Genomic DNA, 111,122 nt, shown 5'->3' with positions numbered 1-111,122 from the left:
GGATGGTTGAGACCCGAACCCCAGCTGGCTGGCAGGAAGGTGGGGCATCCCAACACAAGCAGCTCTGCAGAAAAAGCAACCAGGAGGCGAGAGTGAGCCCACTCTGATGTAGGGTCGCATTGCGACTCTGCATCATAAAGGGCTCCAGGAGGAGGTGGGGGCCCTGTCTCCCCCATTGTGAAGCACGCTAAATTTCACTGTGCTGTGCAAGGGGCAGGTCATGGAGGCAGCAGCAGCAAATACACTGCAACGAAAAAGGAATGCTGTTTCGTGCATTTTTTTTAGCCTTGCAAACGACGTTGAGAAACGCGACAGAGAAACACAATGGAGCTGGGCTGGGGCGATGGTGCATGTGCCCACAGAGAGGGCTTTGTGTGCCACGTCTGGTACACATGCCATAGGTTTGCCATCACAGACTTAGATAGATCATTGGGAGTGAAATAGAAAGATAATTAAAATTGACAAGAGAAATCTCAACAGTCTCAAATATGCTGATCTTATTATTCTAATGTCTGGAACACAGAAAAGAAGTTATTTGTTGAAGGGAAAAGAAGAGAAAAGCTAGTATTAAAAACAGAAAACAAAAAAAAAACCTTACTTTATGGCAACAGACAATGAAAGCCAAAGAAGGAGGAGGAGGAGAAGCTGAAAGTTTTATTTTCCTAGGCTTAAAAACTCCCAGGGATGGTGACTGAAGTTATGAAAAAGGGAAATGTCTGCTACTTGAGAGAAAGACTTTGACAGATATAGACAAAATAATAAAGTGCATGTGTATATTGTCAGGGCCATGGTTTTTTCCCCCTAGCAGTAACATATGGCTGTAATTGATGGACCAACAGGAAGTCTGAACAAAGAAAAACAATGCCTTTGAATTGTGGAGCTGGAAAAGGGTGTTGAAAAGATCTTGGACCTCAAGAAAAACAAATAATTTAATACTAGATGAAGTAAAAATAGCTTCCTTGTTGCAAGCACTAATAATGAAACTAGAGTTTGGGTATTTTGGACACAATGTGAAAGCAAGAGTAACTGAAGAAAACCTAATTGCTTGGAAAAATGGAAGACAGTCAAAACAGAGACCAACAGGAGAGAAGGTAGCTAGATACCATCACTGATGACATAAGCATGAGTTTCCAAGGACTCAAGGAGATCATTGACAGATAATACTGGTAAAATGATATGTAATGAGTGACAAAAACATAGTTAGGATTGAGCAATAACTAACTGCTAGTAGAGGCATTGCTCTTTTGGTTTGCCATGTTTTGTAATATTATCTTTGGGTGAAGAAGCCAAGTGTCAATCACTTCCTTAGACTTAATAATTATGTTTTTTTTAATGACAAAGTGAAAACAAATTAAGCAGACGTTTTTATGGGTTCTCAACCCACAAATAATTGGATTACTGGCAAGAGAGCACATAGACGTAAAACACTGAGCCATGGATCACCAGAAGGAACTGGTGCACCCCTTGATGGTCTGCAATATATCTTGAGAACATAGCTCCTAAAAATCCACGACCTATTGAATATTTAGTATTCTTGAGAAAAAAGAATCCTATCACTCCCACATGAAGAGATGCCTGCAGAGATAGCTAATATCATCAAAATGGCAGATGTGACTGGATGATGGACACCTCACCACTTTTTAAATATATGTATCATGTCCACAGATATACCATTCAATAAATACATCCTGCCAAACAATTATTCTGATAGAAGAAAAGAGATTTTTGTCAACATTGCAAAAGCAGAACATAAGCATGAAACTCAGGGACTAATGTTGATCAACAACATACATTATTTTAGAGTTATACTGAACTTTGGGAAGGAACTTGTTTTACCTAATTAATTAAATATTTGTTCATGTCTACTTTTCTCATTTTCCCCTTTTGAAGAGAGAACAATTGATATTTGTTCAGATTTGGGCAGGAAAGGCATGTTGTACTTCCTGATTTAGCCAATAGATCCAATGTTCAGGAACCGCACAACATACTTTGAACCATAAATTAATCCATGCTGCACTGCACAATATCCTAGGCTGAGCTATGGTTAAGTTGTTTCTACTTTCAAGATGTCCCCCCCACACACACACATCCATTACCCCAAATAGTGGGACACCTCTATGACCTTTGAATGAATTTAAGCAAGACATGCCCTGATATGGTTTGGGCTATTTTTCTTATGGCAGGTACAGCTACTTTTGCAGACAGAGCAGCTGACTTTATTTATACAAGAAAGAATGAGTGTTAGTCAAGTTATTTGATGAAGTTCAGATTCCATTTGGGGATGAATACTGAATTTAGCTGTTAAATATTATCCTCTTCAAGGTACACCCTCTGCTTCAAAGATATGCAAATACTTGACCCCTGTGGAAGAATAGAAGAGATGCTGTAATGCTCACTAGTTGTGATGACACACTCTCTATGAAAAGGAGAAGTTTCCCTTACAGTCCATAGCATTTTACACATTAGCCTTCTTGGAAAAGTTATAAAATAATTACTTTTTGTTATTGTATTGTTCATATGTGACTTGGAACAGCCATAATGTAATGGTCTCTTTTTTCTTGTAATACTTGGACTTAAAAATATATGTCTTTAATATCCTTACAAATTTACTAATCTTAGCTGCTGCAAGATGAAGATTATAGTCATTCCGATTTCTGGATCAGATAAATACCATGTTATTTACCATGCCTGGTGTGTGGTCCTAAAGGAAGGGATGTTTGAACTTGCAGTGATTAGATTTTCAAAATCCAGATGGTATGTTAAATTTCAAAAATGCTACTATCAGGGTACATTGGTATTAAATACTTGTGATTTAGTGAATAGCCAGTTCATGAGATAGATCTTATACATGACAAGATACGATAAAGAACCGAAGGGGGGGGGGATTTTAATCACAGAACAGGTTGAGGAAATCTGGTGTCCTCCACCGGCTCTCTTGAGCCCCAACCATCCCAACTAATGTTAAGCCATTGTGCGAATTGTGTCACTGTGTATTGTGTCTCAATAAACAGGGCAGAAAGAAATCATGAACAGAGGTTAATGTAAGCCTAAAAAAGATGTTACAGGGCACATACATGGGAGTCCCATATTATTCTCTTCTCTATGGATTTGTTTACTGGGGAGGGAAGAGCAATACTCCTTCCTCAATCTCTCTGAGGTCAACTGTTTGTTGCTACTATCTCTTACTTATAATGTGATTCAGGGTAAATTTGCAAACAGAGATGAAACCTATAGCAGCACAATAGAAGGTACTCAATAGTAGATTGCTTTTTAGCATATAAACCATACCTTGGCAAGCCTTGACATCAGTCATATGGAAGATAAATATTTATTTTGGACAGTGACCAGATAAAAACATATATAACTAAGTAAGGCAAAGAGAGGACAAAAAACAAGCCAACCATCCACATAACAAACAAAAAAAATCTGAATAGGTATGAGGCTGTCATCCATATATAATGCCAGTTGTTTGGATGCATTCACATGAGCTGTACAGAAGATTGCCACATGTGGGTGATAACATTTTTCTTGTCTGATAAGAGGAAATTGACATTAAGTTCTTTAGGATGATTTGATGCCTGTATCAAGAGAGTGTTGGAAGAAATGTCCATCTGGATTCAGTTCCAAGTGGGGAAAAAGACACTGGAAACATGGAGGTTGTTTTGAAAGATGGTTTTAATGGTGGACAGGACCACATGGTTTGAGATCCTGGGCAAAAAGAGGATCACATGCTTCGAAGATGTTGCGTGAAGAAAAAGAAGGGGAGGGGCTTGCTGAGAGTTCCTGAGTTTTTTATACTCTCTGTTCTGCCCCACCTCTCTGTTTCCTGTTCCTGTGTAAGAAATGTATTCTGATTGGTTGTGAGTCTCCCAGGGGGAGGGGGATCTTAGCTAACTTTGTAGGTTGTGTGTCTTTTGAGTCCCAAGCTTGGTTGAGTTCCCAGATGCCATGTGGTGAGTTTCTGTTGCAGATGTGTCTTCCTGAAGGAGGAATATCTTTGTTATGTAGACTAGATGGGCTCAGGCCTTTTAATGGTCCATTGACAAAGGTGAAGGGAGCTATTAAGAGTGAGTCTGTTTCCTGCCTAAAAACCTGCTTCTCTGGCTCCACATTGACAAAGGTGGGAGAGAATGAGTTTCTGCCTCCCTTTAGGGGTAAATATTCTGCCCTTTTAATATTTCCAAAAATATTTCCTAAAATATTTCATTTTCTAGGAGAGGGGTGGGTGCTAACTTCCTATAAGAGGAGAGAGGAGATATAATTGTGGAAGGAGCAGCACAGTAGCATGTGGAGAATAGATTCAACTGAACCATCAGCACAGGAGCAGGTCCACTAATCGTGGTAGTTTTATTAAAACTCCCCTATAAAGGTGCTGAGAGTAGACTGTTATACTTGTTACAATTTTATTGGGCTGAAAGTTGAGAGAGTTTTATGTGGTTGTCTGGTTTCCACCTAACAGTGAAACTGAGTTTGGATAGAGTTGGATGTAATTCCTCTTTCTGGACTTCAATGCCATACATGAGTTAACTATCACTTTTTTCCTCATAATAAATTTTAAAAGGGCATAGCTAATATACTAATATTAGGTAACAATATCCTTCTATACTAATATCTCTCAAGGCTAACCAAGCATTAGATGAAAAGACAAATATTTTAAGAAAGATCAAACTACATGACACATTGGCCATCTATAAAGTAGGGAAGACATCAGTGGTGAAATTCAATTTTTTTTACTACTGGTTCTGTGGGCGTGGCTTGGTGGGCATGGCAGGGGAAAGATACTGCAAAATCTCCTTTCTGACCCCACTCCAGGGGAAGAATATTGTAAAATCTCCACTCCCTCCCTACTCCTGGGGGAAGGATATTGTAAAATCTCCATTCCCACCCCGCTCTGGGGCCAACCAGAAGTTATATTTGCCGATTCTCCAAACTACTCAAAATTTCCGCTACCGGTTCTCCAGAACCTGTCAGAACCTGCTGAATTTCACTCCTGGGGGACATAACCTCCCAATTTTCTGGTTTAATTTTAAAAAATAAAGAATTATTTAGCCCTTCTAGAATTCAAGATGTGTGGCAAAATATATGGCTACTATCCTATCAAGTTTAAGAATCCAGTTCCTTGTTTTCAAACTCTTTAACCTATGAATAATACTGCATGGGGAAGATTTTTTTTTGAAAAACAAACCTATAATGACAAGAATCCATTAACTATATATATATACAGCTGGCTGGATGTAAATGATAGGAACCTTGTACCTCTTAATTATTGTATTCTTTTATTGATGTGTTTTTTCTTACCATTGTTGTTAGTTGCCCAGAATTGTGTTTCACAAGATGTATAAAATAAATTTTAAAAACTCAGACTTTTGCTTACTTAAGCAGTATACGTCTGGTGTCCGCCCCCCCCACCCCAAAAAAAGAAGGTAGGAACAAAGACAGGAGTGAGCAATATTTCTTAGAGCTTTTAAGAGTTATATTTCCTGAGTTTCTGAATGTATATTTTTAATCCTGTCTGTGCAAGCAAATAGTGCACCATAGTTAAAAGCTTGTTTCAAAACAAATTACATCAGCAGAGAGACTCTTGGTTATGGCTAATATTTTTTATCTAGGTGTGTCTGCACAAGGAGTGATTTATACCAAGTTGATGAATTATCTGAATTGTTACTCAGCTTCCTGGTGAATGTGTAGTATGAGGGGAAGAGGACCAAATTTTGTTGCAGGACAATGAAATTAGTTAAGGACAGGAATAGAAAAAAAAGGATCCAGTTTCTGTAATGTGCAGTGTTGAGAAAAATAGGAATTCAGTTTTTGCTTATCTCCTTGATGGGACTGCTCTTTTTTTTGGATTGACAGCCTGATTGCAATGTCAGGATGGCACGTTCTGATCATTGCAATGTCAGGCTGCCCAGAAATCAACATCTCCCCATGAATTGTACTCAATAGAGCTTGCATATTTTGACTTTGAAAAAAGAAAATGGCATGGCGAAATATCTGTTGTCAGGCATATGCAAATAAGTTGGTTTATGGTTGCTGCTCTTCTACAGACGTACTGCAAATGCCTATTCCACCTTTCATCGCTTCCCCTGTAGCTAGCAAAACAGGTTTCAAAAGTCACTGCTACTTTTAATCTGCTGCCTGTAATAAAACTAAAAGTCTCTGCCTCCTAACCAGGATTGTGACATAATATCAGACCTCTTTGCAACTTGAGTGTTTGCTATATGGAATAACAAAGTCTCTGCAACTAAAATCTGCAGGGGGGGGGGGGGGATAAAGGAATGGAAATATGCTGGAGTACCATCCTGGCTTGAGGAATTAACTCTGTGAGGAATGGAAATGAAGACACTACACTACAAACAACAACAACAGAAGTATGGTTATGGCAGTCTTAGGTAATGTTTGTGCAAAATATTTTCTGATGCATCATTCCCACACCCTTTAATCTTGATAAATCTAAGCAAATGCATAATGTAGTTGTATGGAAATGTGCTACCCACTAGTTAGAAAAAAAGGGCCCCACAGAAAACATTATCATGTGTTAAATATGACTTGGAGGCCATGTCATGTTAGTTTTCTGCAAATATGAAGTTAGTGAAATGCCTTATTTACTATTCTTGAAAGAATACTCTAAAACAGTATTCCTTGTGATACCATTATGCTGTATGTTTCCCATTCCACCTCACATCAAGTGGAAGATGTTGGATGGTGCGTATTGATTCCAAACAATATCCATTATTTATATCAGAATAGCCTTTCCCAGAGAGGGGCCTTCAAATATATTGAATTTTGATCTGGGCTTCAAAACTACAGGCAATTATAAGTGACAGCAAAGCGTATTCTATATCCTTTCCTATCTTATAGTAGTCAGAACAGTTTTCTGTATCTCCTTAGTGTTGGAGTCTAACAGTTCTCCAGATCTGCATATAGCCTGGAACTTCACTTACATATTCCTTAACCAATGCCTAACTGCTACATAAAGATTATGGAAGTTATAGTTCCATGATTTTTTGAAAATAGCTAATTAAGGAAGGCTCTCTTGCACACTGAAAGGAAAAGAATATCAACCCAATAGAGGAAATTCTACACCTTTTCTAAAGCTTATTTTAACCCCTTTGAGAATGTAAACAAAGAAAAAATTAGAACGTCCTATTGTGTTGTGAGATAGGGTTTGTTTTTAATATTAATCAATGTGAAATACTTCCACAAAATCCATTGACTGAAATGTAATTCCAGATTCAGTCCTTGGCATTTTCAATGTTAAGGACCAGAGAGCCAAAGATAAGAAATCCAATTCTAACTGGGGCCCTGAAGAATTCAAAACATGGGGACAAAGTTTAGTCACTGACTTGGCCAATACATAGCCTAACTCCAGGTTAGACAACTTTCCATATGCTTAACAAGAAATTACAAAGAAAGCAGCCTACTTTTTTCCTCTCTCTGCATATGGCAAACTACACCTCTCTGTGAAAAGTTATGCATTCCCATCCATAATGAAGGAAGGAAGGAAGGAAGGAAGGAAAGGAGGGAAGGAAAGGAAGGAAGGAAAGAAGAAAAAAAGAAAGAAAGATTTTGTTTTATTTATTTAAAGATTTTTATAGCCTTCCATCTTAAGCAATTCTGAGCAGCATAACAAGTAATAGTAGTAGTTGTTTTTCCTCCTACAGGTTTTGAAACTTTGGCATCCAGGAGAACAAATGGCAGCGCCAAACATCTCTCATCACAGGAGCCCACCCAATAAGTTATCTTGATGCTGCACAAAACGCCTCAGAAGAATATATTACTGAGAGAGAGTGTCATTTGAGAACCACAGCAAAATCTTGTCAACACACCAGCCCTCCCTTTGCACCTGAAACAACTGAGCTCCTGGATAGAATTCCATGTGGGTTCTTCCTTCATTAGCCTACACCCAAACACCCGTTTGCCTGAAGTCATGTTTAAGAAGGTATTTATGAAATTGCATTGACAGGCATGCACGAAACAATTGCTACATCCAGAGCTGCAACATTCCCAACTAAGAGTACAGATATTTCAGATGGTAATCCTGTCTGTCTGGGAGAGTCTTGGTTTTTGCTTGCTCTTCTCAGTTGACTGAAATAAACTGCTGAGGTAGGAGAGCTTGAGCATTTAAGACCAAGATGACAAGTGGTGAATTGGTGCCCATTTTAGAAGGTCTTGCGGAGGAATGGCATTTTAGGAGGCCTGCTGTCTCGTTCCATTTGGGAAGTGTCTGAGCTGGGTTGTAAAGGAATGCAAAGTATTTTATTAGCATTGTGTCAAGTACCATACTCATAGAACCTGTTTCTGCAGAATTTGGTCAGAGGGAATGTGTTATAAGAACACCAAACGGATAAATAATCCCCCAGGATTAAAATTTTATCCCACAGCAAATCTAATCATAACGTTAAAGGGCCACCAGATCCGGGTGAAAAGGTCATTCCAATGTTAGCAGCCTCATTTCTCTGAGGATTCCTGAATCTAGGCCTCTGCCCTATTTGTCTAGCCTTCATTCAAGAAAAGGAGCTCAAAAGATAAGATGGCTGAAAAAACAAGTCTATCCATTACAGAATTCCCTGCCAAGATTGGCATCCCAGAATGTACTTGCCAAGCCATTCCTACTGCCGCTGGACTAGTCAATGGGGAAGAGAGTTGTGAAGTTAAGAAGCCTGGTCAGTCCTTTTCTTGTGCAAAGGCTCATAAATTGTTAGTAACATTCTATAGAGAGTGGCTGGGCCCACTTCGATTCTCAACATTTTGGTTTTTCATCCAGTTTGTGGGATTGTGTACTGTCATAATCAGCACAGCAATCTAGGGCTGGAAGGGATCTTGGAGGCCATCTAGTCCAACCCCCTGCTCCAGCAGGAAACTTTATATCGTCTGGATTATTTTGGTCCCTCTAGCAGAGAGGAAAATTTCCATAAAGGAGAAGGAGTTTACTAGGATAAGGCTGCCATGCGGAGGAAGACAGAGATAGTCCTTGATTTATGACCACAATTGAGCCCAAACTTTTGGTTGCTAAACAATGGCGTTAAGTGAGTTTCATAATCCTCAGTAAAGATAATTGAATAGGTAGCAGTTGACTGGATAAAGCATTTGTGTGAGCATACTCACCCTTAGAAATTTTTTTGCTTTGATTAGGGCTATTGGTTTTACAGAGGACAGCAGGAAAGCTAGAGTTACTATATCTTTTTGCTACCATTTAATTATTGTCAAGAACTTTGCAGTCTAAGCTGAGAACTTGTAGCTTTTATAGGTCATGCTGAAGAAACAAGTTATTGTTGGGGGGGTTTAAGCAATTATTAACATCTTTGAAAATGAAAAATGGACCAAGGAAGAACTTTGAAGAAACTTTTATTAACAATAGGATATTTGGTAGAAAAAGTATAGCCCTTGGGAAACTTTTAAATTAAATTCTGCTCAACACCTAGGCAATAAACTATTATATTTGAGTTTGGTCTAAACCAGTAACACTCATAGTAATGAACTACAACTCCCAGCATACCTAGGAAGCATAGCAAGTGACAAGTACTTTAACAGTCTATAGCAGGGGTGTCCAAACTTGACAACTTCAAGACTTATGGACTTCAACTCCCAGAATTCCCCAGCCAGCCATGCTGGGGAATTCTGGAAGCTGAAGTCCACTAGTCTTCAAATTGCCAAGGTTGGATACCTTGGTCTATAGAATTTATCCTGGCCAAGTGTACTGTAATATATAAACCCAAAGCTGGTAGTTTAACCAACAAACCATAGTGGTAAAAATTGTGGTTGGGTGCAATAGGGTACCTTGTACAAGGATTTAGGTTGCATGAATAAAACTCCCATTCAAAACTTCCCTTCCAGTTTGCCTGGCTGCCCTCCACAAACCTCATAATCAGTTTTCCTAACCACATGTCTTTTCCTGAGTCTTCTGAAGTTTCTTTGCTTATTTTACTTCTTTTCTGGCTCAGCTTCATTACCAGCTGGCCTACCAGGATCAGCTACTTTTCTTAACCCTAAATTTTTCTAAATTATCACCTTTGGATTTTGCTGGAGAAATGATTCCCAAGATCTTTCTATCCTAGCTGTTTGCCAGTCTTCTTCCTCAAGGAGTTACCCATCTCTTTCACACATGCAACACACATATAAAATTAGGCAGACCTTTGGCTTTACTTTTACATCTGCCATCCGTTTTTGGGGGGACATCCCTGAATACTAATTGTCTAAATCAGCTGTGTCAAACTCAAGTTGTCATGTCACATGATGTATTGGGACTTTTTTCTTCATTAAACCAGGAGTTTGACAGACTGGGTCTAAATCAGCAGTCACCAACTCGTGGTCTGTAGACCACTGGTGGTCCATGAGAAAATTTTGATGGTCCACAGAAAAATTATTTGCATTTTTTATATTGGACTAAATCAGGGGTCCTCTAACTACGGCCCCTGGGTCAGAAACATACAATGAACATTTGTGTTGTTGCAGAGAGTATCCCCCTTTGGGGTCTTTTTGTGTGGGTCGGAGGGGGGAAGAAATTCCAACGTGGGGTCTGCTTCAGCCTCCTGTGCTGGACTTTGGGCGAAGGCTGGAGGGAAGTGCCACTGGTGGCTAAGAGCTAGAGGCCCTCGTTCCAGTGGGACTGCATCATGGTCTGGAACTGGCTGACCATCTCAGCCCGCTGAATCTGGAGGCTCCGGTACCTTGCCTTGCACTCCTGCAGGTCTTCCCTCTGCTTGGAAAGCCTATGCTCATAGTCCTCAGTGAGGGGCTTCTGCTGAACCTCCTTCTCGATCAGATCCAATTTGAACTGAGCTGTTTTGCCAACTCTTTCTTGTGGTGGCTGCTTAGCTCCAATAACTGCTTCCTGTTGGGGTCCTAAGGAGCCCGGCGGGGAGGCGAGGAGGGGCTGGCAGGGAAGGGGTGAGTAGAGGCCAGCAAAGTGCCCCTCGACATGAGTGACATTGAGTTGTCCATGCCCACCGAGTCACATGATCACCTAGCCATGCCCACCCAACCGGTCATTAAGCAGATCACATTAGTGGTCCACAGGATTTAAAATTATGAATTTAGTGGTCCCTGAGGTCCGAAAGGTTGGTGACCCCTGATCAAAATAATGCCTGGACATGGAAAGAATTGCTGTTTTCCAGTTGCTTTTAATGATAAGTGATTTATTTATACCTCTGCTTCTTTAAATCTCTTCATTATACAGCAATAGCCTTTAGGCTTATATACCATCCCATCAGGGACGTGCGGTCAGGGGAGGCAGGGGAGGCAGGGGAGGCAGAGCCTCACCTCTCATCATGAAATAATATATAATATATAATAATAAATTATAATATATATTTCCTCCCATCCCTTTTACACGATTCCCGCTAAGCTCCGGTAAGGAGAAGAGCTTTTGGGGAGTGAAGAGGAAGAGGAGGGAGGAGGAGGAGGTGCGTGCATGGGGCGGTGCCAGCTGGGCAACCGGCGGAGGCAGGAGGGTTCTCGAAAGCGCCAATAACCTTCCTGCCTCCGCTGTACTTTGCGCGCTCCTCGCGACTGCAATAGACGTCCAGAAGTGGCAGGGGCTGTTGGGCTGGAAATCCAAACCCCATTAGCCACAAAAGCCGCTTCTGGACATATATTGCAGTCGCGAGGAGCGCGCGAAGTCCACCAGAGGCAGGAAGGTTCTTGTCGTTCCCCAGTCACTTTCGTGGCTTCGTCATCAAGACGAAGTCTGGGAGCGCCGACAACATTTCTGCCTCCACTAGACTTCATCTTGATGATGTTGCCGCACGCAGCTCCCGGGACGGACGGAGGTAGCCAGAGTGGTGCCGAGGCACTCCGGCGGGCGGGCGAGCAAACGAGGATCAGGCTGCCTGATCCTCCATCGCTCGCTCGCTCGCTCTTTCGTCCGCCCGGACCGCCTTGGCCCCGCTTTGGAGATCCGGCCGCGCCCAGCCGCTGCGGCGACGTCATCAAGATGAAGTGGCTTGGAGGCGAAGTGCTTTTCAGTGCTTTTCTGTGCGTCTGGCGTTTAGGTAGATAGCCGGATGTCCTAAACGCCAGACGCTCAGAAAAGCAATGAAAAGCAGCTGCTGTTGGGGACCCCAGAGCACGAGCCGGCGGAGCGCGCTCAGGAAGGCAGGGAATGGGATCACGTGTGCTGGAGGCTGAGGCAGCCTTAGCCTCCAGCACACGTGGGCCCATTCCCCGTCTTCCTGATGACGTCACCAGCCTCACCAGCCATAAACCTCACCACACGTCACTGCATCCCATAGTGCTTTAGAGCACTCCATGGTGTTTTACAATATACTTTATTTGCATATTGCACCTAATAATCCTGGGTCCTTATTTTTACTGAGGACTTTTTGGTCTGACAATTTGTTAAAGATAAGGAACAGAAGCTGCCCCACCACCACCAAATGGTGAAATAGGCAGTGTTCACTGCTTCAGCAATCTATCAGACCTTTCAAAAATCTGTCTAGCTCTTTTGCACATCTGCCCTTTTTATAGGCCCTCTGAAGGTGTCAATGTGCCGAGTCATAAAGAGAGACTTATGAAAACTTCACAAAGTTGTAGCTCTGGAAAACTAGTCTGAATTCTCATCTGGGAGGCAGTAAAAATAATCCAAAAATCATGTTTGTTACTGATCTCATAACAGAGTTTAGATACGCAAATAGTCACACTGAAATTTCAATGTGACACATTTGTATTTCCCTTTTATTCTTATTTATGAAATATACCTAGACCTGTCCTGGCATGGAATGGCTGTGAATAAATTTTCCAGTTTTGTTGACCTTCCTATGAATGCAACAGAGGAATAATTTAATTTAATACAGCTGATTTCTCTGGTCGAGGATTGCTGTTGGCTTATAGATTGGAAGTTCAATGGAAGAGCCTCATTTAACCATTAGTTGTATGCCATTTTCACAGGCTAAATCATCTTTATAGGCACAATAAGGTAGTCCTCATTTATCAGCCAAAATTATGACCAGCAAATCAGTCACTAAGTGAATGTGCATGACATGGTAAAATCACATGCCATGACTTCAATTTTACTTCCTCTTTCCTTTGTTTTACAATAGGGGTGTCAAACTGGCGACCCACGGGCCAAATGCATCACGCGCAGGCCAAGCCCACTCCTGCTCCACAAAGGCAAAAAAAATCATGACGTGATCGACTTTCACACCCCTGTTTTACAGAATCATAAGGATACAATTTCAAACTGTCAGGTGAGGGATGGTTTCTAGAACTCATGAAAATCCAAGTAAAAGGATAAACCATACAGCCCCCTTTTCCCCATTCCCCCACCTCTTGGAATGCTTACCCTGGCGGAGGGATAATTAACAAGAAAGGAAATAATGTTTGTATTTACATTCATTGGAGAGAAAGGGATTACAAGAAAGTAAGGAGGCACACAATAGGGAATACACATAGAATGTGCTAATGCCTGCTGTTTTCTTAGCAAGTTGGTGGCTGTGAGCCTGAAGTCCTTCAGGTCTTTGTTTCTCAACCTTGCTGCCAGACTTAAACATGTCTTAAAGTTGCCAAGGTTGAGAAACGCTGCTTTAGGAGGCAAACAAAAGCTTTTTGTTTGAAACTGGTTAGTGTCTTATCAGTTTCAGGCAGCAGCTTGTAGCTGGGATTGGATTGGATTTGGATTTATTGAATTTATATGCCACCCTTCTCCCAAAGGACTCAGGGCGGCGTACAACATTAAAAAACACATATCACAAAAATTAAAAGGAAATTAGATAAGTATCCAAAAAAACCAAACCCAATTAATATAACAATAACATTTTAAAAATTAACAGGCCAGGCCGGCTTGCTAGAAAAGCCAACATTTTAGGGCGCGTCGGAAGGACCGGAGGTCGGGAATTATACGAAGCTCCGGGGGCAGCTCATTCCAGAGGGAAGGCGCTCCCACAAAGAAGGCTCTCCCCCTGAGGGTCGCCAGCCGACACTGTCTGGCCGACGGCACCCTGAAGAGGCCAACCCTGTGGGATCGCACTGGACGGTGGGAGGCTACTGGTGGCAGTAGATGGTCTTGCAGGTACCCTGGGCCTAAGCCATGGAGCGCTTTAAAGGTCATAATTAGTACCTTGAATCGCACCCGGAAAACAACCGGCAACCAGTGCAGGCCGCCTAAAAGGGGTATAACATGGGATCACCTAGGTACCCTCATGATAACCCGCTCGGCCGCATTCTGGACCAGCTGAAGCCTCCAGGTGCTCTTCAAGGGCAGCCTCATGTAGAGAGCATTGCAGTAGTCCAGGCGAGAAAGGACGAGGGCATGAGTGACTGTGCATAGAGCATTCCGATCCAGGAAGGGGCGCAACTGACGTACCAGGCGAACCTGGGAGAGTTCTAATCAACTAAGATCACAGAGTTGAGCCTACTAGCCTGTGGTTAGCATTTTTAAAGAGGAAAAGGGGCTCAGAAAGAGAGAACTTGTTTAAGAGGAGGGAGAGGGTCAGGCACAGGACAACACCTACTGATTGTAATAACAAGCACATGACTAAGAGAGATCCTGCAAAGGTCTTAAATACAAGCATCGGGCTCAAAGATTCATTTTCATCACTGTCTGTGAATGGTGACTGAAGAAGACAGTTGCTGAATGTGGGCTACCTGCATTGGTAATTGTTTTTCTTCTCTGACTTTACTCAGTTTGTCTCTTAATTCCTTCCAGGCATTTCTCCAATACTTGGGAGGGAGGGAGGATGCTTCCAGGGGTTTTTAAAAGATTTCCTGAATATGGCCTGCAGATTGTGCCTTATGCATCTCTGATCTAATAAGATATCTACAGATGAGGAAGAAATGTGGCATAAACCACACGGGAGAATTAGGTAAAGCACCATTTTCTCAGTGCCATCTCCAGTGGTGGGATTCAAATAACTTAACAACCAGAACAAATTGGGTTCCCTGCCCTAATGGTTTCTTCCAACAACCAGTTCACCAAACTGCTTAGAAAGGTAACAACCAGTTCTCCAAACTGATGCAAACTGGCTGAATCCCACTACTGGCCACCTCTAAGGAGGTTTTCTGCATTTACATTGAGCATCTTTGCTTTGTTTTCAGGCCTAATGTTTACAAATGATTAGACAATAGAAATGTCTCAAAACTGATACAATCATCTGATGGACCATAAAGACGTTTAGTTCACTAAATAAATAAAATTGGATTTCCATCTCTATATATACACATATGTACTTCTTTTCAGTGATTGAAAGAACTGCCTCTCAAGCCAAGGCATCTGCATTCCAACATGAACTCCAGCGCCATGCTTTTTGGCTGAGTTGCCTTATTGGGATGAAATTGACAGGTGTCTCGCTTTTTCCAGCATGGCTAATAAAAGATGTGGTGAAACAGAAACAGTTGCTGCAGGGGGTGACTTAATTTGTGCATTTGCCCTGCCTTATTTGTGGAATTTTACCTGGAGGGAGAGAAGATACCCTTACGCCTTTGTTCTTGCAACAAAAAAATCTGTTAGGGAAGAAAAGTTGAAGTAGAGGGACAACATGTTTTGACTGACCAGACAACATGCTTTTCATTTGCAATTATTTCAGGATATTGATTTACAATATGCATCTGCATTAATGCACACACATAGCAGAGGACAAATTTAAACAACCACAAAAGCACACATTTGTTAAGGTGACCAGACGTCCCGCTTTTTAACAATTTGTCCCGCGGCATTTTAAAAAGTCCCGATTTTTGGAAAGAATGCACAACAAGCTAGGGAACGGTGTGAGCCACGTCCCCCCGGGAGCTGAGGCCGAGCTGGGCATTGAGGTCTTCACATGGCGGCGGCGGCTTTTGCCCCTTCCAAGGAACCGGCTCCGGGGGAAGTGGCGGCGGCGCGCTTCTCCCAAGCGGAGCTGTGGTGCGGCCGAGACGAGGCGGGGGTGGCGGCATGTGGAGCCCGTGGGGAAGCAGCACTGGCGGCTCCTGTTCATTGGTCCCCCCACCCTGGCAGGCCGGGGAGCAGGGCTTCCCCGGGGCCCCCGATCCCGCTGGGCGCTCAAGCAGCGCTTCCCCCGTGGCTCCGACCAGGATCGGCGCGCGCGCAGAGACAGGCAGGAAGAGCCTCGGCTGGCTGGGCCGGACTAGCTCACCTTACCTGGTGTGCCGCAGAACGGGCAAGCCGGCGATGCGCGCCCCACTTCCCTGCCCTGGCTGCGGGCTGTCCACGACGCTGCTCTGCTTGCTCGGTGGCCCGGAGAGGCAGGAGCCCGGCGCTGGCCTGCCTTTTGTCCCCTGCCGCTTCCGCCCGCTGGCTGTGAGCGTCCTGTCAGGAGGCTCCTCCCGCTCCGCGCCTCCTTTCTGTTTGTTTTGTCTCTGAGTCTGCGGAGGGAGGGAGGGAGAGCGGAGCAGAGCGGCAGTCGAGGCGGCCGCCTCTCCGCTCGCCAAGCACCGTGGGGAGAGAAAGCACCAGTCAGGCAGCAGCCGTGGTGGAGCCGAGTCTCGCTCTTGGCTGTGCCCCCTCCGAGCATCCTCCCTCCCTCCCGGTCAATGGTGTCCCGCTTTACCAATGTTAAAATCTGGTCACCTTAACATATGTCAATCTGGCCAGTCTAATGAAAGCAGCCTTACAAGGTCACATGGCAACTCCCACCAATGTGTATATGTTCACAAGGCCACAATGCTATTTTCATCATTTTGACCAAATTGCAACAGCTTGCAGGCAGTTTGTCATCTCTGCGTCTCTGTGTATTTCTACTTCCCCTCATATTGTATACAGTATGTATGTTTCTGTGTGTATGTGTACATTGGAAAGTACAGAGTGAACTGCATATTGTACGCCCTTGGTCATGTGATCAGGAAGCCTAATATGGAGCAATTGGCAGCCCTGCCCCATTGCCTCTCCTTAAGAATATATTTGGAGAATTTGTCTTTCTCTCTTTCACCATAACTCATGACCAGATTCAGCCTTTTTTTTTTACACTCAGACTTTGTTTCCCTAACTTCCCCTTCCATATCAGAGTTGGTCTCCTCCTGTTCTGTTTTCAGATAGTGGACAGAATTTTGAGCTCATATCCATAATTTATTTCCACCATATCATTGGAAAGCATAAATAAGCATTCTAATTCCAATAAATTTGCTGCATATATCTCTTCTCTGCAGTTTGCATGAAAGGACTGTCGGAATCTGCATGTTTTCAGGGAAGAAATCTTAGGCGCTGTACGATTCAGTGGAATTTATTCCTAAGCATGTTTGCCTAGAAGCAGTTGAAACGAATGTCGGAAATTCATGCACACTCCGTTTTGATTTTGCCCGTTTTCATAGGGATTTCTTTAAGCTGAACTTTGCAAAAGATGCCATATTCCACAGTTGTCATAGAAAAAGAAAAAGAAGGCAGGGGGAACTTGGAGATACTGTGAAATAAATTAGCAGTGTAGGATTTCTCTGGGGGAAGACTTGACCTGCCTACCTGGCCCAACCAGGCTTGAGACTCACTTCTCGTGTATGCACAACATACTCCATTCACCTTCTGGCTACCTTCATGGAGTAACTAAAGTTGACCCCTCACTGCTGTTAAACTTACCCCTTTGAACTGCTGCAGAGTTACTGGCCTGGTTTCATAGCTGATGATATAAGGCCACCAACAGGCATTAATTGACACTCCAGTCTCCTATTTTCCTTTTCTTGCACAGGGGAAGTTATTCAGACCCCGCTGATTGAGAACTTCTGAAGGCATTTCAGATCACTGGTTTCTGGGTCCCCATCTTGCTCTTTTCCAAGGGAGCAGAAAGAATTCCGTAATTCCCAAGGAAGTGCCAACTACTCTGGCAAAATGAGATGTTGAATGATACATCCAGGACAAAAGAACAGCAGCAATAGCAAACCTTTACAGCAGGGATTACATTTTCACGGCTGTATTCTTAAATCTTTCAGATATCACTGAATAAATGAAGGGGGGCATCCATAAAGCCCCCTGCTATATTTAAAAGTTCCACTGAAAATAATATTGAATAACTGGCTATTGCACATGTATCGTATGTGAAGCCATTTACAGAGACTCTAGGAAAAACTTTGTCTATGGAGATTCTCAGCCATTCATAAAATGGAAGGGAGATTGCTACTTGTATGTACAAATATTTGGTAGAAACACATGGCCTCTTCCACCCTCCCATCTGCATTCACCCCCATACCCTGCTTAGGATAATGAGCGTGTACTATAATTCTGTTATGTGCTGAAACATCACCCAAAGCAGGTCCACAGTGCACAGTGAAGGCCAATTTGTTTTCCATTTTGGAAGATCTCCTGCCCTCGTACTAGCAGGGTGGGCTGGGGCTGGATGATAATCACCTTGCTTTTCAGAATTGCTCCGTTTAGCAAACTGTGCCATCCACTCACATCTGGAATAGAAACTAACCGTTTTGCGGCAACCCCCAAGGAAGTCAGTTAAATGTTGAATAATATTCTTTTAATGGGGAATAATCATGCTGACCTGGCAACACTCGTTCTGAGTCATTCAGCATCTACATATGGCGAGCACATGATCTGCCTGCTGTGCCCTGCATCAGATTACTCTGTTGGCTTTGGGAGGGGGGGAGGGTTCAGCCTGGGCGGTTCAGCCCCCAGCATAAGATTGGTGATACTTTCCTTGGAAAGAAGAGAGATCACAGGCGATTGAAATAGAGAGGCATGAATGGAAACAAGTCGACAGCAGAACAATATTGTATCCTGTGCTATCAATTTACCTGAGCTGAGCACCTAAACGCAATCACTATGTAGACACCACCGAGAAGGTTCTCCTCACCCCAAATTATGCTCGCTTGATAAGTGATGTTGCCACAGACTTCATTATCTATCCAGTTTTCTTGTCCATGTTCCTGGTAGATCTTGGACAGAATGAAAATTGACAACATCTGTGGAGAAAGTTGTGGGAGCTGAATTGGCAAGCTCTCCCAGTAATTAAAAAGAGGTGGGTGTGTTCAGCCTGGTGGAGAATGATAGGCAGGATCTCTGAAGAACTGTCTTATAGATGATGGAGCAGATTTGTTGTTCAGATGGGAAGGACTTGAAATAATGGCTTTGATTTTGGTTTTGATTAAATTTCAGGAAAAACTGATTGCACTGGTAGGCTCTGCAGCAATGGAACAGATTCCTGACTTCTTCATTAAGAAGCTTCTAGTGGGAGTTTTTTTAATGGTTATCTTTCATTAATTCTGGAATTCATCAGAAAGAAGTTGAGTTTATGAGCATCTGCTGAGGGCAAGAGACAAAAGGAATGTTGTACTGCAAGCACTATTATATGTAAGCTTTGTTCCTTTTGACAAAGTTAGCAAAATCAATGGGGGAAGCCAGTTTCCCTTAATAACTAGGTTACTAGCTTGCCAACTGTTTCTGTTTCTGTTTATTTGGATTTATATGCCGCCCTTCTCCAAAAGGACTCAGGGCGGCGTACAATATTAAAAAAACACACATCCCAAAAGTTAAAAAAATTATATACGTATCCCAAAAAACAACCGAATTTAAAAGACAATACATTTAAAATAAGTTAAAATTAACAGGCCAGGCCGGCTTGCTGGAAAAGCCAACTTTTCAGGGCGCGTCAGAAGGACCTGAGGTCGGGGATTATGCGAAGCTCCGGAGGCAGCTCATTCCAGAGGGAAGGTGCTCCCACAGAGAAGGCTCTCCCCCTGGGGGTCACCAGCCGACACTGTCTGGCCGACGGCACCCTGAAGAGGCCAACTCTGTGGGGTCGTACTGGATGGTGGGAGGCTACTGGTGGCAGTAGGTGGTCTTGCAGGTACCCTGGGCCTAAGCCATGGAGCGCTTTAAAGGTCATAATTAATACCCTGAATCGCACCCGGAAACCAACCGGCAACCAGTGCAGGCCGCCTAAAAGGAGTGTAACATGGGAGCACCTAGGTACCCCCATGACAACCCGCGTGGCGGCATTCTGGACCAGCTGAAGCCTCCGGGTGTTCTTCAAGGGCAGCCCCATGTAGAGCATTGCAGTAGTCCAGGCGAGAAAGGACGAGGGCATGAGTGACTGTGCACAGAGCATCACAGCCAACTGCAGTGATTCACTTAACAACTGTGGCAAGAAAGGTCGCAAAATGGGTCAAAACTGACTTTAAAAATGTCTCACTTAACAACAGAAAGTTTGGACTCAATTGTAGTCATCAGTCAAGGACTATCTGTACTGTCATTTCAACTTTCAGGACCTTTTGAATACAATACTGCTCATTCATATGTGTAGTTCCCATTATATGTAAAACAAGCTGCCAAATAACCTATCCTTGGCATGCCATTGTATTTTTTTTAAATCTCTTTGCATAAAGAGAACATTCCATCAACTGAGCCTTCACACATGGTCTGAAATGTTGCAATCCAGACATAAGTTCATCACCTCCTCCCATACAGTTTATAAGAACTAGGCCATAGTAGGCAGAGAAAGTGGGGGGAGAACAAGATTGCTTAAAGAAATATGGTGCCACAGTGCCCTCGTGTGGGACTTTTCAAGCAATTCTTGGCAGCTCTGTTAAAAATGTTATATAATCAATTTAGGATGGGGTGGAACACAAACGTTGGATGATCCCTTTTACTGAACTCATGTCTCTTGGTCATTAAACCACATACACACATTTTCCATTCTGGCAGAATAAAAAATAAAATTTTACTCTATCAATAAGCAAATGTTTTATACTGTACTTCTGAAGATTGTCTCAGCTAGGAATTGGCAAATTTCTCCATTCCGATTTCTGTCTAGTTCTTATTGTTTTGACTAGAAGTTGATTTTGGCCAAACTTTCAAGGACAAAAGCTGTTTTTCAATTTGTGAACCACAAAGGCCCAAATAAATTATTTCTCTTTTGCCAAGTAAGGGGAGAGGATTCTTTTGCTACTGCGGGGGCAGTGATTTGTTTGTTATTCTCTGTTCTCCATGACTTTGAGATCATTGAATCTTCAGGTTGCAAGGGACAATTTAAACTAATTGTTCAATGCAAGTGTACCCCAAATTAAGGAGTCCCTACAGGCATCTTACAAGATGGCTCTGTGGCTAAAGTGCTGAGCTTGTCAATCAGAAAGGTCAGCATTTTGGTGGTTTGAATCCCTAGTGCCACATAACGGAGTGAGCCCCCGTTACTTGTCCCAGCTTCTGCCAACCCTAACAGTTCAAAAGCATGTAAAATGCAAGTAGAAAAATAGGAACCACTTTTGGTGGGAAGGTAACAATGTTCCATGCGCCTACGGCATTTAGTTATGCCGGGCACATGACCAGAGAGAAGTCTTTGGACAGCACTGGCTCTTTGGCTTTGAAACGGAGATGAGCACTGCCCCCTAGAGTCAGGAATGACTAGCACATATGTGCAAGGGGCGTCTTTACCTTACAGGCATCTTTCTAGCTCCATGTTTCTCAGCTTCAGCTTTGATCAAATGGACTGAAGGAAAACACATTAAATCCCCCATTGCACTTATCTTTGTGCTTTTTACTTCTAGCTCAGGAGCCCATTTTCGCTGGCAGAGCATTCTGGCCACAGGCACCCCTGACACAAATGATGTCAAAGGGGCCATGCCCACCCCTGCCCCCTGAGGTCAAACACAACCCTGATGCGGCCCTCAATGAAATCATGTTTGACGCTCCTGTTCTAGATCAAAAGAATCTAAAGCTCATGTGGTGTTCAACATCTCTGAGTTATGGGTAGCATAAAATGAAATTAGGAGAATGGGTGAGTTTTATATGAGTTAACAATATTTTTAAAAATATTTTGGGGCATACAGGGTTGCATTATAAAGTCAAATACATTGGCATGCTATGAAAGCGTGAGTTAGTGATCCAAATGTTGAACCAAAACAAGAGGGAATTTCATTTCAAATCCTTATTTGCTTAGCCATGGAAATCACTGAAAAAAGTATTAGGTAGTAACGTGGAGGTGGGATGGAGATAAGGTAGGTACTAGATGTGGTTATAGGCTGGAAAGCCAAGAGTGACATCCTTAGTTGAGTCATTAATTAACTAATGGAGCTGGGATATCTTCCAAAACAGAAGTGGCATCTTTTCCTGGTTTAACTGAACTTTGAGGAGCATCCCAGTAGCTACACTATAAAAATTAAACTGTGGAGTCCGATCAAAAAGTAAGGTTGATTGGGTTTACATTTAATTGGATTATACTTCAGTATTTCATAAATTCTCCCTCTTTCACAATTTTTAAATATCACAATGTGGTAATAATTTTTGGAAATCTTGGAGATGCCCATGGAAGGTCTACAGAAATGAAGAATATATTATGACTATGGTTGTGATGATTTTGCAATAGAAGCCAGTCTTTGGATCTATGAAATCCAGGAACAGTACATCTCTGAGAATAGAAAAAGAGGCTTGCAAGACTACATCTTTCAGGCATCTTGGCAAAAGAGAACAATGGCAACTATTTAATTCAACATATCTAGAGGGCAACTGGTTAAAGAAGATTAAAATACAATAATCGTGGCATTATTTTCATAAGATGATAAAACTTTCTGGTTGTACATACCTTTTCACTAACAAGGTCAAGTGATATGAAGATTTTAAGCGAAAGTTAGAAAAGATCAAACTACATTTTATTTCATTATTTTGTTATTTGGTATCATGTTTGGAAAGGAACCTGGGCCAAATGTATCCAATTTTCATGTGAAACGGCAGACTGCCCCCCCTTGTTAGTCTTGCTTTTATTTTTAAGACGGATATTTCCAAAAATACATGCATTCTTCCACCATCAAGGACCAAACTCTTGTGAGGTTTTTGCAAGTAATGCAAAGACAGCACAATAAGGTAGCCACAGGAAACAGTGATATGTACATTTGTCTGTATTATGTATGAATGTACAGTATATACAGTGAAAAGAAGAGGCCCATCCATACTGTTATTGTTGTTGCCATTGTCATCATCATCATCCCCCTGTATATTTTTTTTGTATGAGTTTGCTGCTATGATTGCTGTAAAAACTCAGGCTCATTTAGGGCAGAAATCTTCAAGCCACGTCCTTCAGAAAAGCCTACTAATATGCTGAGATGAGTCCCTTGCAATAGTGGATTGACACCTGAGACTTTGAGTTATAGAACCTATACAAATTGTTATATGTGTCCTTGTCTCTTTGCTTAAATACTTGCATGTCTATTAGTATATGACAGATACAGTGTAAATATTCTGAATGGACTGATGTCCCTGTTAAGCCCAACTAGAAAGCTTCATAAGTGAAAATTATTCATGTTTAAAAACTCTAAAATGTAATTCATGGTTATATATTGAGCTCAATCAACATTTTTCTAAGATAGAAAATAAATTACCATATATTTCGGAATATAAGATGCACCTTTTTCCCCCCAAAAAGAGAGTGAAAATCTGGCTGCGTCTTATACATTGAATACAGCATTTTTGCCCTACCAAAACCCCACCCACTTTGCAAAAATGGACGTGTAGAGGGTTTGAGAGGTTTGCAAAGTACTCCAGGAGGCTAAAGAGGGCAAAAATGAGTGAAAAACGGGCTGTTTTGCCCCCCCCCAGCTCCCAAGAGCACTCTACAAGCCTCTCAAAGCTCTGCATGCCTTTTCTTTTTGCAAAAAAGGCCCATTTTTGTGAAAACTGGATGTTTTTTGCTCATTTTTGCCTCCCCCCAACCACCAAGAGCACTATACAAGCCTCCCAAAGCTCTGCATGCCCCCCCCTTTTTTTGCAAAAAATGCGGCGTGCAGAGGGTTTGAGGCAGCAAAAACTTTATTTTTAATTTACCTCTTCAAAATCATGGTGCATCTTATACTCCAGTGCGTCGTATAGTCTGAAAAATATGGTACTAGCACAGATGAGCTTTAATACAAGATAAAGTCCTTATGCTGTTTTTCATAAGTATATAATAATCATGTGTAGAAAATATCAAGAGTACTGACTAAGCTCTCTGCATTTTTCCCATGTTCTTGGCTCAGCAAATAAACTGGTAATTCACATTATCCACAATACTTAAAAGTTTTGGACTAGATGTGGGGAGACTCAGCTTGAAGTCTTCTCCAGCCATGAATGTTCACTGAGTCAGGCAGGGTCTTTCAATCAACATAAACAGGTATGTGAGTAAGCAGGCAAGCAGGCAGGCAGGTAAGTAGATACAGAAAAGCAGGCAAACAGACAGGTGTGCATGGTGTTTTTTCTTTTACCAAGAAACTCATTCAGAAAGTCAGCTATTACTGACTGTTTTGGTAAAATCCTAGGATGGTGCTATGTACCTGGTGTGAGCAAGATCACTTGTTCATGGAGTAACAAGACAGAAGGGTGAAACGGCACATTCTCTCATTTAAAAACTTGAATATTCTAAATAATAAAGGTAACTTGAATCATTTCGCTGAAGTTTGGGTCAAAGAAAATAACAATGATCATTAATGGAGGAAAATCAACCACCTGAGTTACATAGAGAACTGCATATTTGCAAGGTTATCTGGACAACTAAGAATGTGGCATTGTTCTATTCCCTGGCACGTGAATGAATTTCCAAGAGACTTAACTCTTTCATTAAGCTGAGGAGCATTGCTTAGACTATTTATCACATTTTAGAATATTATATGTGTATGCATTTCTGCATTTTTAGCTGCGGCTGTTTTGTTCTCTAATGTCTGTTTTTAGTGACTCTGCTTCTTTGCTACACAGCCTTCTTTTCTTATTTTCATCTCCATTCAGATCCACGCTAATCATGGTTGACAGATGTTTGATCATATTTTCCTGGTTTATGGTTGTCTATTACTCCAGTTTGAAATGCAGGCACCGAGCCTGACAAGAGGAAAAATGACATTAGCCAAGTTATAATTGAATTGTTTTATTGATGGTCCCCAAGAAAGTTTTATTTGAAGAAATAACTTCGACTGCATAGGATCATCTGATTTCAGAAGTGAATGTTTATTCTCGTCACTTTCATCCTCTGCACATAGAAGCATTGTAGTTAATATTCATATTTTCAATGAAAAAGAAACCCATTTTTAAAATTTCAGCATGATTTTTAAAGAGAAAAAAATATTTTTAACAGAAGTATTTTTCTCTAGAGAAATGCTTCTAAAAACTTAAGTCATAGAAAGATGGCAAAGTAAAGTATCATAAAAACATTCTTTTTCAGTCAAATGGATATCGGCAAATACTTGTCAAAGAAACGTATTTGTACTGATACCATATCTCTAAATGACTTGAAAAATCCTCTTGACATGTGTAATTGTGAACATGTGAGATTAAATGTATACAATCTTGGCAAATTTAAGAATTCTGGGAGTTGAAGTCCATAACTATTAAAGTTGCCAAGGTTGGACACTCCTGGTGTATATAGAAAAAATTGCCACAGATCACTAAAGATACCTGTATGCTTGTGTGCACATACCTACACAAAGTGAAACAATCTTAACTGCTTTATAGATCAATATTTTTAGCCCAGCAGAGATGGTGACAATGACAATCAAATCAAGTTCTGGTGTTCCCTATATAACACTTATAAACATGTTTCTTGGGTCTCAGAGTCCCCTGTTCTTCTATCTTCACCTGCAGCTTTTCTTTTCAAGTGAAATTATTTTCAAAATAATAATATTTTTAAATATACATTTTTAAAATTATTGTTATAGCACTGTGGCAACCATTTCATGAATGGACAGTCCTGGCTCTCTCAAGGTAGCCCTAGTAACCCATGAGATGCTTACAAAATCCCAAATATAACCATTTACCAAAAAACCCCAAACACCTCAGGCTCCCTCGTTTAGTGAATCCTGTTCAATTAAAGAGTAATTTCCATTCCTTCCATAACTATCTCCCCAGATACTATGTAATTAATTTTTTAATGGTTCTATTTGAACCTAAAATTAATAAAATATTTGGATGTGATGTGACTATTCATACAAGCTGGACAACTAAAAGCTGTAGTGTTGTAGGTGGTTTGGGCTATCTGAATACATACATACATACATACATACATACATACATACATACATACATACATACATACATACATACATTATTAGGCCTGTATAAATGATGGAGCCCGTGACACCCACTCAGATCAGGATATGGATTCAGAAAGGATTCTTCTGGAAGAAGTTAAGTCTACATAGCATTTGGAGAATGATGATGTCAGAGAAGAGACAAGAAGTTGAAAATGATATCCAAAGCAAGAAATATATCTATGTGAACTGGATGAGGCAGTAGAAAAGTATCGGCTGGTTTGAGAAAAGTGCTAAGAACTCACTCTGTACACAATCCTTGCTGAAAGTTGCAAAGGAATATGGGACATCTATTTTTTTTAAGTAATCACATAGATTAAATATTTTACTCAACTATTCCACCTATTTTCTTCTGGAACTCAAACTTGGCCTAATCAGTTTAAAATCTGAAATATATATGAAAGAATGTACATGTGGATGGAATGTTTAATTCAAAAATTGAACAATAATAACCACAAGTCTTCATCTGTTTCTATGTTTTTTGAATCTCTTGATAAAAATCAGCAGATAACGCTGGATATGTCATTGCCCATTTCCTATTCTGTGACAGCACAGGGCCACAGGATTGGTTTGAATACCTGTCAATCAATGGCTTCCTTGTAGCTTCTTGATTTGTTAAGTACTGGGTATTTGCTGTTAAACAGACTAAGGCACAACGGTTTATTGTCTATTGACGATGGAATTCTTTAGCATCACAGTATTAGCTACAGTTTAATTAAAATCAAAGACACTACTAGTAACTATCTCTTTTTTCCATTGCTGAAAAGTAAGCAGAGTTTTATTTACCCTGAAACTCACAGATGAGAACTAATATTGTTCGCTAATGTAGTCTCAATCAGCATTGACATTCCCACCTGTTTTCATGATCTGATTTTATCATGAATGTACAAATCTTGTAAATATCTTGCCAAGAAAGGATTTAGTTGCCTGAACCAGAGGTGGTTTCCTATTGGTTCTGACTGGTTCAGGTATTTAGGTAGGTAGTAACTCGGCCTGCCATGCCCCCAAACTGGTTCTATCAGTGGCACCATAGGCGGTGCCATCTTGTTTTTTTTGCTTCTGCGCAAGCGCAAAAGCATTTTTAAAGTATTGCGCATGAGCGCAGCGCATCCCTGAATGAACCGGCAGTAACAGCAGCTGGAACCTACCCTTGGCCTGAACATATCTTTTATCGAGGAACCCAATACAGAGTACTGATTTTGTGGCCCCAAATAAGTATTGACCATTTACTGAAAGATACTGCTTTCCTTGATGTTTGCTTAGAGGAGGAGAAAGAGAAGAATGGAGGGGCCAGCTACATCTTTAAAGTAGCTACTTTGACCTTCATTGTATCTAAGTAAACATTCCCTTACATCTTCACTTGTCAAGTGGCAATATTGACCAATTAATGAAAAAAATGTGATAAGTGATTTATGTGTGTGTTGGCAATGTAAAAAAGAAATGAGAGAGACCTTCAACATTCCCAGTTCCTTAACAAGTTTTCCAATCCAGTCAACCTAGTGAATTATAACCACATATTATCTGGTGAATATTTTTTTTAATCAAAGTCTATTTTTGGGTTGGTTCATTCTGAACTCAAGCAGCTGTCTTCAGCTGTCGCTTGGTTGAATTACAGAAATTTCAACCAAGATACAGCTGAAGACAACTGTATGTGTTCAAGACTGAACCAACTCAAAAATAGACATTGATAAAAAGAAATACCTAATGCTAATTCTTAACAGGTATGGATATTATCAGTACATAGCTATTGTAATTATCACTCTGTGAACTGGTTGTTTGGATTTAAGAAGAAAAATAAGGAAGATACAGAAGCAAAAAAGAAAACAAGTGGCTTAGAATCAGCATTTATTAAGCTATAGAAAATGCAGGTGGATAAAAAATAGAAAAAGAGAGAGAAAATCAGAATTACATCTAAAAGCACATCTTCATTTCTTCTAAAGTGATTCCCATCTATCATTTAAAAAGAAAATTATTATCCTTTAGGTTAAATCACTTTATTACACACAAACAAAATCAAATAATTGACTAAAATTATATGATAGTCAGCTTTGATTTGCAGATTGAATACATACTAAACATATCATATCTCCATTTGCTCTTGTTCATACCTAACACACTGAACTTTTTCCTAAAATAATTATATACCATTATTTCCCACTAAAGCTATTGTGAAAATAAAATCAACAGTATAAATCATGGTTGGAAATCACAGTGCTTAAAAATATGCATCAGCAAATAATGGAAGCAATAAAATGGGTAAACAAAGCAGAAATGAACACATGATTTTAAAAAAATAGATACTGAAGGGCTGTTTTCATGCATGTTTCAAAATCTTGCAAATAATCAAGTTGACTGCTGCTATAATTCATACTAGATCCTCAAGGAGGCTCACTGAGGTGGATAAGATGTTATCTTTTGATATGCTCCGTCGTAAGACATATCACAGTTTCTTGTACTTTGTTGCTCTGGAGCAACCAAAAAGGAATACACTGTACAAATCGTGCCTTTATCAAAAGAAGGAGAAGGAGAGAGAGAAAGAGAAAAAAAAAAGATTACGGTTATTAATTACGGTAATACATATGATCTCACACTTTTATAATTTAGAACAACAGGACATTTGGTGCCCTGTAGCAAGACTAAGCTAAAGGCATTTTGGGGCCAGAGGCAGAGCTTCAAATCTCCCATCACAGGCATTGTCACGCATGGCACCCAAATGCAGCCATGTTACTGTAGTATATTTAATACCTTTCCATGGCAGTGAAAATACCTTTAACAATACATTGGAAAGTTTGTATTGTTGCTGCACATTTATGCTTCACCTCTCAGCAAGCTTCTAACAGTTGTCTTTCTTGTATATTCTAAGTATAATAGACACTCAAGTAACATTGTGCCATCCAGTGTTTTTGATTCCCTTTGCCATAACATCCAAGTAGCATATCAACAATTATGTTGGTTGGAGTTTAAGGTCATTGAAGTTTATCATGTATGGAAGGTACCAAGAAACATTTTTGTCTACCACCGAAAGATCCAAGATCTTTCTTTAATTAAAAATGCCAGGAATTGTCTGGTTACAAAGAACCTGGGATTTTCTACATGCAAAGCATGTGATGTAAGCTAGAGATCCTTCATCATTATAGTGTTATAAACATTCAGATGCAAATCCATAATCAATATGGATTCAATGAAGCACCAAAAAGATCTAAAGTTTTCTTCAGTAGGGCATAATACAAAATCTATTATCTAAAGTATTCTCAATGTACAACCCCAGGTCTTTGCACCATACATGGCTCCCAGCTATTTTAAAGCCAATTTAATTTTCAGATTAAAAGAAAAACAGATCTAAGAGGCAAGAGTTAATTTTAAGTCTGTGATAGGATTCTTCACAAATCTCAAAAATATCAATGTGGTATTTGCATGACCATATAAAATCGTATAATATATGGGCAGGCAACTGGTCTTCTTCCTTAGAAGACTAGTTTTGCTGTGTGGATTACTGACACTAAAATTAAGGTTAGAGCATTAATGTCTCATATACTGCTAGCTAAAACTCAGAAGAACCTTTTGCAGCATTTTCATGATTTAGAACCTGCTTCAACAAATGTGATCATAATCAACTTAGGCCTTTTAATAAAATGTATTAGTTGAAAAAAAATGCTACCAGACTTCTAATTATTGGCTACAATGAGCTGTGGACTTCAACTTCAAGAATTCCCCAGCCAGTCTTGAAGTCCACACAGCTTCAAGTTGACATGGTTGAGAAACATTGTGCTAGAGGAAAGCACTCAAACGCAAATTCATAACTCGGATTACCAAGATTTCATGGGCTAAACACCCAAATGTTTCATCACCAAATGTAACATATCTCAGTGACTCTCGTGCAAATTCTTCTGCTGTTTTGGTGATCAGATTGGGTTGCTTATGCATGATCATCGGAGTAGAAACAGCAAAGGGAGTCACTGCCTGAAATAAAGAGAAAAATAACAGTCACTATTTCACATTCCAGAAAATGCTGTAAATTGTAACATGTTCATACTTCATTTGAATATATATATACACACACACACACATACATACATACATACATACACACACATATACGTGTGTGTGTGTGTGTATTTGTGTGTGTATTTGTGTTACAACCCCTGGTATGCGCAAATATAGGAGGGAGCTCACTACTCCCTCTTTCTGTCCTTCGGCTCATTACAGAAGACCATCCAGGCAGAAAACCATATTTTTATTTTTAATGTTGCCTTTGTTATGTTTGTGTTGTATTTGTGCTGATAAATAAATAAAGGGAGACTAGTATAGATCTATTTCAAGCTATTTAGCTCTCATCAGCTAGCCATACCCTTCCTGGGATTTGAACCTGGGCTGTATTACATATTACATACCTATTTCCCTGGCTCAGCTGATAAGGAGGAGAGCCTGTGGCTTAGCCTGCCTATGTAATACAGCCCAGGTTCAAATCCCAATAAGGGTATGGCTAGCTGATGAGAGCTAAATAGCTTGAAATAGATCTATACTAGTCTCCCTATATTTATTTATCAGCACAAATACAACACACACATAGATAGATAGATTGAGAGAGAGAGAGAGAGAGAGAGAGAGAGAGAGAGAGAGAGAGAGAGAGAGAGAGAGAGAGAGAGAGAGATAAAGAAGGAAAAGGAGTTTTTATAAGGAGAAAAGAAAACATGATAAAAATTTCCAAAGCCCCCAACATGCAATCTATTCAGTTGATTTGATGCTTACTGCAAAAAGAAAGGAAAAAATGTAATTACCTGTATCACAATTCCTTTTGATTGATATTCCACTTGAAGTGCTTTGGAAAATGTATATACAAAAGCCTAGGTAGAATTACAGAGAAATCAAGGGACAGTTTAAAGACTATGACATTGATCGTACATATTTGTCAAATTATTTGGTGGATCTAAAATCCTATTACATTCAAAGCCCTTTTTCAAAATCTTTCCATTTTTTCCTTCCTGTCACTACCTAGTGTCATTGCTGACTAGTTCTTTTCTACTGAGAATATAGAAAGTTGCGCCTACATTCAGTTCAGTTAATTCAGGTATAAAAGACCCCTTGAGACATTCGCAAAATATATATTAATTTGGAAAGGATTATCCAGGAATCCCAACCACAAGAGAGCTGCATATATTCTCTCTCTATAGTGCACTGAGGGTTATTTTTTATAAGTAACATGTTCAGGTATTCCAAATAAATATTTAAAAAAGAATAATAATTTAAGAACTGGGACAGATAAACAAGCTTGCTATCATAATAATGGGGAAGAAAGATGAAATGGCTCAAAATAAAACTGAGTTTACCCAATTCTCCCCCTCCTGTTTTGGGCAAATCATATTCATTTTCTGGTAACTTTTTTAAAAGTAATTTGGGATTAAAACAAAAATACACAAAGTTTCTACCCTTTTTTTTGTCTTGTTTAATTTGTGCTAGCAGACTAATAAATGTGTACATCATGGGCTGATGGGATGTTGTCCTATGTTCCTTTTTCATCAGTTCATGGGAGAAAAAAACATTTTCTCTTTGGTTTTCCAGTTTCTTTAACATCAGGACTCTGAATAACCTTTGCAGGGTTCATCACAGTCTTATAATGGGGGTATGTCCGATTTTAGCTTTTAATAAAGAACAGCAGGAACAGCCCAGTTGTTCAGATCTCCCTTTAGGGAAGCCTAACTCCACTATGACAAGGTATTTTTGTAGTCTCATAAAACCAATAACAATTGATAACACACACACACAAAATATTCAAGTCATACCTTAGATGCAGAATAGATTGTATATAAAGGGCAAGGAAAGGTGCCAAGGGCTGATGAAAGGTTAAGAATTAGACCTTTGTTTCTGAAATGTAAAATGAAAATAACTTTCAGGTATCTTGGGCGCACTAAACCAGTGGTGAAATTCAATTTTTTTTACTACCGGTTCTGTGAGGGTGGCTTGATGGACAAGGCAGGGGAAGGATACCGCAAAATCCCCATTCCCTCCACACTCCTGGGTGAAGGATATTGCAAAATTTCCATTCCCACCCCTCTCTGGGGCCAGCCAGAGGTGGTATTTGCCGGTTCTCCAAACTACTCAAAATTTCCACTACCGGTTCTCCAGAACTGTCAGAACCTGTTGAATTTCACCCTTGCACTAAACTAATATGCTTACTCAGGTTTCATAGATGCCAGTACTTACCCAAGCTCAATTTTCTTAGATCACTAAAGATTTGTGGCATTTCATTGAGTTAACAAGTATTTGCACTCATATAAGATAAGGGCTGCAAGATCCCTTTCTTTCCTTTGATGTCTAGAGAAAAAATCTGCCATAATGTATATCTTTCAAGGCCAATCTCCAAACTGCTAGAATTTAACTAATGGATTCAAATGCCTGGTGAATTAGCAGCTTCAGTTGCTTAATTTATGGACAGAAGAGAATTGTTAGGGAACATCCTTTCCATGATATTGGATGAGCTGCATATGTTGATTCTGTGATATGGCCTAATAGCTGGTTTGCGACTATGCAGTACTCTGGAAAATGGTGTAATTTATGCCAACTCAAATCAGCCCAAAGTGCATTAAAATCAAAAAGCTTCCCCGAAGAAAATAATAAATAAATAAATAAGTTATTAGGTGGGAAATTGCTTTACCTTGCCACCATTTGTTTCAAAATGATTCGTGTCATCTAAAAAAAAAAGAATAATTAAAACTACATCTCATAGTTTGTTTGAGGCATTTCAGCAAACATTGGCAATATAGACACTGCGATGTCCTAAACATACGGATTCCCAAATATTTGTGTGTGTGTGTGTGTGTGTGTGTGACAGAGAAAGGGGAGGGAGGGGAATACTTTTTTTCTTTTATTTAAAGTACTTCACCGCCTGAAAACATTCATAGAATTGTTGAGTCAGAGGGTTCCATGAAGGACGTAAATGCAAGCTGATTGCCAATTGCCCCAAATACAACCGTATCAGTGTTGAAATTCATTTTTTTTAACTACTGGTTCTGTGGGCGTGGCTTGGTGGGCATGGCAGGGGAAGGATACTGCAAAATCTCCATTCCCTCCACACACTGGGGCCAGCCAGAGGTGGCATTTGCTGGTTCTCCAAACTACTCAAAATTTCTGCTACTGGTTCTCCAAGACTTGTCAGAACCTGCTGGATTTCACCACTGAACTGCATGATGGGACTGTGCACAGCAGTCATAACTGTTTAAGGGAAGGTCACAAGTAACATTTTCAAAATTCATTGTAACTTTGACCAGTCATTAAACAGCTGATTGTAAGTTGAAGACTACCTGTACTCTCATCATTTCAAATGTGTCCTCCATCCAGTGGTGGGTTGAAGGTGGTACACCCCGGTACAGGCGTACTGGAGCCTGACTGGAGCACCGGGTACCATTCTGGTACAGTGCTCTGGAGGGCCCACCCACCTGCCTGAGCTCCTTACCTGTCCTTTAAAGCCTCCGGTGCTTCCACATACATGCATGACGCCTACAGTGCCTGCGCAATGCTCCGCCAAGCAGCTGGAGCGTCGCGGAGGCTTGTGGAGATGTCGCTGGAAGGTACAATGCATGCGCGCACAGCACACATTCATGTGGAGGACACCGGGCCCCGTTGCAACCGGTACGGGATCCGGAACCCACCACTGCCTCCATCCTAAAAAATATGGATTCAAGTAGCAAGAAAAACATCTTGCACCTTGTTAAAGTAAACTAATGAGAAATTATAGTCGGTTTTCCATGAATGCTTCCAGGTAAGGCTTTTGTTATGCAGCTATTGTCTGCTTATAACATTCAGATTTTCTTCCATATTTTTCCTGCTAAAAAGAACTATCAGTTAAGAGGAAAAAACAGACTCGCCAATGGGGGAAGGTGCAGTTCCTTATCTCTGCTGAGGCTACACTGAATGGTATTTTTGACAAATTGTCAAATCTAAAATCAAAGGGCCTATTTAGAAATGCATACAGTGACCAAAATATTTTGCATCTTTTGTTGGTTTGTTTTTGTTGGTTTGAACCAACAAAAGTGTTTGAACAAATATCAAAGCAACAGCTGTCAGATTCTGTTTAGGGGAAAAAAAACATTTGACATCACCTAAAGATGTTTGAGATAAACACAAGCAGCTTTTCCTGATAGCGCAGAAGGAAATGTGATAGCGAAGGCTTTAGTATCATATTATTAGCTAAAACTGCAATGAACTTGCATCGGTTCAAATTATGCTGTTGTCCCAAATCGTTAAGAAAGAAATCCTAGTTTGCCAGGACAAGCGTCAAGAATTAAATGCTGCATCATAATACTTTTAGAGGAAAGGAAAACTCAGCCAGTGATCATTCTGCTGAAGTAAAGGCATTATACACAAAGAAAGGAATTATGACAGATACACAAGAACAGTCTTATCAGTGCCCCCCATCCCCGGTTAAGAAAACTGAAAATTGACCTTCATGTTTACATAAACCTCAGCTGATTAAAGATAGCGATAACAATTATTAAAGATAAAGGTAACAATTTTTCTATTGAAGGAGGCATGCTCAAAAACAATCCAGCCATTTTCTATGGTGTTTGGAGGCGAGGTACAGGTTTTAAGCCTGTTGGTGTCCTAAACTAGCACTCGTTTTGTTTTAAAAAGAACATTGTGAGAAATTGTGTCAATGTACTTTCCTACATTGCCTATAGCTAAATGATAAGCAAAGATACTAATATACCTGTTTTCACATATTTACCACTAAAATTCTTTTGATTGTATGATGTGATGGGAAAGTAAAACTGGTATGTCCAGCTTTAGAAATTTTGTTTTGCTATCACACACTAGCCATATTCAGTTTTAGCTAGCCTAGGTGGTTACCCATTCTGATGTCATGTCTCAACATCCAAAGAGGAACCAGCATAAAAGCAAAGTGGAGGAACAGAAAACTATTGTGTGCAAATGATTCAACAGAAGGAGAAGAGTTGTGTAAGTACCATCCTTAGTCTGTGGGATGACAAAGAGTTGCCACGCAGCAGCTTGTGGAAGGCCAGACATTGTCAATGTCTGTGTTCTTTGCATTCAGTTCAAATGTCATGCCTTGCTTTTAGGTAAACAAACATAAAGAGTTTTTCTGGTCTGTAATACATACCTTAGTGACAGACATGATGTTGCAATTAATGAGGTCCTGTTGAAAATAATAAATGGATTACATGGCAGTTGTGCTGTTTTAAAGAAAATAACATGCTCAGAAAATTCAGTTTGACCTCAGTTTCTAGAATGAGATGTTTAAAAATCTGTTCCCATCAGGGCTGCATGAGCCTTCTTATTTCATGAGGGTTAATTTTCTTATGCAGGATAAGTCAGACATTATTTAGCAAGATGGCTTGTATCCCGGGTGGGGTCCTACGGTTTAACAACCAGTTCGCTGAGCGCGCATGCGCAGTTTACAGAATACTTATCTTTCGGATTACTGCTTGGGAAGGAAAACAGCTGAGGCGCAGCAATCCACTGCTCAGCTGAGAAGATAAAGGTAGGTAAAGTGCAGGGGTAGGCGTGCGAGCCCACTTGCTCATGAGAGCGAACCGGTTCGCTACCAGCTGATCTTCGGAGCCCGAAATGGTCCGAACCAGTAGAATCCCACAAAAGTCAATCTTCCACAATCTGACATTTTTCTTTTCAATAAAATTGGTATTTTGCTGCAGAAATAAACATCTTGACTGCCTACAATCCAAAACAATCATTTTGTAATGTTCCATTAGACTTCCTCCAACATCCAATTGTGTCCAGAAATGCATGCTTGATTCTAGTCAAAATGTCAGGCAAGAACAACCAGATCCACACATGCAGAGTTCACTTTATTATGCTCTGCCTATAATACATGAATCTCCCCAGACTAGGAGACTTCTCTTGGGAACAATAGATCAGGCTCCAAGGAAATTAGTGGGAGTCAATCCTAGCCCTTTGTCATTTGTATAGTGAATCCAGGCTTACACTGTGCTTGAATTCTCCTCCCTACCAGGTTGAGTGCTTCGTGACACAAAACTTCATTAAAAAATAATTCAAACGTGAAATAAGGGTCTATCAAATTTAGAAAACTTGATTATTGGCTACCTATTTACTTCAACAAAACTTAGTCCCATATTCTCTAGAATATGATTAGGATTTTAGATAATATGGGAGATGATCACAACAGAAATATACAAGAGCTTAAGAAAAGAGGTTTAAATTTTTTGTTAAAATTAGAGCATTATGTTAAAAATGTAGTGTTCATGGATAAAGTTAGACAAAGGATAACAATGTATGTATGTATGTATGTATGTATGTATGTATGTATGTATGTATGTATGTATATATGTGTGTGTGTGTGTGTGTGTGTGTATTGGTTTGATAGGAAACTTGGTAAAAAATTTAAATGGTGAAAAAAGGGGAAAAATAAGTTAAACTTAGTCAAACTATCGTTAAATAGATGACTGATAATGATAATGTAATAGTTTGTATTGACAGGATAAAAGGGAAATTGGATATAAATTGTAAACAATGATTAAGAAAAGAGGTTTAATTTTTTTTTGTTATTAAACATAATTAATTTTTTATTTTGAATGTGTTATAAAGGTATAATGTGGTTAGATGATATTGAAAATAGATAAGGGAATGCCACTATGTGGTTTTGTTTTAAATTTTGGAATGTTTGTTATAAAGGGACGTTAAAACAACTATAGTCATATGAAGGATGAGGTATGATGATAACAATATATATAAATATATGTGATGTAAAATAGATAATTTGACGTGAATCAGAGGCGATGACTGTGGAAGAGACGCACAAAAACTTTTTGTAACCAATTGCCACACTTTCTACAATTTGTAATAGAGGATGGTTTTGTTCCTTTTTTTATTCAAAAAATAAAAAAAATTGGGGAAAAAAAGAAATATACGAGAGCTATTACCTGAAACATTCTTTAAGCCCTGATAAACAAGATAGTATTTGGGAAGAGGCTCAACCTTGAATGCTGGAGTATAAGAAGGAGGAGTAATAAAGCACAGTTGAGCTTACAATACTCTGTTATAGTTCAACTCAATAAAGTATTATTTTATAGTCCCTGTGGAGTTGTTCCTCTGGTCTGGCTGATACATTGGTGGGTTGCAGGCAGTATGCCCTGGAACGGGTGTACCAGTGCCTGCTCGGAACACAGGGTACCATTCTGGTACGGTGCTCCAGAGGGCCACCTGCCTGCCCGAGCTCCTTACCTGTATTTGAGCTCTTCAGCGCTTCTGTGCACATGCATGGAGTGCATGGCGCCGAGCCGCTGGAGCATCGTGGATGCGCTGCAAGAGGTAAGGATGCATGCGCATGCTGCATGCGTTCATGTGATGGACGCTGGGCCCCATTGTAACCATACTGGAACCCACCACTGGGTTGCAACCATACTGGAACCCACCACTGGGCTGATAGTACATTTTGTGTGAAAAAAACAAATACATGATCTTATTACTATTAAAGAAGAATCCTTACCTCATCTTTGTCTGGAATATTAAGAAAATGGCATGGAAAGCGATTAGGTAGCATCCCAACATTGTTAACTAATAAAAAAGGGGGGAAAGCAAATTAGAATCATGAAATACAGTGAAACCATTAGAGCCTCTGGATCACATGCAGCCCAAAGTCCCCTCTTTTGGTTTCCACAGCACCTCCTAAGTTGTATTGGCATTTTTAAAAGGCAAAACACAATTTTTCTCTTTTGAAAAATAAAAAAAAGGGACCAAAGCATTTACACCTTTGCCTTTTTGATGAAATAACCAGCTCCCTATGATAGGCTCCCAACCCTGACCGAAGATGCTTTGTTCTGAAGATAGAGAATACACAGAATCCATTCAGATAAACATGATGGTGCAGTGTTATTTTCTAATAACACTAATGTCAGATCAACCGTGTCTGCCTGATGAAGACAATTGAATGGTATGTAAATTTAAAGGCTACAAGAAGAGAAACTATCATACACAATATTTTGCTGAATAATTTATTGGGATGCTCTTCAGCCATGATTCAGGCTGAGTTATAGTACCAAGCAACATTGGTACCCTGTTGCCCCGAAAATAAGCCCTCCCGGAAAATATTGCAACACAATAGCAGCCATGAGGTGACCACGCTCACCGCCTCCTGCACCAAAAATAATAAGACCTCCCTGAAAATAAGGCCAAGCGCTTATTTCGGGGATCAAAAGAAAATAAGACCCTGCCTTATTTTCAGGGGGGACACGGTAGCATATGTGAACAATTTTTGGAGGGCTCTGGATGTGGGTGATATGGTTCTTCTGGTTCTTCTGGATCTCTCAGTGGCTTTTGATACTATTGACCTTATTGAACTGACTTCAGGAACTGGGAGTGGAGAACACTATTTTGCAGTGATTCTCCTCCTTTCTCTGTGGTCATTAGCAGTCAATGCTAGTGGGAGAGGAGGGGTCCAATCCTGAGCCCCTATCGTGTGGGGTATTTAATGACACAAGTCTCTCTCTCTCTCTTTCTCTTTCTCTCTCTCTCTCTCTCTCTCTCTCTCTCTCTCTCTCTCTCTCTCTCTTCCTATCTAATTTATAAGAAACCACTGGGTTAGGGTTAGGGTTAGAGTCATTCATCCACATGGGATTTGGTATCAATAAGCTGATGTGTAGATGATACCCAATTATATATTTCTACCCCATGCTACGCAAGTGATGATCATCAGATGCTGACCTAATGCCCGGAGGTTGCAAGGCCTTGGATAGAAAGAAGCTGGTTATGACACAATCTTAGCAAGGTGCAGTGTTTGTGGGATTTTGGTCCATCAGAAGAACAGAGATTTCTGATTCTAGACAGATAACACTCTTCTGTATAGGAAAAAGGTAAAAAGGGCAACTGACAAACATTGTTTTTATCAGTTGTTGTTAGTTGTGAAGTTGTATCTGACCCATCATGACCCCATGGACAATGTTCCTTTAGGCCTTTCTGTCCTCTACCATCATCTGGAGTCCATTTAAGCTCACGCCTACTGCTTCGGTGACTCCATCCAGCCACCTCATTCTCTGTCGTCCCATTCTTATTTTGTCCTTAATCTTTCCCAGCATTAGGCTCTTCTCCAGTGAGTTCTTCCTTCTCATTAGGTAGCCAAAATATTTGAGTTTCATCTTTTTAAAATCTTTTTTATCAGTATCCCCAACCAAAGTAGTGGTTAAAAATCAAATTCTTTTCCATTCTGGTTGCTTTTATTGATGGATGACTTTTAAAAAACCTTACCAATGTTTTAATGTTCAAAAAAAATGGTTACATTTAACCAATTCATAAAAAGGAACACCTCTTTCAACCAGTTTAATTTTTGGTGACTTCGTTTTTCTATTCTAGGTTAACTTACCCAAAATTCCAATTTCTAATCCTTGAAGATTTTCTTCAATATTTTCATATATGTCATTTTCTGTGAAGTCAGCTTGTATGATTTTCACAGTTCTCTTAGTCGTTTGTTCTGCATGGAGGAGAAGGAGGGAGTTTCACATTAATTTGTCCCTTTTGGGAGAGGGGGCGGTCTAGAAGTGCTAATTAAATTAAATTAAAAAATTAAAATTTATTTTCCCCCTATAATTGAATTAAGTTTAAATAGATTAAATCTATGAGCACACCAAAGCAGGTACCTTACCTGGAATATTACATCCATTTAAACATATTTGGAGCCAATTTGCTGTTTATAAAAGTGGCAGAACCACTGGGAAACAGTTACTATACGACTTAATATCAGATATTCAATTAATTCCTACCCGGTGCTGGAAGTCACACAATGAACAAGAAGGAGCTCCCAAAATTTATTGTAACTTTTACTAACATTTTATTTTAGCAAAAATGACACATTTTGTTTACCTTAGAGATTAACAGATGATTTAGCGTATAAGCGTTAGTATTAATAAATTTTGGTCAAATCCTTAGTAAGCAAGAAACAAAGTGATCAATGTTCCCTCTAATTTTTTTTCACTGTGAGCAGAAAAGTATAGTGTTTGAGCGGCACATTTTTATGCCTGAGCAGCACCTGAATTTTTTTCACAGGTGTCACCTAAGACAACGACAAAATCAGTATTATTTGAAACTCAAAGTTATGTTTATTCAAGGTACCCGTTTAATTAAAAGTGTTATATAGTATCACTTAACAATGCTCCTGCTTAGCAACCAAAATGTTGGGTCAGAAACTCTGGCATTTGAAGCACACAAGTCTTAGAGCTGTCAAGTTACAAGATCCTTGCATTTTCCTAACCCTTTAGGAAAAAAAACCCCAAGGGGTCTTCAAACTTGACAGCTTTAAGACTTGTGGACTTCAACTCCCAGAATTCCTCCTCCAGTCATGTTAGCTCAGGAACTCTGGCATTGAAGCATGCAAGTCTTAAAGCTGTCAGGTTGCAAGACCCTTGCACCCCTAACCCTTTAGAAAAAAAACCTAGGGTCTTCAAACCTGACAGCTTGAAGACTTGTGGATTTCAACTCCCAGAATTCCTCCTCCAGTCATGTTGCGGCGACGTCATCTGTATGGATCCATCTTTGGTTTTTTTCACAGGGGGCAGGGCTGCCGCTGAAGATGCCAACGACGAGCCCCTGCCGCCACCAGAATAACAGCTGCCTCCTTCTCCTCTTCCTCAAACGGCACCACCACATTTGGAGTGAAGCTGCCAAAGCTCCCGCTGGCACCCCCCTCCACTCGGAGCACCTGAGCTGGGCACCGCATTACCCCTGCTGCCTTCTCCGCTGCCGCCGTGCTTTTGAGAAGCCATGAGGCTTTTTTCCCCTGCTCCCGTCCCCCCTCCGCCGCCTTCCTACTGGCTCCCGCGGCCTCATGGCTCCTCAAAAGCACAGCAGAGGAGGGGTAACGCGGGGCTCAGCTCAGGTGCTCTGAACAGAGGGGGAGGTGCCGCTACCACGGGTGGGGGCACCGGCGGGAGCTTTGAAAAGGCTTTGGGGGTTTACTTTAGCTGCAGCGCCAGGCGCAAGCAGCTAGGATTGGCTGCCCACAAAGGACCTCCCCGGGCTTGCTTTCCTGAACTCAGTCGCCCACGCTGTTCTAGCCGCCTGCAAAGGACCTCCCCAGCCTCCGGCGCCTGTGACAGTACAAAACACTGCGCGGCAGTTGGAAACTGCTGCGCGGTGTTTTCTTGCCACCTGCACGGGCGCACGGGCGCGCAGCCGCGCACCTTAGAGGGAACAGTGAAAGTGATCATGTGTTATGCCATGAATAAATCAACTTTTGTCTTCCAGCAGTTTATGGTGTTTTGCTATTAGATTCAGTAGAATTTTCTTGAGGAAGGTAGTCATGGGACAAGATTACCTCTACTGCTGTTGCAAGGTTTCTTTAATTGATGACATGTTAGTTCAATAAAAATAGCTTTAGAACAATATAATGCATCATTTTGATCTATTGATCACGATGACATTTGAAACATAATACATGTAGTTCTCACTTTCGGACCTTTTGTTCAGTGACTGAAATTACAATGGTGCTGAAAAAGATGACTTGTGACCTGGGCTCAGAGTTGCAGCTGTCACAACGTCCCTGCACTCACCGGATCACAATTCAGACAATTGGCACACATTTACGAGGGTCACATTACCCACAGTCATGTGGTCCACCATTTGTGGCCTTCACAGTCAGCTGCCACCAAGCAAAGTCAAGAGGGAAGTTGCAGGAAGTTGCAAATTGTGGTCAAGTGATGTTGCATTTAACCCACTGTGATTCACTTAATGAACTGCTTAGTCCTAACTTCAAATTGAATGTGAGCATAATTTGTACAGGAAGCCATGATGGTTCATTTAAAAAATAAAATAAAATTCCACAACTGCACTTTATTTGAATTTAACTGAATTAAGCTTGGCATCCCTACCCAGGCATTATTCTAGAATTTAAAGCTTCCTGCGTGCAGTATTAAACCAGTGTTCTTTCTCTTTATTCCCTTCCTCTAAATCAGTGTTTCTCAACCTTGGCGACTTTAAGTCCTGGAGACTTCTGGGAGTTGAAGTCCCCCAGGACTTAAAGTTGCCAAGGTTGAGAAACACTGCTCTAAATGTAACATTCAGTCTGATTAGACTTGAAAGCTTGCTCCTTGTTTTGTATCATTTTTGCTTTATTCTAATGAAGATTTTTTTTTTCTGCTGTGAGGCTACAATGTGAACATGAGACATTGGGCAAAGTTCCTTCTTTTTGGAAACTTACCAATTTCCAAGGCTACCTTCTCCAAGTTTTTGAGTGTCCTACTTATGAGAACCACATTTAACCCATGCTTGGCAAGCTGAAAAACAAAGTTTAGCAATATTTAAAATTGTTCCACTGCCATAGGTGGAATGATATATAACCATAAATACCATTACGGCTACCCACTTGTAACTCTAACATTGGCATTCCAGCAATGAAGTAAAAAAAAAACCTGACACCTCTTTGGCAAGGCAAAAAAATATTTCAAGAAATTGGAAGATTAATTTTGGCACAGTATTAATGATAAACTATTTACAAACATATAAGAATGTATTCTAAACTATCTAATCTCAAAATATTTGGTTATAAAATACACGTTTACTACCTCCAAGGAGTAGGCTCTTCCAATTCCATCTCCTGCTCCAGTGACCACTAAAAAGAAAAGAAGAATATAATCTTTAAATATCTTTTTCCCTTTATACATCTTAATATGTGCATATATTTCCCTCTCACTTTCATCTTCAGAGGTAAGATAGGTAAGGGCCTAGCAAATACATTTGACCTAAGTTATATTGGAACAAAGTTTTTACTACATTAGTTTTGAAACAGCATGGAAAGCAGCAAATGGGGAATTTGGTGATTTGGTTTTATAATACACATCAATCAAATTGCTTGTCTAGAATCTCTTTAAATTGCAGCCAAGGCTATACTTGCTGGGAAGTGGAAAAATGAAGTTAGATTGCACAAAACATTGCACTTTAAGAGAGTTTGAAATTAGAGGCAGACATTGTCTTAAGTGTAGTAAAAGTCAGAATACCAAAAGTCAGAAGAAAGTAAATTATTACTTAATTTCTTGGATCCTGCTTTAGGAAGATATGGACTCAGTAAAATTCATTGAACATTCTTCACCTGGATATAATAACAGATCTAAGCAAGAAGCTATACAATATTATTATGCATAATTGAGAAAATATTGTTTATAGAAAAAAAGGGAATGAGATATCCAATCACGATATATCTAAACGTAAAAATCTGTCCTTTCACTGAAAAAAATAAATATTGGTGAATTCGAGGGGATTTTCTATAGGAAATAACATCTTTACAAATGCTCTATTTTTTCTTAATTCCTGACCATCAGAACATCATGCTTTCAATAAGACTTGATCCTAAGAGAGGGCACTTAGGACTGCAAATTAATTTCACAGTGCTCATGTTGCTTACATCTGTTTCCTTCCAAGAATTTGCTTTGCAATGATGTTGGAGCAAAGTTTTATACAAAAATACCCCTGTAGAAAATTGTAGGAGATTAGGGAAAAGAAAACCTGGGGCAATTCAGCAATCATAAGCCTAGTATGGTTGTGATACAATTCTACCAACTTCCAATAAGATAAGCTGTTTGTTCGTTTCTTTTTCTCTGAAGATACATGCAGATTTGAATGAGAATTTTTTAAAAAAGCACCCAGTGGTTCTCAATCTTTTATGTCTTCTCATCCAATCCTTCTCCTTTTACCAAAGAATATAAATCCCACCAAGAATCTCTTCCCAGGAATGGCAATTACGTGTTTACAGGTGATCTAAGATACTTATCATTTATGGTTAAAATTCCAGTCTTATTCTGTGATGCATCCCACCATTAATGAACTACATTCCAAAAGACAAGAGAAAATGTATTTGCACGTCCAAAATGAGAACAGATACAGAATCATACTGGAATAAAAATAAAAACACTCATACGCACAAAATAGCAATTGCATTCTTGAAAAGCAGAACATTTAATATTACAAACATTATGAAATTGAATAACTGAAACAAATAGCCAGTTGGATTCCAAGCCATTACTTGCCCATTTTTCCAAATAAAGGGAAATCATTTTCTATGCTCTGCAGTAAAAAAAGAAAATGAAAGGAATCCTGTAGCAATGCATTAGAACAATGACACAAGTTCCTATCTCTCTCTAGACTTTCAGAAATAAAACATATGGAAAACTGACTTTCTAGCACTGAACTAATATTTTCCCCTTCACATTGGCATATAAAAATAGCAAAGGTGCCTTTACCTGCCCATTCTCCCATTGAACGAAAATAAGATGGAGGCAAAATATTCCATATGTAAGGAAGAAAATACTTCAAAAACCAAATGCACTTTAGCAGGAAAATGGAACAACAGATGCCTCCAAGGAGAGCAAGCAGCGACTGAATTTCATCCATGAGAAGCCGATAAAAGAAGAGCTTGGACAAGTGCTGAAACAGTCCTTGCCTTTGTTTAACCTACAACTACTTTGAAAGCTGGGCTGGCAGAAGAGAAATAAATATACCCAATCATAACTTCTGACATCATTTGAATCTTGCTCCGTGGATTACACTCAGAATAATAACAAAATGATGTCTTCGCCCTGATATGTAACAGTATAGTAGAAAAACAAATCAGAACATGAATTCCAGAGCCAAGTTGATACTTTTTCTGTTCTTTTTATAAAAATAACACAATGTTTGGGCTTCTTGAGATGAGCTCACGACTAATACATGGAAGCTGTCATGATGTCACCATCATCTGATGGTGCTGATCTGGTCTCTCAATTTGTTACTGAGAGTTACTGTTATCTCCTTGTTTATAAATTCACTAACCCTATAGAATGGAATAGAATGGAATAGAATTCTTTATTGGTCAAGTGTGATTGGACACACAAGGAATTTGTCTTAAGATTTTTATATATCATCATTGAATTTGCTGTTGTTTCGGGCAACATTATTTAGTGGATTCTTTAGCAATCTTCTATTCAATAATAACTCCCATTAAATACATTAGATAGGAAATATAGGATTGCAATCTATATGTCACCTTTCCTTCAAATGGAAAGATTAGCATTACTATTACTACTAATATTGCTACAACTATGGCTGTGCATGACGAGCCAAAAGGACATAGTTGAGAAGGAGCAGAATAAAGAATATGAATTTGTTTATGACTATTCCTGAACAGAGAAGCGCATGAGTATTTGAACATGTGCTGGGACCAGAGGTTGGTTCCTACCGGTTCAGACAGGTTTGGCCAAACCGATAATAAAAATTGGGACTGGCTCTCTGAACAGGTAGGACCAGCAGACCGGCTACATTCCTGAACTGGTCCGGTCCTCTGGCCTGTCCCCGCTCGCTCGCCTCGCTGCTTGCTCCTTGCTCGCTCTCTCGCCCTGCCTGTCCACACCATGCTTGCCCTGCCTGCCCACTGCTCACTGACTCACTGGCTTGCCAATCTGACAGCCCTATATATACCGCAGTCACCACACGGCCCACTACTGTTATTGGCCTCACCCTCGCATCATCACTTGGTGACTTCCTGAGTCCTGCCTGCTGTGCCCCAATGGAACTGCTTCCTCCTCCTGTGGCTGCCTAAAGGTAAGTAAACCTATGCAGGCCTTGGCTGCAACTTCGGGGGGCACAGATGGCGGGGGGGGGGAACTATTGAGAGCACCAGCGGGATTCGCGATCTATACAAGGCCGGGGAGTAGCTGAGGCATTCCTTGCTGCCAACAGAATATTTCTGGTTTTAAATCCATATCTTGCTTTACCATTGCTTCTAACCATGACACCACTAACTCTTGAATAATTATTTGTACTGACCTAAGTACTGGACCTAATTCATATATTCCTGTTTTTTGAACTATGGAATAAATTTCAGAAAAAGAAAGCTGTATTGAATCGACCTATGACATTCATTCTTCTTGATCTAACTTCTTAGATGAAAAACTATATATTTCCTGTTTGTTGGGGGACATCCTTCCTGAAAAGACTGTACATTGTTGGATGAAATCCAAGATTCCTTCTGTTACCTGTAGTCCTCAGCTTACAACCACAACCAAGTCCAAAGCACAATATTGTTTTATTTCTTTTGCAGTTAGTATTAGGATCTTGACAAACTTGAACATTGGGCACTATCTAGTAAAATGAAATTCAATGGTGAAAAGAGTAAGGTTCTACATTTAGGCAACAAAAATGGAATGCACAGGTACAGTATAGGTGGTACCTTGCTCAGTAGTAGTAACTGTGAAAGGGATCTTGGAGTCCTAGTGGACAACCATTTAAATATGATCCAGCAGTGTGCAGCAGCTGCCAAAAAAGCCAACACAGTCCTAGGCTGCATCAACAGAGGGATAGAATCAAGATCACGTGAAGTGTTAATACCACTTTATAATGCCTTGGTAAGGCCACACTTGGAATACTGCATTCAGTTCTGGTCGCCACGATGTAAAAAAGATGTGGAGACTCTAGAAAGAGTGCAGAGAAGAGCAACAAAGATGATTAGGGGACTGGAGACTAAAACATATGAAGAACAGTTGCAGGAACTAGGTATGTCTAGTTTAATGAAAAGAAGGACTAGGGAAGACATGATAGCAGTGTTCCAATATCTCAGGGGTTGCCACAAAGAAGAGGGAGTCAAACTATTCTCCAAAGCACCTGAAGGTAGAACAAGAAGCAATGGGTGGAAACTAATCAAGGAGAGAAGCAACTTAGAACTGAGGAGAAATTTCCTGACAGTGAGAACAATTAATCAGTGGAACAGCTTGCCTCCAGAAGTTGTGAATGCCCCAACACTGGAAGTCTTTAAGAAGATGTTGGATAGCTATTTGTCTGAAACGGTATCGGGTTTCCTGCCTAGGCAGGGGGTTGGACTAGAAGATCTCCAAGGTCCCTTCCAACTCTACTATTGTATTATTGTATTGTATTATTTAACAGGATGAAGAAGAGACAACAGAGTATGACCACTTTCTTCACCAAGAAACCAAGACAGAAACAATCAGCTGATCCAATCACCAGCACCACAAGCACCACCACTTCCCCCACCTGAAGTTGGAGAAAGCAGCAAGTCCATCTCTTCAACTGAAAGTCTTCCTGATCTTCCTAACTGCTGGAGTTTGCAGCAATACAGAAACTTCCAGGAGAAGTATGATGGGCTAGCAGTTTCTGACAAAAAGTTAGGTTGTGAGTACTGTGCGAAACACGGGTTCTCATTAGAGAAAGGCATTCATGTTTCCAGAGAATGAAAAATTTCCAGATCAAGGCAGCAGGGACAAGTAAGGAGGTGCAGCAAGCATCTCTCAGGAAAAAAAAGGGACCACTTTAAATCAAAATCACACACCATTTGCAGAGAGAACATTAAAGAACATCCTGGGAGCAGGATTCTATAACAAAATCAGTAGATAAGTCAACTGAATAACATGTATCTATTACTTGCACAATATTTCTTACAGTTTACAATCTGGCACAAAGATGTAAACCATTCTCAGACATTGAAGGACAGATAGATTTGCTAACTGCAATTGGAGTAGATTTGGGTGTAGGCTTGCATTCACGGAGATCCGCAGTGAAAATAGTTGATTTCATTGCAAAAGAAATTAAAACCAACATGTTTACCAGCATTATTGCAAAGGATCTGAAAGTGTGTTTGATCATTGACGAAGCATCAACACTATCAATGAAACCAGTTGTGATAGTTTTTCTAAAAGTTGAGGATTCAGAATGCCCAACAACCATTTTCAGTGAGCTCGTGGAATTGGACAAACAAGATGCGGAGACCATATGTTCTTCAATGATGGGAAGCTTACATAAAGTTGGGTTTACCACAGAATATCTGTGAAAGCATTTAATAGCATTCTGCTCCAATGGTGCCAGCGTTATGCTTGGGAGAAAATCTGAAGTGAGCACCAGAATAGCTAAAGACTTCCCAAATGTTGTAATCTGGCACTGCTTGAACCATTGGCTCCAACTTGTGCTGGATGACTCCATAAAGGACATCAAGCAACCAAACCTCTTCAAAATATTCCTTGACAAGATACATACCACTTTCCATAAATCCTGCAAGAGTCAGTTGAAACTTTTTCAAATCTCTGAACAACTGGGCATTGAAATTGTAAAGATTGGCAAAGTTTTGGGACCAAGATGGGCTGCCTGTAGTTTAAGGTCAACCAGAGCTGTGTAGTGTGCTTAGCCAGTGCTAAATCAGTTTTTTCTGGACAACGAAAAATACTCAGGCATGGCTGCCCGTCTTGAAAATTTTTTGTCTGATTTGGCCCTCATAATTGACATTCTAAATGAGATTTCTCTTCTGTCAAATGCCCCGCAAGAGAGAAACACAGACATCATCAAGGCCGAAAAATTACCTTTGTGAACAATTAAAGCATTTGGAATGCTTAGACAGGGAAAGGGCCAATATGAAAAAAAGGTTGATGGAATGATAACTTCCGAAGCCTTCCAAAATATAATATTTGTTCAAGATCAATTATTTGTTGCACTCCCTTGTGAAAAACCTTTGGAAAGCATCATCACCAATTTGAAGAAAAGGCTGATGGATTGCAAACATCTAAAAACAGGTAGCCAATTGTTAAATGCAAACAAATTCAGTAACATCGACTTGGCCATTCCCATCCAGTCACATGACTGCCAAGCCACTCCCACCCAGTCACATAACCGCCAAACCATGCCCACAAATTAAGCCACAGCCACAGAATAAGCCACGGCCACAAAAGCGGTAGTAAAAAAAATTGAAACCCACCCCTGGTTGGGACTAGTCAATGAGTTTGGGATCAGTCACACCTTCCTAATCAAATCTTGAATCTTAGACCCAATCAAGATCTTGTAAGGACCATACAGATTTTACACAGCCATAGTGACTTCGAAAAATTAGCTCCACTCTCAAACAGCATAGACTCAGAATTCCAAACCTTTTTCCTCACCAGCATGGAATTATTATAAGGAGTGCCCAGAATGGAAAGTGGGCATCAATTTTGATCAGAAAAATAATGTTCTGTTACCTTGCCAGAGCCTGACTTACTGGTAATTTGTTTTCAATTTATTAAAAGCCACAATCCCATGCACAATGTGGAAAATCTGATCATGGATTTTTCCATATAATGCTTATCAGGTCTTTCTCCAAAATTGGACAAATTCTAAATATGTGGATTTCATACCCAACATTTCTCAGCAGTTGCCAGGCTGACTGGAATGGAAGAGAACACATCTAGAAGTTGCCAAAATTGGAGAACATTGTGCTAGGCTGGTGCTTCTTACACTTTTCTATCTCAGGACTCCTTCCCACTTTTAAAAATAATGGAGAACCTCAAGGAAGCTTTTGTACGTATGGGTTATGTTTATCTATATTTATCAGTATTAAAAATTCAAATTGGTGCATTGGCTGCCACTACCACTTTTCACAATTATTTGATGGGATTTTAATATTTGATTATTTTTCAACCAAGGCTGGCAAATAGTTTTGGATCCCTGGGAGGAGGCTGGGGGACCTCCAGAGGTCATAGGACCCCACTCCAAATGATGGAATTTAGCAATAACAGGTGAGGAGGCAGAATTTTTGGATCTGCAGGATGCTTAGAAATACATTCCTCCCAAAAAGCACCCTTTCAACAAAACCCCACTCTGCTGTAGTTGTAGCATTTCAATATTTTTACAAATGTCTTATGGTTAATGGTGGTGTCCAAGTTGCACTTTTGTAAATAAATATAATTTGTTTTTATAAATACAATGTAAATACAGTAAGTTTGGTTACAAATTATATTGTTTTTGCTGCTACTTTCTGGTTCCTTTCAAGTAAGACTTTTATGCTATATTGCTTTGCTTCCTTCATGGAATTTAGAATATATAAGTATTTCCTGTATATAATTGTAGATGTATTTAAGATACAAAGCAAAATCTAAATAGATCTTCAATAAATATGTTTGTAGAAGAATATTTCTCAGGAGCTTATTCTAGCAAATAGACCTTTGAATAAAATTAAGTTAGCATATTTCTTCTAAAATATGACCTTCCTACATAGATTACATTGCAATAAAGTATGTAAAATAGTATTGACAAAGATTACCATTCATGAATTCACTGCATTCTCTATTTAAACAATGTAAATCTTCAAGGTTCAGTGAGCATTTGTTATATTTGCAAATTTCCCACCACTTTGGTTTGGAATCTGTGCAAAGGTTGCCCTACCCTGGTACTCATCTGCTCCATCAGGGGAAATACCAGTGACATGCAGTCAGGTGAGGCAAGTGAGGCACAGCCTCACCACTCTCATCATGAAAAGAAAAAAAATGTAAAAGGAAAAAGCTGAGCTAGTTGCTGCCTCACCGTGGATGACTCTCCTTAACTGTTAAAAAAAAGCCTCTAAAAAGCACCCTCTACTATGGGGCAGGAGAACTGCCTGCCTCCTCTAGTCTGACTTTAGGTGTTTTATGATCACTCCAGAATTAAGCAAGGGTTAAAAGCCTAAAAAATTCCTGATGTAGGTGAGGCACACAGTTCTCCTGTCTCATAGTAGAGGGCGCTTTTTAGAGGCTTTTTTAAACAGTTAAGCAGAGTCATTCATGGAAGCCAGGCAAAGAGCCATGCTGTAGCACACACACTTTCCCCCAGCCTCTTTCTTTTGGAAGGCTCGGATCGGCTCCCCTCCGGCTTCTCTGCCTCTCCTCTCACCCCAGCCAGCCAGCAGGAGGTGAGTGGGTGGGCCTTATTGCAGGTAACCGGGTTACTAAGTTATATTGGAGCGATTCACTTAACAGCGGTGGCAAGGAAGGTCTAAATTTAAATATCAAAACTCACTTAACAAATTTCTCACTTAACAACAGAAAGTTTTGATTCAATAGTGGTTGTAAGTTGAGGACTATGGTACCTATTGTCACTGCGTTAATTGGTTTGTCAACTTGTGCTTATATTCTGAGTTATACAGTAGACTGGATTGTTTCTTATCTGACTATGATTAATGCTCATGTCTCATAATACATCACACATTCTTTCCTTTCCTTCTGATCTTCCGTTTGCCTGCCGAAGAAGGTGGGCAACATAGCTCTTGCCAAAATGTAAGATTTAGATAGTAAGATTTGTATCTTATTTTATTTTATATTAAAGTGTTTTTATTAGAACAATGCCTCGGATTTATTTTCGCTTATTTTCAAAAGTATGCTGCAAGGAATGCCAAGATCCAGCACCTCATTAATTTAGGGGGGGAACTCCCCCTCCCTTCACACCTATATTAACCCCAAGGGTGAAATCCAGCAGGTTCTGACCAGTTCTGGAGAAGCGGTAGCAGAAAGTTTGAGTAGTTCGGAGAACCAGCAAATACCACTTCTGGCTGGTCTGAGAGTGGAGAGGGAAGGAAGATTTTGCAATATCCTTCCCCCAGAAGTGGGGAGGGAATGGGGATTTTGCGGTATTTTTTCCCTGCCTTGCCCACCAACCCACGCCCACAGAACCGGTAGTAAAAAAAAATTGAATTTCACCACTGATTTACCCTTTATATAGCCTATTCACAGTACATATTATATATTGTTTCTATGAAGCCCCATTTCCCTCTACTTGCTTGTTTACATTTCTTTTCAATCTAGTTACCCATTAGCACACACATGCACACACAAACAATACTCAGTTTCTTTCATTTATCACTTTGGCCCTGATAAATATTTACAAGCCATAAACAAACCTTACTTCCATGAATTAAGCAAGTCACATCCCTCTTCTAATTGAAGCAAATAGCAATGCTTCTGTATTCAATTACATTTCTTTCTCTGGTTCATGCATGCTAAATTTATGTATTTATTAAGTACAAAGTGATAGTGATTTCCTTGATTGCCTTAAGTCACTAATGAAAACATTTCAATATGTTTAAGTTATTTAGACTGCAATACATCTACAGTCTGTAATCCTGAAGTGTAGAATAAGGGCAGTGAAATTAAATATTAAAAGAAGTATTTTCCAAAATTTCCCCAGAAGAAACTGTCATGCAACTTCACCATGTCTGAATACTTTGTAACAGAGATAAGCTCTAGAACAATAAAGCTATTAAACCGAAATGTTCTATTTCCACAAGGAATGATGAGAATGTAGTAACTAATTCCAGCTTAGAAAAAAATATTTTTCAGAGATTCACTTCACTATTTGCGTGAATGGCAATTTTTGGTATCTCCAGAAATGGATATTAAAAGAAGTATAATGCCAAATAGTCCATCAGGAAATAAAAACTAACAGAAACCAAATATAAACTAGAGAGAGTTGTGAGTGATTTCAGCCGTTGGTTGCAATCCCAAGTGTTTGTCTAAAGCAGGGCTGCCAAACACACATCATCATATAACATATCAGGATTCCCCCCACCCCCTCGCTAAAACAGGCATGGATGTGGCCAGCGCGTGTAGCTGTTCTAACCTTTTGTCCTTCTATTTCAAATTAGAATATGGGTAAATGTTCACTAAGGGGAAAACCCTCGTATTGTTTTTTTTTCTTGGAGTTAGTTACGTGTTTTGGTGATTACAAGCTGCAGATTCCCAAGAAACTCCCAACGAAATTTATACCTGTAGAAAATACAATTACCCCAACTCTTTCTTGCTCCACAAGTGACAGCCATCAATTGGACACAAAGACAGGAAATCTGAAAGGCACTATCGCCACTATTCTATCCTAGGTCAAACACATTAATGTAAGAAGTGTATTAAATAAGTCAGCCCTAGTGTTCCCAACTGTGCCAAAATCTGGTCTATAATTCACACTGCATTCTTCTTGTTCAACTACTAGCTATTTATGCAAACACAGAAAATGGCCATATCGGTAGCCTTCAACCTGAGCACAATTGAACCCCAAATTTCCATTGCTAAGCCAGGCAAATTAGTTTTGCCCCATTTCATGACATTTTTTGCCACAGTTGTCCAGCGAATAACTGCGGTTATTAAGTTAATCATGCAGTCGTTAAGTGAACCTGGCTTTCCCTATTGACTTTGCCTGTCAAAAACCAGCTGGAAAGCTTAGAAATGATAATCATGTGGCCCTGGGACAATACAACTGTCCTAAATACATGCCAATTGTCAAGCGCTTGAATTTTGATCATGGGGATATCGCAACAGCCATAAGTGTGAAAATGAGTCATAAGCCACTTTTTTTCAGTGCCACTGTAACTTCAAATGGTAAGTTGTAAGTCAAGAACTTCCTATGATACAAATCAATCTCCCTCCCTCCTTCCCTCTCTCTCCACAGCACAGGTATGCATATACACATAGAGGGTGTACCAAAAGTCAACCACACAATTTATTATATAAATTATATTAAGTGTTCAAATTGGTTTTTTCTCTAACCACCCATTACACAAAGGTGGTATTCAGCAAGTTCTGACCAGTTCTGGAGAACCGGCAGCAGAAATTTTGAGTAGTTCGGAGACCCAGTAAATACCGCCTCTGACTGGCCCTGCCCCCATCTATCCTTTGCCTCCCGAGCCCCAGCTGATCGGGAGAGAATGGGGATTTTTCAGTAACGTTCCCCTGGAGTGGGGTGGGAATGGAGATTTTATAGTATCCTTCCCCTGCCATGCCCACCAAACTACGCCCACCAAGCCACACCACGCCCACCAAGCCACGCCCACAGAACCGTTAGTAAAAATATTTGAATCCCACCACTGCCCTTACACATTTGGCACATTGAATTCAAACATTCCTAACATTTCCTCTGAAAATCAAAATAAAATTGATAAATCATTGTGGCTGGCCTCTAGGGCTGACTTTTAATACACCCTGTATATGCACAAATCTTTATGCCAGATCAAAAATGCACGTGATAGCATTTTACTTTAAGATGCTGAAAAAGATGTGTGCTCAAGCAGGCTTTTTCCAAAATCAACAGCTAATACTCTATTTCAGTATTTTATATCCACGATAACTGCTGACCTACTCTGAGCAAGTATCCACTGGACATTTCCTGTTTTGTCTCCTTGCCTAGAACAAAAGTGGTCACCAATACCTGCATCCTTATGGTTATACTTATAATATAATTACTATAAAGTTTAAAAAAACCACATTCTTGGTCATTTATGTTTCTCCAAAATAATTCTTTTAAGTACATCAGTAATTTAATTACAAAAACAGGGGCTCATTTAAAACAAAGGTTGAGTCAAATCTATTTATTTATCTGATACGTAGATCAAAATGATAAAAAACATCAATAGGCCAGTGAGCATAATTTATTACAAAATATTTGAGGTTCATATCAATTCTTCATATTAAGTAGCTCTATAATCGTAATATTCCTTCTCAAGGCTGGAGAGGCAAAAACAGAAAGATCAAACATCAGGTTTTTTTTTCTGAACAGCCTGCTTTTTGACAAGAATTCATTATGCTTCCCAGGGTCCCGTGTGCTCAGCTGAGAGAACTGGATGGCAAGGCGTCTCCTGGCTGTCTCTGAACAGTTCAGAAAAACTTAGCAATGAAAAATATAGCACTGAGGGAACAGCACAAGCAGCTTGATGTCATGGCATTTGCTCATAACAACCAACCTAAGCAGATCAAAGTGCATGTAGTTACTTCTTAACTCCTTTGAGCAGCAGTTTTGTACATGGAAAAATATATTGTACTTTTCCATATGCAGGGAAAGGGGTAGGGTACAGGGGTGATGTCCCTAGTACAGGGGTGGGGAACTATGGCCCTTTTATCACTTGTGGACTTCAACTCCCAGAATTCCTGAGCCAGCATGGCTGGCTCAGGAATTCTGGGAGTTGAAGTCCACAAGTCATAAAGGGGCCATAGCTGCACACCTTTGTTCTGGTATAAGAAACATCTGTTTTATGGTACATTTTTTAATTTTTTTGTTCCTAATCTCCTTTTTAAAATCCCTATGTTATACAGCAATGTTTCTCAACCTTGGCAACTTTAAGATGGGTGGATCCTAGAGTTAAAATGGGTGGCAATCTTAAGCTTGGCAGGCTGGGGAATTCTGGGAGCTGAAGTCCACCCATGTCAAAACTGCCAAGGTTGAGAGACCATTGTTAAAGGGCAGGGGTGTCAAACTTGATTTCATTGAGGGCCGCATAATGGTTGTGTTTGACCTTGGAGGGCCATGGGGGGGGGGGCTAGGATGAGTGCGGTCATAGTGGGTGTGGTCATGGTGGGCGTAACACGGGACCGCAGTTCCACACACATGGTTTTTATACACTTATAAAAATAGAGAGGCATACATTTCTGTGATTTTGTTTTTTTAATACATATTTGATCTACTTGATCACCCTATGAGAGACCAGATCAAGAAACTGACTCCATAGGAAGCATTCCAACAGCCAAAGGGGCATGGGGGGGATGTGCGGCTCCCCCATGCCCCATTCTGAGCCTGGACAGCCTCCTGCAGCACTCTGGCAGCCAAAACGGCCCCACCTCCCCCATTTTCAGTAGGAAAGGCACCGCAGGATGGTTCTTTGCTATTTCTAGGCTGGCCCTGTGGGCCAGATCTAAGCAACCCACAGGCTGCATCCGGCCCATGGGCCTTGAGTTTGACACCCCTGTTATAGAGGGAAGAGAATCCAGAAGCTTCCAGAAGCTTCAAAATAGAATTTTCACTAACTCTAACTATAGATTAGAGGCTATTAGATCTAGAGGATCGCAAGTTACTTCTCCTGTTGGTCATTCATGGCTTTTTGTACTTAATTCAACAGCTGAAATTTGGATGACCCATCCATGATTATAAAACAAAAGATACACTGAAGCAGCTTTTGATTTCACAATGATATTCATGGAAATAAAGAAATAGAGATTAAGTTGGGAGCCTGTATTTGCTACTTTAGGTACCGATTTTATACGCTCAATCTGTAGATTACCCAATGGGCAATGCATCAGAAGTCTGCGATTGCCACAAGAGGCTTAGACATTGACAAACTGGTGTGAATGTTTATGAGGTCATCGTTGGCTTTTAAATAGAATGGGTAATTTTCTGGGAAGTCTCACTTGATTTAGGAAGACTATTTCTGTCTCTCCAAATAACACATTTATATTTCCTGTAGATTATCAAGCTTGGTGCAATCTCATACAATGCCTTGCTTTGAGACATGCACAAATCTCAGCTTTCCAAGAATCGGAGGCATATTCAAGAGATTAGTGAGTCACCAATATTTTGCAACCTACATTCCAGAGCTAGTCAAAATAAAGAGAATGGCTGGGATCCATAAACATAGGCAGTGTTATATTTATATCAACATCTATGGTATCAACAGGAGGATTACTGAAGGCTCGTTTAAATTGGCCAATCCTACAGATTCTCAAAGAAGATTCCTTGACCCCTGCCATTTATTACAAAACTTGCTAATTAGTTTAAATTACAAATTACATCAGCAGTCTGCTGTTTCTCTGTTTGATTTTAGCAGCTAGCTTTTCTACCGCATTTCAAAAAGGGAGGCCAACAAATATTTGTTCTTTTCTACTTCCTAGCAAATTTTTGGTACAGGTTAATTAATGCCAGTTTTGTACCAGGCAGAATGCTCTTGAATGTCTGCAAAAAAAACATTTCACATTCCATTTGAAGCAAGCTTTTCTACTTCTTAGCAAATTTTTGGTACAGGTTAATTAATGCTACTTTTGTACCAGACAGAATGCTCTTGAATGTCTGCAAAAAAAACATTTCACACTCCATTTGAAGCGTGGTGCAGACATAGCCTAAACAAAAGTCACATTTTATATACCCTTAATATTCTTTTTGGGATTTTTAATCATGAACAATTCTTGGAAACTCAAAAGCTTGCAAACTATTTTGTGTACGTTGAAGATTGTTTTAATATAGGATGTGTATTTTCAGGTGCATTTTTATATGTTTCTATTATCATCTTCTGTCCAAGGAAATATATTTGCCTAAGTTGGCATCTTTAGAATTTTTCATGTTGTCTGCTTCAGTCAGCTCTTGGAACCTGGAGCTGCTTTTTCTTCATCTATGGAGGGACAATCAGGATTGTTCTGTCCTCGTATTGCCAAGAATGAATATCTCAGCCCTCCTGCCATGCTAGATGGAAGGAAAAAAAATAGATACAATAATAAAATAATGAACTTACTTGAGACTATGACATGCTTTTCAAAACTCCCTTACCTGATATTGAGTCCAATGAAGTTCAACATATTAAACATGTAATCTCCACCAAACAGCATGCCAATATAAGCAATAGACACATTCTATAAAGAAAAAGCAGTGTGTGTAATTGCTACAAATGCCCACTATGATAAATTATAAAGCATGGTTAGCATGAATGCACCTATTGACTCCTCTTTTTTGAAGGGCTTAACTACTTAATAACAAGTCTTCGTTTCTTTATTGTTCAGGTCTGAACCTAGAATACTTGCTACTTTCATCTGCCTTTAAACACAGCTATGGCTTGTTTACACCATCTTTCCAGTGCTTTGCTGTAGTAGGCGAAAACAGACTATCCCGCATCTGAGTAACACACTTGTAAACAAGCAACAGACACAGTAGGTGAATTGGCAGGGAAAGGGACAGTAGGTACATTGCTACCAGTGGTGGGATTCAGCCAGTTCGCACCTATTCAGGAGAACCAGTTGTTAACTTTCTAAGCAGTTCGGAGAACCAGAAATCTCATTTTGTTTTCTTTCCCACTTTACAGGGCTAATCCTGTAAGGAAGGCAGGAAGGAAACATTCTGGTGTTGTTTCTAGCCTAATCTTTATTGCCCTGCTTACAGAAACTGCCTCTCTGGTTAACCCTTATTACATTGTAACAGCTAAGGTGAAGCGCCCATTGACCTGAGTGACATTGAGTTGGCCACGCCCACACGGTCACATGACCACCAAGCCACTCCTACCCAGCTGGTCATTAGGGCAGAGAACTGGTTGTTAAATTATTTGAATCCCAACACTGATTGCTACCAACCAAGCCATACCAGTTCATGCAAATCTTATTTCAGTATTCTAATGCTTTTAGATAAAATATATGGTAAGAACTATGAAAAAACAATCCTGATCTTTCATGACTTCATGGGTAGTGGAAGATGGAAAATCTACTATACTGTTCTGTCCTGAGCCCTCTTCAGTCACTTATCTGAATAGCTGAGAACTTGAAACTAAATAAGAAACTAGGTCGAGGACAGGCAGGCAATCTAACCTCTGGGTATTGAGCCAAGAGGCTCATATTTCTTTGAATGCAAATATATCTCACTGGTTGATCTGCTGCAGTAACCATACTGTCCTCTATCTTGTTTCAGACCCTTATGTCTTGAAGTAGGCCTGTCCTCCACTTGATAATCACTTGATAAAAATGACTCTGCAAGTAACTTTGAGCTGAATATAATTGGATAAATTATTCCTAGCCTACAAAAACTTCCACCAGGACATTAATACACACAGTCATAGGTCAAAACTGTAGTCAAGACACAGGACTTTTGCAGGTAATTTTAGTGGTGGCTGGGTTCAACATTACATGTGTACTTAACTATGGTTCATAGTTAGTTTATAGTTATAGGTTAATATTCTCAGCAACCTAGTTCAGATCTAGTGCCAAATTATAGACCATGCTATACAACCGATAACTGGATTCATACATTATGCTAAAGCCAAAACAAACAATCCAGATTAACAGTGTAGTAGTGTTATCAGAGGTGGGTTGCTGCTGGTTCGGCCAAACAGATAATGGCATTCAGGCTTGGGTCGCAGAACTGGCAGCGACCCAGGTCTGCCATGTTCCCGAACCAGCTTCCTTCCTCTGCCATTTTGAACAATTTACACTGAACATGTATGCGAGCAAAGTGAGCATGGGCACGTGTTGCGTGCGCGTTGCAAACCGGTAGTAAAACCGGCAGCAACCCACCCCTGAGTGTAATGTAGTGTATTCAGCTACTACTGTTATCTAATATCAACCCCTTTTGGTTACTTACTTTTATAGCACCAACTACTGCAGTTGTTAGAGCAGAATTATAATGGCTGCAGAGAACTGTAGAATACATCAGAAGAAACCTAGCATTAAAAGCAAAAAAGGACTGCATAACTTGGTTCCCTGCTTTTTTGTCAAATAAACAAATGATACGTGCCATAATTCTACATTGATACTCACTACCCTATTTTATGTTGAGTTTCAGTATTTAAAATAGCCTAAGCATAATCTAAAACCTGCTTCATTTGAAGATTTAATATAAAAGTAGACAAATTAAAACTGAACTTCTACTAACTCCATTATTTTTATACGGCACCAAGTATCCTCTGGAAACTTTATCACCTGATTTGCAGGATTTAAAATGTGCAACATTATCAAGGGACTCCTGTTCTAATTTCATTGACGTGGCCAATGAAAATGTCCCTAAGCAAGCTATACTGAAAAAAAATCAGATAACAAGGGGAAATTATTTTTGCTCTTCAATAAAAGAAATAATTCTTAAAATCTTGTGCAGCCTGATACAAAAGTTATACTATGAGAACACTGCAGGAATCAATTGGATCTCTCTCTTTTTATCTTATCTTACTTTGCTAATTATGCAGAAGAAGTATTTCCAAGATGCAAATTCATGCCAGTCATTACTTGATTATTTGTCCAAGATCCCTTACCCCAGCACACAAGAAAGAAGAAACTGAAAGATAAATAAAACATTTGTCCATTGCTGGAAATTCATGACCTGTACAAATAAGAAAGATAAGATTTTAGATATATTTAGAGATAAAAATATCAATTTTTAATTGAAAAATCCAATTCACAAAAATAATTGAATAATTGAATAATAATTGGGGGGGGGGGAGAGAACTGCTTGATTTTTAGAAACCACACCGTATTGTTCTGATGGCTTCCAACAGGATGGCACTGCTTCACATTACAGATTTCCTTTCCTTTGTAAATCATTAATTACTGATTTTGAGGGTTTTTCTCACTCTCTCCAAGACACATGCATGCAGATTCCCACAGACTTCACAAGTAACCATTAAGAGCACATGACATCCCTATGCAACTCCACACCCCAATTCCCAAATAGTTGGTAGCCATTTAATGGTAGCCATGTAACGTTTAAATGAGCCAGTTTGGTATAGTGTTAAGGTATCAAGCTAGAAACTAGGAGATTGTGAGTTCTAGTTCCACCTTGGACCAGTCACTTTCTATCAGCCTTAGGAAGGAGCAATGGCATACCACACCTGAAAAACCTTACCAGGGACACTGCAAGGATAATATGTCCAGGTAATCACTGAGTATCAGACACAAATGAACAGAAGAATAAAAAATGTTTGAATGAAGGTTCTCAGAGAAAAATAGTTCTTCTCAGTCAATACCAAATAACAGCCAAGATAACCTGAAAGGATGGATGCAGTGGTGGGATATGACTGGTACACTCCGATACGGGCGTACCGGTGCCTGCTGGGAGCACCAGGTACTGTTCTAGTATGGTGCTCTAGAGGGCCCACCTGCCCACCCGCGCTCCTTACTGGTATTTGAGCTGATCGGAGCTCTCGTGCAAGCGCACGGAGCGTACGGAGCCTGCGCAACGCTCCACCGAGCGGCTGGAGCATCACGGAACCGTCGCAGAGAGTCCTAGGCAGTAAGTATGCATGCACGCACTGTACACGTGCTGTGCATGTGGTGGATGTGCGGTCCAGTTGCACTGTACCAGTTGCAACGGGATCCGGGACCCACCACTGGATGGATGGATAAAGTTTATAGAAGACTAATATTGCTCCTTAATCTTAAAAAGAGATCTGTGGTGGCGCAGTGGTTAAAATGCAGTACTACAGGTTACTTCTGCTGTCTGCCGGCTGCATGCAATTTGGCAGTTCAAATCTCACCAGCTCAAGGTTGACTCATCCTTTCATCCTTCTGAGGTTGGTAAAATGAGGACCCAGATTGTTTGGGGCCATATGCTGACTCTGTAAACCACTTAGAGAGGGCTGTAAATCACTCTGAAGCAGTATATACTGTAAGTCTAGGTGCTATTGCTAATCTCCTGTTCTGTTCCTAACTTGCCAAAATGAGGTTTCATATCTTATACTAAACCATTACTTGTAATGTTATAAAATCAGTCACCTCACAGAGCACAAAATCCTACATTTTTACTTCATGAGCAAAAGGGTCCCTGTTGTGTATTGAAACATTCCTCACTTTCACTAGCTTGTTAACTGCGGACTGAAGCGTTCCTAACTTTCTCTAGCTTGCTACTTGCTTGCGAAACCTCCTGCCATAGACTTGCCTTGGCCTCTCCTGATTGGCCAAGACGCACCAGCCAGCCGGCGGGAGAATCCAGCCTCCCGATTGGACTGCTCCTTGACAGCTCGGGTATAAAAGAGCTGTCATCTGTCATTTGTGCTGCTGCTTGCCTTCCTGAGTTTGCCGTGATTCTGAGCTGTTGTCTTTGTGTAAATAAAGGTTGTGTTAGCTTCAACCTGCCTTGCCTCGGTTTCTGGTCTGCCCCGTTCTCCCTACAGAACAGTCCCAATGATCATTCCAAAATTATACATTTAGGACCCAAGCCAATTAAAGCATTATTGTATCTGATTGGTTCCTAAACTCTACTTACCTGCTGGAAATCTCCAGTGAAAAAACTGATGAGAACTGTAGGAATTACCATAAAGCAGGCATTATAAAAAATTACTCCATATCTTCCGAGTTCCTGTATAAACAAATATATATATATATATATATATATATATATATATATATATATATATATATATATATATATATATATATATATATATATATATATATATATATATATAAAATAAATCTGATAAGATGATTACTTAAGAGTTCCTGGAAGATTCAGTATTGAGATATTTATGGTAGCATATATAGAAGTCAGCAAATGAAATGAATCTTGAAGATTCTGCTTGAAAGGCATGCAATCCTGGGTAATATAAACTGTTTATCAAATAAGATTCTATGTTGAAAATTGTTAGTGAGAATAACTATGGTAATGAATTACCATCCTGAATTAATTATCCTTCACTAAAACAGAACAAAGAGCCTATAGCAAGAATGTTTTCATGTAAATGTGTAGTCAGATGGAAGCAATATGTATGGATAGAAATATGAGGCCACTATCAGAGTCTGGAATAGCAATTGGCTTAAACCAGGGTTGAAAAACCTTTTTCAAACTGATTATGACATTTGATTGGTGATCACATTCTGGAAGTTGGCTCAGGCAGGACAAAAAGTAGTTAAATTTACATTCAAATTCAGTTCAAATTACACTAATTAAATATAATTTCAAGAATCAAATACTTGAGTGTATATACAATTTTCCCCTTTAAAATGTCAATTTGTCAACTTTTTAAACCATGAGATCATTGCTTATGTATCCCTTGCTTACACGAAGCACAGCCGTCAGCTACATAACTTAATACATAATAGTTGACAAAACAGCATTATTTAAGATATAAAAGTGAATGAAAACTTCACAAAGACATTACAGTAAAATATTTATAACTTTGGGAAAAAGCACTTATAAAAAGTGGGCTACAAATATTTTTTAAAAAAGATATTCCAATACATCAGGCTTTTTATGAGTATTAAAAAAAACTGCACAACATCTAAACTTTACGTTGACTTAATGGAGGCTCTTTATGAAAACTATAGATAAAATTATAAAGCCCATGTTTAAAAAAGGCAAAGAACACCTAAAATCTCTGCACAATTACCTGAGGGTCAATTTTTTGTTTGGTATAAACACCATTTGCTGCTGTGAAGACATCATTCAGCAAAACAGAAATGTAGCCTTCCACGCTGAAAGCTAAATCTGATCTGGAAAATAAAATATGGAAATGTAGACTAATTGAAAAAACAACATAAACTTAAATAACGGTTTTATTTGCAGTGACGTATCTGGAAAAAATCATTCTAGTCTTGTTTGTTTAATAAAGTAAACATATTGAGAAGATTCAAAGCTTAGAGAAACATCACTTGGTCATTTTGTAAAATATATTATGTACAAGCTGGTTTGCTATTTAAAGTAGATTTCGAATGTGAGAGTTTAAGCAGACAACAATTACACCAACAATAAAATATTTGATGGAGATGTTGAAATTGCAGTGGGATAAGACATTGGGTAGATTGAGAAGGAATTTCCATAGAATCTTACTAACTGAGCAGAAACCACATACATGAACATCAAGAAATAATAATATTATAGCCTTTATAATACATAACAATAGCAATAGCATTTAGGCTTGTATATCATCCCACAGTCTTTTATAGCATTCTCTGGATGGTTTACAATGTAAGCATTATTTGCATATTGACCCCAACAATCTAGATCCCTATTTTACCAACCTTGAAGACTGAATCAACCTTGAATCCCATCGAACTCCAGACTGTGGACAGTTTGCCTACAATAGAGCACTTTAACCGCTGTGCCACCAGGGCTGTATTTCATATTCAATTGGTTTGAAAATATATTTGTTTGGTTTGGCAGGAAAAGTACTAGAAACTGCAGTTCTCCCAGGCCTCTGTTATTACTACTCCCCAATCTACCAGGACACTTTTATCATACAGTATAAAGCATGATTTATTGTAAGATCGTCAGTATAATTAACAATGGACTCGGGCCATTGTGATTCTAACAATTAGTTACTCCATCATACTTCCTCTGTAAGTGACAGACTAGAATAATTTCCCCAGTTCATTCCAAATTCTGAACTCCTGTGCAAGAGTCACATCAATTCATTTTGGATCATCTTTGTTTAAGAAAAGTCAATGGCATGTTAGTTCTTGTGTTTTGCAGCGCACTCAAGTTCATCTGAAAGTAATTTCCAAAATACTGTCATTGTTGATCAAAAGCACTTTTACCCATTTCATAGTTCTCTGAAAGTGCTATGATTACATCTCCCAGAACTCCTAGCCAATTGGCCAAACTAGATGGGAATTCAGGGAGTTGAAATGCCACCTATATTTAGGATACTAGGTTGGGGAAGGCTGCTACAGAAAACTGCACTGTACTAATATTTTACTGTATTGATCATTCTTCCAAACAATGACCTACAAAGGAATATTATTTCTCACCAATATTAAGAAACAAGTAAGGCGTTCTAAAGAAAACTTTAAAATCTTACCCTGCTGCTATTAAGGCCCCCACAATGATTGCAAACACACTGATTATAATGCCCAACGGAAAGCGTTTCCTGCAAAAATAAATGATATATCTCTAAATGCATATTCAGGAATTAAGACATTGAGATTCCAGAAGGAGTGAGACATCTTTGTTTTTACTTGATCCATAGGAGAACAAAATCACATTTTCATCCCAAAGGATTTGAAGCCTCTACATGTAGATGGTACAAATACAACACTTGGTATATACAAAAAGAGTTTGGAATAATTCTTTGTTCCAAAAAAGGAATTCTTAATAAAGGACTAGATAGTACAGAACTAGATGGCCTAATCTGATATATAACAACCCCCCCCAAAATCAGCCTCATTCAATGATTAATTAGTCAATCAAAGTCAGTGTTCGCTTTTACAACTTTCTAGAGATTAAGCAGTACAGGTAGTCCTCAACTTACGACCACAGTTGAGTCCAGAATTTATGTTGCTAAGTGAGAAATTTGTTGAGTGAGTTTTGCCCCATTTTATGACTTTTCTTGCTACACTTGTTAAGTGAATCATTGCAGTTGTTAAATTAGTAACATGGCTGTTAAGTGTATTTGGCTTCCCCATTGGCGTTGCATGTCAGAAGGTCGCAAAAGGTGCTCACGTGACCCCAGGACACTGCCACCGTCATAAATATGAACCAGTTATCAGGCATCAAAATGTAAATCATGTGACCATGGGGCTGCTACAAGGGTTGTATGAAAAATCGTCATAAGTCACTTTTTTCCAATGCCACTGTAACTTTGAACTTTCACTAAACAAACTGTTGTTAAATGGAGGACTGTCTAAGAAGTGGAACAACGTACCCCACAAATACTGTCAAATTCTAAGAAGGGAAAAATGCTGAGTTCAATAGAACTGATTCCCGGGAACTGAATCAAAAACTCAGTTACTCAGAGACAGCAAGCAATAAATAGATAACGCAACATACTAATATCTGTACTTTCTTGGGAGGGGAAACTGTTTTTAATATTTTTGAGGCTTTTTTATAGGTCAACAGAATATCCATATAGTTACAGGGAAAGTACTGGGGTTTCTAAAATGCAGGACAAAGAAAAAGATAGAAGAGGAAGACAAGGAAGGCCTTGTGTGTAAAAGAAGGAAGAGGAGCAGCTGCAGGATGACTAGATATTCACTTCAGAAATATCACAGAAAACATAACAGAAAACTCTTTGCCGCCCTCTAGGGGCCACTTGAATTTTGGCAAGCCAGAACTGGTAGGATGAGGATAGAAGAAGGCAGCCAAACAGAAATCAGGAAAACAGTGGCTTAGAAGAAAAGGCAAAAGGAAGAGCCAAGAAAAAGATTTGGGCTTGACCAAAATATCACACTACAGTGGAAGAAAGTCACAAAGGAGAAGAGCTGCCTTGAACTGAAGCTACAACTGAAAACTGGAAATTACTGGCTCAAATAATTTTAAGCAGTTTAAACATCTCAAATTCTTATTAATCAACAAAATGCATTGGTTCATTATGTGACTCGATAAACCATTGTGGTATTTCAGAAATGAGAGGCAAATACTCACCCAAGAATAATAATTTCCAGCAGTAATGTAAGAGGAATGGTAAACTTCCTCAGGACTGTAAACATTGGCAAACTGTATTTAAAGAGAGAGTGTGTGTGAGTGTAACCAGTTTGTGTCAGTAGCAAACTCCCTCATGACTGATTATCTATCTTTACTACTTTCATCCTCAGCTTCATCTGACATTAAGAATGCACTAAATAAATGCTCAGTTGCAAAGCCAAATGTCAGTCTGACACCAAAGAAAGTTTAGACAGTAAAATAGCTGGAAGTAAGAAATAAAAAAAAATAGACTTGGCATCAGTATCATACAATTTGTTTCCAGTAATTTCCTTTTTACTGAGTTAAAATTAGTTCTCAAGTAGTCAGTGATATGGTATTTTCCACGAATAGCTATCTAAATGCTGACAGTCGAGGCAACTATGGAAAAGATTTTGGTGAGCCAGAAGTCAGAAACAAATAGTCTTCTTTAACCTGGACTGGAAGCCCCCGCGCTGGGAGGGACTCTTTGACATAAATTGTTTCAACTTCTACCGTCAAAACAACGGGCACTGCACACCAGAACAACTAGAAACAAGGACAATTTTCCTCAAAGGCCATCACTCTGCTTAACAGCTAATTCCCACAACACTTTCAATAATTTACTAAGACTATATTACTATTATTCTCTTCCTTCCTAGTATCTATCTCTCCCCACTTATGACTATAACTATGTTGCTTGTATCTTTCAATTTATATTGTTTTTATTTGATTCCTAGTACGATTTGATAGCTTATTAGTAACCTTGACTATCACTAAGTGTTGGATCTTTTTATTCTTGATGAATGTATTTTATTCTCCTTATGTACACTGAAAGCATATGCACCAAAGACAAATTCCTTGTGTGTCCAATTACACTTGGCCAATAAAGAATTCTATTCTATTAATACAGAAGAATGTCCTGATATTACTGTATTAGATTAATGGATAATTAGAAATCCACAGGGTGTCTAAGTCAAAATGCAAATTCCAAATATTTATTCCTAGTTACCAAAAACCCAAAATAATCACACATACTTATGAGTACGTTAGTGTGTACACTAGTGTGCTTCTTTCAGCGAAGTGGGAAATGACCAGTGCATGCCCAAGAGAAAATTTAGCAACCTTTCCAGATATTTCCACATAGCTGCATGCCATGATGCAGACAGCAAACAAATAACTGGCAAAAGCTTGTGAGATCAGCAAATATGAGGATAGTGTATGCATTAGAATCTAAATATGATGTTACTTGAACTACACTCAAGAACTTTAGGTATGCTTCCTTGATGTACTGATATAGCTATTCAAACCTGTACATTGGGATTCACCTACAAATCTGTTAAGCAATGGGGTGAGACTGGACTCAAATAAAACTGTTACATGACATGGAATTTTCTATTTAGGCAGCAGACTCCTCAAGCAATATATTCTAACTATCCCACTCAATTTTTCACATGATGAATGGCCCATTGTCTAATCAACGTCCACTTTCAATGTCCACTTTCAGCAGTCAAAGATGAAGAACACATCAGTCACCAAAAAGAGAGGAAGAAAATGTCAAAACACAAGGATAGAAAGTAGAATGACTAGTTGTAAAGTCTCTTTACAGGTATTAGTTCCTAAGACCAACACTTACTTTATAAACTGATTTTAGACACTGGAATGTCCAAAGCAATGCTTTGGCAAAAGGATGCTTTTGTGCAAAAATATAATCTATTTTTAACAGCCTTGGGGGGGGGGAGCGGGGATTTGAAATTTACAAAGGATTAAATAAGAAGAAACTATCGGTTTAGGTTTACCACCTGGACTTTACCTTAGCTTGCCTATGCTTGATAATCCACTTATGTGATTTCCAATATAAATCAGAGGAAGTGGAAACAACTGTAATAAAATAAATGCACCATTCAGATTATGCCATTTCACTCCACTCTGGAAGAAATCTGTTCAAATTAATTCATAGACCATAGGCTGTTTAACACCAATAGAAACAGACAAATTAGCAGGCTTTATAAATGAACATCACTTGTTTGTATTCGATTCTTTGCATGACCTTGCTCCTGTTTATATCAATAAAATTATTTAAATACATCTATAAAATAAAATAAAAATTTAACCTACCAAACAAAACTATTGGACCCATCATGATGACAATAAATTAACATACATGATGTTTTTCTCTAGGCATTTGTTGCCATGTGTGCAGGTGAAGATTATCATTTGCATTCACTTGGAATTCATAAATATAAAACCCGTTCAGATTCATGGTGACTAAGGCTACATCCATGATGTTTACTTAGCAACAGTAGTGTTGGAAGAAATGTTCTTCTGGGTTCAGTTCCAAGTGGAAAGTCACTGGAAACATGGAGGCTATTTGGAAAGAGGGTTTTAATGGTGCACAGGACCACATGGTTTGAGGTTCTGGAGAAAAAGAGGATCACATGCCTTGATGATCTTGAAGGGAAAGAGATGCTGAGAGTGCCCTGGTTTTATGCCCTCTCTAGGCCCCACCTTTCTTGTTCCTGTACAAGAAATGTATCCCATTGGCTATCAGACTCCAAGAGGGCGGGGGTCTTAGTTAACTTTATATCCCAGGTGCCATATGGTGAGATCTGTTGCTAGGTGGGTAGAGTGCTAATCCTATCAAGTCCTGAGGGCCATGTTTTAATCCCATCACCCTCAAGCTGAAGGGGATAGATCTTTGTTATGTAGAATAGACTGACTCAGGCCTTAATGGCCCATTGGCAAAGGGTGTGTGTGTGCGTGAGTTTCTGCCTTGCTTTTAGGGGAAATATTCTGCCCTTTTAACATTTCCTAAAATATCTCGTTTTCCTAGGAAAGAGGTGGGTGCTAACTTCCTACAGTAAAGAAATAGTTTTCTACTTCCTTCATCTAAATTATTTTTCCCAATTCCCAGCCTTGTCAATAGTGATCTCCTGATTCTTCATCTCAGCACTAACAAGTCTGGTTATTTTATGAGGTAAACCAAGTTTAGCTAAGTGCTGCCACCTACTGAGAACAGTGGGATTTTCTAACAATTGCATGATCACAAACATCTTGGTTGTGTAGAACTGATCTAGAACCAAAACCCCAAGAGCCTGAATATTAGATTAGCAGATGGTTTCCCCCCCCACACTAATATATCTGGAGACTCCATTTTATCCCAAACCCCAGAATCTGCAATATTTTGTGGGTCTGATCTTTATTCAGAAACAATTATCATTGTGCAATTCAAATACATGCATAAGCTATAGCAACTGACTTGTACGTTGCTGAGTTTATTTTTTTAAAAGACACGATGGAAAACAATAATAAATCATGCATGGAAAGAACCTAGCAATTCTACCATGCAAATTCCCCATAAGGGTAAAATGAGCCGCAGAGACTCCTTAACGTAGAGAATGTGCAAGAGTCTGAAAGCAAATATTGGATCCACCAAGGAGAAGGAAGATTGAGAGATTCACACTTGCCCTTTTAAGCTTTCAAGGACAAAACTTTACAACGAATGCTGTCTCCTTTGAAGCTTCAGTCGGTCAAATAATTACATGAAATTTCAACAAATGGATAAGTATCTTTCAATAGGAATGCATGACCTGTGGTCTCTCCCACCCTGACAGGCAAGTCTGGGACTGCAGCCTAGGCTGAGAAATTGTGGGCAATCCTTTCCCTTGGCAAGAGCTAGCTTCCTTGCTGTCCAGCTGGCATCCCTTTTGTAGGGAAGAGCCTTGTTCTTGAGCCAAGGAAGGGAGCTGTTTCAAGGCCAGGCCTCTTTGAAGGGTCAGGGGAGTTTGGCAGGCATGAACAAAGAAGGCCCACAGCTGTTTCTTCCACCCTTTGTTTTGCCTCAGCTTGTGTTCATCTCTCCATCTTCCTTTTCCTCTCACTCCAACAGGGACCCCATCCCACTCTCACACTTTAAATTCGTACACTCTGCTTGCAAATACTTAGTCCTTGGCGAGGAGGGTTACTTCCAAGTATGCTAAGAGTTTTCCCTTCACCATGCCGTGTAATGGAGTGAGCTCTCGTTACTTGTCCCAGCTTCTGCCAACCTAGCAGTTCGGTGTTTAGTCATGCTGGCCACATGACCACGGAGACATCTTCAGACAGCGCTGGCTCTTTAGCTTTGAAAACGGAGATTAGCACCACCCTCTAGAGTCGGGGATGACTAGCACATAGGTGCGAGGGGAACCTTTACCTTTAATTTTTATGAGGAGTGTTTAAAAGGGGTGGGGCTTTAACCCATTGATTGGGCCTGTCCTTTGATTTAACCCCCCCCAATTGGGAGCATTTTAAGGGGCACAAATGGTGGCACAAACTTCTCCAAGTTTGTTGCTTAAACCTCCTTACACAGGCTTGGAAACTCCAGCTCTCCCATCCCAATGACATTACGACTTACCCTTATGGCATCATCATGACATCACCACAAGGGAAAATAAAATCCCAGGCATGAGGCAGGTTGTTCAAAATGACTGGCTGAATGAACGTCAAGTGCAGAGTAAGCTATAAAATGATTTCTATGGTGTATGTATGTATGTATGTATGTATATGTAGGTATGTATTTGTGTTACTGGTTCGATTCCCAGTAAGGGTATGGCTAACTGATGAGACCTAAATAGGTTGAAATAGATCTATACTAGTCTCCCTTTATTTATTTATCAGCACAAATACAACACACACAAACACACACACACATATATATTCACACTGGCAGGGGTGAGGATGACTTTTCAGCACTGTTACCATAGATCCCACACCTTGCATTTAGAGCAGAAATTAAGAACTAATTTAAAGTTTAATTTAGCTCTAATTTGGTGACTGAACACTAAAGGAAATGGACTGGTTGGAATTCAAACATAACAAGTGGAAAAATCAATATACATAATTATTTTGCATATTTCAAAAAGCATTATAAGGAAAATGCTGATGAACAACTTGAAGAAACACCATGGACTTAGTTTGAGTAACTGAATTCTTTCTAACAAAGTAAATAACATTAGGGAAAAAAGCAGTACAGTTCTCCTTATAGGTAGCAATTAACCGTAGAGAATTACTGCCCTAACACTTTGATTATATAACAGTGATGGCGAACCTATGGCACACGTGCCACAGGTGGCACTCGGAGCCATTTGTCAGGGCACGCGTGGCGCCTTGTCAGCTGGGCAGCGCGCATGCGCGCGCTAGCCAACTGAGTTCACCCTTTTTTAAAGCCATTTTTCGCCCTCCCCAGGCTCCAGAGGCTTTATAGGAGCCTGGGGAGGGCGAAAAGAGCCTCCCCCGCCCCCCACCCGGAGGCCATCCGGAGGCTTCATGAGGTTCCCTGAAGCCTCCGGAGCGCAAAAAACCGGCCCTACAGGCAAACCAGAAGTTCGGAAACGGACTTCCTGTTTGCTCGGAGGGTCGTTTTGACTGCTCCGGAGGCTTCAGGGAAGCCTCTTGAAGGTCCCTGAAGCCTTCGGAGCACTTAAAACGACCCTCCAAGCTCAGAGGGTCATTTTGAGCGCTCCGAAGGTTTCAGGGAACCCTCCTGAAAGTCCCTGAAGCCTCTGGAGGGCTTCCGGTGTGGGGGAGGCTGTTTTTGCCCTCCCCATGCTCCTATAAAGCCTCTGAAGCCTGGGCAGGGCGAAAAAAGCATGCAAAAATGGAGGGGGGTCCGTGCCTGCAGTGCGCGCATGAGCACAGGGGGGTGTTGCGCATTGCATTATGGGTGCGGCACGCCTGCCCACAACCCCCCTGCGCTCCCCCCACTTATGGCACCCGAGCCAAAAAAGGTTTGCCATCGCTGTTATATAAGCACAGAACTGGATCACATGCATGCTCCAATAGAATTTAGGAACATTTTTTCACTTGGCAATATTAAAACCCATGCAAGGAGTTAATCATTCTTACCTTTCTAGGGATGCTTTTGTCAAGATCAGGAAAATGAATGATCTTATTTAATTTTGACACATATAAGATGAGAATAGTGGTTACCATCTAAAAGAAAGAGAAAACAATCACACACAGCAACAAAATATTTCCATATGCAGCTTCGGTGGGTTATAGATACTGTACTCGTTATGAAGATCTGTTTGCTTTGTTTTTAATAACCCCAAACAACGTTCAGTTTGCAAACTACACCTATGGCTACAGAACCCCAGTTTGATTTGCATGGGAGTTCTCGTACATTTTTGTGCTCTCTTTCATCCGTGAAGATTTCCAAAAAATTTGATCATGCTTAAAAATGTTAATCCTAAACAATCTAGGATTGTAAAAAATCCTAGCATTGTTTACAAAAATAAAGAAAAATCCCCTCTCTCAAGGAAAATCTTGACCCTGCTCATTTTGTGTTCATGATACCTACTTTTCTCTGAGCCTCCAAAACACTTACATTGTTTCAGTCACCAGAAAATGACCCATCCCTGTTACAATTCTACTTTATAAAAGCTCTTGAGAGAGGTGTAAGCAAAAAAAAAAACCTCTCTCAAAAGGAAGCAAATTATCTGCATTTCATCTTTCAACCACTGGAAAACCAAATTTGTAAATTAAAATATTTACCATTTAATCACTTATCTATAAACATACCTGTCCTACTCCTAGAAACATTGGAGATGGGAATCTAGAAAGAAAATAGTGACATTTGTTTATGCATGCATGTATTTGTGTGTGTCTGTGATTTTATTGTATATTTCAGTTTAGACGGAAGGGGCACATATGTGCAAACATGCACATATCAGAATCTATCCAAATTTAAATTGTTAAATCTCTGTAACTTGTTTAAACAAAAAAAAGATTATCCAACGCAACAGTCACATATGGATTACTTGTATGTAATACAATCCACACAATATGCACTTCAGAAGCAAATCAAGCCTATATTTCTAATTACACAAAATAAATAGAGCAGGGGTATGCAACCTTGGCAACTTTAAGACTCACGGACTGGGAAATTTTGAGAGTTAAAGTTCCACAACTTGCCAGGATTCAACACCCCTGTTATGGAGAAACAAAATAATAAAGAGCATGTATTTTAAAAAGCTGTGGATATCAAGGCTATACAAGACCATACAATAAAAACAGCCAGGAAAATGCCAAGAATAGGATCCCTAAAGATGAAAATGTGATTAAGAAAAGATTGTAGATTGTACAGAAATGAGTAGATTAAAACTAGCAATTAAAGGAAAGGAAGAATCTGATTATTATAACATATGGGGGTTATTTTATCATTGGTTAGAAAATGAATGTGGATAAAAAGTATAAAGTTAAATAATTTAGGAAGAGAAATGTTATAACAGTTAGGTTGTAATGTTAAAATAAGAATAGATGTATATAAAGAATTTGGTGGTAAACTATAACTATTATGATACCCAATTTTTTTGTACTCAGGCGACACACTGATTAATGAATGATGAAATGTTTATTTTAAAAGGAAAAAAAATAAAAAGGAACCCTGCAAGTGCAATGTCAGACTATAAAGAGGCAAATGTTACCTAACAACAAAGATAGAGATCCAATAACATGAATATTTGCTGCTAATCAATTCCAGGAGTCTGTCTTGCAAAGAAGCTACTCTTCTCTGTTCTATGCATGTGCCATTTGATAGACCTGTTTCCTTATGCCAATCTGTTTCATTAAAGGCCTGCAGGCTCCATCTGCTGGAGCCAGAGTTAATATCACATTTCTTATCCAACTGTACCGGCCTCAGAACCCTCCCACAGCACAATATACTGTACAATCTTGCACAGGATCCTGACTTGTCTGGAAATATGGCCTGGCTTGTAAGGGACTTGGTCTTTGGTCTGTTTGTGCCAAACTTGAAGTCCTTATTCATCTGGGCTAGTTATTATTATTATTTCTTTTGCTGAATCCTTGCTGCTGGAGCAGGGTTTAAATTCTTAATGTGGATGATAAATTGGTGTGTGTGTGTAAATGTGTCTGAAATGTATTTGTGCAAAAAAGCCAAGTTTACACAACATAATAAATCATAAATCATGAATTACAACTGTCAACAATTACAGAAAATTCATGAGTTGTAGTAAGCCTGTAAGAAATTAGGGCCACAAGATCTGGACTGCAAGAATCAAATTAACTGAAAGATGGCCAGAAAGAATTAAAAATATTTCTGGAGCACCTACATAGTTTGGTGTGATGCATCCATCTCAACTGCAAAATTATGGCTCCGAAGATTTATCTCTCTTTGCTAGCAAAAATGCTTCTTCTGCTTGGAGAAGAGCTACTTTGTTTGCACTTCAGGATTTTTAATGGTCCACTGGCATTCAGCTTCTATAGCCTCTGTGTAGAAATTATCAACTTTGTAATTAATTTTCAAATATATGACACAAATTACTTTTCTCCTCCTGGCTGATCACAGGACTCTGGACCCGGATCTGAGATCCAGAGCAAGTAATGATAAACTGTAACCACTTTGAGATACATTTCCTGGAAAAGATCCTGTTTTGGGGTTACAATAATATTGTAGACTGGCAATAAATTGGCTTAATGTTGAATTTATTGATCTAATGAAATAATTGTAAAAATAAATGAAACATTTGTTTTCATCACAAAAGCCCTTACTGTTGGTAAGGACTACAGGTTACAAAACTCCAGACAGCCACTAGAGGGTAAGAAAGAATCAATTTACTGGAAATCTGTTTACTACCATCAGCTAAAATATTACAAACTCAGATCTGGACAGTCAAGCCTTGGTTAAACAACTGTGATTGAAGAATGCAAGTCCAAATTCTCCTCTCTGTCTGATTCAAGTGTATTTATTATGAGTTGAGCAAGAATTTTGGACTCAGCCTTCCGAGTCCGACCCAGAATCTGTGTGGCTGCAGCTCGTATTTCTCGCGCCACCAATCAAAACCACCTTTTTTAAAAAAAAATGCACCGGTAAATTTGGGAAAAGCTGGAGACAATCCTAAAGAAGTATTTCTCTCTTCGAGGCTGGGCATAGAAATCGTCCAGAAAACGAGGAGGCAGCCGCAAGACGCTTCAAGAAAATAGGAAGCGGGAAAAGAAGACAATGGACCATTCCAATCCCGATCGCTTTTCGATGGGAAAAGCCCCCTCGGCTGAGACAGGGACGAAGGGAAAGCAGGCGTAGCTTTGCCCAGTCGACAGTGGGCTGATTTGAAGCCCGACCGCCCCGCTTTCCAGCAGGTTCGCCGTAGCACCTTCCTCCTCTGATCTCACCTGTACACTGTCAGCACTGTCTTGTTTACCAGAACGATCAAGAAAGAGCAGGTCCCATAGAAAAGGGCGGAGAGCAGCTTGGGCAGCGAGGACCGGGCAGGGAGAGATGCAACCGGCTCCTGGTCCGGCTTCTGGGCGGCTTTCATGGTTTCGCACCTGTGCAACAGGTATCCATCTGCCAGTCACACGAAATGACATCCCCGCCGTCGGCCAGGCAAAGGGCGACTGCTGCCCTTCCTTGCTAAAGGAAACGAGGCAGAACAGGAAGAAGTTCGTACCCGGTTTGCCTGTCTCCACCCACGCGGTTGTGACACCCTCTTTCTTCCGTTAAAATGCCTCTGAGACGGGCGGCCGCGGGCAATTCGACCGCGCCCCGGAGCAAGCTTCGTTTATTGAGCGACTTGTGGAGCTCAGAAGATCGGCGTGCGCTTTGCGCTGCTTTGGCTTTCCTGCCGTGTTTGAGCATGGAGGACAAGAGGGAGCCTTGTCGTCATAATAGCCTGCCCGGGATCAGCCTTTTTCCAGCCCGGTGTCCTCCAGCTATGCTGCAGCGGCTAAGAAAGCTGGAAGTTGTGGTCTCACCACACGCGGAAGACAGAAAGATGGGAAAGGTTGAGCTAGCCAAAATCAGTACGTTTTCTCTTTCAGAAGCAGCGTTTCCCTCCGTTCTAACAGAGACATTTCTTTGAAAGGATTCTTGCTTTTGTGCTGTCTTCCATCCTAAAAAGATGGTGAAAGTTCGGGTCACCCTTCTATTATTAAGTGTGATGGCGATCTAGATCAACTGGGGGAAGCAAATTGCTAAATTGATTGTTAGCAGCCATCTCTTATGGAAAAATGAAAACTTTTTTCTACTATGTACCACTTTACAGTAAATTCATTGTTTGAAAAAAGGCAAATAAAAGCATTTTTGCCAGAGCAGCCTCCTTATTAGTTTTTAGTCAGGTGATTGGAAGTGCAGCTACCCAGAACGTTTTCTTTAAATATTCATTTCCTATCTTTTTATATATAAAGCAAAAGTTTCCACCACCACAAATATGACATTAGCACAAAACAAGGAACTGCTAGGAAAGGTGACAACTGCACTCCCATAATCTCAGCATTTGTTATAAATGCCAGAATGGTTTTTTTTCCACATTAGATACCCCATTGGTTCCACAGTTCAAACTTGTTGCTGCTTCGCCACCACATCTGGATCACTGCCACAGTAATTATTTTCCTCTGAAAGGTTGTCAAGCCAACCTTTCAAGGCCAAGCCAAGCCAAAAAGTAGATACCATTGAGATTCCAGGAATGCTACTTCATTATTCTTCATTGTTAGGCTGTATTAAGAGTTTTGAAGCTTGGTCAAGTTTTTCTGTCCCATCAAACAAAATCAAGACAGGAGTTTCTTTCTTATACTTCTATTTTGGTCTTCTACAAGTCCTAGGTTAACGTCTTGCTCTTTTCTTCTCCCTTTAATGGTTTCTCAAAATACAGCCTTACAAAATACAACTTTACGTTCCTTCAGATGCTGTGGGATACGGGAGTCATTGGTTAATCTGCTAATCCATAGTTTGCATGATCATGATTCACTGAATAAATTATATATGTTGTCAACATTGTTTTGGGATAAAGTATAGCTCATTTGCTAAGGTAGCTTGGGGTTTTATGCAAATAGATGCTATAAATAATTCAAAATTCTGTACTTGTCTTAATTAGAAAACTGGATTAATTCAGACTCTGAATGTAAATTTATCATTTACATAATATAAAAATTCTAAATTGACTGTAGTTTGGAAAAAAATGCAATTAAAAAACCCTAAAATGTCTATATTGTAACTTGTAAAAAACACAAATGCAGTTAGAAATTAGGAAAACAATAAACCACAAAGCATCAGAATCCCAGTTTATATTGATGGTATCAACATTTGGCATAGTGAATTAGAATTTTTTTAAAAATATATGTCCAAAGCTTTCCACAATGAAAATTTAAATTGAAGGATTTATTTTTTTCAATCAAAATAGTTATCAAATATTAAATTATCAAAATAATTGTTAAAAGATATCTGCAGAGATTTGTCCAGGAATTTGGGAGGAGTTTATGACATATTCAAAGATCTCTACACTGCAATGAGAATTCATGACATTACCATGAATACAGATGTAAAATCCAGGCAACATTTATTCAAAGCTTTATAGAATTACAGCATTTTAACTCGTGCCAGAAGTACAGCTGAATCATACACAGCAGAGAATTCTTGAACTTCCATTTTTTTTAAATCCAACTTTTTACAAATGGTTATCTGGAGTTTTTTTTTGCCCAAAGATGTATTTTATACATAATTGGTAAAGCAGCTTGACTTGCCTATAGCTAGGCAGAATGTGTTTTAAGTAAATACATATTTTCAATATGCATTCAGTGTAAATAAAATATTGAATTGGGGGGGAATGTTTGTGCATCATCAAACTAGGCCTTACTTTCATAGCTGGGCAATAGAATCATAAATTTACTCCTACAATGGCATCAACTGGATTTCATGAAGTGCAAATGCCATTCTCCACTACTAAATCAGATTCAGAGAAAGCATCAAAGTTTACATTGATTTTCTAAATGCTTTAATATAACTTTAAATGTAGCCCAAAGGTCAAAGTTGAAGTGCTTTGTTTTAAGGATGAAGGTTTCAGAAAAAGCTAACAACCTCCAAAATAAAACTATGTCAAATGTATAAACTTGCACTAACTTTCTGGTTTTATAGCCATTTGCCATATTAATATATAATTCTAAGATATCAAAGTATAGATGGAACTAGGGAATAAAAACCATCTAGTACTAGCTTGGGCATTGAAAAAAGTTATTTTGATAAATATCACTGATTTTATGTTCTTATGCCAGAAGCCTTGACTCTTCCTAAAAACAGAAATGTTAACCTATAATGCACTTGTATTGTTTATACAGGCAGTTAACAAGGCACACATCTGGCATATGATAAATTACTTAAAACTATTTCTAATGTATACCACTAGAACTTTTGTTTTCCTTTAAGTGATCAAAAGCACTAAGTGCTGTACTACATCTTCACTTAGGGAAAGAATAGCCTAAACATCTCACACTTGTAACTACTGCTGAAAGCTACAATTAGTGAAAACAACTTGGCATTTAAATTTCAATTAAAATAATAAGGTGTCATCACGCAAAAAACAAACAAACAAACAAAACACCCCAAACCCTATCTGCGAGAAAATGCGGGAAGCAACATTTTAGTGTTTGCTAGTGAAATTCTAAAATATTCTTAAAAACCAATGCTACCCTGTAAATATCTCCATGAACAAAACACAAATGCCATTGTTGTAGGGTTTAAGAGCTCTGACTGAAACCCATACTGGATGTTACTACAATGCCTAGAATTTGCAAGAGTAATCACTCCGTTATAGAAGAGTCCAACAATGTGCAAATATTCCCACATTTATAATGGGAATAGTAAGTGCTGCTCAACCAAAAGAACTGTAAGGTATCTATCCATAAAAGCAAAGTCAGCCTCCATGTCAGCAGTCACAAAGAAGATTTTAAATGAAAATCTATCCAATTAATCTATTCTGCCATAAAATTAAGACATTCTAACATCTGTCAGTAATATTAGATAAAATATCTTCAAAACAGCATGGGTACATCAATGATTACATCTAATTTAAAACAAAATCTATTAATTTGCTTTGAATGTATGTACCATTATTCCCATACAGGTTCAGAAAGTGCTTCCTGTGAGAACTGAAATAAAGAATGACTGGCATCCCAACTTTAAACACTGTTTTTATGGAAGCAAATATCACTGGTTGCGGTGACTTACTTCCATGCAACTGTGATTAAAAGCACCCTAACCTTGCAAATCTAGCTTTCTGTAAGTTGATCATGTTATACACTGCATCATACAATCTCCTATTTACAAAATACTTTAAAAGCTTTATCATATAAAAAGTGCAATTCTTTTACCCCGTTTTCTAGGGTAACAACATTCTTCATAAATTCTATATAATAGCAGCGTATGGAAGCCAATAAGGTGCTTAGCTTATGCCAGAAGCTAATTGGTTTAAATAACAAAATTCAGTACATTTTGTTAATCCACACTCCAGTTCTTCTATTACTGTCGCAGTGGGGCTCCGGCCAAGTTGGCAAGCTCAATGAGTGCCAGTGCCCCATGTAAGCGTTCACGCTGTTCTTGAAGGCGGCTACAAAGGGATGAATGAGCAGTATTTTTTTCCTCCTCTTCCTCATCTTCAGACTGAAGATATTCCATGGGATCTTGCTGTTCCTGGTCAGGCTTATGAATAGATTTATTTTTCAACACAGGAGTGCGTTGTTCTCTCATTTCCCAATACCTGTTAATAAAGATAAAATTGACCATTAGAAAACCTAAAATATTGAAATAATACTGAAATATTATTGCCAACTAGTTCCTAAATTAAGACAAACAGTTGTTTCAGTGTAAGCAATTCTCCTCTCCCATCTGACTCTTGAGGTAATAAAGAATAGAAAGCTTTTATTAGCATCCTGGCCATGGTTAAACAGAATACAGAACTGTTAGTTAACAAATGACTTTTCAATCTCTTTCAATTCTTAATGCTGTATTTTATGTAAATACGTACTTTGCCAGCCATTCAGCAACAGCTTTGTTGTCTGCAGTTTGCTTTTTGTTCAGTCTATCTGTAGGTTCTTCTCGTCTTAATTTTGCATATGGATGCTTGGGACAATGGCGGTTTGCATGTGTGAATCTGCTTATACATCCTTAATTGAAGAAAGTATCAGTCAGAAATATTGTTAAGACTAAACACCCCCCAAACAGAAATAGACGAGGAATTTATCTGTTGTCAGTTAATTTGATTTCTGAAGGAACACAGAAAAGTGAGTTTATTTTTGAAATCTGCCCCTTCCCAACTTATGTAGTAAGGTTTTTTAAAACTATATTGCTTAGAGGCTGTCATGTTTTTCCAAACTATTCATGCCTAAACATAGGATACCTGGTTCTAGTAAAATAAGTTAAAAACTAGGAAATTTTGTTGGCTTATTTTCAAAGACATTTATTCACTGCAGTTTGAATGAAAGCAATTTTCTCATGACTCACCATTTTCTGCACAGACAAAAGGCTTCTCTCCTGTATGGAGACGCTGATGTGTTTTAAGTTGCCCACTCTGAACAAAAGCTTTCCCACACTCTGGGTAATCACACAAATAAGGTCTTTCACCTAAGGGGGGGAAAAATCCCTATCTTGAGTTTCTTCCAGGAATTTCTTGCATAAAATAAACGAAGTCCTAATTATGCTAAAATTTGCCAGAACTTGTCTGAGTTGTGTTGCAGATAGACCTCAACTTGCAAATATTTAATGGCAGTTCAAAGTTATGACAGTGCTGAAAAAAAATCACCTATGACCTATTTTCGAAATTACAATTGGTGCACCACCTGTCCAGTCACATGATCACAATTCAGGTACTTGGCAACAGCTCACATTTATGATGATCACATGATCATGAGCTAAAATCTCCATCGCTTCTGACAAGCAGTCAATTGGGGAAGGCAGATTTGCTTAATGGTGTGTGCAATTCATTTAATGTGACTCTCTTAATATAATAAAAATGGTTGTAAAATTGAGTCCAGTCATGTGATGATTTGCTTACTGACCACATCACTTACTGACCAAAATTCTGGTCCCAACTATGCCAAAGGTGTTCTTTTCAAGAGGCAACTGGACTTTGTTTTTCGTTGAAGACTTTTGCTTCTCATCCAATAAGCTTCTTCAGCTCTAACTGGATGGTGGGGAATGGAAGGATTTATATCACTTGCACAGTTAGTTATTTGCATTCTTTTAGAGTAGATGAGGCCACTCTGAGGTTTATCTGCTTACTCAGGATCACCTAGTAGTACAAATGGTTGTGGAGCCTTCTTGGAACTGCTGAAAGGACTGTGTTGCACAGGCCTATCAAACTGGTGGCCTGCAGGCCAGATACGTCATGCACAGGCCATGCCCACCCCGACTCTGCAAAAGCAAAAAACATCTGGATACATCACAATCCGGCCCATGACGTGATTGAATTTAACACCTGTGGTGTTGTAGACTTCGGATAGATGCGATATTCCTTCCCTTCTGACGAGAGAGGGATGTTCAATTTTGACATAGATAGTGTCTTTGACCCCTCTTTCAAACCAGTTGTCCTCTGTTACTGTCTTCAAGAGTGGCATTTGTCTTTAAATGCAGATGGACTGCTGAGTCTTATCCTGATGGGTTTGTTCTCAACTCTAGGTCCCAACTGTGGTTTGAAGTTGAGGATTATCTGCATTGTTTTTTTAACTCTTTTCATTACTTTGAAAAGATGCTAAAAATCTGAGACAGCCCAACTAAAGGGGTTTTCTTTTGCAAGTATGCTGTTAATCCTTTTTCTAGACCATTTAAAGACTTTTTTCGGTAAAACAAACTTCCTATCACAGCCTCTTGAAAAAATGTTGCATTTATATACAATAAATTGTCGGCAAGAAATAAAATTCCAAATTAAGCTCTAAGGCATGAACAGAATAAATTTCATGAAAATTAAGCACATGCATTTAGTTGAAAATTAAATATATATTAAATACAACTTTATTCTTTATAATACTATAGTGCTTATAAGTATTTAGCTAGCTCTTTAATAGCTGAAAATTCTAAGGAACTAAAAAGACATTCATGGGATTATTGCTTCTTCCTATCAATGGAAAAACACAATCCACATGACACCCTAATCCCAATTCACATTATTTCAAGGTGTAACAAAACAACATGGGCAATACAGATCTTATTGTATTGTACTGAGGTGAATAACTTTTGATCTATGAGTGTTCACTGTCAGGTCCCATTTTATTCAAAATCTGAGGGTTACAGCATGTCCGGAACTAAGTTATTGCATGAAAAATAATTCTAAAGTAGTGGGTCTAATAAGAGATATTGTTTGTGCACTCCACTTACCAGTATGAGTTCTTTTGTGTGCCTGCAAAGACTTCTCTCTTGGAAAAACTCTGTTGCAGACATTACAACGTATTCTGCTAGATGAATGCTCTCCCTCGCTTATTAGATCTCGGACTGTCTCTGCTCTTGGTCGGCCTCTTCTAATCCCATCCTAGTAAATTAAAAAGTCTGTTAACAATCTAAAACAAGTACTATATAGTACATTTTATTTTAAAATATCTTTTCTTCTTTCACATATATACTGCATATATTGTGTGTGAAAGAGAAGAAAATATATTTCTTAAGTCATAAAGAACTAGTTAGAGCATTATATGGGATGCAGTCCTAATTCAGAGGGCTCTTATCCATTGCAGGTGCTGTACACATAAACCTTCTTTAGTTTTTGTGATGCTAAAGAACCTGCACCTCCCTTGACACAGCACTGGATATAAGATGCTCTTAAGATGCAATAAAATAAAATAAAGGAACTGGTTGAGATGACACCGCTGCTTCTTGTTGAGAGGGAACATTCAGGGGGCGGCAACTTTTTAAATAGCCTGTCTCAACTACCGCAAATTTTAGTTATCCCATAGTAGAAAAGCGCATCCGCCCAGAATTAAATGAGGGAAGAGCGGGGGGGGGGGAGAAGAATCGGGGGGTCGGACTCGGGGGGCCAAGAGCGCGGGAAGCACGCGCGCCACCCGCCTCGCCGGAGCATCTTGCGCGCGCGGCCGACATTTAAATGAAAGGATGTTTTTGGCGCGCGGAGGTGTCGTCATCGGGGGGGCGAATCACCCGCGGAAATGACTTAACTGCAACCCCGCGAGACGCTCGGGAGCGAAAGGGGCGGGGGGCCCCGGGCTCCAAATAAGGTTCCTTTTAAACCGAAGCCCTTTTCCGTCAACCGTCTCTTCCCACGCTTCTCCTTCCCACAACCCCCGCCCGCTGTCTGGGCTCACTCACCCTCAAGTGCCCGTTGCTCCCAGTACCGCTGTCGGGGCTTCCCGCTTCTTCGTCGTCTCCTGCGGAGCGCTCCACGGCGCTCCGGAGCCCTCCGCCGTTGCCTCCTCCTCCTCCTCCCTCGCGGAGAGGCTGAGATGCGGCGGGCGGAGGAGGGCTGAGGGTGACGTTGTGCGCGTTCTCCCCCCAGTGCCATGGGTAGACCATGAAGTCGCTGAAGCCCGGGCTGGTAGGGATGGGTGGCGGCTGCACGGGCACGCGGGCGGGATCCTCGCTGCTGGTGAGCGGCGGCTTGACTGGGGTGGTTTTGATGACCGAGACCAAGACGCGCTTCGGGGAGCTTCCCGGACACACGATAACGGGTGGAGGGCCCGGCAGCTCAGACATGCTGCGTCGGTCCGAGATTCTTTTGCTTCTCGATCCGCGGGTCGCTGGTACTGCTTGTAACCCCCGGGCGGCTGCTTCCCTCGGCTTTTTCCTTTGGCCGAAAAGGAGCGCCTCAGGTGTGCATGACAGGAGGACTCCTTCGTGGAGATGCCAACTCCGTTGCAGTCTCTGCCCGGCTGTCGGAAGCAATCGCGACTTCTCACCATTCAGCAGCGGTAACCCCCGACCACCGCTCCCGAGCCCTAGACTTTCCCGCGTTACATTTCGCGCCTGGGCGGAACCAATAGTCGAATCGGCTGCCCACGTCATTGGAGTGACAGCGCCTCCCAGCCAATAATTAAGGAAGGTAGCACCTATCACCCTCGGTCCAAAGGCGGACCGCTTAGAAAAAAGATGTGCTGGGCGCGGCTTCGGGGCATTCGGGTTCATCCATTGGCTGACATTTTGTGACACCAGCCAACAGAATTCGAAAGTTGCCTGGGAAGGCGGGCCGCCGGTATTCATCAAAGCCGGCCTCCATCTTTCCCCATGCGAACGGTCTGATTATGAGCGGGAGGACTTGGCTGGAGGGAGCATCTCTTCTGGTGGTAGGGAAAATATACCGCAAGCGTATTTTTGCAGCAGACGTTTGGATCCAGATTTTGCCAAAGATCCCTCAAGCTCAACTTTCAAGGCGCGCTGTGCCGAGGTACCATGTGATCTCTTAATCACGTGATCTATTTAAAGAGCAGAGTGCGGGAACAGTAAACACGAATTGAAACTTCAGGAGCTGTTCAGTTTACCACGAGAGACTGAAAAAACGCGGGAGCGAAGTCTTCCGCGTAAACAGTACAAGCGTGCTTTAATTTTAAAACCTGTCCTCGGCCCATAAGGTTATCTAGTCTGAGACTTTTGACATCCTTTTGGCTCGGCTATTCACACTTACCCTTTCTCATCCAAGCATATTAAATGTCTTTGTCCGGAATGTGTCAATATCTGAAATAAGATCTGGCGTGCTGAAACATGCCCTGTTATGTAAAAACTGGATTATTGGAATGTGTTCTGTTTGGAGGCGCTTTTGAGGAACGTTTGGAAACTGCAACTGAGTCAGAATGAAAACAGTCGAAAAGCTGGTTGGGTGCTTGCGGAATTATATCAAAGTTTGCCTTGCCAATGCAATGATGATTACTTACCTGCTTTGGAGCAACTTCAGATTTTATAATGATTTGAAGTTATAAAGATTTATACCTGAACCTTTTATTGATATCTTTTCTCACATTAATCCTGCTGCTCTCTACTATTGGATGAAAAGCCTTTATTTTTTTTCTAATGATAGAAAGATTAAAATTGCCTTGCTAGTTCCATCTTACGCTACCATTTCATTTTTCAAACTGGCCAATCATGCCTTAGGGTTGCTTGAAAGCAGGAGATGGAGATTTAACCACTTGTTCTCCAATTGATTTTGGAAACATGCTGCAGAAGTGTCTGCAGAGAAGTAAAAATGACAGTCACAACTCTATGGTTGTAATCTTTACCCCTTAGCTGTGTGTATTCTAAACCCGGGTAACAATGAGTCTTCAAGATTAATAGCATTCATTGCAAGGACTGCAATGGCCTGTATCAGAGGTGGCATTCAGCAGGTTTTGATCAGTTCTGGAGAACTGGTAGTGGAAATTTTGAGTAGTTCGGAGAACCGGCAAATACCACCTCTGACTAGCCACGCCCCCATCTATTCTCTGCCTCCCGAGTCCCAGCTGATCAGGAGGAAATGGGGATTTTACAGTATCCTTCCCCTGCCACGCCCACCAAGCCATGCCCACAAAACCAGCAGTAAAATTTTTGAATCCCATCACTGGCCTGTATGTAGGAAAAATAGGCAGAAGCCTAGCAGGCCACATCTATGAACACAAACCAGCAGTCATAAGACATGAAAACTCATGAACAGACATAACCATAGTTTCAAATGGGAAACAATGAACATCCTAAACCAAGCCAAGTCAAAAAACGCTAGAGAATTCCTCTAAGCCTGGCACTCTGACAATTCAGCCATCAACAGAACATGGTGAACCAGGGAAACATCAAGACCACTCCCACCAACACTGACAGGGCAAGCCAATAGTATATATACAGCGATGGCAAACCTTTTTTGGTTCACTGCCATAAGGGGGGGAGCGCAGGGGGGTCATGTGTTGCATTATGGGTGCGGCACACGCATGAGAGGCACCCCCCATTTTTGCATGCTTTTTTCATTCAAAACAGCCTCCCCTCCCCCCTGTAGGCCCTCCAGAGGCTTCAGGGACCTTCAGGAGGCTAAAAAGGACGCTACAAGCAAACCGGAAGTTGCTTCCCTGAAGCCTCTGGGGGGCTTAAACTGTCCCTACGAGCAAACTGGAAGTGACTTCCGGTTTGCTTGTAGGGTCCTTTTTAGTCTTCCCGAGGCTTCAGGGAAGCTTCCTGAAGGTCCCTGAAGCCTCCATAGGACTTAAACCAACCCTACGAGCAGACCGGAAGTCCGTTCCCGAACTTCCGGTTTGCCCATAGGGCCGTTTTTTTGTGCTCCTGAGGCTTCAGGGAAGCTCCTGAAGCCTCCGGAGGGCATCCGGCGGGGGGAGGCTCTTTTCGCCCTCCCCGGGCCCTTATAAAGCCTCTGGAGCCTGGGGAGGGCGAAAAATTGCTTTTAAAAATGCTGAACTCAGCTGACAGGGCAACGCTTCGCGTGCCCTGACAAATGACTCCGCGTGCCACCTATGGCACGCGTGCCATAGGTTCTCCATCCCAGGTATATAAAATGGAAGCAAACCCCACTCCCTACTAGTATTGATTGTATTACCTAATTTGGTAATGAAACAGCTGCAGGAAAAGTTCAGAGCATCAAGGACCCCACACTAATAGATCTACAGGTCATCACAATGATGAAGAAACCATGTGAATGCAGTGACATCACAAGGCAAATATCAGTGTTTGTTTTTGTATTTGATTTCAGATGCAGGTAGGTAGATTATGTACTTTGCCTTGTCATGCCAAAAATATATATTTCCTCAGTCTGCCCATGCCTCTGTTGATATTTTTCAGCATATACCTTTAGTTGGAAAGGTGTGTGCGTGCGTGCGTGCGTGCGTGCGTGCGTGCGTGCGTGCGTGCACCCTGGATAATAAGCCCAATCAAGCTTTTGATCGCATGTGCGAAAATAAGCCCACCCCCAAAAATAAGCCCTCCCTGAAAATATTGCAACACAGCAGCAAGCATGAGGTGACCACACTTGCTGCCTCCTGTACCTTAAAAATAATAAGACCTCCCTCAAAATAAGGCGAAGTGCTTATTTTGGGGGCATCAAAAGAAAATAAGACCCTGTCTTATTTTCGGGAAAACTTGTGTGTGTGTGTGCATGTATATGTATATATGTATACACATACTATATATTATATGGATTTTTTTCCTTTTAAAAAACTCATTTTATGATTTTATATTATGATTTTGGTTGCAGATAACTGCTATGACTTACATTGCTAACCTCAGAAGGGCAGGATATAAATAATTATATAATACGGTAAAATTTTATATAATAAAAATATAATAAAATCTGTTTAACATACTAGAATTTGTCATAGTTCAGGTGTAATGGACAAATCCCAAATAATAAATTCCATCAACTAGCATTTTTAATGCTGCTGGGAAGATCAAGGGAATGAATGGGTGTGTCAGTGGGAAGATTAGAAGCAGTAAAGCAAGTGAAAATATTGTGTTGATAGGTGCAGTCAGATATGCTTCCATGATATCGATGTAATAGCAGTGGCAAGGTGCTTTCCTTAATTCTCACAATTTAGCAAAATGACTTAGGCTTGATTTTGTAGAGTCTGGGAAGACTTTCCTGCTCCCTAAGAACAAGCAACTTGGTTCTTCCTGGCTCTCTTCACGGCAGCCAAGGGATGTGCTGCACAAAATGGCAACTACAAACCAAGTTTTGTTGGTTTGGGAGAGCCTGGTTCATATTTTTACATTCATGCAAAATGACATATGGATTTAAGAAGTATGAACAGAAGTATCTTTAATGGAAACCCCTTCCTCTCAACAAATTGTCAAATTGTCAAATTCACACACACACACACACACACACATATATATATGTGTGTGTGTGTGTGTGTGTGTGTGTGTATATATATATATATATATATATATATATATATATATATGTGTGTGTGTATATATATATATGTATATGTATGTATGTGTGTGTGTGTGTATATATATATATATATATATATATATATATATATATATATATATATATATATATATATATATATATATATATATATATATATATATATATATATATATATATATATATATATATATATATATATATATATTTATTTATTTCTTAGATTTTTAGACCGCCCCTCTCCCAAAAAGGGACTCGGGGCGGTGTACAGTCAATATAATAAAATCATTCATAATAATTAAATACATTTAAACTACATTTAAGATACATTTGGAGGGGGAAATAGGCTGTACTAAGAAATAAATAATTCTAATCTTAAAACATCACAATTAAAACCCCAAACCCTAAAATAAAATAAATCCCTGGGAGGTAAAACTAAGAAAGTGCCAGGCCAGCTGATTGAAACAGGTGAGTCTTTAACTTTTGCCGGAAGGAACGGAGGTCGGTGGTAGTTCGAATGTCTGGGGGGAGGTCATTCCAGAGGGTTGGGCCCATCACAGAGAAGGATCTACTCCTAGGTGTCGCCCGCTGGCATTGACTAGCAGACGGCACCAGGAGGAGCCCCTCTCTGTGTGAGCGGATAGGTCGCAGGGACGTGTGTGGTAGGATGCGATCCTGCAGGTAACTAGGTCCTCTGCCATGGAGCGCTTTAAAGATGGTGATCAATACCTTGAAACGCACCCGAAAGGCCACAGGTAGCCAGTGCAGCTCGCGCAGGAGAGGTGTTACGTGGGAGTAACGTGTACTTCCCATAATAACCCGCGCGGCTGCGTTCTGAACTAGCTGCAGTCTCCGGATGCGTCCCAAGGGAAGCCCCATGTAGAGGGCATTGCAGTAGTCCAGGCGAGACGTCACCAGCGCATGAGTGACCGTGCGCAGGGCACTCCGGTCCAGTAGGGGGCGCAATTGGCGCACCAGGCGAACCTGGTGGAACGCCCCCCTTGCCACGGCTGCCACATGGTCCTCCATTGACAGCCGGGCATCAAGGAGGACGCCCAAATTGCGCGCCCGCTCCACAGGGGACAATTGTTCGCCCCCTATGGCCAGCGATGGAGTCAGCTGGCTGAACCGAGGTGCCGGTAACCACAGCCACTCGGTCTTGGAGGGGTTGAGTTTGAGTCTGTTGTCCCCCATCCAGACCCCGACGGCTTCCAAACACCGGGACATCACTTCGACAGCCTCGTTGGGGTGGTTTGGGGTTGAAATATACAGCTGAGTATCATCAGCGTAAAGATGGTACTCAACCCCAAAACCACGGATGATCTCACCCAGCGGCTTCACATATGCGTTGAACAGGAGAGGCGAGAGGACCGACCCCTGTGGCACCCCACAAGTGAGTGGCCTCAGGGACGATCTCTGCCCCCCTGTCAACACACATTGCTTCCGGTCGGAGAGGTAGGAGCCGAACCACCGCAAAACGGTGCCTCCGACTCCCATCCCCTCCAACCGGGGCAATAGGATACCATGGTCGATGGTATCAAAAGCCGCCGAGAGGTCTAATAGGACCAGGATAGAGGAGCAACCCCTATCTCTGGCCCTCCAGAGATCATCCACCAAGGCGACCAAGGCTGTCTCGGTGCTGTGCCCGGGTCGGAAGCCGGACTGGCGTGGGTCTAGATAGTCGGATTCGTCTAGGTGTCGTGGGAGCTGCTGCGCCACCACATTCTCGACAACCTTCGCCAAGAAGGGGAGGTTGGAGACTGGACGATAGTTAGCTAGCTCCATTGGGTCGAGCGCAGGCCTCTTGAGCAAGGGTCTCACCACCGCCTCTTTCAAGGCGGTTGGTAAGTATCCCTCACTCAGTGAGGCGCTCACCAGGCCCAGGAGCCAGCCTCGTGTCACCTCCCAGGCTGCCAGTACCAGCCAGGAGGGGCACGGGTCCGTATATATATATATATATATATATATATATATATATATATATGTATGTATGTATGTATGTATGTATGTATGTATGTATGTATGTGTATATATATAAAAATATATGTATGTATGTGTATATGTGTGTGTGTGTGTATGTATGTATGTATGTATGTATGTATGTATGTATGTATGTAGGTCTTCTGTGATGAGCCGAAGGACAGAAAGAGGGAGTAGTGACCTTCCTCCCATATTTAGGCATACTAGGGGTTGTAACACAAATACATATATACATATATACATATACACATATACACATACACACACACACACACACACAGGGAAATAGGTATGTATTTGTGTTACACCCTGGCTTAGCTGATAAAGGAGGAGAGCCTGTGGTGTAGTGGCTAACAAATCTGCCTAATATGTAACACATCCCAGGTTCAAATCCCAGTAAGGGTATGGCTAGCTGATGAGAGCTAAATAGCTTGAAATGGATCCATACTAGTCTCCCTTTATTTATTTATCAGCACAAATACAACACACACACACACACACACACACAGAGTTAAGCTCACTATGTATAATTTAAAATAAAAAAATATTGTGGCTAAAAACATTATTTAACATTTCTTGCTAGATCCAAAATGAAATAATCATGAAATGCTTTTGATTAGTTTGAGAGGATATGGATTCTACTTTGCCAATGTAACAATAGAGAAGTCGTAAAGTAAAAACTTGAAACAGTAACAGCATCATAATTGAGTAAGATTCGGTTGACAGTGAGATGGCATATAAACTTAATAATAAATTGGGGAACAGCTTGAATAACACTATGTTTGAAATTAATCTTGCTCTAACTTTAACCCAATATTTGTATTGGGGTTTTTTTGCCCTTCCCACTTGCATATTAATATGTCCATGTGTGCATGGAGTCAGGGTGCAATGTAATTGTTAAAGACGTTTAACTAAAACCAGAGAAATTAAATATCAATAGAAGAGAACATTTGTAGCTCAGTGTTGAAATGGTATTACCTAGTTTGGGTAATAAAGGGTCTGCAAAGAGGCTCACAAAGCACTCATCAGATTCAAGATCATCTTCAGCCATTCGGCCAATCACAGCTTCTTCACTTAGAGTGATTCATTGATGTTTCAGTGTTAGATTCAGTGTAGCATAGTAATCAAGCAGAACCTAAATCTCCCCCACACCCACTAGGCGGAATTTTGATAATACTATATTTAAAAAAAAAAAAACTAATAACGCAAGGCTCTAACACGTGACGCCACAGACGCCCTACGTCATCGACCAGCGGCGTGGGAAATTGCTGAGAGGTGGGGATCCCGTGTTTTCTTTGCTTGAAGTGAGGCAGAATTCCGGGTGCTGATTGGTTAATGACCCTACACGTTTGTGAGGCTGATTATTGGGTAGGACGATAAAAAGCGGAGCTCTGGATTGGTTGTTCAGGTAGGGCTAGGGGCATTGCTGGCGCGTCGATTGGTAGTGCAGTCGGACGGGGCGGGCGAATGGTCATGGCGTGGTTACTTGGGCCGTGCTGAGGGAAGCTTGCTTCTTTCTGTCGCATTCGGGAAGGGGTGGCTGCTGCTGCGGCGGCGGCGGCTGACGGCACCACGACAATGAAAGGCGCGCTGGCCAGCCCCGTGGCCGCCGCCACAACTATGCAGGAGAGCTTTGGCTGCGCCGTCGCCAACCGCTTCCACCAGCTGCTCGATGATGAATCCGACCCTTTCGATATCCTCCGGGAGGCAGAGCAGCGCAAGCAGCAGAGCAAGAAGCGCGAAGAAGCGGCTTTTTCAACCGGCAGAAAACCTGGCCCCGGAGGAGTGTTTGCCGCCACCGCCGCTGTCAAAAGAGAATCCCAAAAGGAGCGGAAAGGCTCCCCGTTCTTGCAGTCGGAGAGTCCCCCAGCACCCGGTATGGAGCGGGAGGGGGCTTGCGTGGACCAGGAAATGTGATAAAGCAGGTGATGCTGCCGGGAGTGGGAAAGCGGCCAGTGGTGCAGACCGAATCCGGCGGGGTTCCTTCTTGAAACAAGCCCGCTTTGATCGCCCCCCCCTCTTTTGCCCGTAAGAGGAGCCGACTCGCATTGCAGCATTAGAAGCGCCTTTAGAAGCGCCTTCCTCCCCCCCCCCGGCAAATCTCATTCATTCCCACGAAACTCGCTCCTAGGTTAAATGAAGCGGCGACCCGCAGGCTTAACGTGGACAATTTGCTCCAAGGCACACTTAAATTGGGCGTTTCGTTAAAAGCGGTCTGCTCAAAGCAATGCGAGCAAGGAATAATAACTGAAACCGGTTTATGAGTTATTTAAAAACAAAAAAAAAGTATCGGAGACGGGCAGCCGCCGTTTGGAGCAGAGGCGGAAGCGGAGGGCTCGCGCCGGTCCTGGCCTTTTGCAGAGCCCGGACGCACGTGCGCTCTTCCCTCCCTTTTCTGCCTTTCGGGTCAGAAGGTCGTCGGCTCTTCTCGCCTGAAAATACCGCGAACCAATCTTTCTGGCTCGGAGTGGAGGGGACGCGGGCTGAGCAAGCCACCTGCCGGCCTTGCCCTAGCTAGCTCGTAGTTCCCCTCTTGCGCGGGCCGGGGCGGCTCACCCGCGTAAAGGCGCGAGCTATTGTGGCGTCTGGCCGAGATGCATACATATACATATATATGTTTATTTGTTTTCCCAGTGGCGTTTACTGCAGGTGGTGCATGTGCTGAAAGCGAAGGGCGGCTCTAACTTGCCGTTGTGCTCGGCCTCCGCCTTCAGATGTAATTAACCGGGCTAGTCGGCGCCACCAGATAGCGAAACCTTCCCCGCCCATCGCTTCATCAGCGGAAAGGCGCTTTCCACCAAGCTGGGTTGTGGCTCTTTTCAAGATGCGGGGACATATGAACTGGTTGGGGCTCTCCGCAGCCTTAAACCCAACCGGAAAAGTGATGTCACCTTAATTTAGTGGAAACAATTTCACAATACTTTGATGTTTCTTTTTTGTTTTGAAGTGACGTTCATGCAACTGAAGATTCGTTCATTAATTGAATTGTTGTTTAAAACTCTTTCTCGTTTTGAGAGCCAGAGCCTTCCCATACCTTCTCTCACTAGGCTCCTGGAGTCAGTCTGTGTTCCAGGGGATTAACATTTCAAAAAATATCTGAATGAAACAGGTTAAAAGGAGACAAGTAGCAGGATGTGTGCCTTGAGAAATATGCCAGAAATAATTTGGATACTAGTTTTCTCTTCCATTGTGTTTTTATTAATGAAGCATAGTGCTATCTGGACCAATAAAATCGCTAAGTATTTATTACTGTATCCAGATGCCACTGGCTTGAACCTGAATTATTGTACTAGTGGGAACCACAGTGTATAGTCTTAGTAGTGTTGTTTTGAGTGCCTTAGGGACCACAAAAATGAGTGGTATTTTTATATATAAAGGGTAGTCCTTGACTTACGACCACAATTGAGTCCAAAGTTTATGTTGTTAAGTGAGACATTTGTTCAGTGAGTTTTCCCCCATTTTCCAACTCATCTTGCCGCAGTTGTTAAGTGAATCATTGCAGTTGATAAGTTAGCAACCTGATTGTTAAGAGAATCTGGCTTTCCCATTGATTTTGTTTGTCAGAAGGTCGCAAAAGGGATCACATGACCTTGGGACACAGCAACGGTCATAAATATGAGTCAGTTGCCAATCATCTGAAATTTGATCACATGATCTTGGGGATGCTGTAAAGGTTGTAACTGAAAAATGATCACAAGTCACTTTTTTCCAGTGCTGTTGTAACTTTGACTGGTCACTAAACAAACTATTGTAAGTCAAGGACTACCTGTACTCATACACACATACTTTAAACTCTCAGAGATATTACTAAGCAGAAAGATGGGATCTCCATAGATTATATTTATAGGCCTGTATGAGGTGCCATGACTTCAGCTCCATGAGGCCCTTAGTGCTATAGTAACAAACTCAAAGTGCCACAGTTTTTAGTTATGTCACTCTTAGGACTTTCCTAAGACATACAGGATGGCAATAGTTAGTGAAATTAAAAGATGCACTGAAAACTGACATGAAGAATCCCAGGCACCTTGTTTTAGAAGCAAGGAACTGTGTGCTGCCCTACCGTCTTACAAAAATTATTTATTGTGGCAGTACTGATTTTCTGTCACAGGATTACAATAATTTGTAGGGCTGTACATTTGTTTGGATTTGATAGGGAAAGCTCCTGAAAGATGTAACACCTCTTGGCAGTTTTTTAAAACTAAGCACAACACTCACATATTAGTATTCCATTTTTATACTGTGTGTGTGTACGTACACACACACACACACACACACACAACATAGCTAATATTCCTGAATCCTGTTTTACTGACAGCAATAACAACCCTATGCGGTGGGTTAAGCTGAGAAAGAGAGTGGCCCCAAGTCACCCAACCAGCTTTCATGGCTAAGGGAGGCCTAAAATCCTCAGTCACCTGGTTTCTAGGCCAGCACCTTAACCATCACACTAAACTGGCTGTATAGAGTAGAGCAAATGACAGCTGCTTTAAGGAATTGCAAACAGATGAGACATCTACACCCTCAAGCAATCCAAATGGTCTTTTATCCTTTGAATTTCAAGTTCTCCAAAGCTCTAGTAAGTTTCATGACTGTGGAAATTAAATTATATTAGTTAAAAGATACACCTGAACTGGCAGTTTTTGTTCTCGTATCTCTGGGTATTGAGCCAAAAACTAAAATGAACAAGGAAGGAATAAGAACACAGGCTGTTCTTTAAGATATGTACACATTTGGGTGTAAACCACAGTATACCAAGTCAGCAGAACTGTATATTTTCCCCAGTCAGGGTCTGACAATCTTTTGAATAGCATATGGATAGTTGGCTCTATAGGAAGAGAGTTTGTGGTCTCTACACAAAGTGAAGGGTTCATTAAGCCTCTCCAGCATCACCTTTGTGGCTTTTAGAGTCTACAAAATTCACAAGACTAAAGTTTAGAGCAGGGGTGTCCAACCTTGGCAACTTTTAAGACTTGTGGATTTCAACTGGCTGGCTGGGGATTTCTGGATGTTGACGTCCACAAGTCTTAAAGCTGCCAAGACTGGATATCCCTGAATGTATGTGTTTTGGGGTAGTTGAAAGGGTTGACATTGATGTTTTTAAGGCAGAAATAGGCTGAAGGTTGCTCAGCCAATCCTACAAAAGAGCTGATGGCTGATAAGCAGTAGCAACTCCTATCGACAACCTATTTCATTCTTTATCTTTGAGAGCTAATTAGCCCATGTAAAAGACTTCTTATAAATGGCATGACGAATTATGTATGTTTAATTTTACATTCTTTAAATGTACAAGTTGATAACTTCCTGTACTGGAATCTATCATGTTGCTACAAAACCTTTTTCTAACGATTCTGTGTAGAATCATGCAAAGCTAATTGTTTTCATTTGGTAAAGTTTCTGCAGTTGTAGTCTGAAGCCTGTATTATTTGGCAATTCATGAATTTTTCACAAATTTTTGCAGGCAAGACAGTACTTATATTTGTTCTTATTCTTTAAGAATTCTCTAATCCAAACTAACTGCTTTCCTGTCACAAATTATCTTACTTTTCTCAGAGGTAATGTGAAAGTGGTGCATAAAGCCACTTTGTCTTCAGAGCCATGTTGAGTTTATAAAAATGCACACTATGTCACAATCCACATATCATTCCTTCATTTTTCTGCGCTTGGTTTCCAAATTGAAACCATCTATCAAAGCTGAGTTTCTTGTAGATAACGAAGAGCATTAGTTGATTTGATCTTATTTTTCCTTCTCTTGTAAAATTGCTTTTGGTACATCTGTTTTTTTCTCAGAAATTAACTTGAGAAAGGGAAAAAGATATTTGAGGTGATGTGTTTATAGGAAAAGAAAAGATTATATTTTCTGAATGGACATTTTCATAAAGTTAGGTTTAGATTAATTTTATTTATTTATTTTTCACCTGTATTATTATAAATAACTCAAGGCAGTGAACCGAATACTTCCTCCTCCTCCTATTTTTTCCACAGCAACAATCCTTTGAGGTGAGTTGGGATGAGTTGGGATGAGAGACAGTAACTGGCCCAAAGTCACCCAGCTGGCTTTCATGACTAAGGCGAGATTTTAACTCAGTCTGCTGGTTTCTAGGTTTTCTAGGGTTTTATATTATTATTTGTAATTTAAAATTTATAGAGAATAACTTTGATCAGAAACAAAGTGACTACAATTTTAAAACTTTAACAAAATCTCCAAAATCATGTACTACAACTACTAAAATTCCTAGCCAGTGTAGGTTTGGCAGAGAATTCTAGGAGTTGAAATCCACCCATCTGTAAATTACCCAATTAAGGTAAATAATATTTATCGTGTATTTATCAAGTCATCAGAGAGCCTGTTCCATAGATTGAAGTACATCTGCTGGCCCATTTCTTAGCATTACTTGTAATAATAACCCTAAAAGAGCTCTAATTGCAGTACTTTATACAACTTGACAAACAAAATATTTCAATGAATAAATATATGGAATTATGTTATGCAACAACGTTTTAGCAGATCTGCCAAATGCTACTACTCTATACTTTTATTCTTTGGATTTTTAATCTTCATTTAAATTTGTTATACTTGTATTAAAGTCTGTTTCTGCTGTCTTTTTGCATTCTACAGAGTTAATTTTCATCTAACTTATATTTTAGCTTTAATGAACACAGCTGTATTCTGATCTAATGCCTACATAACAGAAGATCCTATTCGTTATATTGAGCATGCTATTTGCTACAGAATGAACAATGTATTTTAAAGCCAAATGATAGTACAACCATATCAGAATTGTATGTTATCAATTCTAATAAAATATGCTGACATTAAATATAAGAAGCTAACATACAATTATTAGTTTTAACATGAGCTTTTCTTCTTTTTTTTGAAGAATTCTATTTATATACTGATGTTCATTATAGTTGTTATTTTAATGTGACTATGATCCACACTGAATCTATCACATGAGGTGGGATATATGTTTTGTAATAAACAGATATTTACATGAATGATGAAATAACAAAATATCATCAACATTTGCATATAAATTGAATATTCCTAATCCATGAAGGATCTTTTATATTTATTAAAACATCCTTGCATCTGCTATAAAATTAAAACAACATATTGGGAATATATGTTTTCTCTTCTATAAAAAAATAGCTCATAGACCTGAAGAGTGCCCATTACACACAGATACACACACACACACAAACACACATACTACTTGATTAAATGACTAATCATTCAGTGACCTCTTAAAGTTATGATAATGCTAAATGAGTGGTAGTTGCATCTGGTCCTTGAAATTCTGGCCATTCCAGCATCCTCATGATCATGGGATCATGATCTGAGCCCTTGGGCAAATGGCTCATGTTTATGACAATTGCAGTATACCATAGTCATGTGATCACCATTTGTCATCTTCCCTGCTGGCTTCCCAGAAACGAAGTCAATGGGGAAGCTGGAATTCACAAGTCACTTTGTTAAGTCTCTCCCAACAACTCTGCACTCATATAGCATCTTGACAGTCATCCATGCACCCATGCCACCCTCGTGCACTTTTCACAAGCCTCGCTGTGCTGCCATGCCTTCCCACCTACTTGCACACCCCTATGCACCCTTCTCAAATAGACCCCTCATGCACTCTGCACATCCACTCCAAGGTTTGCACCTGCGCCTTGCCTTCCCAGCTACTTACGTGCCCCCTATGTACTATTCCTAAAATTTGCTGTGCTTGTGCTACGCCTCTTTTGCACTTGCATACCTTCTTGCATTCTTCCTGAACCCTTCTCAACCCATGTCTCTGAGCTGCACATCCTCCCTGCTCCGTCTCCACTCGGCAGCACCCATTAATCAACCTACTGGTCTGCTTGCAAGCTGCGTGGTACTTGCAACTTTCTGCTGGTTTCCCCAATGTCTTTTCTTGTTGGAAGTCTGGGAAGTTGCAAGAAGATCCATGCTTAACAACTCATAAACACCATTTAAGTAGAGACTGGAGGAATTGCTAAGAGAGGCAATCATGCTTTATGGTTGCATCGTTTAACAATAAAAATTCCAGTCCAAGTTTTCATTGTTAACTACCTGTATAGTAAACTTAAAGTTATTTGATTCAGCAATAGATAGATAGCCGTGATTTTGTTGTTAAATATTGAAATTTCCAAGGAATTTCTCTACCACTTTGATATATTTGCTGCTCTGAGTTGCCTTAGGATCTACGATATTGATTGGGACAGAAATAAAATAGCATTAAAACCAATAGGATTGCATGATTATAGTAAACAAGGAGCAATTACACCTGTTTTTAAATGTAACTAATGCCACTAATCTAAATATGTTGGTTTTCCACAGGCCAAAAGCGAGCTCCAAAAAGAGGAGAACAACAGGGTTGGAATGAAAACCGAGGTACGGAGATAAAACAAGATAAATCTGAATGGAAACCTTTTAGAGAATACTGTCCTCATGAAATGGAAAGACAAGCAGAGTTTACACTAGAAAGGTATGTGTTATTGAAGGATTTATTATACATTGTAAATTTGGAAAATGTAAAGTTAGTAACTAGGAAACATTAAACTTTTTTTTTAACAATGTGAGCAGTTAATGTAAATAGTCCTAGGGTTATGACAGCAATTGGGACTAGAACTTTTGTTGTGCAATGTCATGTGACCATATCACTTAGTGACAACAATTCTGGCAATTGCCGTTGTAATTCCAGGACTTCACAGGTTGTTAAACAGGAAGAGTCCCAGACAAGGAGCATGTGAGTGCTGCAGAGTGTGGGTGAGGGACGCAGGCAGGTATTAGAGACAATGGCTAGGAATCATGGATGGGTGCTATGGAATGTGGGTGGGTCAGTGAGGGCCAGAGGTGCATGCTGTGGAGTGTTGAGTGGGCAGGTGCTATGGAGTATGAGATCCCTAGTGGGCTTTCTTGGGGGCAACTTAAGGGAACAAGTTGTGACTTTTCCTGCCAGTTTCTATATTGACTTTGCTTGTGGGAAATGGTCAGGGATGGTTGCAAATGGTGGTCACACGACCATGAGACGTTGCAACTATCATACCGTGTTTCCCTGAAAATAAGACAGGGTCTTATTTTCTTTTGACCCACGAAGTAAGCACTTGGCCTTATTTTCAGGGGAGGTTTTATTATTTTTGAGGTGCAGGAGGCGGTGAGCGTAGTCACTTCATGGCGCTGCTGTGTTGCAATATTTTTGGGAAGGGCTTATTTTCAGGGGAGGGCTTATTTTAGCGAATGCACTCAAAAGCCCGATTGGGCTTATTATCCAGGGAGGTTTTATTTTCGGGGAAACAGGGTAAGTACAAGCTGGTTAACCAAGTGTAAAGATCACAATCATGACAGCAAGATTATTACAACAGCTGGAGTGTCAAGGACCTGTCATAAGTACTACTTGTTCAGTGCTGTCATGACTTTGAATGGTTGCTGAATGACTGGTATTAACTCCAGGATTATCTGTTAAAAAGTCATATAAAAAGTACATCAAAGTAAATACAAACAGTAAGATTACAAACTAAATGCAAACTACAATGCAAACTAAACAAGGGATCTAATGTGTCAGGAAGATTACAGTTTTCTAATATATCATGAATTGCTGCTTATGAAATTATAGCATGTATTATCACAAAATTTTAAACATCACTATTAAGCTTTAAGCTAAAATTAACATGTTAGGAGCCATATTCACAAAATATAAATCATTGACTAAAATTATAAGATGTAATAAATTTAATATCATGAATCTAGTTTCCTGTAAAGTTGAATAAAGTGTACACATGGAAAAAATTAAATTTGATATTGGTACAAATCTGAGATTCTAACTAGGATTGAAGTCTGCTATTGTGAGCTGGGAGCTGCTTTGGAATTGGCATAATTAGTAGTTCAATTTTTTATTTAAAGTTGGTATCTATTTTTATTATTATCTGTGGTTTAATGTGGGAGTAGGGCTGTTTATTGCTTGCTCTTCTATACAGGTAGTTCTTGACTTACAACAGTTCATTTAGTGACCATTCAAAGTTACAACATCACTGAAAAAAGTGGCTTATGACCATTTCCCCTCTGTTCTAGCATTCCCATAGTCATGTGATTTACATTCGGAATCTTGACAACTGACTGACATTTATGATGGTTGCAGTGTCCCAGAGTCATATGGTGCCTTTTTTTGACCTTCCTGACAAGCAAAGTCAATAAGGAAACCAGAATCAGTTAACATCCTAATTTGTTACTAATTTGACAGCTGCAGTGATTCACTTAACAAATGTGGCAAGAAAAAAAAAGTGGAGCAAAACTCAAAAAATTTCTCACTTAACATAAATTTTGGGCTTACTTGTGGTTGTAAGTTGAGGACTACCTGTAAATGTACCAGGGATGTTCTAGTGTTGAGATTCTAACCTGCGGAATCTCTCAAGTGCAGAATGAAAGAAGAAACTGAAATTACAAACTTGTTCAGTGCTGCATTTGGAATATTGACAGAGCTTATTGAAAATGACTTTCATTATTCTAGATAATGACAACTGATTTAAGGATCAAGGTGGATAATATTAGTAAACAACTGAAGGATGATTCATTTTGTTTTCAGACCAACAGAGCGCTTTGATCGGGAAAGGCCAATGAGAGGTCGTGGGGGAGGAAGAGGTGGATTGCAGGGCAGAGGAAGAGGTGGTATGAACAGGACCTTCAATGGCTTTGATCAAAGAGGGAAGCGGGAATTTGACCGGCAGAGCGGGAGTGACAAAACGTACGTGCTGCTTTATATGTGCATTTGGTTGGCTCCCTGTGTTATCCTTTTGTCAACAAAATAAATATTTATATTCAGACAGGAGTTTGGCATGAAAATTGGCTTTGCTGTTCTATGACTTGTAATTGATTAACTTCTTAATTTTTTTTACATGTATTTGTTTTGTTAATGTGTAAAGCTTTTTAATAACTGTTGGCTGCTGTCCTGGAATCAGTTGGTCCCAAAAATGGGTTATATATTTACAAAATAAATAATGGCTTCATAATAAGGAGTCTTAAGTAAATGTGATGGGAATGCTGATAATTTTGTAAAATTTAATCTTTTGTAGCTCTGCTTCTTGGGGATAATCTCCAGACATGGACTTCAGCTCTCAAAATTCTCAAATGTTGGCTGCAGAATTCTGGGAGTGGAATTTCACACACCTGCTTGGGAAGTGATCTCACACTGGTAAAAACCTGTATAGTTCTGTGAATATACATAATTTAATTTCTAAGATAAGTGAAATTTCTATCTACAGAGGAGTCCGTGCAGAAGATAAAAGGGGCGGAAATGGACCACGTAACTGGGGAACTGCTAAGGATGATATGAGGTATGAGAAATGTGTTAGTAATTTCCAGGGCATCGTTTCCATGTCTCCATAACATTAAAGATACCTATTTTAACTATTGGATGCTGACTAAAGAGAAGTACGCTGTCCCTTTCCTATTGTTTTGAAAAGTTGTTTTCAGTGTACATTGGAATAATATGAAATGTATAGGGCAGTGATGGCGAACCTTTTTTGGCTCGCGTGCAGGGGGGTTGTGTGCGGGCGTGCCGCACCCATAATGCAATGCGCGACACCCCCCCCAGCATGCATGCGTGCATCACACGCGTGACTCCCCATTTTTTGCATGCTTTTTTGCCGTCCCCAGGCTCCAGAGGCTTTATAGGAGCCTGGGGAGAGCGAAAACAGCCTCTCCCGCCCCACCCAGAGGCCCTCCGGAGGTTTCAGGAGCTTCCCTGAAGCCTCCGGAGCGTAAAAAAACAGCCCTACAGGCAACCGGAAGCTTGGGAACAGACTTCGTTTGCTCATAGGGTTGTTTTTTGTCCTCCAGAGCCTTAGGGAAGCCTCCTGAAGATCCCTGAAGGCTCCGGAGGACTAAAAGCGGCCCTACGAGCAAACTGGAAGTGACTTCCGGGTTCCTCGTAGGGTCATTTTTCATCCTCCTGCGCCTTCAGGGAAGCCCCCCGAGGCTTAAACCGCTCCTACAAGGAAACCGGAAGTCTGTTCCCAAAGTTCTGGTTTGCCCGTAGGTGCGGTTTTTTGCGATCCGGAGGCTTTAGGGAAGCTCCTGAAACCTCTGGGTGGGGGAGGCTGTTTTCACCTTCCCCAGGCTCCTATAAAACCTCTGGATCCTGGGGAGGGCGAAAAATGGCTTTAAAAAAGGCTGAACTCAGCTGGCTAGCGCATGCATGCATGCTGGCCAGCTGACAGGGCAACGCCTTGCGTGCCCTGACAAATAGTTTTCACCATAGTTTCACCATCCCAGGTATAGGATGGTTTGTAATGTAACACCCTGAAGACCACTTGGGAAGGAAAGGATGCAAATTATTATTTGTGAATTTCCTTAATTATCTCACCTTAGATCCAACTTGAGCTTTTGGCAGTTCCTCCTTTACTCTGACTCCACCATCTCTTACCTCCTTTTTTATGTTGAAACGCTTGTCTAGACTAATCTTGCTGCAGTAAACAGTGCAGAATTTATTTTTCCCCAAGGCCTCTTTTTCAAGGGGCTTTGGCAGAGCTGTCTCTTTTTTGTCTTAGATTACTGAGAAAGAAACTAACATTTGGATGCTTTCTTCAGCTTTAATCGTTTGCAAGCAGGATTTGAACAGAAAGACATGTCAGGTCTTGCTCTACTGAAAAACCTGAAGTTCCTGTAATAAAAGGACATAGCCTTGTGGTTACATTTGTGTGTGTGGGTTCACATTAAATCTTCTTTCAAGCAGGAGTTGGAAAAAAAATCCCTTTATCTCAATTTCTGAAGACAGATGGCTTTCTCAAATTCCAGCTCAGATCATTTTAAAGATCGTAATCCATGAAGGAAAAATAAAGATTTGCATATGCCTATGTTTGGGGGGAAACGAAATGATCGAAATTTAAATAGAAAAATGACTTCTATCTATATTGGTCAGTGGTAAATACCTTGGAAAAAGATCAGGGACAGAAGCTAAATGCTTGTATCTCCTTGTTGGCTTTGTGGCACAGGAATGGGTTAAGGAAGAAGAGCATGGGCATGCATTTTCTGGGTTTTTATGTGATGAGATTTGTGTAGCCTCTGTTAATGACGTAGTTCTACTCAGATTCATACGGTGCATAAGGCAACATGCTACTTGCAGACTTTCATATCCTATGAATCTATCCCAAAGCTCTGAAGCAGCTTTCCCAATCTGATGATGTGAGAGATTGTAGTGAGAAACTTTGTTTTTGTTTAGGCCGTGTGAGGAATCCTGTCTAGTGTAGCTTTTGTATTTCACCTGTGCTTCTCAATTTTCTACAGTGAGCTGGAACAGACGGCTCCTATGGAAGAGACTGCAGAAACAGAAGAGAGCCCAGGAGCACCCGACGGAGAACCTCCAATGAAGTATGGCCTGGTTTGACAATCTGGCTTTTGTTGCTCCTTAAATCTTTATCAGAGTATCTGGCCTTTTGCTTGGAGGTTTATTCCAGCTGGGTGCCAAGTGGACCTGATCTCAGCATGGCCACTAAAAAATGGAATTGATTCTGGGGCATTATAACAATGCTTTAATGATTTCAGCCCATCTTTAGGAATTGTTGGAATGATTGAAAAATACGTTGTGGTATACCCAGGTGGTTAGTAATGGTTTACATCAGGCTTTGCCAGCTGGTAATGACATGTTGTCAAACAACTAGTGGGCTATAATTTTCTTGGATAAACTGCAAAACCTGCGATCTAGGTTAATCTAGATATTAGGGATGAGATTTTAAACAAATATTTCCTTGATTTTTTAAATCTCATTCCTTCACTGAAGTCTTTATTTTTGCCTTTTTGCCATCATTGAACTCTATGTGGTAACAATATGGTTTTAAAAGAATATTTCAGAGAAGGAATAGCAAGAACCCTTAGAAGAAAACTCTGCTCTCTCTACAAATTAAGTTAGAACTGGATAGGTAACAGAATTGTTGCCATAGGTGTAAAATGTCTGTACTTCTAATATTGTTTTAAATTTAGACTGTATATCATCCAGAATCACATAGCTTTTTAATATACTTTTCTAGAAAGCGTACACATTAGGATATATTGATCCCATAGTTTGGAGTAAAAATGGATTCTTCTTTTGTTTGGCAATGTCTGACCTTGTTTATTCATGAGGTATGAGACAGGCAAGCAGGCTAATAAAACAGACTAACATCTATTTTGAATTAATTTCAAGACAGGGATCTGTCTCTAGTGTGAGCTATCCATTCATTAATAGAGACTAGTCTTGATCCTATACCTTGAATTTTCTATAGTAAAATTATGCAGCATGCTTACTCAGTAGTTACATTTATAATCACATCTTTTTCTGAGTATTTAAAGTACATTATGTATTGGAGACTTCCCAATCTCTCAAACAGCACCCATGGGAAGTATATTAGTCTGAAAAAGAATGATTAGCTCAGTGAGTTTTGCAAGCAAGTGAAAATTTGAATCTGTGTTCCTCAAAATCCTAGATGGATTTAGGTTGAGTAAGGCTGCTAGAGGAGTGCAATTGAAAACCTTAACATTTCAGCCTGCTAAATGAGGGAAGATTATGCACCAGGATTGCTAAATCAGTTTAAACTGAGCATGTATTCAAACCATATTTGATCTCAGAAGACATGCAGGAAGCAGATAGCAAAACTGTAGTGTAATTTTTGATATACACCCAACAAAATATAGAGCAGAGATGTGATCTAAACAGGTTTTTCCTTGACCAGCTCTATACATTTCTTAACCAAATTTAAGCCTTAAATTTACTATCATTGATCAGTAACAGATATTAGGTTTAGCAAGACCACATTCTAGGTTGCAAACATTTATACGTGCTATTCTACTTAAGCTATAGGCAACATGATGTACTATGGACCTTTATCAGCTCATCCCTCTACATTGCTTTCATTTCTTTTTTGAATGAATGAATCTGGTACACCCCAAAGTAGTCTCTGTGGCACCTACATCATCTTGGTCAGCCTGATCTCCCTCTGGCTTCAACAACTGCTTTGTTAGGAAATGTATACAGCTGGCTAGGAAAACAGTTTAAGTCATGCTGGGTTAGGGGAATTCTGAAAGTTGATGCCCACAACTCTTAAAAGTTGCCAAGGTTGGACACCCTTGGTTTAAGTGATGTGTTCTTAGGAGGAAGGGGAGTAACCCAATTCCTTTACTTTCTATGTCTAGCTATGTCTACAAAACCAACCAATGTTTGAATAAGCAAGCCCTCATTCCATGGCAATTATGTTATGAGTCCCCACATGCTTTCAAAAACTTAAACCAGAATGTAGTTTGCAATGTACTGTGTTCAAAGTGCTTATTTTCCTTTTAATGTAATAGGAGCAAAGTCCTTATAGTTTTATTATCAAGAGTTTGTTGAGAAAAAAACATCTGTAGAAAAGATCTAAAAATATGAAAATGGGGGATAGAAGAAAAGCATCTTACTGAGGAAAAGTTTTGTCTCCCAACCCTATCAAAATAGCCTATGCAGACTGATCATATGGTCAACTACAAATACTGAATATCTGGTTTGGAGTGGATAGGAACTAGAATATATTATAAGAGAGCAGACCTGGAGCATTGAATAGAAGTTCTACAAGCTACTGCATTTCTACAAACTTGGTAACCCATCATGTGGAAACAAGGGGCCATTTAATGTTCTACAGAAATTCAAGTAGCTGTTTTCGCTTAAGTTGTATTCTACCTTTCTCTCACTGGCATTTCACAAGCTAATGGTTTTTACTTTACAACTATAAACCCTTAGAATTGCTGAAGGAGAACCAGTGGATGATGCAGTTCAAGAGATGACATTGGATGAATGGAAAAATCTTCAAGAACAAAATCGACCAAAGCCCGAATTCAACATCCGGAAGCCCGAAACCACTGTTCCTTCCAAAGCAGTGGTAATTCATAAGTCAAAATATAGAGATGATGTAAGCATTACCTTAGAATTTGGAACATTCTTCCTTTCAACTCTGTTAACATGTCTAGGTGTACTAAATTGAAATTTATAGCTAGGGACTGAATAGATTGAAAAACACCACTAGAACCTATGTCAACCACAGACCATTTAGAAAAAATATCAGAAACAATCTTAATGTTCCTTTTTTCCGTAATTCATTTATAGCAATAAGAAATTTTTTTTGCTGATTTTTTGATTTGTGGTTCTTCCAAGATTACTTGTTCAGTTTAAGTTTCTAGTTTACAGTCTACTGCTAAGTATGTTCTTTCATTTAGCTGAATGTTCAGCAGAGAGAAAGGGAGAACAAACAATGAATTTCACGCAGATTGCCTTATGTTCACATGAAAGAATAAAGCTGTGTGCATATATTAACTGCACAGAGCTGCATTTATGTAGCATGACTCCATAAATGCTAGAGTGAATTGAGCCTCTTTCCCACTTTATCACTTCTTCTTTGTGAAGAATCCTCCAGATATGTTTTCCATACACTTATACATATTGTACTTACATAAAGTATTCGCAAGGTTACTAGAGAAATATCCATATTTTTCAAGTTTTGCTGGCCAGTGTAGTTGTGTTTAAGTGCTTTAAAGTCAACTAATGAGAGTAATGAGTGGGCATGTACTAGTAGCTGCTTTCTTAGCTTACCAAAGAACTGCTTTTTTTTTTTAAGAAAGTCAGTGGAGAATCGCCATCTCTTGAGACTGGTTTTTGTGTTGTGTTTCATTCTATTGTGACATGAGTCATAGAGGGAGCCCAGTTTCTCTGGGGAGTTCTATCCTTTTTAGAATTTAGAATGTCTCTGTAGTGTCCTTTATTTTTCCAGGGCATTTTTTTTAAATTTAAGGATGTCATTTGGCTCTTGATGCACTGTTTCTAGTTGAAGATGTATTAGTTTTAATCATAAAAAACGTGGATGTATTTTATTATAGGTGCTGAAGGAGGATTTTGAGGATGATTCTCACTTTTCCCGAAAAGCAGCAAATGACATCACTTCTCAACTAGACATTAACTTTGGGAATCTGCCTCGTCCTGGAAGAGGAGCCAGAGGAGCACGAGGAGGGAGAGGGCGTGTCCGAAGAGTTGAAAACTCATGGCCAAGGCCAGGAGTGATGGTAATTACTATGTGCTAATTCTAATCTCTGGCTACTTCATTGCTGTAATTCGATTTATACAGCTGCCTAATCAAAATTGCATTGTCTGAGGGGAAAAACGAGGCAACAGAAATCACAGGATGTCAGGGACTCAGAAAAATCGGCATTTAAAAAAATATTTCTTCAGAACCTACTCCTACTCATGAAATTACTTTGATCCATTGAACATAATTTCTGAGTCCCTGATTTTTCAAATACTTGGGTTGAATAAATAAAGCTAGGGAAAAAAAACCCTTAATATTAATCAAATATACAAAAGTTCCTGAAAAAGCTTGCTACCGTCTATGGCTGAATCTTTGTGTACAATTTTTGAGGTATTGTTTCAGACTAGTTCTCTGCCTGATCTATGATCATCAACTATAGTTATACCAATCTTTAAAAAGGGTGACCCTAATTCAGTTGAACGTTATAGACCAATCTCTCTGTGCTGTGTTACATGCAAAGTTATGGAATCAATTACAAACCAATCAATGACTCATCACTTACAGACAAACAACTTGCTATCCGACAAACAGTTTGGCTTCAGGAAAAACACATCCTGTAATTTACAACTTTTGCACTATAAAAACATGTGGACTATATGTCTTGATCAAGGCAAAACTGTAGATGCAATTTACGTAAGATTTTTGTAAGGCTTTTGATATAGTAATACATGATAAACTGTTGAAATTAAAACTCTTATGGCCTTTCTGGACCTTTGCACAAGTGGATTGCTGCTTTCCTGTCTAATAGACTGCAGAAAGTCAAAATAGGGAACTCACTGTCTAATCCTGCATCAGTTTACACTGGTGTTCCGCAAGGCAGCTTTTTAGGTCCCACACTTTTCTTGCTCTATATCAACGATTCATGTGATCAACTTAAAAGCAAAAACTTAAAGGGACCTAGGTGTACTTATCTCTGGCGACCTATGCTCCAGAAGTTCACTGTAACAGCGTTGCTAAAAAAGCATGAAGAGTTGTAAATTTAATTTTGCAAAGCTTTTTTTCTGGAAACATTATATTGCTAATTAGAGATTATAAAACTTATGCTAGACCAATCTTAGAGTATTGTTCAATTCTTTGGAATTCCCACCATATATCTGACATCAGTACAATCAAACGGGTTCAGAAGTATTTCACAAGAAAAGTCTTGCACTCTTCTGCATACAATAGATTTCCCTATCCTACGAGGCTCAAAATTTTTGGTTTGGATAAGTTAGAACTGCACTGTTTGCAGTCAGACTTAGGTATTGCACACAAAATTATACATGGTAATGCTTTACTTGTAAATACTTTTTCTGTACAAACAACCACTTCAAACTCAACGTAAATTGTTCTAAGCTTGACTGTAAAAAGTATTATTTCTGTAATAGAGTTGTCAAAATCTGGAATACTCTACTTGATTCAGTTGTCTCAGCTACAAATTTTCACAGTTTCAGTCACAAATTGACTTCTGCAGACCTTACTTCATACTTAAGTGGTCAGTAGAGGGGGCATGCATAAATGTACTAATGTGCCTATCATCCCTGTGATTGTATTTTTTTTCCTTTCCTTTTCTTTTTTTGTTTGACAAATTCTAATAAAGTATAGTTTAAAATATTTAGGATAAACCTAAGGATAAACAGTAAATAGTACTTGGACTATTGCAGCAATTTAATAAACAAAGTCAAACTTAGTAAAAAGATATGTAGCTCTTATCTAACTAATCTGGTTTTGCTTTTTCTTTTAGATGCATACTGCTGCTCCAAACCCAGATGACCCTGAGGATTTTCCTGCTTTGTCTTGAAAAAACTTAGTGACACCTCCAAAAATAGCTGTGGAAATACTTTGTTGTTGTAGAAGAGAGCCACCGAAGTCTACAGAGAGAAAGGACTTTTGTGTGTGAATTTTGCACTACTATGTGTTAAGACATACCCAGTGGGTTTGGAGGCAAGTTCCAGTAACACTGGTTTTGGATTAGTTGTATGAAGGCTTATGGTATCATACGTGAGGAATTTCAAATAAAAATTCAGGATGATGGTGTCAAACAGCTACAGATGGATGAGTCTTTGTCCCTTTTATTACAAACGTAAACCATATTAGATGGTTTGGGGGACAATATGTTTGGACTACTTGTTTTCCAATTTCACTCAATGAAGTGTGTATCTGCCATACTTAAATTACAATTTTCAGAAGTTGGGAACGCTCTCGCTGGTTGAGGTCAGGGGTGCTATTTATACATCTTTTTATCATTTAATATCGAAAGCTACAAACTAGACTTTAAAATTACAATTTGGAAATTAACATTTGAAGAATGCGGCAAAATGCAAATAAATCTTAGAATAAATAGTGTTTTGGAAGAAAGGGTGGTAAACTATGGGACAAGTTTGTTTCTAACTAGTTGATTTTCATACACATGGAAAGCTATCTGGAAGACTTGATTAGAATAGTATTCTTCATAGAGGAACATTAAATAAGATCACTTTAGGGGAAACCATAAACCTGATATGCATCTCCCACTTGCCAAACCAACTTCAGTCGCATTCTTCATTTATCATTGTAGAATCCTTTTAATGAGTTGGTTGGAGCTCTTAATGTTGCTTATGGTTGATTTTTGATAGACAAGGCTGTTTTTCAGAAAAATAAGAGCATTAGAAGGAACGTTGGTCCTACCTGAATGTTCTTCTCAGCGTGGCGCAGGAGTGGGTTGTTCAATCCTTATTTGCCCAAGAGACTGGGTCAGAATTTAAGCCACGCCTCCAGCTTCCTCTGCTCATATCCAATTCCGACGAGGCGCAACTCCAACTAGAGAAACGAAAGAACAACAGGCCCTGCCTGCAGCATTAGTAGCTCCCGGGTACCCGGACCTAACCAAAAACAATAACTAGGGTGGAACCTGGACCGTCCTACGCTACGCTGAGAAGAACGTTTAGGTAGGACCAATGTTCTTTCTCCAGCTGATGGCGCAAGAGAGTCCAGGAGTGGGACATACCAAAGCGGCAGTCCCTAGGGCAGGAACTCACTGGTTCGTGGTACTCGAGGCACATGTACTCCTTGCAGCACCCTACGCCCAAATGATGCCTCCGCAGATGCGAACGTGTCCAATCTATATTGCTTAATGAAAGGTGAGGAGGAAGCCCACATTGCAGCTCTACGTCTCCGATCGGAGCCTGAGTGTTCCACGCGGCCGTGGTGGGTGCACTCCTAGTTAATGAGCCGTTATGCCCTGCGGCACAGGCTTGTCCCTCGCCTCATAAGCTCTGGCAATACAAGCTCGTAACCAGTGTCCAGTAGTAGAAGAGGACACCCATGAACCCATGGCAGAAGGTTGGAAAGAGACAAACAATTCCTCCGTTTTTCTGTGTGGCGCCATTCTCCTTATGTAAATACGGAGGGCCCTCCGCATGTCCAGCTTGTGCCAGGATTTCTCCTGTCTAAGAGAGGGATTGGGACAGAAGTCTGGCAAAATTAACTCCTGAGCCCTATGAAAGTAAGAGTTTATCTTTGGGATAAAGGCGGGATCAAGTCTCAGAACCACTGTGTTAGGCTGGAAAATACAAAGGTCTTCCCTGACAGAGAGTGCGCCTAATTCTGAAATCCTCCTAGCCAACGTGATGGCGACTAGGAAAACCACCTTTAATGTGAGGAACTGTAAGGACACAGTCCTCAGTGGTTCAAAAGTAGGATCCACTAGGGCCAGGAGGACCATGGACAAATCCCAAGATGGGAACCTGTGAACTACCGGGGGCCAAAGATTTGCTGCCCCCCCCCGTAGAAACCTCTTCACCACCGGATGTTGGCCCAGGCTCTCCCGGCCATCAAAGACCAGGACAGTTGACAGGGCCGAGGCTTGTCTCCGAAGTGTGTTATGGGCCAACCACCTATCGAGCCCATCCTGAAGGAAGTCCAGGATATTCTGGAGCAAGGGACGTTTGGGATCCACAAGTGCCTTACGGCACCAAGTACAAAAAGTGGACCACGTGGCATTATAAATCCTGGTTGTGGCCGGGCGTCTAGATGCCACGATGGTTCGTATCACCCGTGAAGAGAACCTTGCCTCTCAGGATCTCCCTCTCAAATACCAGGCAGTCAACTGGAGCCATTGTGGCTCCGGATGGACCAGGATTCCCTGGCGTAGGAATATCCTCTCCTGTGGGATTCTCTAGAGTTTTGACAATGGACAGACCTAACAGGTCCGCGAACCAAGGCCTGCATGGCCAGTATGGGGTGACCATGATTACCTCCGCCCCTTCCTTCACTATCTTTCCCAACACCCCTGGAATCAGTGGGAGAGGGGACGCATAAAGCAGACCCGGGAGCCACCTGCTGCATAGGGCACTGCTCCCTTCCACTCCCCGAGTCGGGAACCGCGTGGAAAACCTGGGGAGCTGGGCATTTTCCGGATATGCGAAGAGGTCTACTGTAATGATGTGTATGTTTTATGTTATATTTTAATGATGTCATCTAGGGAAGAAGTCCATTTTAAGATGGCTGCCGCTGAATAAAGACTAGCCTCTAGTTCAAGCTCCTTGCTGTCTGCCTTTATTTTATGCCAAAAGTCATCACATGGTACCAGAGGTGGGGTGAGAAGAGTTATGGCAGCAAACAGCAACACAAAGAACACTCCTTCCCTGGATTTGGAATCAGGGAACATATCTGAAAACTGGTTAAGGTGGAGGGAACTGATAGAGCTTGTGTTTGCAGGACCTGATGCAGACAAATGGACTAATCAGCAGAAAGCAGCACACTTTCTAATATGTGTGGGACAGAAAGGACGTGATGTGTGCAGAGCCTGGCAAGCAAGTGGAGAGATCACTGCAGAGGACAAAAAGAAAACAGAGGTACGGTTTGCAAAGTTTGAAGCATACTGTAACCCGAGAAAAAACTCCACAGTGCAGAGAAAACTGTTCTATGAGAGAAACCAGTGTGGAGGTGAATCTGTGGGTGATTGGGTGACCCAGCTGCGCTTGCTTGCCAAAGACTGTGCTTTTTATGATGCTGGAGATATGATTAAAGACCATATTTTGATGGGCAGTAAGTCTAAGGAAG

General features: G+C 40.2%; 4 protein-coding genes across 6 annotated transcripts; 1 reads left to right on the top strand and 3 right to left on the bottom strand.

Annotated features, from left to right (window-relative positions):
• Positions 1 to 27,740: 27,740 nt before the first annotated feature.
• HSD17B3 (hydroxysteroid 17-beta dehydrogenase 3) lies at positions 27,741 to 44,241 on the bottom strand. The gene is made up of 11 exons (XM_081945011.1): positions 44,115 to 44,241; positions 42,444 to 42,490; positions 42,080 to 42,155; positions 39,251 to 39,358; positions 37,382 to 37,449; positions 35,018 to 35,053; positions 32,555 to 32,589; positions 31,683 to 31,764; positions 30,681 to 30,746; positions 29,713 to 29,862; positions 27,741 to 28,406 (listed from the first exon to the last, which is right to left on the bottom strand). The coding sequence occupies exons 1-11, from the start codon at positions 44,128 to 44,130 to the stop codon at positions 28,311 to 28,313; spliced, it is 780 nt and encodes a 259-aa protein (XP_081801137.1). The 5' UTR covers positions 44,131 to 44,241; the 3' UTR covers positions 27,741 to 28,310.
• Positions 44,242 to 54,033: 9,792 nt separating this feature from the next.
• SLC35D2 (solute carrier family 35 member D2) lies at positions 54,034 to 74,963 on the bottom strand. Of its 3 annotated transcripts, none has more exons than XM_081940307.1 (12): positions 74,770 to 74,960; positions 72,004 to 72,037; positions 71,329 to 71,415; positions 67,259 to 67,326; positions 65,431 to 65,502; positions 63,869 to 63,937; positions 62,459 to 62,561; positions 61,336 to 61,428; positions 59,387 to 59,454; positions 58,723 to 58,801; positions 56,929 to 57,011; positions 54,034 to 56,844 (listed from the first exon to the last, which is right to left on the bottom strand). In XM_081940307.1, exons 2-12 carry the CDS (start codon positions 72,022 to 72,024, stop codon positions 56,739 to 56,741), a joined length of 849 nt encoding a protein of 282 aa, XP_081796433.1. In that variant the 5' UTR covers positions 72,025 to 72,037; positions 74,770 to 74,960; the 3' UTR covers positions 54,034 to 56,738. The 3 variants fall into 3 exon arrangements, with proteins under 3 accessions (XP_081796433.1, XP_081796431.1, XP_081796432.1); XM_081940305.1 differs by having other exon boundaries at positions 74,614 to 74,956; XM_081940306.1 differs by lacking the exon at positions 56,929 to 57,011 and having other exon boundaries at positions 74,614 to 74,963.
• Positions 74,964 to 76,750: 1,787 nt separating this feature from the next.
• Positions 76,751 to 83,163, bottom strand: ZNF367 (zinc finger protein 367). The gene is made up of 5 exons (XM_081942480.1): positions 82,523 to 83,163; positions 81,581 to 81,731; positions 79,712 to 79,831; positions 79,236 to 79,374; positions 76,751 to 78,968 (listed from the first exon to the last, which is right to left on the bottom strand). Exons 1-5 carry the CDS (start codon positions 82,904 to 82,906, stop codon positions 78,731 to 78,733), a joined length of 1,032 nt encoding a protein of 343 aa, XP_081798606.1. The 5' UTR covers positions 82,907 to 83,163; the 3' UTR covers positions 76,751 to 78,730.
• A 7,354-nt stretch (positions 83,164 to 90,517) lies between these two features.
• HABP4 (hyaluronan binding protein 4) lies at positions 90,518 to 108,131 on the top strand. The gene is made up of 8 exons (XM_081944196.1): positions 90,518 to 90,903; positions 97,366 to 97,513; positions 99,608 to 99,766; positions 100,284 to 100,355; positions 102,307 to 102,390; positions 104,765 to 104,933; positions 105,895 to 106,077; positions 107,824 to 108,131. Exons 1-8 carry the CDS (start codon positions 90,606 to 90,608, stop codon positions 107,878 to 107,880), a joined length of 1,170 nt encoding a protein of 389 aa, XP_081800322.1. The 5' UTR covers positions 90,518 to 90,605; the 3' UTR covers positions 107,881 to 108,131.
• Positions 108,132 to 111,122: the final 2,991 nt, after the last annotated feature.

The sequence above is a fragment of the Natrix helvetica genome (genome assembly GCF_964273705.1).
Source record: "Natrix helvetica genome assembly, chromosome: 2".
Taxonomy (NCBI): Eukaryota; Metazoa; Chordata; class Lepidosauria; order Squamata; family Natricidae; genus Natrix; species Natrix helvetica.
Note: the sequence above shows the minus strand (reverse complement) of the source record. Positions and strands in the feature narration are given on the sequence as shown.

Excerpts from the sequence above, each read along its gene's own strand:
- HSD17B3 (XM_081945011.1), bottom strand. Across the intron at positions 30,747-31,682 it reads CAATCTATTCTGCATCTAAG|GCTTTTGTATATACATTTTC; the intron begins GTATGACTTGAA and ends AATTCTACCTAG. Across the intron at positions 29,863-30,680 it reads CAAAAGGAATTGTGATACAG|GCAGTGACTCCCTTTGCTGT; the intron begins GTAATTACATTT and ends TCTTTATTTCAG.
- HABP4 (XM_081944196.1), top strand. The coding sequence starts at position 90,606 with ATGAAAGGCGCGCTGGCCAGCCCCGTGGCCGCCGCCACAACTATGCAG. Across the intron at positions 100,356-102,306 it reads ACTGCTAAGGATGATATGAG|TGAGCTGGAACAGACGGCTC; the intron begins GTATGAGAAATG and ends AATTTTCTACAG. Across the intron at positions 106,078-107,823 it reads GGCCAAGGCCAGGAGTGATG|ATGCATACTGCTGCTCCAAA; the intron begins GTAATTACTATG and ends TTTTTCTTTTAG.
- SLC35D2 (XM_081940305.1), bottom strand. The coding sequence starts at position 74,759 with ATGAAAGCCGCCCAGAAGCCGGACCAGGAGCCGGTTGCATCTCTCCCT. Across the intron at positions 67,327-71,328 it reads ACAAAAGCATCCCTAGAAAG|TTGTTTCCACTTCCTCTGAT; the intron begins GTAAGAATGATT and ends ATTTTATTACAG. Across the intron at positions 62,562-63,868 it reads GGGGCCTTAATAGCAGCAGG|ATCAGATTTAGCTTTCAGCG; the intron begins GTAAGATTTTAA and ends TTTATTTTCCAG.
- ZNF367 (XM_081942480.1), bottom strand. The coding sequence starts at position 82,906 with ATGTCTGAGCTGCCGGGCCCTCCACCCGTTATCGTGTGTCCGGGAAGC. Across the intron at positions 79,832-81,580 it reads ACACAAAAGAACTCATACTG|GTGAAAGACCTTATTTGTGT; the intron begins GTAAGTGGAGTG and ends TCCCCCCCTTAG. Across the intron at positions 78,969-79,235 it reads GTTGCTGAATGGCTGGCAAA|GTATTGGGAAATGAGAGAAC; the intron begins GTACGTATTTAC and ends CTTTATTAACAG.